We start from the raw sequence: 144,179 nt of genomic DNA, 5'->3' as shown, positions 1-144,179 counted from the left end.
AATATTTTTCTTATTTTAGATGTATACATACAGATATTAAATCAACAAACACATGATCCTGAAACTTTTTTCCAACTGTAAACTCAAATCAAACATATATCAGGGATAGACTTTATTATTGTAGCGGTTTAATCTCATTTTTTTTGTGTGTCTGCGTTACAGGCATGGAAGTGTATCCCATCCCTAGTAGTGACCATACCTACTGTTGTCATCCTCTGTATGTTGCTACTGACTCTGTGCATGAGGTGGCCTGTCTAACTGATGTCACAGGAAACATCATTTCAACTCAAGAGATGCTCAAATCACAGAATGAAATACAGAAGTTGAGAACACAGTGCAAATGTTACAGAGAGAGAAGCATGGCCTTGAATGTGAAGTCAGTGAGTTGAAAATGAAACTTGAAGACAAGGACAAATTGAGGAAAGAATTATTTTTAGAAACTGTCTTATCTGATGACAAGTCTGTTTTTAAATATACAGGGATGCCAAGTCTTGGTATTCTTAATGGTGTTTTTAATATTCTAAATGCTAGAGATAATGAAATTAAATATTGGCGTGGAAAAGAAAGCTCAAGTAGAAAATCATATCAAACAAAAATGGGGGCAAAAAAAACAGGGCCATCAAGGAAATTGTCAAAATATGATGAGTATTTACTCACCCTTATTCGATTCAGGGTTGGTTTATTGGTTTTTTTTGTTGCAAATATATTTGGTGTTTCAGAGTCAAGGGTGTCACAGATTTTTGCAACATGGATTAATTATATGCATTTGGTTCTCAGTCCACTTTTGAAGTGGCCTTCTCGTCAACTGGTGAAAAAATATATGCCTGCAGTGTTTAGAAAAAAATATCCTAAAACCAGAGCTATAATAGATTGCTCAGAGTTATTTGTACAGAAGCCTGCAACTCCAACTGCACAAGCATGTACATGGAGCAACTACAAATCTCATAATACTTATAAATTTCTTGTAGCAATCAGTCCTTCTGGTGTATTTACATTTTTGTATCAAACTTGTGGGGTGGCAATGCTTCAGACTGTCATATTACGGATCATAGTGGTTTTTTAGACTTAATTGAAGAAGGTGATGATATCATGGCAGATCGTGGTTTTACAATAAGAAAACAACTAACTCAGAGAAAAGCAACTCTGAATATTCCTCCATTCACTCATGCAGCAAAAACAGCAAAAGGAAAACGCTTGAACTCAGCACAGATAACAAAAACAAAAAGCATTGCAAAACTAAGAATTCATGTTGAACGTGCCATAGGGAAACTTAAGCGCTTTCGTCTTCTCAACCAGGTAATGCCCTTGACGTTGAAGCCACTCAGCAATCAGATGTTGAAGCTAGCTGCCATATTTTGTAATTTTTCTCCACCAATTGTAAAGAAATAAATTGAAAATACCACAATTGAAAATATAGGCAAGAACAATGACTACTAGTATGTTAATTCACTGGCTAAAAGTTCAGTACAAAAACATTGGTGTAGGCCTGGATACAGGGTTGTCTCTGTAGTTTAAAGGGACACTATCTGAAACTTTTGGCAATTTTTTATTATTTTAGTTTCAAGAAGTCAACCAGAGTTTCTTGTGCTACTTCCAAATGAATTTTATCAGAATCATCTTCTTTTGACTGAGCTTTGTGTAAATTTTTATGACATTGGCAATAGCAGAAGTTGCTTTTCCAGCAATTCTCAATGTAATCCACTGGGTAGAGACAAATTCTGTGTAATGCTTGCACATCCTTAATGAGATATCATTAACAAGAGAGATTTTTGTAATAATATTTATGAACGATATATACACATTGAATCCTGTAACTTTTAATATTTAATAATTCATATTTTAATATTGAACAGTGCAAATTGATATTCTGTACTGTATTGCCAGTATTTGTACATGTAAAAGTTTCTAAAGTGGTGTAAAAAGTCAAACTATACAATTTTTCAATTTATTTAATTAATTCAATAAATTTATTTATTTATTATATTTTTAAAAAGCAATAATTTATTGACATTTATATACAATAAATAGAGTTGTTAAATTATATAAATAGGACAATTTCAATTCTCCAATGTTTTGTCAAAAAATATGTAGTTGACATATTAAAACTCATAGCAGTAATGTAAATATTTTTTGTAATGATACCAAGTAAAGTAACATTATTGTTACTTCAATTACACAGCAAATTACTGAGTACATCTCATTATTATTTTAGTATTTTTGGTACAATGTATGTCAAATAGAAGAATTGTAGGGATTTCAACATATTTTCCCAAAAAGGATCATCTGCATAAATACGTTCTACACTAAAACCTTTTGTGGTGTACAAGACAAAATCACACCAATGATGCTGTGAAATAGCCAACTGTCCTTGAATCTGTGAGTACCATGGTGATGTTTCTTTTAATTTCACATTGTTATGTTTATCTAAAAAACAATTATACTGGGGATTTTCTCTACATATATCTTCTAGTGACATATCCTTGTACTTAAATGGACATTAAATTTCTAAAATACCCTTTTCACAACACTTACACAAAACAATACCATCTGGGCTAGCTCCCAAATATGGATACTCCTTACTAATGAAGAGTCCACTGTTCACAACCACTGCATTCTGATGAGACTTTTTGTATTCATTGAAGTAAAAATACCTTGCAACTGGTTCACAATTTATTCCATATTCTGTCGCTTCATTACTAAAAGTACCTTCCCCAACAACAGCTTTAACTATATAATTATCCAGATCACCACCCTGATAATGAACAGCCCTGTGAAAAACAGATGCAGTGAGTCTTCCTTTCCTATATTCAAACCACTCACTACTTTTACTCTGCTCAGACGTCAGATGAAATACTTCCTTTATGTCTGTCTCTGATGTATTTTCACATAAGTAAGTTATGAATGCATCACAAGATCCATTTTCAGTTTCTTTAAACTTTTCTACAGTTTGAATGAGTGTCAGAGGTTGTGCTTCAGTGGAATCATCATCAAAGGTACAAGGACTAGTAGGTGGATCTATCACCTCTAAAACACCAGCATGCAAACTTTCATTTTTAAATAAATTATAAATTGCAATTTCCACTTCCCTATCTGACAGCAGAGGGTTCTCTGTCCCAGGGGTGTAATATTGTGGTGTGGGTTCAGGAGTGATTTCTTGTCTGGATTGATGATGAAAGTCTATTTCTAATATCTCCATTGGTCTTGATGTATGGCGAGGCACATCCCATTTACACGGTTGATCTGTAGATGTCTCAGCTGATCTATCACAGTGACGCTCATTGAAGTCTTGCAGAGCAAACAGTAGTGCAATGCAGTGTTTACATCTGCCATCATCCCTGTAACAATGAATTGTGCACATTTAGCATTATATTATTAGATCACAAAAAACTACACAGAATGCCTTGCAGGTTTTTGGGGAGGGGGCTGAGTTCACAAACACTCGAGGGGGGGAATTTTCGAAAATTATACCTATTTTATTTTCAAATTGCCCCAGACACATTTCATAAATTTCAGATCACCTCCCAACTCATGATAAAGTTGAGACTCCCATTACCGTACAATTACTTTTTCACTTAAGTTTCACATTGAATCATGATGGGTGTACCTGTGTAACCTGTGTATGCCATTTTGAATCCTGGCAAAGTGTTTGCAATATATCACAACTTACTTTGGCATGACTTTGATGTCTCTGTGATTAATTAACACTATACTTTCAGGTACCCTTCGTAGTACCAATAGTGAAACTCAAGTCACCCCTGACAAGTTGCTCAGTTTTCAAGGCCCCCCCCGAAGTATTTGTGAACGCAACCATAATAAACATTGCCATCAGTGCAGCAAATATGTATCATTTTCAACTGAACCTTTTCATGTCATTTCTAGTTTGCACCAACCAGAGCCAGATATACATTAACACAAACTAACCTGCCTAGAGAAAAAGTATAACTTCATGTAAATAGTGAACGGTGCACAGTGACTTCCGCCCGGGTTTTTCGTCATGTACGCAGTACGTCTCACACACAAAAGTAAACAAGTCATAATTGATTACTTACGCTACACATTCACAGCCACCGGACAGAATGTTACAACTTTTATCAATCAGCACCCACGTCACATACGGTTGACTTTTCTGTCTCTCCTGTGGAACAACTTTTGCTTTGACATAGAAATAATTGCTCTGCGGCTGGTGTGCGTAAAGTTTCACTTCTACTACATGTCGTTTTGCAAACAGTTGGTACCCGTCTTCCGACTTCAACTTACGCAGGCGACCGCAGTCAAACTGACACACAGCACTCAAATAAACCAAAACATCAACTAGTTGTACATAAGGTAAATTAAAAAGACCACTACTCCAGTCCTTGGCCGGAATTCCGCGAACATCGGGGAGTTCAAGTTCAATCCTGTCGTCTACTTTGACAGTTCGCCGCCGCGTCATTGACGTCTCTAAGTCGTCGGGTTCAGAAATCACCGGCAAGTTCATCATCGCCGCATTCTGAGCTAAACTGATCAATTGAGGCTTCTTTTGGACGCTAGCAGGAATTCCCCGTTCTTTCAAGTAAAGTTTTAGCTCAGTAACTTTCATTTCTGCAAAAATGTTTGCCATTGTTTACAAATACGCAATAGGTCAGGTCAAATATTTATCGTCTGCGTGTTAGCTCAATAGTGCAAATTTGTGGGTTGTCCACCGAATGTCAATCAAGCTGTGCGCCAGGGCGCCATCTTGAGGCAAAAATGCGCGAACCCGCTAACTCGAAAGTCAGCCATTGGACACCGTCTCAAAGAATGCTTGGGGTGGCGTTCAATAGAACGCCATCTCAAGCATTCTTTGAGACGGCATTCAATTGAACACTGTCTCAAACCTTGTAGAGATGGTGTTCAACTGTGCACTGTGTCTAGGCAATATTATTGATATCTGATGTTGTCATGGTCAAAGCATAGAAATATGAAATTGTATGTGTTACAATTTCCAATAGCAAATGACAGGAATAATTCCAGGACACAAGGCCATGTACTTGTTAAGAAATGACCTATACCTTTCCAAACAAGTGAATTTTACTGAATACATGAGACCTTCACACGAACACCTGATACAGTAAACAGCAAAACTTGTGTACAATAAGTCCTGCTTTGTGCATGACTTAGATAATCCCAAAACAAGCCCAAAGCAAGGCCGAGACCAACAGAATAGCTTTCAACACTACATTATCTCTTACAATGTGCAGGAATCACATATAAATGTAATTCAGTGGCAATGATAGTTATCACCCTTAGACTCAATGGCCCCAGACAAGGTGAGAATGAGACATGCAGACTTTACTGTCAAGCTGGGCATGCTTTGGGCTTGCTTTAATCTAGCCTAAAACAACCTAAGACTAGCCTCAGGCTTGCTTTCTGCTAGCCCTGAACATGCCTTTCTGAATTGAAGTGTTGCTGTGTACTGTTGCTGCTTCACTAAACTACCAAATAAGAGAGCAGACTGTGAGAAGAACAGCTGCATTGGCTACATGTGCCACAAGAAAATGACAAGCTCAATTGTATACAGCTTATATAACTTAATCTAAAAAATTTAAGAAATGTACAGAAAGAAAATAAACAAACTTTTGTCAGTGATACAAGAAGAATTCCTCCATTACTTCAAGTTACATCACCGTCACTACAGTCTCTGAGTACATGTTTACGTTGATTCCACCAGCCAGATCATTCATCTGATGAAGTTTCATTGCTCAACACGTGGTTGTTAAACATGTCCAGTTTCCAGGTCTACGCACTTCTAGGTCTTGGGCTCATCAAAGGAAAAATATCGCTGTAGATTTGATGTTCACTTCTGTACACGTGACCTTCTTAGACCACAATGGTTAACGCTTTCCAGGTGTCTATCTCTTAATTTGAATTATTGTATCCTTTCCTTGACAAAATATCTACATTGTTTTTTTCTGTCTGTATGTTTTGTCATAGGTGCCTTATTTTGGCCAGGAGCTGTGATCAGAAACGATAAACAAATGGTCATGATATAGACTTCGAAAAAACAAACATGTAATGATATGTCATAAAAAGTACAACAAAAACTGTCAATGACACTGCACTCCCATTTTAAAGAAATACTCAGTGCTAGCAAACACGTACAGTAACATAGTATTCCTACAGAATGATTACTAAGAAATTCGACTGCAAATCAATCTCATACTGAAGCATATATGAAGTGCTTCTCCTCATAATGACCTGGGCACCTAATTTGTAAGTAATGGGATAAACACTTTCAAAGAAGAGATAGTTTGATCAAAAAGTGGCAAATATTGCCACAAGAATACACATATGACAATTTTGCCATCATTTCAATGAAAACCTGTACTGTGAGTACAAGTTCCATTTTCCTCGTAAAATTAAAATTATTATTTGCTATGGTTTCTCATGGTCTGAATTTTTCCCATATTATTTTCTTTGGACCAGATATTTGATGCACGAAGAATGAATTGTAGTCTTACCCCACCGCTCTATAGTAAGGAATTAAGTTTTCAGTGCGTCAGCCTTTGTGGTCGACGACCCCTTAGCAATGTCTTCCCTCCCTTTAATGTATTGTAGGTGGATCATATTGACGGTTTTGATTTTTGTATTTCAATTTTTTTGAATCTTGAAATCAGTGTTTGAATCATACTTTGATGAACAAGCCAACTACCTTAGTAAAACATAATAATGGTCAAAATATTTTCTTTGTTGTTTCTTCTGTAATAGTATCTGCTAACGTTTGCTGGCCGCTTAGTCTATCATTCTGTTTTGTACCCTAACTGTCTACAAGAACTTGCAGTTTGTAGAAATCTGTCTTCAGAAAAACAGAGATATGTTTAAGAATGGAGATAAACAAAACTCACTTCCACAAAGTATCTACTTCAGGCCATACAGAACTGAGAACGGTGACTATTTTGAATGGATAATACCTCAGCTTTATTCACAGGATAATACTAGCAATTTACCCCTGTGTGTACCTGTAGTAGCATTCAAACATATATAGTTTAAATCTTCATTGAGTGGGCGTATAGCAACAAGAGGCTTTGATACAAATAATATATATTACTCTTTAGTAAATGGTACCTTACTTATCTATTCAGATGACTCTCGTACATTCAGATAGTGTGTTCTTTTGTAACTACAAAATAAAACAATAATTTCAAACATAGACCCAAGGGTCTATGTTTCAAAAGCATCATCTACCCCAACCCAGGTAGGTCATCCTGTTTGAACAAGATCTGGAGCCTCGTTACAAGGATAAGGCAGACAATTTTGACACCCATGTAGATTTCAGCTTAACTCCAATATGCATCATATATTTTTGGAAAATCATGACAGAGAACATTCTTGATTTTGTTGATCAGAAAATGAGGACAACATCAACCTGGCTTTTCAGGGATTTGCCGTCTTCATCTTTCACTGGTACTGCGTCCTCAACGATGAAGTGACGAACGCGAAAAAACTCGGGGCGGCCTCGCTTTCAAAACATCCTCGTATCCCTCATCCTCCTCCGGATATGACGACGATGACGTCAAACGTAAATCAGGTGGTTTTTTCGTCGTGATATTTCAGCAGAGAGGGTTGACTCTTTCATTCGGTTTGACAGATAGAAGACGCTAAGTGACATGAAGTAATGACGAATTGATGAGTCTGTGTTGCATTTCTTCAGCGTTTGTAATACTTCTCATGGCTTGTAAAACTACGACATGACTGTTATGTACAGTTCCTGAAAGGAAATATTAATATAACCAGTGATATGATATAAAAGACAGTAGCTCTGTCTGTAGTGAACAAACACAAAAACTGCTGAAGTTGAATTTTCCAAGCGTAAACTCATGACAAGAAATCTCGTCCCATTTGTTTTCTTCTATCGATTTTACAAATATGCAACAATCAAACATAACTGTGGTAATTTAATTTTCTTTCTGCTTGTGTGCCACCTCGTTTTTCAAGCTTAAAAGTAGGATGCACCTCGCGGGACATATTTTCAGACTTCACATTTTGCCAATACATCTCTGGTCTATCGCTTGTTGGGGCTCGTTTGAAGGCCTGTGAGTAAGTGAAGTTTTCGTCGCCTTCATTTGTGAAAGTGAATATTTCGATTTGCCCCATAGATTTTTACGCAGTAGTGGCAACTATTTTGAATTTCAAGTGTCGGCTTATGCAAGGTAATTTGTGCCTGTAAGGGACTGGTCAGTTTCTTCAGCCTGGGGGGGGCCGGTGGATTCATGGGGGGTCACCCTGTTTTTGACTTTGGTGATAGGGGGGTCAGTGTGTTTTTGAATTTTGAAACAGGCTCATCATTGCCTAAAATGTTAGTGTCAGCCACAAATTTCATCATTTAGTTGTATTTTTCGGCGCGCCATTCGGGCGCGTAACTTCAATAATCAGTCATATTTTTCAGCACGCCCAACTTTAACATATCAAGCATAAATACATCAGAGATATCTGTGTGTTCAATATTTTCAGCGTGCTCTTCAAGCTCATTACTTTAATATATCAGACATTTTTCAGCATGCCCTTCAGGTGCATGACTTTAATATACAAGGCATATATATCAGAGATTTCAGGATGTTTCATATTTTTCGGCGCGCCCTTCGGGCACCATACTTTAATAAATCAGAGATATCTTGATGTTTGCTAAGTGAAAGTGTACCATTATGAAATCTGCATTTCATATGAAAAGGATGACAAATTCCTGATACTTTTCTATTCTCTCTATGAGAATTCAGTATGATAAAGCAACATGCACAAATATTTCACAATATATATTTGATACAGTGACTTATTTTAGAGATCGAAAAATGACAATATATCTTTCCTTCCCATCGATGCAATTATTTTCCTTTGTGTCACAGGTTTTCTGTAGAAAGATGCTTTTTTATGAACAAAATAACAGTTAAAAAGGCAGTTTTTGTCATTATTAGCTGTGCTTTTTATGGTTTCAATGTTACAAGAGAAGGTCTTCTCAGACACTGTACACATCAGATTTGGCTAAAAAAGCTCTCAATGCTCCTCAGGAGATTTAATTGGATGGTAGGAAAGTCTTAACACCCATCAAAGTTTTTGATTCACTGCTTTTCCCTCTTTGATATTAATGATTGAGATCCTTTTCTGTACAACAGTTCAGGACATCTGGTTAAGCATAGAAAGTGTGAAATACATTTGCCTTAGCTCATTCAAAATACAGCTCATTCAAAATGTACTGTATTCAAACTTTAAGATTGACACTTTGAAATTCCTATCTTACAACTGACATGTCAACAATTTCATTAAAACATAAATGACTATGTAAAATATAATATATGTAAAATGTAAAATATAATATATATATATATTATATATATCTATATTATATATATATATATATATATATATATATATATATATATATATATATATATATATATATATATAATTTATGTCCACCTTTTGTTTACCTATGTCGTGCGCCATGGGGGATCACCCTGTTTTGAAATTTGGTATAGGGGGGGTCACCCTGTTTTCAAAATTTGGAATGGGGGGGGGGGGGGTCAGCCACTTTTTGACGTCGGCAAAAAATAATCCACCCCCCCCCCCCGGCCGAAGAAACTGACCAGTCCCTAAATTGAATTGTTGTCCGTCATGGTGTACGGCGCCCTCTATGTATCAGCTTCAAGATGCAATTTGAACTACTCGAACACACATCTCTAACCGTTCCTACTCATTCTCCGTTTCCAAGGAAACTACCTGTACGGCAGCTGGCACGGGCAACCAAGCAAAGACCGATTCCAAGGCAAGACTTAACAAGGTACAGCAAGCTTGGAACTGAAAAGTCCGTTCGGATGAAGGCAGTGCATATGTTTTGAAGTTCAGACGGATGCGGTTGTTAAATTTACCAGTTGTCCTATGTTCTTCACGCTACAACTTAATGTCTCTTTTGGTCTTCATAACTCTCATAAGTTTGCTTCTATACACAGTCTAAATCAGCAGACACAGCCAATGCCATTCTGAAGAGAAGGACGCATGCTGGTTACGAAAACGTAAATCCGGGGTATATCCAGCGATTCGTGCAGTGTCCATTTACACAAAATATCACCATCACAAATGTGAAGAGCTCCTCCGCACAACTTCGTCTGAACTTCAAAGTATATTGGTTGTTTTCCAATTCTTTACTCCACACAGTGTTCAGTGAACAGTCTCTTTGCTTTCCTATAGTTAGTTTTCCCGGTCATTTTGATGCAGAATATTTGACAATGTCATGTATTTTTTTTTTCAATAACAAACACGATATGAATATTAAATGATCTTTTATTTATTATCTTGACTAATTTATGAGGAAAGATTCATCGCAAGGTTTTCCGAAGGACGCTCACTTATGGAATATGTGACGTCAGAATGTCTCTGCCGAAAGAGTCTGTAATAAAAATATGCATTTGATTTCACATTTCGACCTTCAACTTATCTGCTACTTCACAATATGTATTATCATACGTGAATGTAATTATCAGTGAAATTTTAAAATATAATTGAACAGGACCTTGATATGTAATTATTGACTTATACCATATTGATCTTCATTTGTCCCTCTTGGTGAAGAGCTACTAGTGATATAAACACGTTTCTTTATCTTGCCTTTATCTTTTAGAAATGTTACAGGGCTGAGCGGTGTTTTAAAACAAATACCAAGTACAGCAGTCAAGACATGTACACAAAAAAGCAAGCCTAACTCGACACCGAGAACAAGTCATTCTAATCTGTCAAGTTGGCTTGCGCGCATAAACGTCGTCATGGTACTTAAGCTTGTACGCTAGAGCAATTGACACCAATGACCTCACACTACGGGTCACAGTTTGGTACCCCTAGGTTCACGGTTAACGATCCCCATCCCGTGCTAATAACATTTCTAAAGTCTCACAAACACTCAGTTCATCTAATTTTTATAATAAGATACTATCATTGCCTTATCATACAAGCAACTTTTAGTCTATTGAAAAAATATTTTAAGAATATCACACAGCAAAGTGTAGTGATCTATGAATATAATGTGACATGATCTATGAAGTCACATTTTAACATTAAGATGCGATTCATGTATCGTTTGTGATATCTTTCAAGCCTTCTTTTCCGTCCATAATGTTTTCGCGACGATGTACAAGAGAATTGTGACTGACTATTTTCAAAATTATTTCAATAAAGTCACCTAATAAACTATTTTCTTGACTCTTATTTATGTCTAACCTATTTTAATTTGGTAAACCTGGTGATAAAACGTGATATAAATTGACAAGTTTATGTCAGACGTTCAGAAAGAACATACATACATACATATATACATACATACATACATACATCCATCCATCCATCCATCCATCCATCCATACATACATACATACATACATACATACATACATACATACATACATACATACATACATACATACATACATACATACATACATACATACATACATACATACATACATACATACATACATACATACATACATACATACATACATACATACATACATACATACATACATACATACATACATACATACATACATACATACATACATACCTACATGCATGCATGCATGCATGCATGCATGCATGCATACATACATACATACATACATACATACATACATACATACATACATACATACATACATACATACATACATACATACATACATACATACATACATACATACATACATACATACATACATACATACATACATACATACATACATACATACATACATACATACATACATACATACATACATACATACATACATACATACATACACTCTTTACTGATCTGTTAATATCAAAGCAACGAGTCTAGGCTTTGCATCAATAATCGAAAACAAACTTCAAAAACGATCAACATGCTGTCACGTTTCCCTGTCTCCCGTCTCCATTGAATGGAGCCACTAAGTTTTGTAGATTTATTTACATCAATTCACATGCTATTTGTTTTTTTATATTGAAGGAGATAATGTGACATTAAATGTTGTAATTTACAATCGTCTGACATGAGGCAGTTCAACTTTTGAATTTATGACTTGGATTGTGCATTCCATTCCATTACATTGAGGAACGCAGTTCCGACCAACCAAAGTTACTGACCAAAAAGTTGAGTCCCATTCTGCAGCTTGTGTGGATATGTCGACGACCCGAGCCGATAGCCATTATTCACACCCAGAAGATGTTGGTATAGATTAGCACGACGTATTCGCCGCCTAAAATCCTTCAGAGTTCACTTACGTTTTTCGAGAGAACTTTCCGCTTGTCACCCTAAAACAAGGTAAGGTTAGATTTATTCACACTTCCGATGTGTTTTGTACAAAATATTTAGAACAACGCTTGGCGTTTGTATTTCAGAGCGTATCGTCTGAGTTTTGCTGATCAGCAGACACTGTGTCGAGTGTATTGAGTTTCACCGATGTCACCCACACAGTCGCTAGGCTGTAGTAACATCCCTTATTGGCTTGCAGATAAATTGTATGAACGTGTTTTAGCTCTCCGAACAAGGACGTTCTTCTGTAAAATAAAACGGAGTTTATCGCGGTTCGCCTCATTTGACTGCCGAAAGTTTACTTACATGTAAAAGTGTAATTACTATTGATGACTTCTACCTAGGCCCTGCAGTGCCTTGGACATAACCTTCCACCTTGGTCGACACATATGTCGTGTAGACAGATTGTTTACATGTTATGGTAGTTCATCTGATACCTCCATTCGGGTTTGTGGGTGCGTTTACAATGAATATACTGTAGGACCTGCTTTAAGGAAGTTTTTCGTTACATTTTAAATGAATATAAACGCCCATTCCGTCTAAACGAGGGTTCTCGAAATCATTCTGCATCAATAGTGTGTCAATGGCACGTACACGTTATTGTGAATAGTTTGCGGTGAATCATTCTTTCCCACACTGTTATAACCTAATGTGATTAATGAAGCGATATCATAGACAATTATCGCCAGCGCAGGTTTGCAAATTTCAATCGTGAATCTGTTGTTGTCACATTGCATGTCATACATGGTCGACAGTATTGACGCCAACAAGTATAACAGTAGGAAGTACTCGGTTCAGGGAAAGGTTCGTGCAATAATTTTGCAAACCGTTTATCATCACAGCTTCCGAGCAACCGACAGCAGAGAAATTAGCATTGTTTTCAACCACTGGAATCCCAATAATTTACAGATGAAACGTAAAATAATATAATAATTTAGCTGACACGGCTTCTAATTTTTTCATAGTTTATAATAGTGAATAACCGAAAAGTCAATTCTGTCTGTTCACAACCATATATTTGGTTCACCGATAACTGGACTTTCAATGAAATGAACACAACGATCCAAGGTCGATATATAGTGATAGGAATTTGTTTACACAACATGCAACATAATGCAGTAAGCTGGAAGTCTCGCAAGCAAAGGACTAACACTCTGTAATTAGTCACTGACGACAAGGAATCATCGGAAAACTATGTCTCCGTCTATGAGAGAAGACGGAAATAAAACACGGTGACAATGTTGTAAGGAGGTTAAAGGTCAACGTAAGCAAAGACATCCATCATGCAATCAGCGGATGATTTTTAAATATTCTATTTTAAAATACATTTAATCTGTCTTTCTCTATTAAAACAAAACACACGGCGGATACTTCTACGTCGACCGATTGTCGGCGAAGGCGAAGCTGATTGGTGGACATTTTGCACACTCTGAGTGGCCCTATAATCAGTATAGTTATCGCGGAGCAGGTGTTTTCATAACCGACAGCCACAGGTGTCACGTGAAAAAGGTTAAGACCCTATGCTACCAAACGAGCTTGGTAAATATCCGTCTTATTGGGGTACTCTCGTCACTCTAAGCCCCAAATGCCGAAAATGGTCGTTTGCGAGATCATACGTCGGAAATTCTACGCCCGAGACCGAGCATTTTTATAAGTTGGGGATGAAGTTGACAGTACACGTACACAGTATCCAACCGTGACGGCAACACACTTTTACGTCCAGTGAAGCAGACGACAAAACGTGACAGTGCAAAGTATGGCAAAGAGCAAAAAGAACATCGAGGCATTTCTAAAACGACGATGAAAAAGTCTAAAAATGTGTTTACAATATACTAATATTAAATTGACTATTTATTTATTTATTTCATTTATTGATTACCATCCAAAATTTTCCTTCGAGCTAAATACCCTCCCCTTTGTTAGTTCCGCATTTACGTAACCATCTATGCTTGTAGTAGGGCCCGTTTTAGCACGGCTAAAACAGTATTTAGCGTCGATTGAATGAGCTCCAATATATTTGTGTTGTGTTGTGCTTTTTTGTTGGCAGGACACAGCAGTAAAAAGCGCGAGAAAGAAGTTCATAAAATGTTGATCTATCATGATTTTCTAGCTACAAATGTATCAGAAAAGTGTCAAAAAGATGCGATTCATTACTGTGCCACATACCGTTCTTTGCTAGAGGGGTCATGACCTTCAAGATTCTAGTCCTTCTCTTTGAGGACCGTGATAAAATGGCAAACACAAAACCCCAAATTGTGAAGCATGGGAAGACAAAGGAACATACACAGTGGCTTTGAAAAGCACGTTAAAGTGAATCACAAAATTGATTATAGATTACTGGAGCCGTACCCCAACGTCCATACACAGTGCGTAAAGTGAACTTAAACCGCTTATCGTCAACGGCTATCCATAACTTCAACCATGAACAATCACAAAAAAATAGACTAACCAGTGAAATTGTCTTCATTACATCCATACACGCCAATAATAAGAACACAACTAGTCTTATTTTGCCCACGTTCTTAAAGGTATGTCAGCCACCTATAATCTAAATATGCCCATACATGGTCAAAGGGGCGTTTCTGGGTATTCAAAATGCCCATGTAACGGCACTGTTTTTAAAAAGCGGCCACCCGCTTAAAATGTTTATTGGTTAGATTTTCTCTTTCCATGATAACTGTGGCAAAAAATTGGAACAGGTGACAGTATACCTTTAACTGAAGCAACATCCAATGACGCGAACAACCTTTGTTTAATGAAAAATTGAAGATAGCAATGGCGATGAGAAATGTACATCCTAACGCATGCGCATTTTGTTTGCCAACTGGTGTCATAAGGAAATAAGGGAAAGCTTTAAATCAGCAATGTTATGACTATATTGTTTGTGCAATACTGATAAAGCGTCAAAAATAGAAATTACATAATTATACCTTTGAATAAATATATTTTATGTGCCTATTCGTCAATGGCGATAACGTTACTGAAATATTATAGTTGATCATTATTAAATTTATTTATTACTTGTACATTTATGGTTACTATGGTTTTTTACATCGTGGTTGGTATTTTTAGAACATTTGTTGCGGTACATTTTTGCTGCAATTATGGTTGCATAACAGCGAATTGTGCTAAGTATCACATTTATGGAGATAAGTACATTATGAAGGTTGTAGGGTGTACAGAGGAGATAGGCGGCTTAACATAATACCAAACGTGACAGACGGCGCAATAACAGTCTGTGCAATTTGGTTAATTTCAAATGACTTACATTGTAATACCTCTATTGGTATTACATCTATTTTATTTATTCCGTTGATTTTATTAGTTTTGTGGCAAGCTTGTTGTTTTTGCTCTTTCGTACGATCTTGGAAATGTCCAGGGATTATGAATTGGAATGCGGGACGCAATGCTCGAGAGACTGGGCAGAGAGTCACTGAGGTAAATTTATCCGGCACAAAGGTTAATGATTCTAACAGCTGTTGACGCTAACATTAACAATTTCAACGAGACAATAATCTCACTTTTAAGTCGATTTTGACACACATATCAGAGACACACTTTATCAACGGTAAGGTGCAAAGACTCCAAGGGGATCTTTGAGGACGATTCATAAGAGAGAGTGAAGACGTTGTAGAAGGTAAGAGAAAGAGAGAGTGGCAACTCCTTTACCCTGCGAGATGGAGTCAACCTTCAAAAAGCCTGTGCTGTTTTTGTTGGCCTGCATCACCATGTCTTCTTGCATTATCCTCTTCAACAGAGCCTATAATAGCCCGTATCGTGTCGCCGCGAACAGGTATGCATGGTCACACTTGTTTGTATCGGGAAATACCACGGCCACACGCTCCAGGACGGTGCCACCGCAAATCTCGGTATGCCCGACTCCTAGAAAGCACGTGCTGTTCATCGCCAAGGCCAGGACTGGCTCCACTTTCATTGGCGAGCTGTTTAATCAGAACCCGAACGTTTTCTACCTGTTCGAGCCGCTGCGAGTGGTTCCTGATATGGTGAAAATAGATGCAATACCGGAAATGTATCGCGGGGATATGTCGGCAGAATTACTGAACAGCTTCTACCATTGTGATTTCTTAACCTACTACGTGTATCAAATTCAAAGGTGGGGTCTTGCTATCTCTGAAAGCAAGGCTTTGCAGAAGATATGTAAACGATATAAGCGGTGCACAAAAGTTTCGATTTCTGACCTCAAAGAGGAATGCTTAAAGTATGATGTCATGGTTATCAAAAGCATACGCGTTGAAGATCTGAACCATCTGATGCCGATGCTGCCCAAGACTGTTTCGATTTTAAGGTGGTACTGCTCGCTCGTGACCCAAGGGCAGTCGCCTCGTCCAGAAAATACTTCAAACATCGCAAGCGGGTGCACGAAACATTGTACAAGCTCGGCATCGCCAAACCTTTGAACGATACTTCAACCCAACTTCACCCGGACAACGTGCACGACTACTGCAAGTGGCTTGGGCGCAACCTAGCTGTTTTCAGAAACGCCCAATGGCGGGCGAGGAGACAAATTGTCGTGCTGCGATACGAGGACGTCGTGACGAACGTGACGCAGAAGGGTTTGGAACTTTACGAAACATTTGGAATTAAAGCAACGGAAAAAGTACTGAAGTGGATCGATGACAATACTCAGAGTAAGGAAAAAGCAAAGAGAGGATCCATGCAGACAAAAAGGAACTCGACCAGTACGGCGCTGGCCTGGAGGTCAGATTTAAGCATGGACGATGTAAACTGGTTCAAAGCGCTTGCAGTGACGTCATGCAACAACTTGGATACAAACTCATAAGGCTGGAGTCTGAACTCACGAACCTATCTTCCCCATTGTTAAATCCCCTGCCCTTGGAATAATGAATGTAAAACATTTTGCATTCATTTTTGTCATATTCTTACTTACAAACAAATACATACATGCATACATACATACGTACGTGCGTGCGTGTGTGCGTGCGTGCGTGTATACATATGCATACATACATACATACTCATACATACATACATACATACATACATACATACATACATACATACATACATAATACATACATACATACATACTACATACATACATACATACATACACATACATACATACATACATACATACATACATACATACATACATACATACATACATACATACATACATACATACATACATACATACATACATACATACATACATACATAAAAAGTACATAGTCCATACATACATAAATTACATACATGAGCAAGATTACAGTGAATTTCAATAAATTAACCTTGCTTCGTAATATGTAATACGAAATGTATTTTATATAATCCTTGTACACCATATGTCCCTCGTCAAGCAGACTCCTGATCCCAGCACTTACACCAATCCTAAGAATTTTAAATGTTAGGCCGACCCTATATTGACATACTCTCGGGCACATAAACTCATGCAATAATATATAACCTTGTTCACATGGGTCCCATATGATCTTTGGGGGCCTTTCCGACGACGTCCCTCCTTTTGAACTTTTTGACCTGACTTTTCTCATAGGTTCACACTTTGTTAATCGATAGATATTCACGAATTTCAAGGAACATGGATTCCAAAACAATCTTCTCAGTTAATTAGGTGTTCTTTGGTATGAAATGGTTTAAAAAAGCTTGAAGAAAGAAAATGCTTTGAGTCTATGGACCCAACGCTAGTCTGCGACGGAATGTTACTATTAAATGTTATCAGTACTGATTTATGTTTTGAATAAATCTATTACGCCTTTTTCCTTGTTAAATAATACAATTTGTCAAGAATACTTGAAAATTCGATCTTCTTTATTCACATTACAAAGGAATTGTATCTGCCATGATCCGATACGTTGAGAGATAAAAACTGCGTGGATTGTAATGTACATGTGCGCAACCAGTATAAAAATACATACCACCGTGACGCACTGCAGTGTTTTTGAACAACTCTTCATGAAAACCTGTACTGAGAGTACAGGTTCCATTTGCCTAGTACAATTAAAATTATTATTTGTTATGGTTTCTCATGGTCTGAATTTTTCTCATTTTATTTTCTTTTAAATCCGAATCATTATTGGACCAGATATTTTGACACACGAAAAACGAATTATAGTCTTACCCCACTACTCTTTAGTAAGGAATTGAGTTTCAGTGCGTCAGCTTTTGTAGTCGACGACCCCTTTGCATTGTCTTCCCTCCCTTAAGTACATTGCCTGTGGCTCATATTGACGATTCTCCGACTACGTTATTGAACCGTTCTCTTTAAGACTGGGGGTTTGGCCGAGTAGTTTTGACTGTGATGTCGTCGCTAGATGACTTGGTGCCGTACGTTGTGAGCTCGAATCCGTTCGAGAGTTTACTGACTTTGACATAACTGTTGTCAGAACTTCATAATTGCCTTTACCTGATATTTAAAAATCTGGTCGGTAAAAACGAAATTATCTTATGTTATTAACTGACACCATGCTGCTGTCCAAGAAAGAAATAAGTAACCAAACAGGCATCTTTAAAAAATGACGATACAATAGATTTCGTAATAAGGCGCGTTAGATAAAATTATTTGTTTCCGTCCCCGTACTTATAGGTTTTCAGAGAAAATGAAGAAAATAAACACAATGTTAACACTATTGCAAATATAATTATTTTTTCTCAAAGAAACAAAATTAAAACTGAGATTATGTCAATACACTTGTGTGTTTTTGTCTGTGTTTGTTTTTTTCCATGGCTAACTGGTAGGTTTTTCAAAAATCAAGGGACGGCAAGCAAAGAATTTCTTTCAGTGGCCTTATCATGTTTGACAAATATTTTTCAAAAATCGTTACAAAAGTGGTGATAACTTCAGATACTGTTTGTGTGCGGTTTTAACAATTGATTTGAGACAAGTAACGTTAGAGTTTTACAGCCTGTTTAGGATTTATTAGCGACCAGATAAACCTTAAGTATGGAATCAGTACAAATGTCGGCCAGCTGTTGAAACCATTACGCTTTAGCCCATTACTTAACCAGGACCGCTGATATCGTTCCGACAGGGAGGTTGCTCTAATCACGTGATGAAATGTCTGTTGCCACACTCGCACACACGAGAAATAGAGAACGCCTCGGGGACGTATAATTGGAGTGTAAAACTTGTATAATTCTCTTCTTATCTACTTCGTGTGTGTGCCCACTTTGCCTACTGTCTTATTTTGGTGAATGCTGAAAATTCATTTTTTACAGAGTTAATGCAGCGATAGTGGCCATTTTTAATTTCTAATATCGGCGAATTTAAGGTAACTAGCTTCTCAATTAGTAAGATTTGCACGATGACCCTGAATTTTTGTTTTGTATATATATATATTGAGAGAGAGAGAGACAGACAGACAGACAGACAGACAGACAGACAGAGAGGCGCGAGGGACGGAGAGAGAGTTTGAACGTAACATCGTATAAAATACAGTATGTAAATATCATTCACAAGCAATGGAAAAATTGATGTAAGTTAATTAGCTTATATAATTCATTATTCAAATTAATTGATGTAAATTAAATGAGAACGCACATACCAATTCGTTGAGAATTTTCTACTTGTGAACCTGGGATACTGACTTGTGATTATAATTCTTAATATATTTTGTCATTATTCATAACATTTCCCGCTTTTTTCGGCGTGTTTCCTACATTCCTACATTCTGTATTACAAACTGTGATGTTGCAAAATTTAGAGAAACAAAACTGTCGAATATTAGAATTACGAATTTGCATGAACGCTTTTTGAAGTTTCTAAATTCATCGCGAGCGTTTCTTCATTGCTATATTTGAAATGGATATCACATTCAGTTTATCACGTGACATGTACGATCGCATTTTTCTAGGTGGGATAACCTCACATTTCACAAGACTATTAACTCACTCCCTCCTTCATTGAATCTTCTTGGCACAGAGAACCGCTAGTCCCGACGCTTTCACCTCTGTTTTATCACAATAGTATATTGAATGAGAAGATTTCTTTGCCATCAACGCTGCAAAATCATAGACATTTGTGTCGCCATTCTTGAATAATAGGTTACCTCCGATGTTTTACGTCATCAGCACATCGAAATTGATGACGCGTGATTATCCGTCGATTTGACCTCAGTAAGTCATCCTGGATGTCACCCAAAATTCTATAGCATTAAAAGAACGCCAGTAGAATATATTGATCTCCTGCTTTGTGTCAGCACTGGTGACAATAATGTTCGGGACATATCCCAAGAATTTGACTTGCAATCTAAGCTTTATGTCAACTTGTGAAAAACAGTCCACTGCATAACTAGATGCACAGTGATGGCAAGATCTGCTTCAAATAACAGCCATCTAAGAGACTCAGTCTGCATTACTGTTTACCAAAGACCTCACTCTTTCCTGCTCAAGTTCCATGAGTTGTTACTTTTGAAATATTTTCTTCCGATTCTCAGATGCAGTCGTTTGCTCTACTAACAAGCTGAAAAGACAATTTATTCGCAGAGCTTGTATGTGTGCAGAGTCCGATGTCATCTTTGACACTGTTGTTTGTAGCGAACACAATATTTTGCACAAATGCGTTCAGAAGGCTAATAGTTTCTTTTTTCCAAAATACTTTGAGGATAAAAGGAACACAATGTCCTCGACAGATGGAAAAATTAAATGACGAAGTGTCAAAAGTTATAGTAACTCCCATTTGAGATAATCCTGGGCTGCATGTGTAACGTCACTATACTGTCCCAGATCTACGATCAATCCCTAACATACATTTCCGTTCGTCAAAGACCACGAAGCAGATATAAATATAGTGCTTTAACAGTCCAACATTTTTCCAAATGTTTGTTTCATGGATCAAACCAAACACCGAACTCAAATTTCAACATGATATAAGCTAACTCCCTCTGAATTCTGTAAAAGCCGAGAAGAGAATAATACTGGCCTTCGCTAAAGTTATCCATAAAGAATTACGTTCATTTTAAGATCATATATCATATATATCATATATATCATATGTTCAGGAAAAATCTGATTATACAAATGAGGCATTTCCGTAGATTGACACTTCCATTGGGATCTCGTGAATTAAAAAGTGATGGTTTGAGTAGTTTCTGGAATTACGCTCGTCTCTAAAGCTAGTAGGCATTCTTGACCAGAAAACTTTATTGAGGAATTGGGCGACCCTAGACCCACTTTAACGAGCTAATCCTTCCCTTAGTGTTGTTTTATGTTGTATCAAATTACAGACTCAGAGTATGGATACTTGCTACGAAGCTTTACTCTTTACGGTCGCTGACAATTATATCTAGGTTGCGCAGGCCTTTAAGGTATGACGAGAGCACAGACTTTCTTACTTGCCAAGATCAATATAGAGATTCGGGGATAATTGGCTATTCAGTAATCTATCTATCTACTCTCTATCCACCCATCTATTTATCTATCTGTCAGTCTATCTATCTATCTATCTATCTATCTATCTATCTATCTATCTATCTATCTATATCTATCTATCTATCTATCTATCTATCTATCTATCTATCTATCTATCTATCTATCAGTCTATCTATTTATCTATCTACCTATCAATCCATCTATTTATCTTCTGTCTGCACCTGTCTTTTTTCATTTCTTTGGTCTATCTATCAATCCATCTATTTATCTTCTGTCTGCACCTGTCTTTTTTCATTTCTTTGGTCTACCGATATATCCTACTTTTCAAGAAAGACAAATAGACGATATTGTTACAAAGTTCGGCAATATACAATATAATTTCAGGAAATGTACAGACAAGTTCCTAGTCGCTTGGCTTTTCTCGGCAGCAGTTACCGGCTGTGCGTTACCTAGCACCTCACGGTGTTCATTAGACAAGTGCATAACTCAACTGGACCCTCCTTATATCGCGAACAAGTGGAGTGCGTATGTTGTGTCTTCAACTGATGCTATATCGCTGTGGATGTAAAACAGAGAACTCAAGACTGTTCTGGCGGAGCTTAGAAGTTCAGTCTCCATGTCGATTGTCGGCAGTCTTCACGGGAAGAATGGACCTTTGTTATAAACTTTTCCACGTTTTCATTATCAGGGTGATATGCCTGTATTTTACTAGACCTAGTGCACTTTTACGATATGTCTATGTATGTTCAATCTAGGGTAACTTGGCTAATTTTGCCAACTCGTAAACGAAAGAAACCGTCATATCTGTAAGATTTTCTCCGAGAGGGTTATAACACGTTCCGACATTTATAAAAAGTAGGAATTGTGCATATTTCCATGCATGGAAAATAGTGAAGTGATTCAAATGACTGTCGTGCAATACTCAGTGAGGCATCCGCCCCGTCGTTTACGGAGCAGACGAGAGTCTGCAATTAACTTGACAGGCGAATTATTCCCAGGAGTTATTGCTTTCCTGGACTGTATAAATCAATGCATTTCACAGATGTTGAATCTGACTTCAAAAAACCAAGCAGTGCGAAGAAAGTCTCAACTACGTTTGGTATCCGCACTCGCCACACATACATCAAACCGACACCGAAGTCGTGAACTCGCCAGTCAGAAAGCACAAAATATTTTAGGTTCTTTTTGCAAAGATAAGGCAAAGGCAATAATTGTCAACAGAGGGCCTGTCTGTTTCTGTAAAGATTTAGCGTTGAGGTACAGGAGCGCACGTTGATGTAGTTTTCTTTCAGGGAAACAAGTGTTGAACCAACAACATTCTTTGCATCTCATGACGAGTCAAAAGTCATGTAATTAGATTCTCTGAATCTAATCAGACATTTGTAATATGTAAATAAATCAGAAGTATTTGTTCCGTCGAAAAAAGTCCCGTTCTGGTGTATTTCTCCGAATAAAGCATAATTATGTTTTCAGTAAGTATAAGTAAGTAAGTAAGTAAGTAAGTAAGTAAGTAAGTAAGTAAGTAAGTAAGTAAGTAAGTAAGTAAGTAAGTAAGTAAGTAAGTAAGTAAGTAAGTAAGTAAGTAAGTAAGTAAGTAAGTAAGTAAGTAAGTAAGTAAGTCAATAAATGTAAGTTTAATGATTTCAAATTTCAAATGATAATTGGCAGTCGGTTGCATCATCTTGATGATTCCATTGTAAAATCAATGAAAAGTCAAATAAAAACAACAACATAAAGTAACTATTTTAAGGTGTTTTCTTTGAATGTCTTGACAACAATTTATCATCCAAAATCCGTGTTCCTTGTTTCTAGATAACAATACGTTTACCTGAGTATATTCAGACAGAAAACTTGTAAATCGAAGATAAAATTATTTTCAACTTACCTCATACTTGAGAAATAGCGTATGATCTTTCGAAATAAGGGTTGGTTTGAAATTAAGTTCATATAGGCATATTCATGTTTGATCAGAATTGCTGAATAAGTTAGGGCGGAATGGTCAATATATGGATAATGTAATGAAATATACAGAATGCCGAAAACCTTCAGTCACTTACTTACCTTACTTGAACAAGCGTAATCCGATTCCAGGATAAACCCATTTGGTTTGAGAACGTGATGACACACATAGGATCATGGCGAACGAGGCTGACGATGGCGCTCTGTTGACAAGCGACAAGGAGAGAGCCTATACCTGGAGGCTGTGGAGAAAGGTAACGCTGAAGCCACCAAGGGTTTTCTCCTATATGCCGACTTTAACAAAATGCGGAGGATAGCAATGGATTGAATGCAGCAAATATTGCCATTATCAACAGACAGCTAGGTAGCTATGTCAAATTTATATACAAGTACAAACATTTTCTAAATTGTGGATGTTTTTGTGGATTTTGCTAGTGAAATAAGACAACCCCTAGTAGCTTTTCATGTTTCCCACAATTGGTATTCTGAAAATTTTAGAGTAAACCCCCCCCCCTCTTTGTGAAATTCTCATTTTCAAATAATATATCTGATTTCACTTCGGATATTCTGCGGAGTTTATTACAATACTTTGTAAATATCGGAAATGCCATGCTGCGATTGAGAAATATACATCCCTACGCATGCGTAATTTGTTTGCCACGTAATGTCATAAGGAACGGGGAAGCTTTAAATCAGAAATGATATGGATTTACTGTCTGTGTAATACCGATAAATCGTCAAAAATAAAAATTACATAATTATACCTTTGAATAAATATATTTTATGTGCCTATTCTCCAATGGCGACAACGTTACGAAATATTATAGTTGATCATTATTACATTAACTTATTTCTAGTACATTTATGGTTACTATTTTTTTTCACATCATGGTTTGTGTTTTATAACATTTGTTGTGGTTCATTTTTACTGCAATTATGGATGGTTACTTTTTATGGATGCATAATATCAAATTGTGCTTAGTATCACATTTATGGAGATCAGTACATTTTGGAGTTTATAGAGTTTACTGAGGAGCAACGCGGCTTACACATGATACCGGACGTCACAGACGGCGCAATAAGCGTCTATGCAAATTTGGTTAATTCCAAATGAATTACATTGTAATACCTAAAGTGGTATTACGATTTTTTTTCATTTATCCCGTTTATTTTAACTTTTGTGTGGCAAACTTGTTGTTTTTCCGTTTCTTACAATCTTTGCAATGTCCGCGGATCATGAATTGGAAGCCGGGACGCAATGCTCGAGTGACGGAGTGACGGAGGCAACTTATCTGGCACGAAGGTTAATGCTTGTAGCAGCTGTTGATGCTTACATTCAAAATTTCAACGTGACAAGGATCTCACTTTTAAATCGATTGGGATGCACACATAAGAGGCACACTTTATCAACGGTAAAGGTGCAAAGACTCCAAGGAGACCTTTGAGGTCGATAGAGTGTATGAATATGTTGTAGAGGGTAAGACAAATAGAGAGTGGCAACTCCTTTACCTTGCGAGATGGAGTCAACCTTTAAAAAGCCTGTGCTGTTTTTGTTGGCCTGCCTCACCATGACTTCTTGCAGTATCCTCTTCAGCAGAGCCTATAACCCATATCGTATCGCCGCGAACAGCTATTCATGGTCTCGCCTGTCTGTATCAGGAAATACCACGGCCAGGAGCACCGGGACGGTGCCACCGCAACGCTCGGTCTGTCCGACGTCGACTCCTAGAAAGCATGTGCTCTTCGTTGCCAAATCCCGGACTGGCTCCACTTTCATTGGCGAGCTGTTTAATCAGGACCCGAACGTTTTCTATCTGTTCGAGCCGCTGCGAGTGGTTCCTGATATGGTGAATATGGATGCAATACCGGAAACTTATAGCTGGAATATGTCGGCAGAATTAGTAAACAGCGCTCTACCATTGTGATTTCTTAACCTACTACGTGTATCAAATTCATTTGTTTGCCTTCCGCGTACTTATAGGTTTTTCGAGAAAATTAAGAAAATAAACACAATGTTAACACTATTGCAAATAAAATGATTTTTTTTTCAAAAAGAAATCGAATTAAAACTGAGATTATGTCAATACACTTGTGTGTTTTTGTCTGTGGTTGTTTTTTTCCATGGCTGACTGGTAGGTTTTTCAATAATCAGGGGACGGCAAGCAAATAATTTTCTTTCAGTGGCCTTATCATGTTTGACAAACAATTTTCGTAAATCGTTAGAAAGTGGTGATAACTTCAGATACTGTTTGTGTGCGGTTTTAACAATTAATTTAAGACAAGTAACGTTAGAGTTTGGCAGCCTGTTTAGGATTTATTATCGACCAGATAAACCTGAAGTATGGAATCAGTACAAATGTCGGCCAGCTGCTGAAACCATTACGCTTTAGCCCATTACTTAACCAGGACCGCTGATATCGCTTCGATCGGGAGGTTGCTCTAATCACGTGATGAAATGTCTGTTGCAACACTCGCAGACACGAGAAATAGAGAACGCCTCGAGGACATATATTGGGACTGTAAAACTTGTATACTTCTCTTCTGATATACTTTCTGTGCATGCGCACTTTGCCCACAGTCTTACTTTTGGTGATTATTGAAAATTCATGTTTCCACATTGAGTTGTTGCAGCGATAGCGGCCATTTTGAATTTCTAATATAGGTAAATTGAAGGTAACTTGCTTCTCAATAACTAAGATGTGCACGATGGCCCTTAATTTTTGTTGTATTTACGAGAGAGCGGAGAGAGAGAGAGAGAGAGAGAGAGAGGCGCGAGGGACGGAGAGAGAGTTTGAACGTATCATCGCATAAATAGAGTATGTAAATATTATTCAGAAGCAATGAATAAAAAATTGATGTAAGTTAATTAGCTTAGATAATCTATTGTTGAATTTAACTGATGTAAATTAAATGAGAACGCACATACCATTTCGTTGAGAATTTTATACTTTTGAAACTGGCATTCTGACTTACGATTATAATTCTTAATATGTTTTGTCATTATTCATAACATTTCCCGCTTTTTCGCCGTGTTTTTCCTACATTCCTATATTCTGCATTAGGAACTGTGATGTTGCAAAATTTAGAGAAACAAAACTGTCGAATATTACAAATTGGAAATTTGCATGAACGTTTTTTGAATTTTCTAAATTCATCGCTGAGAAAACCATAGCTCTACTATAGTCATGCGAGCGTTTCTTTATTGCTATATTTTGAAATGAATATCGCATTCAGTTTATCACGTGACATGTTCATCCCATTTTTTCTAGGTGGGATAACCTCACATTTCAAAAAGACTATTAACTCCCTCCCTCCCTCCCTCACTGAATCTTCTTGGCACAGAGAACCGTTCGTCCCGACGCTTTCACCTCTGTTTAATCATAATAGTATATTGAATGAGAAAATTTCTTTGCCATCAACGCTGCAAAATCGTAGACATTTGTGTCGCCATTCTTGAATAATAGGTTACCTCCGATGTATTACGTCATCAGCACATCGAAATTGGTGACGCGTGATTATCCGCCGATTTGACCTCAATAAGTCATCCTGGATGTCACCCAAAATTCTAAAGCATTTAGGAACGCTAGTAGAATATATTGATCCCCTGCTTTGTGTCAACACTTGCTGACAATAAATATCACGTTGTTAATGTGCGGTAAATATCCCGAGAATTTGACTTGCGATTTAAGCTTTATCGTTGAAGCAGCCCATCGCATAGTAAGATGCACAGTGAGGGGAAGATCTGATTCAAATAACAGCCATCTCTGCGTTACTATTTACAAATGATCTTACTCATTGACCCTGTAAAGTTCCGTAAGTTATTACTTTTGAAGTATTTCTCTTCCGAAGTTCCGATTCTCAGATATTTTTTTTTCTACCACCAAGTTGAAAAGCCAATTTATTTGCAGAGCTTGTATGTGTACAGAGTCCGATGTCATCTTTGACAGTAGAACTTTAGTAATCTGAACTGGAATCTATTGACGATTAAATTGTATATTATGCACAGATACGTATCCTCGACTAATAGACGAAATTGTGTCAAACATTATAGCAACTCTCATTGAAGATAATCCTAGTCTGCGAGTGTAACGTCATTCTTTCACTACATTGTCCCAGATGTACGATTAATCACTAACATACCTTTCATTCCTACCAAGAACACGAAGCAGATATTAATAGAGTGTTTTAGAAGTCCAACATTATTCAAAGTGTATTTTTTCGCTGATCTAACAAAATCAATAATGTATAGTGAATTTTGTAAATGCTGAAAACAATACTGGCCTTCGCCAAAGTTTTCGTCCATGAAGAATAACCTTCATTTCAAAGATCACATACAATAATGTTCAGGAAAACCCCGTCCCCCAAAAACAAAACAAAACAAAACAAACATCTTGGTGAACAAAGAAGGCATTTCCGTAGATTGACTTTCCGATTGAGATCAAGAAGTTTCTCGTGAATTAAAAACGTAGTGCTTCTGAGTTGTTTCTGGAATTACGCACATCTAGTAAGACATTCTTGACCAGCAGACTGTATTGGGGAATTGGGTGACCCCACCCTACAGTATGATCATATTAACGAGCTAATTCATCCCTTAGTGTTGTTTTATGATGTTGTATCAATTACCGACTCAGAGTATGGATACTTGCTACGAAGCTTTACTCTTTATGGTCGCTGACAATTATATCTAGGTTGCGTAGGTCTTTAAGGTATGACGAGAGCATAGACTTTCTCACTTGCAATCATCAATATAGAGATTCGGGGATAATTATTTACTTGGTAATCTATCTCTGTCTATCTCTGTCTGTCTATCTATCTTCCTACTGATCCATCAATTCATCTATCTGTCTATATGTCTGCCTGCTGTCTGTCTGTCTGTCCGTCTGTCGTTTCTGTCGTCTACCGATATATCCTACTATTTAAGAAAGACAAATAGACGATATTGTTATAAAGCTTGACAATATACATTATAATTTCAGTAAATATACACATGTATAGACTGGTCCCTAATCGCTTGGCTTTTCTCGGATCGCTTGGCTTTTCCCGGCAGCAGTTGCTGGCTGTGCGTTACCTAGCACCTCACGGTGTTCATTAGACAAGTGTATAATTCGACAGGACGCTTCTTATATCGCGAACAAGCGGAGTGTGTATGTGTGTCTTCTACTTATGCGATATAGCTGTGGATTGTAAAACAGCCAACTCAAAACTGTTCTGGCCGAGCTTAGAAGTTCAAAGTGTGTCTTCATTGGAATAATGGACCTTTGTTATCAATTTTCATTATTCAAATTTTTATTATCAGGATGCTATGCCTATAGTTTACTTGACCTACTAAAAATGTATGCATTTTTACGATCTGTCTCTGTATGTCAATCTAGGGTAACTTGGCTATTTATGCCAACTCGTAAACGAAAGGAACCGCCATATCTATAAGATTTTCTCCGAGACCTCGGGTTATAAGACGTTTCGAAATTTAATAAATAATACGAATTGTGCATATTTCCATGCGTGGAAAATAGCAAAGTGATTTAAATGACAGTCGTGAAATGCTCCGCAAACGATGGCATCCACCCCGTCGTTTACAGAGCAGGCGATAGTCTGCACTTTGCTTGACCGACGAATTGTTTGTTAGAGTTATTGCTATCCTACACTATAAATCAATGCATTTCACAGATGTTGAATCCGACTTCAAAACCAAGCTGTACAATGAACGTCTCAACTACGTTTGGTATTCCACACTCGCTACACATACATCAAACCGAGACCAAAGTCGTGAACTCGCCAGTCAGAAAGCTCAAAATAGTTTAGGTTCTTTTTTGCAAAGATAAAGACCATATCATTGTCAACAGAAGGGCCCGACGGTTTCTGTAAAGATTTAGCGTTGAGGTACAAGAGCGTACGCTGAAACAATTATTTCTGGGAAACAAATGTAAAAACTAACAGCATTCTTTTGCGTCCAATGACGGGTCAAAGGTCATGTAATTAGATTCTCTGTATCTGCTCCGACATTTGTAGTATTTAAATAAATCAGAAGTATTCGTTCCGTCGAAAATGTCCCATTCTAGCGTATTTCGCCGAATAAGGTATATGTGTTCAATAGGCACAAAATAAGAAGGTAAGTGATTGAGGAGGTAACTGACTAAGGTATTAATTACATGTAAGTTAGGGAATAAAATCAAATTGAAATTTAATAATTGACCCTTGGTAGCATCAGTTTGACGATTCCGTCGTAAGATCAAAGAAAATCTTGAACTAAAACAACGACATAAAGTAACCATTTTAAGGTGTTGACTTTTAAATGTCTCGACAACAATTTATCATCGAAAGTCCGTGTTCTAGTTTCTAGATAACAGTACGTTTACCTGAGTATATTTAGATAGAAAACTTGTAAACAGAAGATAAAATGATTACCAATTTATCTCATACTTGGGTAATAGTGTACGATCGAAATAAAGGGTGGTTTGAAATTCAGTTCGTATAGGCATGTTTATGTTTGACCATCATTGCTGAATAAGTTGTCAATATTTGGATAACATAATTAAATTTACAGAATGCAGAAAAACGTTCCTTACTTGAACAATCGTAATCCTATTCCAGCATCATAAACCAATTTGGTTTGGAGACGTGATGACACACATAGGATCATGGCCAACGACGCTGACGATGCCACTATGTTGACAAGCGACAAGGAGAGAGCCTACCTGGAGGCTGTGGAGAAAGGTGACGCTGCAGCCGTCAAGGGTTTCTCCGAGACGCCGACTTTAACAAAAATGTGGAGGACAGCAATGGCTGGATGCTGCAGATATTGCCATTATCAACAGACAGCTAGGTAGCTATGTAGAGTTCATATAGAATTACAAACATTTTCTAACTTGTGGATGTTTTTTTTATGCAGTTTACTCGTCAAATGAGACTACGCATCATAGCTTTTTCATGTTTTCCAAAATTACATTCTAACATTTTCACGAGTAAAATACCAACCCTCTATGTGAAATGCTCATTTTCAAATATATATCTGATTTCACTTCAGATATCCTGAGGAGTTTATTACAACACCATGTAAATATCGGAAACGCCTTGCTGCGAGCCGTTGATACTGGATTCGTCAAAGCTGTCGCGGTCATTTGTGAGCATGCACAGACTCTTAAGGTAAGAGGGAACTATAATTGTCGACGTAAGGTAAGAATGTAATGTATTATTTTTATTAAATCATCTTACCATTTCGCGGGGACTGTGGTACCATGGCGTTAGGATACATTTATCTTCTGTCCCCCAAAATGAACAGTCTATAGAGATACTTATTGATCATGATCATACATATTATGATTCATTGCTGATCAATTTCACAAAAAAGTATCAAGGGTTGTTTTATCTACATTTTTAAAATTTTCTTCAACAAATATTTATCAAAGGGTTTTCTATTTGGTGTTTGATGATTAAAACATAACTAATGTCACCGTTTTATATCAAACAATAATACGTCTTTGTGTTTGTTCTGCTAGAGAGGCATTCCGTTGCGACTATTTAAAGGATAGATTGTTCTTTTCCCCAGATAATTCTACTCGTAAATCGTGCTTGGAGTGACACTGGGAATAAGGTTGAACAAATATCCATATTTCACAGCGAGATTGTCAGCGAAAGGTTAAACGGAAAGACTGAAATTTACAACCTTGTTAAAAAAAGTAGACTCAGTGACGCCGTTTAACAAAAATTGAGAGTTACTAAATTAATAAAAAATACCATTAACAAATTTTGGCTACCAAAGAATTTTTTCAATAAAGCACGATACATGATCCTTAAAGGCCTGATAGCTGTATCTTTTTGAATTATTTTGTGTGCGTTTACTGCCAAACTTAAACAAGTTCATGGGAATGTACTCATTGAGGGGTGTTTAGACGGGTAGAATAAACTGTGACTACATGTGCAATTTTGAGCAAGATAAATAAAAATGTTTGCCCAAACATAAAATGGCCGCCCTCATGCAAATAAAGCAAAAATTCAATACGCAGTGCATATATGCATTGGAATCTTCACATAAACAATAGAGTAGTCAAATATAATGCATAGTGCTGAATGGTCTCCACTTGGACACCATATGCTATGTTTTCTTTGTAATATTACCAATTTTAAAAATGGCGGGAAATCAAAATAACGGTTAAAATTTAAATTTACTTGTCCAATCTTTCAGTAGTAGAAGACTATATCCTTTAAATCTGTAGAATTTAAAGAAAACCAGAGAAATACAAAGCTTTTTTCAGGTTGACAAAGTTCAAGAGTTACAGCTACAGGGGATTTAATAATAAGGTATATGGCTCGATTGCATAATCAGCTGCTTATTTCCTTGTTCCCTACTGGACTCTCACCCATCAGGATAGAGGACATGACGTCATCAATGGCAGTACCGATAGTAAGGAATTCCCACCTGGTGTGACACCAATCATACTCGGAGCACATCGCAATAACTATGACGTATGCAAGGTGGGTTGACATGCGCATATCATGTATTCTCCGACAAGAGCAAATATCACATCTCAGTTTCATACTTTGGTATATGTTACTGTCTTAGTGGTCCTTCAGTAGTTGGTCTAGTAAATATAGTATCGTCTCCTTTTGTCATGTTCCTACCAAAAGACGAAATTCAACATAGCTATAATTTAAAAAGTCATGTAATGTTATCCTGCATTTACCAATTATTAGCATTACTTCTTCATGCACTAAAAGTACTCTATAAATTTACTTATCGTTTTCGTTTATGTTTGTTTAATTCGTCTATTTATTTGTTTTATTTATTTATTCATTCTATCGATTGATTTACTTATTTTTGTAGCTTGTTCTTTTATTACTTAACGAGTGACCATGTTACCTTAAAATTTTATTTCACCATTAACATATTCAAACTCACAACACCTGAGGGAAATCTCTTAAATCTACTCACGATCATTTACAGATTTTGTTGAACAATGGCGCGAATCTCGAGTCCGCCGAGCAAGAAGACAAACTTTGCAAAACGCACGGTCTGTCTCGTTCCCTGAAGCAGCTACAGATGTACAGGGCCTTGACCAGCGAATCCTACATCTGCCTGACCAGCAAAGACCCGATCAGCCGGGCTTTCCAACTCAGCCACAAGCTGCAAAAGATGGCCAAGAGAGAAGTGCACTTCGGTCAGGAGTACGAAAAACTGCGGGAGGACTGCGAGCAGTTCGCCGCCGACTTACTCACCCACACGCGCAACGAGCATGAAATTACCACTGTTTTGACGCACGGTCCGCAAGTGTGGCGCAACGCGGAGGCCATTGATACGATAAAACCTCACAAAGCACTCGAGGCTGTCAAATATGAACAGAAAAAGGTATTGTGATCATAGTGCTAGGTTATCTTTCCTTTCAAATGTATACTCACTCCAACACTCAACCATCAACAATCCCTTTCTCTGTCTGTCTGTCTGTCTGCCTGTCTGTCTGTCTCTGTCTCTGTCTGTCTCTCTGTCGTTTTTACTGCCAAATACTATGTTATGATTATATAATCATTATGAATCTATTAAGCTATCCTCAAACTATAAGACTTCTTCTAAAACAATAGATGGAGCTCCCAAAAATTATTTATGAAAGGTATTTATTCTTCAAACACTGATACATCAATACGGCAAATGACGAAATATATAATTTCTTTTTTTTCAGTTCGTGACCCATCCTAACTGCCAACAGCTTCTCTATAACCGTTGGTACTACGGCCTCAAAGACTGGGAAGACTATTCGTCCACTCACAAAGTCCTTTTCGTCTGGCAGTTATGTTCGGATATCCATTTCTATCCCTAGCCTACATCGTCTGGCCATTCAAGAGACTGAATGAGCTTATACACACACCGTAAGTATTCGAAAAGAAAAGTGCATATGTCGTCTGCTTGGTGACGAGAAAAGACAACAGTTTATTATGTCGTTAAAAGGTTTATTTTGAAGGTGTCGGAGTTTATCTCTTGGAAACTATTTTGGAACTTTCATATTATATCTATCATAAACACAAAACCTTGATATCTTGAGCCAGCTGACCGCGACCTCGTACGCACACAACCATCATCATAGAGCAAACAGTAACATAATGTCCGACATCTTACCTAAAATGCATGCTATTTGGTTAAGGGTGCAAGGTACCATACTTCAGAGGACGGCACAACATGTTTAATTTGATACCGAAAATATCATCATTCTTTCACTCTAATCCATAATGGGTTTTTGAAACGGTGTTTCAGAACATAGCGCCGAAACCGGAAATTTTCCCCGACCGTTTCGTATTGGTTGATCATTGCAGAGAGTTCACGGTCACTAGTGACATAGAGAAAGATAGATAGAGTGGCAACGGGTATTGTTTAAGGCGTGAAGCGGTTACGTAACCCATCCATGTTCGCCTCGCCTCAGGTTGCTCGCGCCTCTCTTTTCCGAAGAGTGCCGACCATGAATCCTTCGGTAGTTTTCGGATTTTCGCCAATTGTTAAGCGAAAGTATGTTCGGCAAAGTTTGTGTTGTTGTTGTCGTGTGGTGCTGAGCAGAATTGACGTGCTGGCGAAAACGGGAGTGTTTTGAGCTTCAGGAAAACGAGTTTTACAGTTTTAAAAATTCCTCTCATATTTTTATGAATATATAATGAGTGTGTTTGAACCAAATTTGAAAGTCTTTTATCGATACTGTCTGGTTTTACTCAATGGTTTACGGTCAGTCGTACCCTTTTTCACACGTGCGTCAAGGAAGGACATGTTTATGAAACTGCTGCCGTGTTATGTTTTGATTGGCGTGAAGTAGTGATTCTGGCTTGAGAGCTCACAAAGTAACTATGGTTGCTACGCGACTGGCAGTACGATGCCATCTCGTCGTATTTTTCGCATAATCTCGCGTAATCATCAACCACAAACAAAGCCTCCAAAAAGTTTAACACCTTTGGAGCTCATTTTAATATGAAAAGCCAATAGTCTACCGAGACGACCATGGAACAAAAGGCATGCAAGTGTTGCTACTCTGTCTATCTTACTCTGTGGTAGTGACGATTATCTTCCATTTCCCCAAGAGTGGTCGATTTCACCGATGGCATGTGTATGACCTCCGACATCAAATTTACGGTACCAGTTGTTCGGTCCGTCATATCCATTGAACTGAACGCAGAGAAGCCATTCCGTACAACTGTCCTGTTCAAAATTGTTATAATTTCTCGTCCAAGAAAGGAAACGTTTTTGAATTTCTTTGGACTGCCAAAGCTACACAAGTTGCTGGGGGGTTTCACTGACCAAATATTAAGTGCGATCATATATATCTGAGACAGTAGAAAGTTAACTTAAATTACCTTTTTTTCTATTGTCTATGGCTACACTTAATAAGAGTTCCGCAGCAACTTATTCATCAAACAATTCTAGCAAACTTCAATCTCATGGCTGAAGGCTCTGATCATGAGATAGTGAAATGTAACTCAATGCCGCATTTTATCAATTTAGAAAAGTTAGGGATGCTCTTAGTTTAAAATCATTGCTAGGTTTGCCAGTCACCTGAAGATTACATAAGAAAGTTATAAAAAACTTTTTAATATTACATGAAATATTCACTAAAACAAACGTAATAAAATGGTACTAAATATAGTGTACTAAAATGATTTTATCGGCTAATTTAGTTTCTCCAATAATTGTTGTGTTGTTTTCTTCACAGGTTCGTAAAGTTTCTAATGCACGTCGCCTCCTCGCTCGCCTTTCTCTTCTTAATAATACTGGTCTTGTTGAGAGTGGAGACATGGGACCAGGTTGGGTTCGCCGCCTTCATCCCGACGTCTAAAGGTAACACCAGCAAGGCCAAAGAATTCCTGACCTTGCTGGACGAAGGTCACGGAAGGAACCCTACGCAGGTGGAAATCGTCATGCTGATTTTCATTGTCGGTGAGTCTATCGCCGTTGCTTTGGGGTCAATGACTGCATTGTGACACCAAAACTGGTCCAATAATCGTGGCCATTCAAGGCGAAACAAATTACACCAGGTCTATTGATTTTTTTGCAACATTGAGTTGAAAAATCCTGAAAAACTAATGTAAAGTGGTGGTACCAGGTGTCAGGAATGATTAAGCATACGCTGCAAGCGGGACCGCACCCGTCAGGATTAGTAGCCCAATATTGACCAATTTGTGAGTGATGAAATTTAATAATTCGCTTCACTAATTCATAATATCAATCGTTATTTGAGCGCCAGGAGTCTCACTTTTGTCCACGATATCTTAATATCTCTCATAGAATTTCTTGAATGATCTGACCAGTAACTTTCTACAATATCGTATACGATTCAGTAGCCGGCTTTCATACCCTATAACCGGGAGGGATTCTTGAATAATGGATATAGTAACATCACACACATCTTTCGCTTTATTCCCATTTGAGGCAATAACTCGTCTCAAAAATGTTAAAATTTTAACTGTCCTCAAGGAAATTTTGAACCACCATGTTTTCATGATCAAGAATAGAATCATAAGTCATTGCGCAAAGTTTGTGATTAAAGAAATAAATTATCACTAAAATCTACAGATATTTCGACTTACAAATGGCATGTTAAACATTGTGATAACCCCACGAGAACAATAAAATGCAAAATTTTCCTAACAACAGGGCCGTAAGAAATTTGTTTACTACACAGGCTGCAAAAATGAGCCACCGCGGACCGCATACGGAAACGTGTGGTTAAATTCTAAGTGTCCGGTCGGGGCAAAAAAAAATCTCAAAGGCCGGCGTCCACTACCTTTCCGTCAGTTTTATTGCAGTAAACTTGTCATGTCGATGAAATAAATCATCGACCATGTCCAAGGTCTTCATATATGACAGATATCTTGCCAGATTCCATCGATTTTTTCTTTATGTGATATGGTCAACAGGGATAACCTGGAGAGAGGTGAAGGAGATATGGTCCGGTGGATTACATGAATACTGCCAGGATTCCTGGAATGTCCTGGATATCATACAAATCTCACTGTACTGGATATCCTATATCTTCTTTTTCTATGCCATGGGAAAGCGCGTAAGTCATTGTGAGATTCTGTCACATCATCGAGTGTTTGGAAATGGTGACGTCAGTTGCCAAGTTTGTAACCTTTTCTTGCAATATTACTGACGCGATCTGGTTTATGTCATCTTGGTATTGCGCCCTTATATTCGATTTTCATGCAATAGAAGTGGTATGGTAACTACCCAGTTATCTGATATAAGTTCTTAATATGATATTTACTCGCACAGTTTTGCAAATATACACTTTTGAATATGGCGATTAAAATTCTTGAGCATGAAAAAAATTATTAGGTTTCGTTAGCCATGTCTCTGTCAATGATATGAAAAGGTCAATCCATTATCAATTTATACTAAGAGACTGCACACAACAGTAAATATATAGATTTTTGGTTTTTGTTTTGGTTTGTTTTTTGTTTTTTTGCCCGAGAGATTCCAACCGAACTTTTTCAGGACTTGAAACAATATTTTACCAAATACGAACTTTCATCTCCAACTCGTCGTTTATTTTACTCAGGCTGCAGCGCCCCCAGAGAAAGAACCGGACGTTTCGGAATGGTTCAACACGACAGCATCGAACCTAGTCTTGAATGAACTGACAAGCTACGTCGAGACTAACAGCAAGAATCTTAGCGCGAATCTTACTCCGGAAAATGTCCGGGCCTTCTCAAATGGCTTGTACTTCGTCATTTTAGACTTATTCAACATAGCAAAACCCGAAATAATTACCCGCATGCAGTGGCCAGGCGACGACCCTAACATTATCGCCGAGGCTTTCTTTGCCCTCGCTAACATCATCAGCTTTCTGCGCCTGCTCCATATTATGGTAATTAACCGCCATATTGGCCCCCTGCAGATTTCGCTCTGGGGCATGTTTTATGACATAGCTAAGTTTCTAGTAATATTTTTCCTGATGCTGCTAGCGTTTGCGATCGGTCTAACCCAGCTGTACAAATTCTACGCCAGTGATTGGTCTTTCAACTGCATCACCGAACTCGTCGCCGGCGAGGAACACAAGAAGTGGGAATGCACGAATGCCTTTGATGGGTGAGTTGGTAAATTCTCACTACTGCTGGCTGGGACAGTTTTCACGCATGCCATTTTTTGTAGATTGGTGATGAATAAGGTAAAAAAAAAATCAAAGCATCAGCATATTAACTTTATTTCAGGGTTCGAGAAGCTCTCAGGCAAATCTGGTGAATGTTAAAAAAACAGAATGTCCACGGAGTAAGCTTCAATGCTTATTACTCAAACAAATAATGCATATATCAAACCAGGCTGAAAGATTCGTAGTTCGAGAGCGCTTTATACGCTCCCCTCTTGCTGGCGTAGAGAGCGCCGTCGAGCGATGGATTTTTCAGCCTAATATTAGGGTGGCCAAGCCATTTTTTTCTCTTGTTTATACACACAGTTTAAATGGATTTTTAGCAAGAATGGGGTAAAAGAAGAAAAATAAAAAAAAAATTATGCAAATAGCTGTATCCGATCAAAAGTTATGAATTTTTAAAGCAATAAAAATGCCATTTTTTCGCGGACAATTTTCAGCAAATTTTAAAATTATTTCAATGAATGCCGATTCCTTCAAGTTTGGCAACCCATAATTTTTTATTTACTTCACATGGAATCATTAAACTATGTGTCTTGTGCACAGATTTACCAAATATTACGGAAAAATCAAGATTTGACTGATGCACAGTCTTGGATTTTGAAACTGTGAGTGTTGAAAATTGAAAATATTTTGTCTGACTTAGTCAAAATTGCGGCGGCACCGTACCATCGAAAAATGCATGGATTTTATGTTTTTATGAATTTTGAATTCACATAACTTAAAAACTAGAGCTCACAATACAATGAAATTTTGTCACAATGTTATTCAATAACAATCAATTCTAACAAATCAATTTAAACTGCCAATTGTCTTTTAATGCAGTTCATTTTCAGCCATGAAATTGTAAGAAATAGCTGTCCCTAACTTCAGCCTCAGGCAGGCTGTCAATGGTGTGTCAGTGTGACTGCCTTCCGCCGCCATCTTGAGTCACACTGTACTGAGGTCTATGAATGAACACGATTGTGTTTTTATGATTCGTACTTGTGCTCGCGGACAGATTTTCGTCATATTTCACAGAAATGTTGGAATGATGTTTAAAAGAGCATGCTACAAGTTTTATGGCAAAAATATGTATCTAAATGGGAAAAATCTACACCGAATTTACCGTACTCACTTTACCTCGTGTTTGCCGGCTAAAATTCCCAGAATATAACAAAAACTCACCACTACATGTAAATGGGATGGTCTGCCACTTCCTGGCCAAGTTTCACAGTTCTATGACAGCGTGCACAGGGCCCGAAAGCAGTTCCGTTGCGAAATAGGTATTGACTGGATTCAGAAGTGCGTGCCATGAGCGGCGACCGCTCGAGCGCTGTGGCCGGTCAGTACAAAGTGGCATTTTTGGAGAGGAAAAACACTATTTTTCTATCGTTTTTTCTTCAGTTTTTTAATGAAACCTGCCTCATACATCGATTTTAATTGGAAATATCCGTTTTTTCAGTAAGTGAGCTACTTATTTTCAGAAAAAATGGCGTTTAAAATTTCACGAAAATCAAATGTCACTTTCAGTGTGCGTGAGTTGCGTATAATGTCACAACATTTTAGCTTAACTTTGGCCACCCTACTAATATCAAAGCTACCACTATCGGTTTGTTTCCTGAAATACTGAAATCACTGAGAAAAACGTGGACATAGATGGGCAGGTGTGCAGGCTGTACCAATATGTACCAGGAATACCAAGTGCAGTGATTCACATGTCTTTCATCGATTTCTCCACCAGGGTGTTAATGACTATACGGACCTTGTTCTGGTCACTATTCGGCCTTATTGACCTGGAGGTTCTGGGAGTGGAAGCCGACCACGGCGTCACCGTGAATACCGGCGAGTTTGCATTTGCCCTGTACCATGGATTAGCAATCATTGTCCTGCTGAATGCCTTGATCGCTATGATGAGTAACACCTACACGCGTGTAGAGGTGAGTCATTCAGTGTTCCGGGCCCGCGCCCACGTTGTCGTCAGGTGGATTATTTTATTTGTCAGTTGGTGGTCTTTTATTCTGATGACTGCACTGGAAGCGATTTATTATGGATCGTTACACATATATTGGCTTTTGAATGTTATTGTTATTACTGTCGTAAATAATGTTAAATAGTTTTATGTCAACGCTGTGCATCATATTTTGCTATCGGTGTAATATATTAAGGGGAAGCAGTCGTCGGAACTGCGTCTGTGCGAGTTTCTCGTTTACAAACAATGTATTTCATGCGTGATATCTCGATGAACCTCATCATCATAGCTGCAACATTTGAACTATACGTTGTAGATTTAGACATGTTTTAACTTTCATCAATTACCATCGTACCTTGGATTATGTGTTGCCGTTGGTCATATGGGTCCCATACGACCTTTGAGCGCAGTTCCGACGACTGTATCCCTTAAAGCTAGAAAGCAAATTGCGAGAAAATGAAATAGTCGTAATTTTTCGCGTCCCTCTGATTGATAGTTAAAGTGAAATATTTAATCCGAAGTGGAGTATCACTTTGAGAACCAGGACTGACGTTGTTTGTTATGGATGATAGCGCGCCAACACACGATAACTCATTGATAGTTTTTTGTTCTAGGGTTTTTTGCAAGTATTGAAATTTTGGTAGAACTCATCGCCACGTCGCTACCGTGACGGCCAGTGCGATGCTTGCTCTCACTCTGATTTTTTTCTGTATGGCTTAGGAAAATGCTGATCGCGAGTGGAAGTTTTACCGCACACAAATGTGGATGGGTTACTTTGAAGAGGGCGCCACAGTGGCCCCACCGTTCAACATCATCCCAGCCTCAAGACGATCAAGAAAATCATCTGCTGCAAGACCCAGTGTCGTCAGCAGAAGAGGAAACGGGTATGAACTATTCAATGATAATATCGTATGATAGATTTTAGAGAGACTTTATTCAACGAAGTTTACTTAACACGATTGGAACTAATTTGGGATAATTGGATAGTGAAGTAAGCTCATCTGCTTGTCCTTTTAAGTTACACTTGTTTTTATGAGTAATTTGTAATATCGCAACATTCAGCTATATGGCACCTAACACTTTTGAGGAATTTGAAAAAAATATGAAGATCCAGTTCTCTTAAATTAGTTCAAATCGTGTTACTTTAATATCGAATTTAATGTACTGTTACAAGACGGAGCTGTATAAAGTACGAAATGTCTTTCAGAATGTGTACGCTTTAGCGCATCAAGCGAACCCAATGGTGACGTTGCAACTTTTAACATTGAGGGCGTACGTGCTTTTTCTTTCAGTCTGTGCCAAAAACAAATATACACTGGTCATCCTTGCATACTTTCAACTGTGAAGCTAGGATGAGCATTGGTATCCATATGAAGTAAAGTGTAATTTGTAATGTATTTCGGCGCAACAATGCATTTCCAGACATCGAGTCTGGATCAAGTTGGGCGTACTGAAGGAACAGATAAATATGATTTCACTTGTAGAGAAATAGTGTACTAAGTTTCGTGTGCGTGATTGAATGAATACCAAGAAGGCGTATGTATTGGTTTGAATTTCGCCATGCACTCTACTTTGGATTCAGACTCATGCGTAATTGTTCGAAACAGGCTCATATTTGCATAATCTCAGCAATTACAAACAATTGCTGTCATCATTTACCGATTATCATTACACATGTATGCTTTGTTCCCCTTAGGACAACTCTTCAAAGATAGCCGAACTACAATCTGAATACGAGGTATGTATCTGTTCCACTCCATCCAGCCTATGGTGTAATATTAATGACAGTAGGCTAGGCAGAACATGCATGTTTGTTAAAACTTGTCATCCTTATACTCGGCTAAATAGCATAACACAAATTTTCATTCGTTGAATTTTGGGGGCCGTGGACAATTAAAACACGCGCACGGTAAACGCAACTTCTGTGTTTGGGGTGGGGGGTTGGGGGGTTGGAGGTGGTTGTATTTTAATTACCGTACGCAAAAAAAAGCGCACAATATGTTTTCATGTCGCAACATCTCGCTACATGTCGCAAAAATCGCCCTACATCACGTGTAGCCGGCCAGTGCCGCATCGGCGCTACAACAGCATTCCTTTGACATATATGTGATTCAGCGGATGAGTAAAATAAGGTAACAATCATTTTGGATACACTGTTTTTAATTTCAAGCTACTGGTTGTATCATTATTGAGCTTGCGTTGAACAAAGATTGATTTTAGGGGGGGTACGCGGGGAGGGGAGTGGTCGGTAGAGTATGCATGATTCATAGCGACGTAAAAATTACCGATTGTTGGTATGCTGATATACAGAATGAGGCTTGGTTGGATTTTCGCACTTCCAAACTTTCGTTTAGGGAAGGGGGAGAGGGGGTTGAGGCCAAATAAAATTAGTTGCGTTTACTGTGCGCATGTTTTAATTATCCACGGCCCCTAAAAAGCAGGTAGCCAACATCGATACATGTAGCTGTACAAACTACCAACGGGCGAACACTATACTGCACCCCGGCGTCACTGATAAATGATTACGCCACTGTCTCCATTGACTTTCAGACGGTGGTTGGTCGTCTGATGTCGCGCTACATCTCAGATAAACGAAGCGATGGCTACGAAGACGAGGAAGACGCCGCCAAGGCTGTCACTCAGCACGACATCTTGATATTAAAACAGGAACTGTCGAGTTTCAGGTATTGCGGATGACTTTGTGATAATGTCGTAGATATTGCCTGGTTGTTCACTGAACGTTACTGTCGTGTATATAATGTTTAAGTCGTATGCGCCTCGAAAGTTAAAAACATAGTTTTGCTCAAACTTTCCTCAACAAAATTTCCGCAATTACCAAATCAAGAAGAAAAGTCAGGGTCGTCATGCAAAGTTTGGTACTGGAGATGAAACATTACCTAAGATTTCCCGATATTAGAAATTCAACATGGCCGCCATCCCTGCTTTAACCCTATGGGAAAAAATAAAATTTTCGATTTTCGAAAAAACGGACACGGTTAAAACCTTTTTCACACCACGAGTTTTAAATGATCCAACAAGTGATAGATCAGAAAAAAATGATACAAATTGAAAGCTCAAATATCAGTACCCGAGACGCGTTCCACCTTAAAGGTATATTGCAGTGATTCTTAACATCTCAGGCTGTTTACTGCTATGTCAAACAGCATAACGAGATAGGACATTTCTTGTTCACTAGGAAAAAATGAAGTATTATATGATATAAATGTTACAAATATGTCTTGAGTATGTATTGCCTGCACACCGAATGTTAAGCGATACCAAAAACAATTAATATCAAAACCACTTAAGATCTAAAAAATGAATATCACCGGGTTTTTTTTCCACATAAATTTTTCAGTTTCAAATCATTTTTCCACTCTAATCTACTAGCATTATCAGTTATGAGTTGTCAGAATTCCGCCATCACGCCACTTGTACGTTTTAACGAACAAAATACCAAGTTGGCTGAATTCTTTCTCTAAATTTGGTTATTATGTTGTCGTAATATTCACCCGTAATGAACGGTTTGTCAAAATAAAATGCTACTTTTAGGAAGGCGCATACTGATATGATATGAAGTGTGATTGACAAAGTTAACATGTGTAATTAGAAAGTGATACGGCCACAATACACAGACTTATCATGCCACGTAATCTTGCTTTCATCTGGTTCTACAGGTATGACTATAGCGATAGTATGGCACAGCTCAATAAGGCAGTATCCAGGATTTTGAAAAGACTGGACAGTTTAGCCGATCTGGATCATCAAGAGGATGGCGATGATGGTCCGGCGCCCTCTACCGACAGTGCGTCGAGTTATGGCACAGCAGTCGAAGTAGCTCGATAAAATTTATAGTACTTTAATTTCGTTCAACGATTAATAATTATTAAAGTCAGATTATCGTCGAAATGAGAGAAATGTTCATCCATTGGTGTGCGTTGCGCGTTGACGGTTAAATTTGCCAACTAGAAGGCTAAGTTGCGCTTTGAAACAATCTGTTCCAGATGTCATTGGTAGGTTTTGAAAACTATACCAGTGAACTGATGTCGTGACTCAACTTTAAAGCATATCACTTTATGAAATGGAGTAGTGACCGCTAGCAAAAAAGGCAAGCTCGAGGTTACCTATTATTTCTTGAGACATGAAACCGCTGTCTCGATTAGATATATGACACGAAATATGAGGTATTCAACTTTTTTCTGTGCATAGCTCACTCTACCACTTTGTGTATTGAAATACCTGAGATCGTCATTTCATTGATAAATGAATAACTCGCTGTGAAAACGTTTCAGATCTACTCCTTTAATATATGAAGGATTCCAAGGCTATAAACACAATTTCCTTATAATGTTAATCTTACTTTATAGTTTTCTAGCCGTTGACTACTCATGGTTGTATCTGGATCGACGTCGCCATATAATTTAAAGGAATGAATTGTCAATGTAGTGGTTTGTGTAGATTACGAATTAGATTGCGAAAATAGGATAGACTTTGTGAATTCTTATTAAACTCATTATTACACCGCCGTAACAGATCTTACTGTGTCATTAAACACTGACGCCTTGTTTTGATTGTTTGTTTATTGTTTTGCTTGATCTCCGATCCTGTTTCACTTTGTGTACACACATTCAATTGGTCACAGTGCAAGCCATGTACTTTCAGAAACATTCAGAACTACTCGCAAACAGATTGCTTTCATGGGCATATCTCTAACTTGAATAATAAAGTCTCCACATACCAGTTGTCCATGTAACTCTTGTTTAAGTGAATGATGTAGTCCGGACAAGAGCATAATTGTTTCAATTGGACGTAAGACGTCTACATGGTCACCCTGAAGACAACTCAATTCTAGAGACATTACGCAACAATTATTAAAATGTCAATAAACCATAATGTTCGTCTGACTCGCCAAATACATTGTGATATTTTTTTCTACACATTGTGACATACTAAGTATGTAGAAGATGAAATACGCTCTTATTGCTCTGTAAATTAAACAGGTCAATTCAATAACATTTAAATTCAATTAATAAATCCGAAAGGTACTCTTCCTGCCAGTAAACTTGGGACTTAAGTGCGTTCCAATCGCCAAACGCTGGGCAAAGATCAGGCTATGAATGGTTATCATTTTACTGAGAGATTGTTAAATTGATTAGAAAGTTGAGAGGGCATTCAATTGTGAGCAAGTACAAAGTTATTGTAGCGCTTGGAATATCACGCGTCATGATGGAAAAGAAAACAACTCGGGAAAATTGAAGTAAAAAAAAGCTTAAAATTTCACCTTGAAGGCGATCGGTTTACTGTTTTAATACGTATTTACAGAATCGATTTTACTAGGCTCCAACTTTGCGTGGTTTTCCCAGTTAAGTTTTGGTCAACTGGTCAAAGAGCTCATACATCGGCGATACAGTGGAAGTGGACGTTTCATTGTCCGATATACTGGTAGTTTCCGTGTCGCTTGACATAGGGGGCAAGGTCACTTTATGTAATGTCACCGCACGATGGCGACTTTCATTTCCACATTGTTGCCCGTTGTCGTCTTCAAATCCTACCCCCAGGCCATAGGCCGAACTCTGCTGACTGGAGCCCGCCTGGGTGAAATCTTCGCTTTCTGGCATCTCGGCTTCGTTTTCATCATCAAACCAAATCGATTCCTCTTTCTCTTCGTAAGCACTCGCTGCAGTCGTTTGACGTAGTTCCTCTGTTATAGGTTGGCCGTCAGTTTGAACCGAAATGCTGCACATCCCCTGTTTCGTCGGGGAGTCGACCGCGCCGCTCGTCGCCTCTTGATCTTGCGCGAGTCTTTTTCTCATCTGTAGAATAGACAAGGTCGACTCAGCCTGGTATTCGTCTTCGGTATCTTTTACACGCCTTTCGTTCCGTTCAGAGTTTCTCAGGAGCTCATCCTGGACTTTCTTGAACCACTCACTGTCCTCTCTGGTTGATTCCATCAAGGCAGACTCCATGTCGGTGACGCGTTGCATTATCCCGGATGTGGTTCCCTTCACAGCGCCCAGGGTCTTATCACTGCGCTGAATCTGAGAGAGAATTTCATACCTGTAAAAATAAACGGATAGCGTTCCATGGTAAAAAAAGCGATGTAGGCCTACACGAAGGACACGACGTACTTTTCAAAAATGTGTCCTATAGGGAATCACTAGTTTGAACGTCAAGCATCTATTACACGCACATACATGGGGGACATGGATGGTGGTGGTGATTTTGACAACGACGATGATGATGATACTGGTCATGATGATGATGATGATGAAGACGACGAAGGTACCGTGGTGGTGATGACGTAGATTATGATACAGAAATTAAGGCATAGGTTTGCAGTTGATAGAATGTAAATGCTAAATCAGGTAAAAATAATCATTTTAAGAGTACTCACTTCAGTCCGGACATATCTTGCTTCAACTTCAGAATGTCAGCTTGTGTCACGAACTTGTCACCTTCATGACCCCCTGACCTTTTCTCCGCCCAATATCGCAAAACGAGTTGTTGCACCACATCCTGGGTAAATTGAAAGCCACGATGAAGCCCGAGTAATAAATTGCACTATTTAATGTCGCAACGTGGAAAATTAATTTTCCACCGACAAATTGATAGCAGAGTATAGTAAAAAAATCAGTTTGAACACCTCCAATTGGCATTTTACGCAATTTTAAGAGCCATTCACTATACTGGGAAGTTCGTAAAGCTATGGATCCGTAATTTTAATGTGCTACTACGCAGTGGGTCAATCTGGTCTTTAGAATACGTTTCCCCTACAGCAAGATTCAAGTACACATCACAGACAATCAATCAATCAATCAACCGATTAATCAATCAATCAATCAATCAAACCAATCTGATCTCACCTCGTAGTCTTGTTGCAACTTTCCAATTTTGTCCCATTGTTTCTGGAACCAAATAAAACAGTACATTACTACGAGTTGGTCAGCAAGGAAAACGGCGTGACAAAGTTTGTACTTTAATATATTTATTTGCGATCCCGTTTACGATTGGAAAAGGTTTGTGAATACTTTTTTTGTTTCCGAATATAGACTTACTATTCCTAACTGGATCTTTTCTTTTAAAAGACTGACTCTAGCGTTCTCTAATGTTTACTATTTAGGTACTTTCAGGTAAAGGTGATTTGATCATGACAGCATTTGCGTCTATCGTAACCTGGTATCAGACAAACCCACCTTGATTTTCTTCCCTTGCAACCGTGGACATAAGAAGTACTTCAACCAATTCAACGCATAATAGATGCTTTTCACGCTGGGTATGATATTAAACGGCGGCGGGATAGTTCCACCGCTATCAAGGTAACTCAGCCACAACTTAGCGCGGGAATACTTCCATTCCGTGTCACGGTTTTCCTATAGAAATAAATCAAGTCGACAAAGATTACAGACTCAAAACAATTGTGTGGAATCTAGAATTTATTTGCCGTTTAACGAAACCCGCCAACCAGATTTCATTCCAATCTGTCCAAAATGACGATTATTTTTCCACAATTTATACTGAATTCATTCTACAAAATGCTAAGATTATTTACGCAACTTTTTGTCATGGACATGAAGACGCTAAATTATGCATGGGAGGAATGCCTGACTGAGTCTAGTAAACACTAAGTCCGTGGCTTTTTATTTTATCAACGTTATTGTTCCATTATTGTTCGGTGTCAAATATCCTCAATCAAGATACAGTCATTACTTGTCGATATCAAGAATAAAAACCAGGGGTCACCGTGCAAAATTTGATAATTCCGAGAGAATTACATTATCATTTACCGACACTTGAAATATAAAATGTCCGCCATCCCCTTGTTGATTGTATGGGGAAAAGTACAATTTTCTATTCTTACAAAAAATACGCGGGATGAAAACTTTAAGCTTATACATATTTACTCCATGAGCTACTTTAAGGCAGAACGCGCCTCGGGGACAGATATTCGGACTCTCAATTTTATTTAATTCTTTTCTGATCTACCACTTGTTGGGGTTCATTATTAAGCTCTTGGTGTAAGAAAACTTTTTACCGGCTTTGTTTTTCGAAAATTTTATTTTTTTTCCACAGAGTTTACACAGGGAGATCAGCCATTTTAAATATCGGTAATTCTTAGTAATTTGTTTCTCTCGTTCCAAAATTTGCACAGTGACCCCTGATTTTATTCTTGATTTTGAAAGAGAATGATTGCAATATTCTTGGACGAAAGTCTGAGGAAAAGTCTTTCACTTTCGAGGCGCATACTACCTTAAATCTGATACAAAGGCTTGGCGCACTTTTTTCTGCAAGTTCCTTGAACTAGGAAAAAGCACTGACCTCAATCCTACTGTACGTGTTACTCATCATAGCGATCAGGGCATTCAATAGGATGAGAACACCAATCACGTGATAGGCCGCGTAGGAAAATTCCCCCACGCCCTCTGTGAACACGTGATTCGCCTCCACTCCGATAACGTTCAAGTTGATGTAGCCGAAGAGATTCCAAAACAATATCTTCACAGTGGTGCCAAAACTGCACAGGAATAGAAAATGAGGACACTCAGAGTGACGTAAGATATTGGTTTATATATACCCCTGTACACGTAGCGTTTCAACGACGTTGGTTCACGGAAAGTGAATTCAATTAAAGGCATACTGTCACCTGTTCCAATTTTGCCACAGTTACCATGGAAAGAGAAAATCCAACCAATCGCAGATTTTAAGCAGGTGGCCGCTCTTTAAAAACAGCGCCCTCACATGGGCATTTTGAATACAAAGGAACGTCCCTTTGATCATATATGGGCATATTTAGATTAAAGGTGACTGTATACCTTTAAAGACAACGTCAACCTATAAGAGTCCATAGATGACTGGGCGGGCTGAATGATGAAGGTGTTCATGATAGATAGAGATGCCGAACAAAAGATACCTCGTTACAGGAGTGTTAAATCAGTGAATGACCAAAACTGTATGAGTGAAATTACACGATCTAATGTCAGCTTGTACTAAAATTCAGTCATCTCACAAAATGTACAAACTATATATTGGGACAAACAAAAATATCTGTGTGTTTCTGATACACTGACCCATCCAATTCTAAACCCTTCGTACCTAAAGCTGCTTTCGCATTTTATAAAATCATGCAAGACTTTACCAAATAAAAAGTAAGTAAAAAGTTCCCAAAAGACCTACCCTATTTCCCAAGGGCATTTTAACGGAAAAAATACAATATTTTTGTTATGCCTTAAGCATGTCAGTCAGAAAGTAAATAGCTCTTCTACGTAAAATTGGCCTTCTGTCATCCTAATAATACATAAACTTTAAACTTTCCGAGCACCCTGCAATCAATATCGACCAAGTATACACAGTTAGGGGAGTTAGAAGGCAAACGTTTTCTTTATAGACAATCGGCCACGACTTACCTGGTGAAGCCGTCATAACAGCCGGGTTCGCTGTCGTCGGCAGACCGACACTCCAGCACCGAGAGCGCCGAGTAAAACTTATAGAGCTGCGTCAAGCCGACAGCGAATGCGATCAAGACGAAACAGAATATGGCCAGGAACTTTAGTATGTCGTTTACCATTCCCCACAAAGAAATCTGCAGCGGGCCAACTTGCTTGCTGACTATAACGATGTTGATCAGACGCAGAAAGCTGATGATGTTAGCCAGTGCAAAGATACCTTCCGATACGAGTTCCGGGTCGAATGCATCCCATAATAGTCTCGACTCGATGACGTAATTACCCTGCGTGAACTCTTCCAAAAAGTCCTGAATTCCGTTTTCTGTCTCGTGGTTGCCGTCATTCGCACAGGCCAAGCAGCTGAAGTTGTTCACCAGAGTGTTGATGAAGAGGTCGAGCTGTGATCGGTGTACATCTACCGTGTGAGAGGTAATGTTCTGGACGGCGATGTCGATATAACTTTGCAGATCAGACACGACGTTCGTGGTCATGTAAACTTCCAATTCATCACCCGTTTGTCGCTTTGAACGTTGGAGTTCACCCGTCTCGCTCAGGTGGCTGTAAGTCGTGCGCCACTGCGAAGCAAAATAAAAACAAATATTCTTTTGTCGTAGAATCCAGCCTGAGTGACTCGTTCTATGTCGCGAAATGAACATTTGTCAATAATATTTGTGAATGTGGATGATTGGATGATGGTGATGATGATCATGATGATGATCATGTCATGATGGCTTTGATGATGATGATGATGATGATGATGATGATGATGATGATAGAGGTGGTGATGATGATGATGATTATGATGGATAACAGCTGAAATGATTTGCATAATTTATTACTTGCGATGCTAAGCCTCTGTTAACACACGCTGTGCTTCGTTGATTGTGTTGTGTTGTGTACTTTCCCCAAAGAAGATACAATGTAAAATTCATAACGTTGTACTGACACATCAGTGTCCGGTTCGCCCTGCCAAAATTTTGCTATCGTCAAACAGATACAAATTTGCATGTATCACATTCAACTGAGCATGCTCACGATTTGGACTGACTTTGCGATAAAGATTCGTCAATGAAAACAGGCCAAACTGATGCATTGAAATCTCACTACACTGGCCGTAAACTACTGGCCAGCGATGTTCTATGAGTATCGTGTTCACCGCACGTGGTGTCAGCGCATCGTACACCCTACTTACACACTCAGAATCCCGTTTCTTTTCTTTGAGTGAAGTAACACTTACAAAATAACGTTCATTATTTCGAGTCTTCGGTTGCTATTTGTGTCCAGACCTAATTCACTAATTTTTCACTTTCTACTACAAAATTGACCCGTCGAAAATTGCCCACGACTTTACGCCGCCAGGAATGTGTCTCTTCGAACCAAGTAAAATATAAACCAGAATCAAAAGTTTCAATGTGTTGTCTCTTGCATTCCTCAGCACTGTCACACGATATATCCTTGCATATGATTACGTCATGCGCATGCTCGCTAGATGATTGTAATAATTGGTTCTTACCGTAATCCAAGAAATCAATATCAGTGCATACGACATCCAATAAAGAGACAGCTGTATGAAATCCATGATATTCCAACTGTCCACTGTGAAGTCCGCGGCGCCATGCGACCAAATTTCCTTGATCTCCCTCCAAGTCATGCCTGCAGTGTGAAAATTGACAATGGAATATGAAGACATACACTATTTTCAGGCACCCAATCAATCCCGATCACGACATCACGCGTGCTGGTTAAGTGGTAGTTTGTTGGACGGTCCGGGTAATGGCTAAATTGATGTATAATCATTGTACAACTAAATTTTTTTAAGACTCGCTAAGTCAGGCATTGCAACGCATTGATACTTTAATCTTACATCCTGAAGATATAGCTGATTACTGTGATGCCAAACAGTCAGGTGGGGTTTAAACAGATCAAATAGGTGCTTGCACATTTACTAAAAGAATCTAGTTTTATGTTATGCGGTCGATCAAAGTCGCCATAACAGGATGAGAGAGAGAGAGAGAGAGAGAGAGAGAGAGAGAGAGAGAGAGAGAGAGAGAGAGAGAGAGAGAGAGAGAGAGAGAGAGAGAGCGAGAATGGGAAGGATTGAGAGAGGGAGAGAGAGGGAGAGAGGGTTAGAGGACAGACATATAATTGAGAGATACAAATAGAAAGCGTTGGGCAGATGGCAGATCAAAGGACGAACAGACAGGTGGGCAAAGAGACGGGTAGACGAAAACAAAAACACCGGCTGGTTGCAAGCTGCAGTAGAGTAAACACTGTACCTACGATCCAGGCAAACATAATCATTTCAATTACAGTCGGTGGATGACCTCGTCTGCTGTCACTGATGATGGTGTTCTGCAGTGACTCGGTGGAATCCACTGATCTGCCGGTGGCAATCCAGTCTTCAATGCGCATGAGCGAGAGGAATATCAACAGACCAAACGCCAGCGCGGATGCCGTGTGGATGAGGAACTTGATGTAGCTGTGAACCATCGAAATGCCGTATATCTAATTAATAGGCTTCAGAACGGCTGTGGTGAATGCATGATTAATTAGCATGATTCTGACTATTAGCTCTTACTTAATTAATGTCTGTATCATTGATTCATCCAATCGTTTTATATAAGAACATATTTTCTATCATAAAAGCTGTTTTTGATGAATTCCATTATATTGTGATACTCCCGATCGCGAGACAGTTAACCACTACACCACTTACGGTACTCTGAGGAAGTTGACAATTCTCTTGCTTGGAATGAAGATGTAGGCCAGTGAGAGAATCGGAAATGACAGCATGACGAGGAGACTGATTAGAATTCGAGAGAGACTGCTCCGTTGTCTCCAGTCATCCAGTCCACGGTACCAACGCTGTGTTAGGAACTGTTGGCAGTGTGCATGGGCCACAACTATGGTACAAGAAATACATGTAACAGAAATTGGCAGAACAACAGAAATGTTGCTTATTTTGATGAGAATGCGTGTGATGTCGGCTGATACAGCCTTTCGAAGCAGAAAGTCAAGCGATATAGATATCGGAATATCGAGTACAATGTGCTCTCAGGGAAAGATATAGTCGGGATCTCAAGCTTCTACAATACAATGCTTTCTTTCACAATTTATGAGTGTCTTTTTCACCATCTTATCTTGTGAAAATCAAAAATATATTTTTGTCCACAGAGCTAAGATATGGATGGCGGCCATTTGAAATTTCAAGAGTCAGTAAATAAAGGGTGACCTTTTTCTCCAGTGCTAAATCTTGAACAAACAACCTTGATTTTTATTCCTGAGTTTGAAAGGGAATAATTTGAAGTTTGCCTCAGGAAATTTTGAGTAAAATTTTTCAGTAGTTCAATTTCCAGCAACGCACTACTTTAACAACTCTTGCCATCAATAACATGCTTTAATGTCAATGGTATTTATTTTTGTAAAACGCAATAATACTTATACAAGCAATTAGACATCGTGTATCTTTGAAACTGCTAAAAGGCTATGTTAGTTACTAGCAGGTTGCAAAACAAAACATTTTCACCAAAAATAAACAGTTTGTCAACATCTTTGTCACTGATTGATGTGGCAGAGCTAGTGCTTCATTTTAAAGGCCTAGATTTCAGTCCCAAACTTTCTTACACTCTGATTCCTTTGCGACACTATAGTGTAAACCAACTTCTGAATAACCTTTCGAAGCAACAGAAAAGACACGTTAGACAGATGTAGTCTCACCTTCTTTTGTCGGTATTTGACGGCCATGTAAGCTTTGTGCGGCGTGTCCGCGTCGATCTTTTCAGCGTCTTTCCACTGCTCTGGATTGTACGTCAAAACCGTGTTTGTTTCCGTGCTATTCCGCGTCTGCGCCAGTAAATCGGCAGCAAAGCTCTGACACTGGTCTTCCAAATTACCATATTCATCGTTGAACTCCGTGTCACGCTGACCAATCGCCCGCAGCTTGTCACTCAACTCGAAAGCTCTGTCAATCGGGTCAACGCTGGTCAGAGTGATGTAGGCCTCGCTGCACAAAGCTTTGTAGACTTGTAGCGTACCCAACGAATGTTGTAAAGTGTGTTTAGCAGTAATGTCGACATAATTATCAGATTCCGGGTCGTCTATCCTTGCCCCATAACTTAGTAAGATCTGAAAAACGACCATTATAATTTTTTCTGTGATGTTATACATGTGACAGGTATTCTCATTTCTTATCTATCTGTCTGTAAGTCGGTCTGTCCGTCTGTCAGCCTGTTTCTTTGTTTGTTTGTCCGTCTGTCAGTCGATCAACCCATCCATAAATTTGCATATCTGTCCACAAGTCCTTTTTCAACGTACCTATTTATTGACCTCGTGGACCTATCTACCGACATAGCTCACTACCTACCAATCTATCGATCTATTTATCTATCCATCTATCTACCTATCTACTGTACCTATCTATCGAACCATCTATTTATAATTCTTTACTTTATTCTTTACTTTACTTTATTGCCAATTCCAAATATAAGTATCTATCAGTCTATTTATCTATCCACCTATCTACCTGTCTATACATCTATCTACATCTATCTATCTACCTTACCCATGTCTTTCTATCAGTCTATTTATCTTTCTATCTATCTGCCTGTCTTTCTATCTATCTATATCTATCTACCCTAATACTTCTCTATGATCTTCATGATATCTTTCAGTTGGTTTCACTGTCAGTTTTTTATAAATTGTTTTTATTACTGAACGTGTAATTATCATAATGACGTCACAAATGTATTTGACCGCGAGGCAGTGACATAGCCGAGGCGTAATCCTCATTAGCCATTACCATACCTTTATAATGTCGTAGTTATTGTGATGTGCCGCCAGCATGATTGGGTGATGACTGGGTGGAAATCCTCGTTGTCTGACCGAGCGTTGATGATGTCGATGCCGTGTTTCTGCAAAGTGAAAGGAGAAACGTGTTCGGTTTCGTCACCTATTCTTACTTTGGTTGCGCTTTGAAACTTCATGATATTAGTATTCATGTATTCATGCCGTGTGCTGCTAAGTGTGATCAACGTAGTGTCAGGGGTGTACAGGGAACTGTTGACGTTCGTACATCTACATGTAATGACTGTAACACTAGCTGTGTTGTATATGCTAATGAGCAACCATACGTAATGAGAAATCAGGTTCAATGACACATATTCCACAATGCACAAATTACTGATATTTGTATTAGTATTTTACGTCACAGATGAATAGAGCCTGTGATGTCAGAATTCAACGACAAGTTTAATATTAATCTATACCCGAATAATTGAAGGAATAATATAAACACTCATGCACATAACTTACCAGCAAACGTTTGGAATGTTCGCACAGAATTTCCACCGCTTTGTGGAATTGTAAATCTACAGCACGGAGCAGCGCATCGCTAACTTGAACTTTATACAGCAACAATATCTTCAAAATTTCTAGAAGGGTGAAAATGCACATCGTTGGATTATCCTACTGATTCGCTCAGGGGAACTTTAAACAATATTGTGTTATATAAAGTAGTCTATGTATCACCGAGAGTCAAATCAATGCATGTACAGAAGCAATATTATAGGTTTTACTATCTTCTAACGAGAATATACATTATCTCGAAAACATAATCTTGTGAGTTATTTGATGGTAGGAAGCGATCACTAAATTTTTAAGAAGTGCAAAAATCCGTTCGCACTAAAAATTAGGTAACTGTAGCCTACATATTTGTGATGAAAAACCTACTGAATCCAAAAATGTCTATGCGTACGAAATACAAATGACAGATAAAACTCAGCAAGAATACATGTACGTGGTGCGGCAACCTAAAAGGTTTGGAACCAGGGCTTCTGTAATGAGCCTGCATTGACGTAATGACTCGGTATGGCGATGAATTAAAATACCTAAGCCTTGTCTAAGCCTTGTACACATCCGAGACCCCATCAATACCTAGCAGACTGGGGTTGCTACTCTCTCTCTCTCTCTCTCTCTCTCTCTCTCTCTCTCTCTCTCTCTCTCTCTCTCTCTCTCTCTCTCTCTCTCTCTCTCTCTCTCATTCATTACCAATATGTCCGTGGGCTAGAGCGATCTGCATGGCGTTCCGTCCACTGCTGTCTTTTACGTTCACATTAATGAGATGTTGATGTTTCATTGCGTACTCCACGGCAGGGACGTCTCCCTTCTCAACGGCCGCCAGATATAGCTGTTCTAGACTCTCTGATTCTAAATCTGAATCCATGGCGTCTGACAAAAAAAAAACAATTGTGAGTATTTCGTTGTGTACAATGGTTACATTTGCTGCGTAGGAGGTTTGTCTGGAGAGAAAATGTGCAGTCACGGTGTAAAAATTGAATAGTCGATAATTTAATATACGCGACTTTATAAAATCAATCCAGTATTGCTTCGAGTCTGGAACTACATAATGTGAAGTTCAGAAATAGTCTGAAAGCTGTTGCAATGGGAAAACAGGGCCACCACTTTGAGGAATGCAAACCTAAATTTTCATTTTAATATATGATCTGGGGCATCAGCTTCGATAATATATCCTACAACGGGGTCAATGAACATTTGCACAGTGATCAATGCAGGTATAACATCGTTATGTTGATCTGTGTTGCTGATTCTCCGTCTTTTGGTACATTTTACCCACAAAACAGAACATTCAGATATACATATAAACAAGTGCCAATAAAAATTTGACATGCATTGCGACAACGCTGATGTTATCGTAGTCAAAATACCGACATGCGCAGTTGCAACAAGTGGCTCTTGCTGATAATGCTAAACGCATACATGGACATGTTTCTGCTTTCGAAGCGATGTTGACACACCAAGCATTGGAAGGGTTTTTAAGTGAAAGTCAATATTGCCTGCTCGGTGGTAAAATGACGACATGTGGAATGCAACATTCGGCGTTTTGCTTTTATGCAAGGATAACAGGCTTGAAAGTGAGTCTTTTACGGCAAAAAATATATTTCTAAAGACGCATATATTTCCCAAAGAGGCATAACAATTTGCACAATAGTTATATTCCTACATTCTTGTTCCGCGTAAGGCTCTGTCTGTGGACACTGATAAATGTTGGTAGTGTATAAATAAGTGCGTCATATCTCGAAGCACTCGTACAATATTCAAAATACTGCTGGATATGTAATTCAGTTTATCTTGTAAAAGTCGTCTTTCGATTCGAATTATACCAATAAGTTCATTTAAAGATTCTTGTCGGCACTACCAATATATTTCTTTTCCATCACATGAAATCCTGATTTTCTTAAATAATCTTATCTGAGCGTATCGTCTCCACGACGGACAACGATAGCAAAACTGTCGCTACTCATCAAGCAAGATCAAGATACAAGTGAACTTACCTTCCTCTGAGAGTGACGTACAAAATATCCGAATTTATAACACAGACCGTTGCGTCGGTCACACCGTGAAACTATGATTGCTGACGGCTTACCCGCCTTTCACATTACTGTTTGTAATGTGTTTGCTCGCCGTAGGAACTCCAGTAAATTAAACATAACTGTTTGCTTTACGCCGGGTGTTCTGTTTACAAGAGCGGGCATTTGAAAGTTAAACACCGGCATAGTAGGTACTTAAGGTGATATGCACCTCGAAAGTGAAAGACTTAAACTTTTGCTCTAACTTTCCTCAAGGAATATTTCAATCATTCTCTTTCAAAATCAAGAATAAAAATAGGGGGTCACAGTGCAAACTTTGATACTAGAGAAACAAATTACCCAAGATTTACCGATATTGGAAATTCAAAATGGCCGCCATCCCTGTGTTAACTCTATGGAGAAAAATAAAAATTTTCGAATTTCGAAAAACTAAGCCGGTGAAAAGTTTTATTTCACCATGAGCTTTAAAATGAACCCTCACATGTGGTATATCAGAAGAGAATTGTAAAAGTTTGAGAGTCCGAATGTCTGTCCCCGAGGTGCGTTCTTCCTTAATGCACGGAAAGACATTACACAATATTGAGACGTGAAAAAGAGTTGATAGTCTTCACTACTCTTTAAAGAAATTATGTCACCTCAAGCATGGATTTCAGATATACGTTACGCACGACTGTCAAGTAGTGAACAAGGCATGCACTTTATGCCCATATATGGCAAGCTTACAAAGCTTATAAATAACAATACACACATTCGTACAGGCATCCGCACGGCATGCGTGTATATATGTAGGTATAAGAAGTGGTTGTCATGGTTACATTTTGCTCAGTTTTGAATGTGACTGTCATGTCATTCCAAAATTAAGGATTCACTTATGTATATCTATTTACCATGTCTAAGCATATATAGATAGTAGATAAATTGCTACATACATACATACATACATACATACATACATACAAACATACATACATACAAACATACATACATACATACATACATACATACATACACATACATACATACATACATACATACATACATACATACATACATACATACATACATACATACATACATACATACATACATACATACATACATACATACATACATACATACATACATACATACATACATACATACATACATACATACATACATACATACATACATACATACATACATACATACATACATACATACATACATACATACATACATACATACATACATACATACATCCATCCATCCATCCATCCATCCATCCATACATGCATGCATGCATGCATGCATGCATGCATGCATGCATGCATGGCAAAAAGAGACAGGCAAAGAGACGCACAAAATGAAATAATTACAGATTGTTTTAATAACAATATTAAACTATGTTAGTTCTCATTGTTGAAATGAAGAGAAATTAAAAAAAATACCCTTTGGGCATATAAAACACAAGAATTTAATTTGGTGCGTAAAAATTGCAGAAAATCTTTAAAAACATTATATTTGCTATTTGGGGTCTATCATAAGGCTAATGCTGATTGGTTGCTGACGGCGAGCTAATGCCGTCCTTGACAAATAGTCAGTCAAATATCACATCGCAAATGCCAATATTTGATCTGTATAGGACTTCAAATATCCAATATTCACGAAGCTATCATGTTATTCATTTTCCCTTGAGATCTGCTGAGACCAGCAATCTGTCAGTGTCTGTTTGTTTGGCAGTTTTGCTACACCGATGCCGTCTGCACGGCCACACGACTCAGTGTGCTTAATGCCACGATACGGCAGGTTAGCTAGGATGACTTCGGTACGCCACATCTGGTGGTAATACGAGCAAGGTTAACGGTACACATCTCTCCTCTCTCTCCTCTCTCTCTCTCTCTCTCTCTCTCTCTCTCTCTCTCTCTCTCTCTCTCTCTCTCTCTCTCTCTCACACCACACACACACACACACACACACACACAAGAAGTCAAATTTTGAATATCAATGCTGTCAAATATTACAAGATAGGAAATGAATTAACCATTGTTGATACTTAATATTTCTGACATTTTGGTGTAAACTTGGCAAGATTGTCGAATACAAACGCTAAAATAATTTACATTATATCTCTTGATCAGTGAAACTGAACTTACATGGTTTGTTAAAGTTATTGTTTTGTATTGTATTGTATTGTATTGTATTGTATTGTATTGTATTGTATTGTATTGTATTGTATTGTATTGTATTGTATTGTATTGTATTGTATTGTATTGTATTGTATTGTATTGTATTTTTATTCTATTGTATTGTATTTTATTGTATTGTATTGTATTGTATTGTATTGTATTGTATTGTATTGTATTGTATTGTATTGTATTGTGACATTATTTGAACATGCTAGACCATATTGGGTATTTAAACTTATCAATCTTCCTCACGGCTGAAACCTCGTAGAAATTGTCAGAACCAGATTCGGATTCGGATTCCGAATCCGAAGTAAGATTTGCGTCTTCGCGTGGCACATAATCTGCGTCATCAACCGATTCGTGGCCAAGACCTTTCTCTACTGTATCCCCTACTTCATTCCCCGGTAGTAAACCTCCCGTTGTCACCTGAGATTCAACCTTGCTCTCTTGTGGAACTACAGCTGTAGCGGGACCTTCTTCAGGCCCTTGATTAGCCGGAGTGGCGCCCTCGGTCGGCATTTCGCTGACGCCCTCAGCGTCGTCACTGTGTACGTCGACGTCGACGGTTTCTGTGACGTCACCGATATTTGCCTCCGTAGCAACGCACTTTGTTTCTCGCACAGGACGTTCTTCGAGAGCAGTTTCGATATCCTGTATCTTGCCCAACGTTTGTTTCGTAGTGTCCACCACACCCACGAATGATCTCTCGTTCATGCGCTGACCGGACAACAACTCGTATCTGTATTAGAATATCAGAGAAGATATCGATCTAGGAATTGGCAACATCGTTAGACTTTTCGAAATTATCAGGCACCGACAATGGTTGTTGTCAAATGAATTAAAAGAATTTAGATCGGCATTCATTTACATTCCAGTTTATTTAAATTCAAACACAGCGCAAATATATGTGCTATGCTTTCGACAATTATGTTTACTAGCAAGGTCTGAAAAGATGAAACCACAAACAAGCAACCTATTAGGCTTTGTATCCCGATCAAGTGACATGCATAGATCTTAATCGTCATATGCACAAGTAGAATGTTAGCAAGGTTAATTACCCTAACATTTGCAAAACAATATTTCCCATGGCAACGAAATAATCTAGTCTTCATGTCACACCTTGAATAATCATTTCGCTCAAATTTTGTCCTGACACTTTTACTGTAAAAGTAAGTACTTTATATATAGTGGGCATTTTCAATGACAATTCAAAGGTAACCACAAAGAAACCATATCTGACCTGAGACTGGAGATGTCCTGTTTGAGTCTCATTATGTCTGCTTGCGTCACAGATTTCTCTCCTTCCTTGGACGCTGATCTTCGCTCTGCCCAGTACCGTACTACCAATTGGTGACAAATCGTCTATAAGGAGAGAGAGAGAGAGAGAGAGAGAGAGAGAGAGAGAGAGAGAGAGAGAGAGAGAGAGAGAGAGAGAGAGAGACAGAGACAGACAGACATAGACAGAGAGACAGAGACAGAGACAGACATACAGACAGACAGACAGAGACAGACAGACAGAGATATTGGCGCATGGATCAGTTTGTTTATTAGATTTCAGAAATAGTTGAAAATACAATGCGTTTGTTGAATTTGTATTTGTATCTGAACGCATTTTTTAAAAAGTAAACAACGGTGACTTTTCCTTTCTCTTTAATGGACCTCCAGACGTATGAGGGCGCTATGTTTTCCTCGAATGATCTGCACATATGATTGAACCGCGTACTGTCGAACGGCATTTTTCACACCGTGCACACCAAAAAATACAATAGATACAGTCTGTTCGCTTGTTTGTTTTTTCTTCTCTCTTGAATGTAGACATGGCATACAGATTCTATCATATACAAGATACTTACTTGAATACTTACTTGACTGGCCCTAGTTGTTTGACTTGTCTCGTCAGAGCAATTCCTGTCGATGTCCGCCAATTGCAAGCGTGCAAGGCGTTCATCCCAGGATTTCAGCACTACTCTACCACCTAGCCTGACAGTGTGCTGAAGTTTATTCCTTCAATTTATTCTGTTTTGATATTTATAGATCCACAGACTTGATACTTACTACATAATTGTCTTCTATTTTCTCTCTTTCAATTCTCCTTTTCTAAATAAATGACAAACAAGAAGCACTCAGACAGGCCGTATTGAATTGACGTATTGCGCCCAGTTTCTGTAGACAAATCTACTGTGGCGAGGTCTCGTTACAATTATTGATAATAAAATTATATATTTTAAGTAATATCTACGATGTCAGCTGACATCCAGTTTCATGGCTTTATTGGCAATCGTCGGCAAGCGCGCACTATAACTCAGTGGGTGACACAGGTATGTCACGTATGGTTATGCTCACTTCACAAACCTCATTGTAAGAATGTTTTTGATTATGGTGACTGCATGGGACTCGGAACAATTAGCCTGCATAAGCGAAAGTACGGGGACTTATGTTTGCCAGGCAAAATACATTTGGAAGAAGCGAAATTTCAGAAAGGAAGTAACGTTTTAATAGTGAATAAGTTTTTAAATAATCAATATACTTGTACAGGCACGAGTAACCCACAAGTATACCACTGTGTGTGTGATGCTGCATGTTGTACCACGGTCCCTCCACGTGGAGGGACCGTGGTTATACGTAGAGTCGGCTCATATTTTTTGGTTACCTTGCTTCTCCTCTTTCGCTGGCTTGGACACAGTATATACTTCAGCTGAACCAAGAAACGCCAGACAGTTTTCACACTCGGGATGACGTTGAACGGTGGCGGCGCTGTGGTCCCCTTCTCGATGTAGCTAAGCCACAGCTGGGCTCTGGAAAATTTCCATTCCATGTCAGAATTTTCCTGGAATGCGGAAAAAGATAATAATGTTGTTACGGAAATTCGGAGTATAGCGAAGGTGACACATTCACAATTAGTTCCCATGAATGACGTTCAAATCGAACAGTTTCAATAATGACACCGACGTTTTACTCATACAGAGTTAAGTTTCAATACAGACAGACTGCATTCCGTTGTCCCTAGGCTACAAAACAGAGATCTATTTCCTTACCCGACTTTGACTTCATATAAGACGAAAACTAAAACTCGCGAAATTGTAAGATTTGGCGGTCCATGTTCGCAAGTCAAGCCGATCATGTCTGATACGCTTTTATTACATTGAATCATTGAATAGACACAATAGAGGGGGCGATACAATGCCATACCATTCCATGGAAATTACAAGCGCTTTTCGCTTCTACTGTCTTTGGCCATGTCGGAATTTAGCTGAAAATTACGACACTTATTGGTGAAAGGAGCTGAGTTACTCGTAGAGTATGACAAGAAAGATAGTGAAGAGGAAGTAAGTTGGTAATAATTTAGTGTGTAAGTAGGTGAACAAGCAGCCGCAAAGGCCTTGTACGTACGCTTCCCCGAAAAAATTAAATTTCTCTCACAAACTTTAACGGAATAAATAACATCTATTACTGTAGTATTTAGCCTTTGAATAGTTTTGCATAAATGCGTAAAAGTCAGTAATTAAGTAATTCAGAAATCATATAATACGAATGAACATCGTGCGCCAAGTGTATGAAACATAACTGCAAACATCCCTAATCGATGAAGCCATGCAATTTATTAAACAAGAGATATCATCACATGAACTGCGAGGGCGCCCTGAAGCTCTCACCTCGAAGTCCCACCGTGACCACAAGGCGAAACTCGTCATGACTTGACCTAACGCCTTTCTCTCCAGCTCCGATAATGAGAGAAGGCGAAAATATGAATATGATTTTTGTTTCGACTCTTAAGGTGAAGCTCCTTGCAGCTTTTTAGCACCAAATATTTCAGAACACAATGTAAATGGTGATTCTTTATAATCTCACTCGTCGTCTGCGGCATGTGACGCACCGTGTCAGTTTCCATTGCGTTACCATTGCACATAGTCAGTGAGACTTTGACAACGAAAATCCAAAACCATACCATCTCCAAATTAAGATATGAGTTTTGTTTGTCATGTGCGCGTTTAGGACATCAACCTTCCCTTACCTCTATCCTGGTATAGGTGTTACTCATCATGGCAATTAAAGCATTGAGTAAGATGATAATGCCAAGGACGTGGTACATAGCAAAGGCAAATTCGCCAATTCCCTCGGTGAGCACGTGATTGGCGTTCGTCTCCAGGTCGTTGAGTTGAATGTATCCGAACAGATTCCAAAAGAGCGCTCGAAGAGTGTTGGTGAAACTGTAAATAATTTTTGGGGGCGATTTTAGTAAAATTTCCACAAGAAAATAGATTTTGTTGTGTAAACGTCAAAATATCAGTTTATTGCACTTATTTTAAAGTTATCCTGAATTCTTATTGAATCGTTCCTTTCACAATCCATGCTTTGATATTTACTATAATTATCCCTGAAGTTTCAAAGGCTGAGAATTTACAATACAAGAGCAAAATAATGTAGGTTGCGTTTTCCGGCGCTGCAGATATCATGTTTTGATTATACTTTTGCTTCTCTTCATAAACGATGATTTCTCCTATTTTCCTGCACACGCCATTCCCCATGATTCCCCGGTCCAAGTGAGTCAACCAAACCCCTTAAAATATGCGAGCATGTGTAATCATAGTCTGAAAGATCCCGTCGCTCGAGGACGGACGCTCCAGAGGGGAGCGTAGAGAGCGCCCTCGAGCGACTGATCTTCCAGTCTAGTTTAAAGGGATATAGTCGTCGGAACTGCGCCTGTGCGAGTATCTTGTGTACAAACAATGTATTTCGTGCATGATATCAAGATGCACCTCATCATCATAGCTACAACATTTAAATTATATGATGATAGATTACGACAGACATGTTTTAACTTTCATCAATCACCATTGTGCCTTGGATACATTGTTGCCATGGGTCGTATGGGTCCCATACGACCTTTGAGCGCAGTTCCGACGACTATATACCTTGAATCAAGCATCATATGACCTTGTGAAACCTCTTTGACACGAACTTTCACCGCCACTTTTATTGCATTCAATGATCCTCAAGGTGGAGTAGAATTTATACAGCTGGGTAATGCCCATGGTGAAGGCCATCAGGACAAAGCAGAAGATGGCCAAGAACTTGGCAATGTCGTTGAACATCCCCCAGAGAGAGACGTGAAGCGGCCCGACCTGTTTACTGATGACGACAATGTTTATCAAGCGTAGTACAGTCAGTATGTTGGCCACTGAGAAGAGAGCTTCGACCACCAAGTCCGGATCGTAAGAATTCCAGTACAGGCGGGATTCAACGATGCTATTTTCATTTTGGAATTTGGACAATATGTCGGCTACTGTGTCGGTTTCCGAGAGCAGATCGTTCGTGCTGCTGTCGTCCGGCGAAAGGCTATCCATCGTCTCTATTATCTTCTCAGCGAATTTGCGCAGCTGCCCGCCGTGTATGGCGCTGGTGTTCTGCAAGATCTCGCTGACTGCGAGATCGATGTACTGCTTCAGCTCTTGAACTGTATTGTTTGCTGCCGGATTCTCGACGTCGTAATCAACCATCCTCTTGTTTCTTGTCGATCCGCCACCGAACGCAAGTTCTTGGTAGGCTTGGCGCCACTGGAGAATCAAACGAGAAAGAAGTCTGAGCAATGTGTTCATGTTATGTGTCCCCTTTCCGTTCCTTGATTAAAGGGAGGTGGTCGTCGAAACTGCGCCTGTGCGACTTTCTCTTGTTTACAAACAATTCATTTCATGCATAACGCAGTACGTCAACGTAGCTGCAACATTACATTTCATAATATTCATTGTTAACAAACATGTTTTTACTTTCACTAGTCGCCAACGTACGCCATAGATACAGTGTTTACATCGCTGGCAGGGGTCTAGTCTATGGCAACCTTCGAGCAGAGTTCCGACGACCCCCCCCCCCCCCTGTTAAGGTAAAACGAGCACACTGTAATAGTCGGACTCTCAAATGTTTACGATTGAGTGTACAATTTTTCTACATATACAGAGTGCGAACACAATTTGAAGCTCGTGAAGTAAATGTAATTTTCACCGTCTGGTTTTGTAGAGATCGAAAATTGTGTAGTAGCTTTGACCATGGAATTGAAATGAGAAATTCTAATTGTAAATAAAAGGAAATTTTAGGCAATTTCTTTCTCTTATAATACAAGTTTAAACGGTAAACCCAGATTTATTTTTATTTTGATGGCGAAAGAGTTCGTGTAAACCTCGACCGTCTGTACACCTTGGTTTCAAGCAGATGCATAGGTTTGCGAATCCAGTAAACATACAAAAAGCGACGCTTTTGAATCGAAAACAGTTTAGTTTCACGAGCGATTTTATTAAACTACTGAGTCATACTGTAGTTCAGAACGAAAAACAACATTATGCGTAGATATTATTTTTCTAGGATTGTACTCAAGGACCAAAAAAAAATTGAACTGCTGATTCGGACGTGGCAGGCAACAGTTTGTATGGTAATAAGTAACCACAGACTGTGCAGTAACCAAAGTCGACGTAAGGACTGTTCCCGCTGCGACCCAATGGAGGTTCGTTTGAATATGGCGCCAAAGAACAAGGATAATAGAATTGGCAGGTACTCACCCTGAGCCATGAAATCAGCATCAACGTGTAGGACATCCAGTACAAGGCGAGTGACAAAAAATCCATAAAGTTCCACGAGTCGGTCAAATATTTCTTCAGGCCTTCATTCCACACTTGTTTAATTTCCCGCCACGTCATTCCTGTAAAAACGGATTCCATCTTGTAAAACAAACGCTGAACATCCATAACAAGTTTTACTGCTTTTGAAACTGTCGGCTTCTTTTTGAAACGACAATGGCAGCATCAAACGTTAAATAATCTTTTTTATTATTCTCGTTTAAAAAGCCAACTACCTTCTTTTCTGCTGAAATGAGTTGGAACATAAAGTAGTAGGCATGCCTACACTATGCCGAATGCTCTCAATTACCAAGGAAATAAAAATCGCATAATTTTTCATGTTAATTTTTTTGCTTAGACAACGTTGAGTACGTGCTTCGTGGCCATTGTCATTTTCTATTTACTCTTTGGACCTGTAAATTATTTATTCACCTTGAATGACACTCATTATTGGACTAGTTTTGATGTCGTATTGCTGATATTATTACGACGCTTACACTTTAGACAAAAGTCATATTAACACATTTCTTAAGAAGTCCCTCGATGCAATATCGGACAGGCAAATGTTATGAAAAAAACTGCACAACCAGGCCAAGTTAGCGTTTCCTCAGAAAGGAATAAGCGGAGGTTGGAGGTCTCTGTAGAAATTCATCAATGTTAAACTATGATGCATTGTAACAGTCTAGAATACAACGCCGAATCAACCGAGCCCAATTTCACTTACCAATAATCCAAGCCAACATGATCCATTCAATTACTGTTGGTGTTCTGCCACGTGTGCTGTCCCTGATAACGGCGTTTTCCAACGGATCTATGGGATTTGAAGACTGCCCCCTAGTGATCAGGTCATCGATTCGAAATAAGGATATGAATATCAGAAGGACAAACCAAATCGACGATCCTGTGTGCATCAAGAATTTCACGTATCTATGGAAAAGGAAAGGAAAACTAGATTACTAGGTCAGAACTGGATTGAAAAATAAGGGGACGTTGAAGATCTTGGACATTGAGTCAAATATTGTAACATGCAAGCAACATTTACAAAAGATATCCGAGTCTGTGCTGTAGTTTCCCGCGCTTTGCAAAAAAATTATCCAAACGTGAGGTCAGGCTGGGTCAACGGCGCCAAATAGATTTTCGTTTTCATTTACAGAGCTAGAGTTCATCGACCATCGCTGAAATGCGCAAGTCTCTCTTGTCCAGCAAATAATTTCGTACATTTTTGTTTTCATTTACTTACGCTATTCGGAAAAACTTAATGATCCTCTCGTGCGGACACAGAATGTAGACCAGGGACAGGATTGGACAAAACAACATGATGACGTTGCTTAGTAACAGTTTCAGGAACATCCCTCTCTCCCTCCAGTCTGCCAGGCCATGATACCATCGTTCTATCAAGAACTGTTGGCAGTACGGATGCGCCATGAACTTGAAAAAAAGTACAAATTAGAGTAAGGAAAATCCTGTCATGTAAGAAATTTACTGCAACATTACATTTCTTTCGGGTATATTCATTCAATTTTTGTTGGTAAATGTTATAATTCAAGACCTATGGAATATAGAAATATGTTCTTAAAGGCTACCGTAGCATCTTGAGGTGGGGGAGGGGCATGCGAAATGCGATTGGTTTTTTACTTACTTTCTTCTGCTGGTAAATAACCGCTTCAAAGCATTTGTGAGGGGTGTCAACATTGACTTTCCCGTGTTTGCCAATTCCTTCGGGTTGTACGTCAAAATGGCAGCGGTCTCATCGCTGTTACGTGCCTGGGCCAAGAGCTCGGCGGCGAACACCTCACACTGTTTCTGCAGGGCTGTGAAATCGTCCCCGAACTCGACCTCCCTCTCCCCTAGCTTTCGCAGTTTCTCGCAGAGCAGGAACGCCCTGTTGATGGGGTCAGCCTCGGTCAACGTGATAAAGGCTTCACTGGCGAGGGCTCTGTAGACGAGAAGTGTTCCCACGGAGTGCTGCAGTGTGCGTTTCTCTGTGACGTCTACGGTTGCTGTTTCCGGGTCTTCCAGTGTCGCACCATAGGACAAGAGAAGCTGGAAAGATTACAAATATGATACGCTTTATCACAAAAGATACCAAAACTGATATTTACCAACTATATTCCCTAAGGGTGCATCGAACGAGCTAAAAAAATTGAATATAAAATAGTCGTGAACAAAAAATAAATAAAGTTAATGTTTGGCGACCGAAACCCGATTGATGCGCTGAAACATTGTGAATTGCATCACTACTTCGTGTGCACTTACTTTGATGATATCATAGTCGTTGTGGTGAGCGGCCAACATGACGGGTGTCATCACAGGGTGGAAGTCCTCGTTATCTGAACGTGAGTTGATGATATCCAAACCCTTCCTCTGCAATGGTGAGACAGAGAGCGAGACAAGGTTATCTAGCTAGCCCTGAATTTTCGATCACTGATGATTTCAACTCATCGTCACTTGAGAGGGGATTCATGTGTCTGGTGTGGGACCTTGTTATAGCGCCACCACTGTTCGGAGTGTGGCATTTAATTTACGCCACGACAATATTCGATCAGTTTAATGGCAAACTGATTAAAGTAATTGGTATTTCACATCTAAAAGCGCGCAACGCACGAACCAACCCACGTGATGACTGCTAAAACCATCTTTTATTTTCCTTTCCCTTGTCCCCGGCCTGCCAAATGCCATTCAAATATCACCAATTTCGTCTAATGCAGTGAAAGGGAACAATTTCAAAACACGAACATCATGTCTTCTACATAAACCTAGTGTAAATTTGTTTCTCTTCAACTGTTATGTTATTACCAGTGAGTATTAAGGTAGAACGCGCCTCGGGGACAGATATTAGGAATTTCAATTTTTTTTTCAATTCTTTTCTGCTTTACCACTTGGGGGGGGGGGGGTCATTTTAAAGCTCTTGGTGTAAGAAATTTGTTACCAGCTTTGTTTTTTTTGTTTTTTCGAAAGACGAAAATTGTATTTTTCTCCATGCACTTGGCACAGGGATGGCGGCCATTTTGAATTTTAAAAATCGGCAAATCTTGGATTATTTGTTCTTGTAGTACCAAAATTTGCACGGTGATCCCCGGCTTTTATTCTTGATTTTGAAAGAGAATGGTTGAAAGATTCCTTAAGGAAAGTTTGAGCAAAAGTTTAAGTCTTTCACTTTCGAGGCGCGTACTAACTTAATAGACAACAAGAACTGAGGAAAGAAAAGGAAGAGAAGCAAACCTTCATCAGTGTCTTTGAAAAATTGCATATCACCTCCACGGCTTTGTAAAACTGAAGATCAACAGCGCGTAGCAATGAGTCTTTGACACACACGTCGTGATGCAGTAAGACTTTCACAATTTCTGTAATGAAATATAGTTAAAACACATTAAGCAAATTAAAACGAAGGCATTTACTGTCACTATGAGATCGCCAAAGGGTGAATTCATGTGACATTTGTATTTCATGTACATATGAAACACCGGATATTTATTTTTCAAAAGAAGCACGATCGATCGTCATCACTCAATGGTCATGAGTTGTGCCAAAAACATCCGGGTACCGGTTATTTTTATCCAAAGGAAGGACGAGCCACAGTCCCTCCACGATCGATCATCAACACTCTGCGGTCACGAGTTATGCCAACATCCGGGTACTCTTGTCGCAGTGACGTATGACTCCGCTTGTATGATGCGGGTACTACACAATGGTTTGCATGCACAAAATAATTGGGATACAGTAGAGTTCTGTCCAGTGTAGAGGTCCGGTCACGCTCCTTCTTAGAACTGACAAACGTTGGCTCATGGAGGTAGCAGAGAAGGAGTCACAACTCGGCGGAGATCGAAGGGACCATGAGTTTTGCCGCTGTTTGCCTTACAAACTATTCCATTAGCACCAACGGGACTTGCGAACGCGTTTTCTCGGATTTAGGAAACAAGATTAAATTCGTTCGGGGTCGTTCGGATGTTTCGGCCGTCCCTCGGCAGTTGACAGATCTTCAAACATGGCGTCACGTGTCCAAACGTCGCGTCGGGAAGTTCGAGTCGTTCCACTGATTTGATGTACACGATGTTAAGCCGGCCGCACACGAGAGAAATTAGCTGAGCAAAAATCCTCGCGAGGAAAATTGCTCAGCAAACTTCTCTCCGTGTGCGGTCGATTTTTTGCGCGTTGCATCACTCTTTTGCGCGTTGAGTAAAATATCCAACATGTTTGATATTTTTTCCTCGCGAGGTAAATTACTCACCGTGTGCGCTCGACTGAGTTATTTTACTCACTACTTTCTACCTGCGCGCATGCGTGGAATCACATGACAGTACAAAATGGCTGCCCCTATGGAAAACGATAGTGATATTAATGATGCAGTTGTTGAGGATAAATAAGTTGAAATCTGGTCAAGTTATCCCGCCTTATACGACGTTAGATCACCCGATTTTAAGAATAGGGACAAAAAAGAACATGCACTTGTAGCGATAGGGACGAAGCTTGGAAAAATAGGTAAAAATGGGAGATTCGCATATTTGTGTTCTTTCAAGTCAAACATATAACTCCGCTCCGGAGATTGAGAGTTCCTCTCCCCTAAAAATTCCCTCATTTGTTAGTCTCGTCGTGCCGCGCTTGCGCGACTTTTATGTTGATAAACATCTATTTTAGTATACCTAGAACTTCTCGGTTTCTATCGAGGTGACATAGTAACTGCCCAACCTTATTTTATGCAACCCCGTTTATATATCAATTCTGTCGAAAATCTGTGTACGGTTGTGTGTAGATTCCCAAGTATGCTCGAGCGATCAGAGTAACCGCGGGCTAAATACACGAAAATCACTATCAATGTGATTTTAACATAATGTAATCCCTTTTCAATATTTAACAGATATTTAAATTAGATCAATGGATCTTTTTATTGCGTGTTAGTTTTGGCAAGTTCGTTTTTGCGTACAGAAAGGCCACTGATTTAGTGAGGCATCTTGGGATATTTTTTCAACAAGGGGGACACCCTCACGGTACTTAGCGTGCGCCGCACGACGAAACTTATAAGCTGATTAAACATATGCGAAGACCGTCACAAAAATAATTTGAATAATAAAGGCACAGCGACGTGGTAATTAGCATAACAGGGGCAGGTAAGTATCTTCGGTGGGGAGGTGTCACTTTTCTTTTTAATTTATTATGGCGGCGAAGCACTTTGTCACCTGTTACAAAAATGCTAAATGGGGCCTATATCTTATTGTTGTATGGCGCCTTTCATTTCGATACTGTGGCATTCATAGGCAATCATGTGATTTTCAGAAAAAGGGGAACATAAACAGAAAAAGAAATAGGAAAAAAAACCATTCATGAATTTTAGCATATAATTTTTTTTTATTTATCTCATAAAGATCAGGATAAAATCTGAATGTTTCGCCTTTTGATTTATCAAGTAAGGGTGGGTGGAGAGAAGGAAAAGCATGTTTGCAGGAAGTATATTTTACTTTTATAAATTAGTTATGGCTTCTCTCATTTTAATAAAAAATAATTTTTTAAACAATTGGCCGAAATGTCAATTTTAATCAGAAACCAATTGGTGTGTACAATAATTAAAGGGAAATTTACCCTGAACATTAATTTCAACTAATTTATCCTCAATAACTGCATCATAATATCACTATCGTTTCCATAGGGACAGCCGTTTTGTACTGTCATGTGATTCCACGCATGCGCGTAGGTAGAAAGTCGTGAGTAAAATTACTCAGTCGAGCGCACACGGTGAGTAATTTTCCTCGCGAGGAAAAAAATATCAAACATGTTGGATATTTTACTCAACGCGCAAAAGAGTGATGCAACGCGCAAAAAATCGGCCGCACACGGAGAGAAGTTTGCTGAGCAATTTTCCTCGCGAGGATTTTTTGCTCAGCTAATTTCTCTCGTGTGCGGCCGGCTTTACAGAGGTCGAGGAACAGATTATTGAGGAAGGGAGCTTTTGTATCTGCAAAGGCGCGGAGACTGAGTCGATGATAGCTTGCGATTACAAAAAAAATGCCATACATCGTAGAGCAGCATTGTTAACACGCCAACTTTTTCAAATCCAGTTCTTGGTTCTTGCCGTGTTTTATCATGTTGTACTGGCATTAATGATAAGGTTAAACAAGAAAGCATAGCTTTTAACTGCTACGTCCATGACTTTAATGAATGGTCGCGATATAAAAACAACACGTACGATGCATTGAAACAAAGCGTCGCAGCGTCGCCTATGGCGTCGCTGGCGTCGCGTCATAAACACCCGGGAAACGCTACAAGTTTAACCCAAGCTCACGGCAGTGCTGCAGTCCGCTGCACCATACTCAGTACATGATTGAAAAGTTCGTGATCAGAACTTTCATTCTAACAAGGAAAGGTTCCTGCGATCGAATGTAAAGTATTTTTAAAAAACGGCGTTAAAATTACCAAGATTTTGAGAATGAAAAACTTAAATTCCGTGTAACTTCACTTTTCGTGGACGGAACGTGTCGGTTCTTACACTATCATGACGCACTTGACCCAAGCTACGCAAATACAGTCTTTGCGCAGGCGTTATGACACTGTGGAGAAACTGAGTCGCATTAGCAAACCAAGGTTAATTTCACTCGGTTCGGTTGCGAAGGTAGCGTCGGCAACGCAAATGGCGGGAAAGGGGTGTTAAACAAAGGACATAAAGGGATTAAACCAATGGTGCACAATAGTAATAAACGTAATTATCTCAGTTGTGACTCCTTCTCTACTACCTCCATGGTTGGCTTAATTAATGTGTGTTAAAATTTTGGTGTCAGGCCATACTAGCCGCGTACAGTAGCATTTAAATGCCCCACCCCCGTGATTCTCTACTGAAGCGTTGAAAGTCACAGAGTGCAGCTTTATTTGCTAGAAAGGTCTGACGTCAATTTTCCCCAAGGAGCTACCTCCATGCATAGTGGTAGATAGATATTATGGCCTCAAAAGTCGCATTCGTTTTTAAAATTGTAGTTACAGTAACTACTTCCGGCCACCTCTTTTAGAAACTCGAAAAATTAGTGTGTGTATATATAGAAAATTAGGGAAATTTGGAATCACAAATATGAGTTAAATTCGCTGATATATATATATATATATATATATATATATATTATATATATATATATATATATATATATGAGCTCCTCCGTAAGCAGAAAACTTGACTGCGATGCTGCGTTTTGATTATCTGTTATGAAAGAAAATAGATAAAATATTACACCAAAACACATTAATCCTTTCAGGCCTAAGTCCGAGAGAGAGAGAGAGAGAGAGAGAGAGAGAGAGAGAGAGAGAGAGAGAGAGAGAGAGAGAGAGAGAGAGAGAGAGAGAGAGAGAGAGAGAGAGAGAGAGAGAGAGACAGAGAGAGACAGAGACAGAGAGACAGACAGACAGACAGACAGACAGACAGACAGACAGAGACAGACAGACAGACAGACAGACAGACAGACAGACAGACAAAGAGATAGAGTGACAGACAGAGAGCTGTGGTAAGATGCTAGAAAGTCAGGCCGATAAAGCATTATAGGCAAAAGTTGTAAACTTGCCCTTTATACGTGCTCATTACCATAATTTCATACAAGATATGAGTACACGTATCTTTCAACATAGTACAGTCTTATAAGAGCAATAGTTATGAAATGATGAAATAGTAAAACTATAAAATTTGACATAAAATTGACTTGTTTCGTCTGATATGATAAAAGTGACACCTAAACGCAGCGTTGTAGGTTGCTTGAATTCGCAGCTATAGCCTTGTCGTGTATATATGCAGCAGTAGCTTACAATTAAGCAATAAAGCACACCCAGCGATGATACACCACGAGATTTTGACCAGTTCACGACATATATGCACGAGCGATAGCGAGTGCATACATGAAGTGAAATGGTCAAAATCGAGTGGTATACCGTCGCTGGGTGTGATTTATTGCTATTATATCATAACAGTATATTGAAATTCTAGATTGGAACGTCAAAAACGGGTTTTTCCTCAAGCTGAGAGCTCGCGCGTATGCCAGCCGTGGTATATCGCCAATATACCACGGTTCTTTTCGCGCCTCGACCAATCAGATCGCTGTATATATTTGTGCCATCAGTATACTGGTATGATATAATAGGTGACATTTTCACACCTGACCTACCTATATGTCCATTTTCAAGAGCTATTTGCATAGCATCTTGTCCACTGCTGGCGTCGCTCAAGGCGTTATTAGAGAAACTGCGGTGTTCCAAGGCGTGCTTTACAGCATGCACGTCTCCACGTTCGACGGCAGATAGAAACAGTTGCTCCACACTGTTCGTCAGCTCTATATCCTCCACATCCATTATCCTGAATCAACGAAAGTGAAAACAGCAAAATAGAAAAGATGGAGAATAAAAAGACAAGTAGCAAGAGAGGCAGGCAAAGAGATTGATGAAGATGTACATCATCCGAAATGCACTTATCACGAAGTTTAGAAGGGGGTTGGTGAAAGTGACCTTCGTTTTGGTTTGCTGTCGTTTAAACAAAAGAGCTTGACAAAATCAAACAAGGTTTAAAAGCCGAAATTTATAGCATTAATAAGAAGAGTTTATTTTTCTAGTTCTGATATACAGCGTGAAAAATGCCAAGCACCGTGTATTTTGATATGGTGACTGAAACAAAATACTCCGTACATGAGTAAAATTAAACAAAAACGACACCCAAACTTACACTCGCGCACGCTTTTAACAATCGAAATCGTCTACTATCGGTCGCACATACTGTCTTCGACCACTTGTTGATCATCAGCTTCAGTTACGCCTTCGTTGAGTTCACTGACCTCTATTTAGGACGACTAATTTTTAAGCAATCATTACTGAAGCTATCGTTCCGTGTAGGGATAACTGTAAGGTGTGTTGTGCCACAGACTCCGGGGTTATCTCGAGGGTCTTGAGCTGAGAACGCTAGCTGTGCTATTAATCAAATCATCCAACTATTGTTCAAAAATTTGAAAACACGTATTTAACAACATAGCATCCATTGAATACTGTAGACCCAAGTAGTCTGCGCTTTAACTTGCGAGCCGTGAGGGCTATGTATGACCTGCATTTCTTTGGCGACAGAGGTCGGTGATGAGAATATGCCCGTCACGAAATATCAAGGCTGGAGTTACCATACAAATAACAGGCTACACAATTAGTCGATGTTAGTGTAGCGGGTCACGCGTAAAGTGTCTCGCATAGCAAGATCACATGTAACACAATGTTAGGCTGTGTTTGAGATTGTCAAATGCGTTTATTTTATTACGGTTTCAGGGTAAGTTCGTGGATCACGTTTCTTGCGAACAATCAAGATGATCACGTGATATACAGCTGTCTCCGGGCAGTATTCTAAATTCGATGACTCGGTTCAACGTTCGCTTCCACATAAAATGCCGTGTTCTCCTCAGTGATAGAAGAAAGGCCGAGGAGTTCGGGCAATGATATGCGGATTCTATAGGATTTTGGCAGATTTCAATGAACGACAATGATGAGAGATCAACGCTTTACACATGCTATTATGTCGTTCCTCGTTACACTCCGATGGACTACAAGCAACGCAGAGAATGTCTCATTTTATCAGTACATCAAGCGTGCGATAGCAAAAATAGGTAAATCAGTTAAACAAACAATCGGCGATCATTCAGCGTTCAGTGATCTCAAGATATTCATTTTAAGTATCGGCCAAGGGGCGTTATATTTTAAGGAGATTGTCAGAGTCTGTACTATGATATGCACTCGTATGATGCTCCTATGTCGACATTGATGACGTGTATATATCGAATGATTTTCAGATGACTTTATACAAGGGATTTTGGACTTTCTACCTTGCAAAATTATGTCGTCAAAATTGCAAACTTTATATTTTGCTTTTACATGTGTATTCCGGACTTTGCGTTACGCCCACTTGCTTGCACGGTACCGTCCATCTCCGCTATCAGAAAGACAAAATGGCCCGGTTCACGATATAAGTACGGCAGGCCTCCGGAGTTCCCACGGTGTACAAGAAGCTGCTTGGGATCACTGAAGGCGCCGGAAGTGTTGAGTGACCTGGCGATGGGTCGGTGTATTCAATGGCATGGCCATGGATATAGTGTGGCGGCCATTCTCAGTGTCGATGGTCACCATATGATAAATGGGGGATGCGACCATTGTGTCGAGACTCAGTTAATTTTCAGTCGCCATGGCGTCACGTGAATGCTCTGGCGTTGCAAGGCCTTGAGTTGAGAGCGACGATATTGGCATTTGGCTCTGAATGAAGAGAGAGGTTGCCCCTGGGGTTGTAGGCTTTGGGAACTTCCACAACGTTTAATATTTTGGTTTTTGTCCAACGACATGTCAAGTCAGTTCTGCTTTCATGCCTGCTCACATTTAGTTGTTCAGCAACGTTGAAGTCACATTTCCACCCCAAACGCCACGAGTTCGGTCTGTGACAAAAGGAAGTTTAGCGAACACGAGGGATGGGGTAGCGTGATATTTGCTGAACCATCCAGGTACCGTGCTTGGATTTCCATGAAGCTAAAGTCTATAAAGTTGAAAGACACCAGTTGAGTGGGAATTAGTCAAATTAGTCGACGGATGGACCATGTTAACTTACCTGTCTGACAAGGGATGGCGGCCACGGTTCACTTCCAGACGACGACCTCTACCATTGGCATCGAATGACACAGTTTTCTAACTTGAGGTTTTTGCTACGATTCAATTTGCCATACGAATTGACCGACGGACGGAGTCTACCGCTGCAACGTCGTCTCAATAACTGCCAGTTTGTGATAATGAATATACCCTCCAATAACTCTGCCACGGAACGAAGGTCTACTCGACTGGAAAAGTAAATAGCTGACACCCAGTCTTGTTATCCTTTGATGACGTCACTGGATCTGTCCAAAGATGACACCCTCGCTCTTGAATCGAAGGTGGCGTGTGTGTGTTTCCTCGGCAATTAAAACTGGACTAGTACTGTGCCGTGGAAATCGGTGACTGGGCTTCAAAGAAAAAAAACGCGGTCCGTGTCAGGAGTATTTGGCCGGACGGTATGTAAATAGCTAGAGAAAGTGGTGTACTGAACCAGGACGGGATAAAGCAAGCGTAAAAGGATAACCTCTTGACACAATGTTTTGATGAAAGACATTTGAATAGGTATGTGGTGTATTGGACGTACACAATGGCTTTGAAAGAGGACAGGAGTTGCAATAGAAACGCCACTGGCAATCATGCTACACTAATTTCAACAAAACTTGTATGAAACGAGCTCCTGTTTTGTTTCTTTTCTGGCGACTATTTTGGATTTTACGCTTCGGGATGTGTAAGATTTAAAAGCACAAGAGGGCGCACCAGGCAGTGATGTATCGTAGGGTGTGCATGGACATCAATCGGTCCAGGGCTGCAGTGGCTTTTGGCTAGGCTGTTAGCTCAGTTCAAACACGGTTCCTCCACAAAACGAGGTTGCAGCATCAGTGGTTTTAACCAATACGACGTGCCGGAGGATGTGCGACGTCATTCGGCCCGGCCTTCCCTGACTATTGTGCCAAGGCATTGGTTGTAATAACAGTATATAACATCTGTGTACCAAGTGACGATGACCACAGCACTCGGTTGAGTCAATAGTTACAATGCGCCTCGATAGAGAAAGACTTACTAGTTTGCTAAAACTTTCCTCTGTGAATATTTCAACCATTCTCTTTCAAAATCAAGAATAAAAATTGAGAGTCACAGTGCTAATTTTGGTACCAGAGACACAAATTACCAAAGCCTTGCCGTTATTTCAAACTCAAAATGGCCACCATCCCTGTGCGAACTCTACTGGGAAAAATAAAATGTTTAACTTTCGAAAAACTAAGAAGGTGACAAATTTTCTCTTACCAAAAGCTTTAAAGTGAGCCCCCACGTGGTAAATCAGAAAAGAATTGTAAAAGTTTAAGAGTCCTAATATCTGGTCACCCGAGGCGCATTGTACGTTACAAGTAAAATTTATTACAAAAATCTCCTTAAAGCGTGCATCCTCTAGACAGCTGTAAGTATAAATTGAAGGGTGATACAAGCTATGACAGACGACGTGCCTTGATAAAACTACACTGAGAAGTCATTCTTCCTCCTTGCGGTGATCCATTGTATTGGGCCTTGACTTCAAATATAGAATTTTTAGATTGTCTGGAAAATAGTGACTTGACAAATTTACGAAGCAGTTGAGGTCGACATTATCTAGAATACTGAGTTTTTTTGAGTGTGATAAAAATTGTCGGCCTTGTCTCTTCTTACATATAGAGTCCAATTTCACCATAATATGTCGAATCCTGCAGACTCGACATTATGTCGTTGGTTCAGACTTCGGGAATGCAAGAGAAGAACGTATAGTTCAAAATGCCTCTGCCCCGATATTTTACACGGTACGCTCGGAATTTCAATGTAAGGGACGAAGAAACCTCTAATTTTGACAATATCGGTGCTAAACGAGCCTCCTGCTTCTTCATCAAGATGACCAATTGCTGCCTGCTATGTCCCCTTAGTGGAGCCATGCAAAAGTCTCCTTCTCAAATATAGAGTAAGGCCACAGTCCCTCCACCCACTACTGTTGTTACGCACACCGGAAATGTCCAATTAGCAAGCCGTACCATTCAATGGAGGGGGGATTCAAAGTCTTCACTTTATAACCTCTGTGGTCATGGTGGTAGGACCACGTAGATGAAAGAGGATTCATATCAAAGAATGTATAGGGGAAGAACGGATAAGACAGTGTTGAAGAGTGGCCCGTAAGGAGGTCGCTTTCCCCCTTCTCTAAAACGAGGCCAAGCCGACACTTTCAAACGTTGTCACCGAGGTAACGTGAGAGAGAACAAGTCAATGGTGCTTTGTTTGGGCTGTGTCAACATCTGTACGACAACTGTCTTTTCATAGCATTAGATCAAACGACTGAGCGCATCGCGTTCCTACAGCATAACTAGCACACTAGCCTAACGGTTTTATATGCGCACTGTAATACAAACAACAAGCTTAAGGCATTTTAGAGTAATTAGAAGTCGATGAGCAGTTTGAAAAAAAAAACTATAAAATTATCAACGGTGCGTGTAGCGTGATGGCGGCATCTTCACTGTTGTCAGTACACCGGCGCGCATGGTCGTGAAAAGAGCAGACACAACAGAGATGAAAAGACTCGCCAACTTCGTGGGGGAGACGGGGGAGGGAAGGGGGTCACCTCTGAGACCCTTTGGAAAATATACATCAATGGCCCCTGTCGCGACAATGGACACAACACGATATTTGCGTGCGCGGTCTTCCAGGGCGTATATTGAAACCTATTGGCCACAAACTAAGGTGACTCGTGTTAACACAGGCTCAACTTCAACAGGGAGTATCCGTAATGCATGTCACGTTGACAAGTATTGTACGATAGTTAATGGACACAAACCACAACCATGGGCCTTTAGAATCCCGTTTAAAAGTGCTTGTAGTGAACAAGTAAAGACTTTTGATCAATTTAACAATTTATTAATTGTTATGATTGTAAATATTGATATACTTTATGTTGTAGCCATTTTTGTCGCCTCAATAACTGACAAATTTGGCATGCAAATTAAGGGCGCAGAGTACCGTGTGCAGAACATTTGTTGACGTATTCGCCCGCGCAGTAACTAACTAGTTTTGGAAATGTTGGCAGAACTTGAAATTATTGGTCCGTGTGTGAAATTACAGCACCCTACGGCACAAGTAAAGTCATTACTACAGCAAATTTAAACGTTATATTGAAAGTTTATCGGATTATTGAAATTTTAAATAAAGGCGCCGATACAGCCTTCATCGCCAATTGATCAATTTTTTTTCAAGCTTTATAAAAAATAGTGAACGCCGATTAACTACACATTGGAGACGCGTGATGATTTTTCCTTTTGCCTGTAAAATTGAACAGCAGGATTGACGCAAATCCATACCGCGGAACCACCGCTGGAGGGCGGTATTGAAGGCGACGAATAAGACGCCGGCAGCACGTATTTTTTGTTCTGTTACGTCAAAAGGATGTCTGTTTCCATGGGATTGGAGCTGAGTGGCATTGAAATCATAGACAGCCTATCACACACACAGTGAAATTCAATATTCGTACGTACATGATGACAAAGGAGTATGGTTATGATTTTCGTTCACCGACCTAAAGCCTGAGGCTGCTGTCGGCGTTGCATTAAATTTTTCCAAGAAGGCCCTCAAATCTCAAGCCCTCTATCGTTGACAACCGACGTTTCGACTTACATTTCTACTAGCACATAAGATAATAACGAACCATTCATCACTTCATACAAATGACATTAATATTGTCTTTGTTAGATTTTTTTTTTATTATTTTGCATCATTGTCAACAGGTAAAACAAGCGAAACTTCACAACGAGTGTAAACATGTTTGTATAAAAAGTATGGATTTTTGTGTCACCTTGACATTCAGTGAGTTGAAAACTTAAGTAACCAATTATGAAAAATGAAAAATTATATTTCTGTGCAATGATGAAAACCACACAAACAAACGGAAAAGGACACGGCCGTAATATCTTCAACAGCAACGCACGCAAATATGCTAATGGCACGGTTTGTTTTATGCTATATATTTGTTGTTACTGTGTTTATCAACGAATACTGCGAATCGTACACTTTGACCCTTTCTAAGGCCAGGGTAATCGGTTAAAATACTGATAGTTTGGATGGCAAGCTTCAAATTTAAGCGCCCTCACTGGCAGATATTGTATTTCTTGCTTTGTACGGGGCGCCCTTTCGTACAAACTTCGTATTGCGAGGCTAACATAAGTCTCACTTCACATGCATTGTTAAATCTAAAACAAGCACACACAAGTAAATGTATTCAACCAAAAAAGACAAAGCATTTGATGTTCTTCTTAATCTGATAATAGATGAGATTTTCTTCAAATGTTGAACTGTTTAAGTTGTGGTTTTAGAGCTTGTTGTGCGACAGCGCCCTCAGAATGTTTGTAAACCTGGGGTCCTTCAATACCTCGCCGCTACTGCTACTGTCTTTCATTCGTTGCAGTAACTGTTGCTTCTTTGTCGCCGCGGACATGTCGGCACCGGCTTGGTTCTCTCGCTCGTGCGCTTTCAATAGAAGATGGGTCGGCAAAGTTCGTGTGATTCGACGAAACAGCTTGTCTCGCTCTTTCTCCTCCTCGGTCAGTTCAACTTCAAACTGTTCATCGTTTTCAGTGACTAATTCCGACCTGTGTTCCCCAACACCTTTATGCAATTTCTTTGACTTTTGTCTTTCTTTTTCTTCCTCGTTTTTCGCCGTTTTCCGACAGTCGCTTCCGCAGCGCCACGGGCCGACTCCTCTTGAAGCAGCGCCTGCATGTCCAGGATCGTACCCTCACGGAGAATTTCTGGCAAAAATCTTCCGTCCTTGTTGATGGCGAGATTTGAGCGGGAAAGCTCACGTTCTTTGCCTTCATAAAGCACTGTGTCCTCACTTTTATTTTTCTCCGCTTCTGTTGACTGGAATGATTTCTGCACGCTTGAATTATGCCGACGTCCGGACATATCTGACGGTGGAATTGTCATGAAAGTGGCAGGATTTTTGCTTTCCACTACGGCACTGTATTTTGTGTTTGACTCGTTTTCAGCCGGCTGTTCGTCATTTCTGTCAGAATATGTTTCTTTGCGATACGATTGTCTTTTGGACCCAGTTTCAACAGGTTGCGTGTCTCTTGTCTTTGTTTTGGCGCCTCGAGTTGTCAGTTCTTGTGTATGGCGAATTGCGTCGTCTGCTCCAACCTCTGCAGTCGCGCCTGTTTTCTCGTCTCGCATATTTACTTCAGTCTTTTCCCTTCTGATTGGCGCCTCGTGCGCGTCGCCCTCTTTACCGCGTCGCGCCTTCATACCGGTTACATTTGTCAAACTTCGGGTCAAGGGTTTGACTTTGCCAAGCGATGATTGGTCGGTCTCACCCTGACGCTTCGATCCACTGGCGAATATTCCTAGAGCCCGTAGCTTGATTTTAGGAAAACGCGATTTAGTCTTTTCTGAGTCTGGGGACTCTTCCTTTTCCGAAGGATGCGACGTTTCTTCCCCCGGTTTTTTGTGAGTATCGCCGTTGGACTCGGGCAACTCCTCGGACAAGTAAGATGGCCGCTCTTCGGCCTTCGGGAACCTGAGTTCATCATCTTGATCAAACACTTGGCTGATAAAGAAATTTCGCTGGTTCCACGTCAGCACGTTTTCTCGTCTTTTCCTCTCATTTTCTATCAGCGTCAGCTGCCTTGTCAGTCTCCTCTCTTCGGCAGGGTTGTTTGAGGTCAGCACCGAGCCGATGGAGTTGGTTTTGACATTGAACCCGCTGACAATCTTCCGCTTCACTTTCTGTTCCTGCGTGATCTTTGACCCAGCTACTTCTGTCGTCATGGTTCTTTAGACCTGCCAAAACAAACAAAATATGTAAATGGTATAAATAATACATTATGAATATTGTGAAAAAAATCACTATTAACAAAGGTACCGTAATATTTGGAGAGTTTTCAACACTTACAATACAAATAATCCGAGTTCGACTTGCACTGCCAAGCACTGACTTTTTAAGCGTTTGAACTAACTGCTTACCCGCCCACCTGCCTATGGAATTTCGAGCAGACTAAAAAAATTTAATTACTCTGACCTGATGAATGTTTAGTGCGCGTGTAGAATATAATAGGGCGGTATATTTCAAACAAAAAACGGAATGGATCGTACAGAGAGGTTAGAAGGTGTTTTTGAAGTCTAAGAAATGCCATGATTTCCCACGGAAAATTGCAACAATACTATTGTTAGAGGGCCTGTCTGACATCTAATTTTTCGAAAAGAATGACTACTTTGTTAATGTAAAACAATGTTGTGGCTTGGCACTAGAGTGTTACTGTTTGACATGGACAAATGCACCTCAGCCATACAGATCATTGGCGTTGTATCCAGGCCATGCTCCATACCAAACGTTATTTACACTCCGACGTCTACTTAAAATTCCTTATGATTTCTAAACTCTAAAGGGCACGCTTTTCAAGGGGGGTTAATTCTTTCATTTGCTCCGCCAAATTCCTTTCTTCATTGTGTAGTAGTCACGTGATAGATAGATTAAACAAGCTCCTTCTGATCATCGACTCTTTCATTGTAATGAGGGGCTAATGATGTCAGTGATTGTACACAAGATGTCATTGCGAGCTGCTGTCTCCTTATCAACATCGGTATTTATTTCGGAAAACGTGCCGTACACACCGATACGAAGCCCGAGAGAGACCGCTTGTAGTGTTCACGGTGATTTTTACCAAGTCGTTACAGATATGCTTACGCAGTGTTGCCACAACAAACCGAGTCTGTCGTGTCGAGAACTTTCGTGATACGTGATGGAGTAATGTGTCTGAAACATGGACTGACGAACACAATCGCGTACAGGTTATCGGAAAGTTATCGAGAGTGAAATACATGCAAACGAAGGGGTCTGGTCGGTCTCTACTCTATTACCAGGCTTTACTGTTCTAAGTCAACCTGCAGGCAGATTGAGTATCTATACGTGTCCCAGCTTGTTATAATATAAAGCCATAGATTATAGTCAAAATCTTTTAGTTTAACCTAATCCTTGTTGTATATGCTAAGCAATAAAACATGTTTTATATCGATCGATCTCCAGAATATATGGTGCAAGTCCCCCTCACCTTCATTCAATCACAGTCCTACAGTGGAAGGTCTGTGAATACGTGTGCTACGTGACAAATAAATGCGGATTTCACAACAGGTGGTAAAAGTTCACGAATTCGATTTAAAAACAACAACAACAACAAAACAAAAACAACGAAATTCCGTCTCGACTTAGACGTTTCGCGCAGAAATAACCGTAGCATGTCTGCGAAGGTAACGTCTTAACCGTGGAGCCGTCGCAGGTTTCCCTGCCCTTTGTGAGCTATTGTTGTATGACAATCGAGCAAGCCACAGAGCGTGACTTCAGAACTCCGAAATGAATAGACATTCTCCACTGGGCCCGAAGTGTTTCGCTATTGTCTGACATTGTTCCTATGGCAACGTCGACTAAACTTTGCATTTAAAGTGATCAAATGAGCAACATGTGTATTCATTACTCGTCGCCAATACAGTGTATCCGGTGTATATTAACGTCTTAAGAGGTTTAGTCGGATCGGAATCGTGCATTACCCGCTGTAGACTGCAAGGACTGTGTTTTTTGTGTTTGTGTTTTGTGGCTGAAACCCAGACTTGAGGTGGTACTTCACGTCAGCAAGTACTGGCTAGAGACTATAAAATAGTAAATATATACCTAAAAATATTTACTCCTATATTGATTGACCTTTCGTCAACGAACATTACACGCATGCTTGCACAGTAGTTGTAATGTTCAAGTATTGGCAATAAATCTTATGACGTCACTCACTTGTCCTGAAGAAGGGTACACTGGTTCATGTTTTTCGTGGCAATTGTTTAAATATTATCACATGAGCAGCAACCGTTTGGCAACGTTCAAACAGTCACCCAATGCGCGAAATACTGAGATTTTCTGAACTTTGAAAACATAATCACCGCAGCGCCTACTTTTACCACGAGTACTGCCGTAGACAGTGAAGCACGTAGCATAGGGTTTGCGGTATTTTGACATCCCAGATAATTATCACCATAAAACTTCAGAGTACAGTTTGGATTGAATTGTGTTACATTCTTTAGAATGTACTACGTAACTCGTAAATTACGGAAACAAGCCTGACCAATGCTGAGACTGCGAGACTGCATTTTTTAACACCCCATAGTTTTGCGGTGTCTTTCTCCACTAATTGTTGTGACTTCACCTCCACAAGGAAGCAATATGTGCTTGGGAGACGACAATGTGTTACATAAGTTGACATGCCGACAATCAGTTTGTTTTGAAAAGGCCGACACAGGTTACATCATGGTTCAAACATTAGAACTGAATATTTTCTCTGTGCTCAGTGAGGAAAACAAACACCGGAGTTTGAAGAGAAGCAAATCTTCACTATCAGTTTCAAAATCCCCTAAACACTTGGATTACCGGGAAACTGCACCGGTGAAGCATTCTTATCATAGTAATCTGCTAGATTATCTCTCCTAATTGATTTTCACAGAGAATGACGATTAACACCTTATTAAAGTATTTCAGAGACGTGCTGTACTGTGACGATAGAATATGTAGAGCGATGGGGATAGCACTGAAACATAGTCAAAGTTTTTGTCCCCACCCACAAACGTTCAAAAAAGTGAGAAATTAATTCCTGGTGAAGCTAAGCAGTAATAGGGTTTAGGTATGTAGTTCACTAGTAGATTGTTAAGTTTAGTTTGAAGCATGCAATTAAATGTTAAAATTTGAACAAGGACGATTTTGAGACTTGCAACACATCAAGAGGTTGGATCTCAGTCAGACATGATGGCTACAAAATGCTTGTTTGGAATATTGATATTGTCGCGACTTGCGACACAACACGGATTTTGTTTTCAGTTCCTTCAGACGATGCCCGAGGCAAGTACAAGCATAGACAAACGACTCAAAGAACATTACGTGTAGTTCATTACCCAGGGAATACTTAGAAGTCTAAAAATTCTCAGTGGTTAAAATGAAAGCTTCTGAAGCAGTTTTTAGCAGTTTTAATGTATGGTCTCAGATGTTTTATATCGCCATCGATTTTTCAGTGCATATTTAATCATACATTTTCTCACTTGTATAAGGATAAAAAGTCCACAATATGACTGTATACAGAGACCCTATTCACCTTGAAACCGTAGGACTATCAACAAATTGACTTGGTCGTCATATACATATAGTGACAATTTAGCAATTCAGCAACATTGAGTTTATATGCAGATTGTGTTAATTCCTGAAAATGTTGCTTTTAAAGCTATCAGATGATTATTCAATGAACAGCTTCAATTTTATTTTTACACGCGTCTGGGAAACTTGAACTTGTCACTGGTGAGAATTATCCCTTTACACAGTACTCAATAACAAACGGTGGATTATTTGTCCATATTTTGTCGGCAAGGTTTTGCATGTACAGCGGTGATCGCAACACTGCATAAAATTACCGCTTAGACGTGTCTGCTGACGGTCTCTTATCAAACGAGGAAAATGACACCAGACTTTGAACGGGTGTAAATTGTGTCACCTGACGAAACTGTGATATCAAAAATCGATCGTTTGAGCGGCTGGATAGCAATAATGAAATACATGGGGATTAAAAGACAAACACGCTTACACAAGTTAAGACCCGCCATCATAAATTACCAAACCATAGCTTCAGTATAGCATTTTTCAAAATTCTGCAAATTGGTTAGATTGACACAACACGTAGGCCTAAGCCGCGATGCTCGCATTATTTACGCGGCCAAACAATATTTACTCGGCGTTCTTCGAATGGTTTATCAAATAAACCAATTTATTTTGAGATAAAACAGATAATCACCCTGCTGCAGTCAGCCCATCACTACAAACAAAACGACTAAACTCTGCACATGTCAAGTGTATACAGCTTACCCTATTCGACTGCTTCATGCGGTGAATGTTTTCTGGAAATACTTCTGTATTGACGGCCAGTTTTGTTGCAGTCTTCCTCTGCTCTGATCAACCGCTGGGCTGTCTCGATATTTTGTGTAGCTTTTAAACACTTCTAAGTTAGTAACACACACCTCGCCCTTGAACTTGATCGTACAATTGTACTGTCAATTCTTCTCACCTTCGAGTTTGCCATCGAGAACGGAATGAGAAGGGCGAATCACTAACCCGAATCGACTTTTAATGTGTAATTATCCTTTAATTATGCCGGTCACCATGACAGCAACTATATCGGAAAAATTCAGTCGAACTTGCCACCTGATCGATCAAATGACTCCGCATTCACCTTGAAGGATAGTCGACGTTCAGGGTTCTTCTTTCTCTTTTTGCCCCAAGTGACACGGCAGATTCAATATGTCGAGCAGAAATCCAAGTGTACTACTCGACGACAGAGATCGCACTCCAGTATTTGGCTAAACACACACTGCCGAACTCGTTGCTTTCTCCAACATGTCCCAGTTCTTACGCTCGTTGACGTCCAGTGGTCATTTAACAGCCTGTATTTAAGTCATGTAACATTAAACTCTTTCTGCACGAAAATTTGATATCTTCTCCTTGCTCATGGTCAGCACAAGGTGCACGGCCAAACACAGTCTCAAACCAAAACAGACCCGCTCTGTCTTGTCCAAGCTGTAACTACGTAACTCTGAGCCCCGAGACACCTGTTGACAAGACTCGGCAGGTTGTACAGTTCACTGAATGTTGACCTCACTCTGAGATGCATGCATTGTGGTCCTCACACTGCATTGGGTGTGGACAACAATACACCGGCTATTGTGTCTGACACATTACACCGACTTCGACAAGTCTTGGCGAACCATATATCCTTGAAAAGTGCTTGACGTGCCAACGATGACCTTTCGAACTTTATATTTTCGTAGTGCATGCCTACATTTCAGTGCACGTGGAAACACGAACATTCCTCAGCATGAAAGGAGAAATGACTACCATATAATTATCCTCCTGCACCGAGGAATATAATGAATAACCAATTGATGTTGTGTGCGCACCAGAAAGACAATAGTAGCACTTTCGTCGAATAGCTAAAGGGGGCACAACCGCGGCGACTGTGATAAGTCGAGGGGGGAGGGGTGAAAGATTACACACCGGCTGGCCTGAGTGCTTACCTCTGTTCTTTACTTCCCGCAAGGAATCAACACCGTAGATGGTTTTTCTGTAAAAAAACCTCCTGCTTCTATTAGGCTACTTCAGGAACTTAAACCGACAGTTTGGTTTCTTTATCTATGAGAAAAGTACAGTACAGTGCCTCCGACCAAATAAGCATATAGGCACAAGTTGACCAATATTTTGGGCTTAAGAATGATTGCTAATATAATAATTCTTTTAATTTTTTGGCAAGGGAGTTACCAATCATCACAATCTATTGGGGTTTTAAGAGTCCGCCGGTGTCCGAGGTAAATTCTTCGAGGAAACTTACTTGCATACAAGAAAAAATCTGACCTGAATAATCGTGCCAGAGTGTTTTTATTTTTTTAAAGATATGTCCTTGCTTACCTACGTTACAGACCCGGGTCCCACAGCCAGCAAATTTTATCGACTGGTTTTATCCTAAAAAGTAAACTCATCTCAATTAATGACAACAGCCTCTCTGCCCTTGTCTGAATTTAATTATGAATAAGCTTGTCCAATATCATCAGTTTTTGTCACTATATACCTCACCAATATGTCATGTTGATTACGGAAACGTTGTACGTAACGTTACGTTGATTACGGAATCCTTAAAATGGCCGTCCCAATTTCCTGGTCATCGCATTGGTGCTAGTTAACGTTGACTGTTCACTTAAGGTAGTATGCTCCTCGAAAGTGAAAGACTTAAACTTTTGCTCTAACTTTCCTCAAGGAATCTTTCAATCATTCTCTTTCTGAATCAAGAATAAAAATAGGGGATCACCGTGCCAATTTTGGTACAAGAGAAACAAATTACCCAAGATTTACCGATATTATGACGATACGACTTTGATGTGGCAGATTTGTGGTACATGACTTGTTATGGCGTAAACAAGCACCGCAAACTGCATTTCAATTGTAGTTTAGTGGTGTTGGGATCTTCCAACAGTTTATGTTTGAGGTGCAGGCAGAACACGCTTGCTTACTTATTTCCAGAATTACCCATCCTCTGTTTTACCGTTCAGCCATGTTAATATCTGTGCAAGAACGGCAATGCTGCATATTTTCCACTCTATCCGAGTATTTTTTCTTCTTTTTGACATTTTCGAATGGGGGCCGGAATCTTTACTTGCTAAACAGGCCGTTGCGTTATGATTTTCTTCTGCCTTGTCACAAATGTCAAATCCAAAGTATTTCTGTTTCACTTTTACATGCCACGAAGTTTCGTCCCCACACATAACTCCTCGCTTGGTTGGATGACAAGCCTTGTGCTGCCCTCTTACTATGGTTTCTGAATTATGCAGCGCTAGCCTGTCTTTGCAAAGGTCAATCCACAGAGAGTTACGGTCAGCTCAGTTCAATCCGAACCAAGCGAGGTCAGGCTGTAATGTTCAGATTGAGAACAAAGTTTGATATGAGTTTTAATATCTCGTAAAGACAATTGGTCGTTATAGCAACCGTGTAAATTATCGGATAAACCCATACGCTACCGTCGACCGACGAGGCACCGAAAGTCAAAACGCGTTCTAGCTTATCAATATATGTCAGGAGGTGCACTAGACTATTGAAGAGTATATCCAAGTCACGTGACTTGGGTTTTACCAGCTTGAACGACAATGATAAGGGGGCCTCGAGTGTTGGCGTGCGTGGGGTTCCGAAACACAAATCTGCTTGTGAAACTTACTACAGTCGATCATTCAATACTTTGGAAATACCCGTCTTGCTAATATATGATAGGACCAGCGTAGATCGAATATATTCTACAAAACTGTCAGAGAAGTTAAAAAGACACTCAAAGACAGATGAGTAACGGTACATAAATATTCACTATGAAACAACAAATGTACCACGTGATCAAGTCGCCAAACGAGCTCCCTAGCTACAATTCCAATACTATCGAAACTGGACACAGCCAACAAAAAATTGTGAAGACTGTGACTCGGCGTCTGCTGCAGTAGCAGCCAGCATGACCTGGTTCAAATGAACAAAGGTATATTCTGGTGAATCATACGTCATGTGAACATCGGACCCTGCCTGATTGGTCAGAACAGTCACGTGACAATAACTAGAGTCCGCAGAACACGACAAGACGGATCTCTCAATAGTATACCCGACTCATCGTCTAGCAGAACACTCAGCGTATTGGCATTGAAAATCGGCAAGGTGAGACATGAAACTCTAATCTACTCGACATAAATGCCGTTATTTTGTCACAGAATGCCTGTTCTACATATTCCGTAGATATTGTCCTGACTCTCGATTTATATTTTTGGTAAGTAATTTCCGCATTGTTTGTACGCCATGACTCTTACCTAAGCCATAGTCCCGACGCAGCAGGCCTTGTATACGGAAGATTTATGTACAATGCGCGGCAAGCTACTTGACGAGTCCTAATTGTAATGTACATTCAGTGTAAGTTACTGTAATTACGTTTTTCACCGTATCTGTTTCTGGCCTTTAAGGTGCTTCTCTCCAAAACTCGAGTTTTCTAATTAAAAAACACGAAACATTAAATTGGGCGAGGGTCGGTGAACAAAGATTTATAATCCGGGATCGAGTATGGTCAACATAGAGATACGTCTCATACGTATTATGAGTCGAGCACTGCCAGACGACAAAAAGGGACAACTCTGGTATGCTGCCAAAGCGCATGCCAAATGTTCCGATGAGGCAGTTCATTAAAGTCTACGCTACCTTCTAGCACCCCTATCGCAGACACTTCATTCATGGATGTACAAACTATGTTTGTACAGCCATGCTTCACTGTATCTTTCTTGGAAAGCCCCTTCCATATTCCCAGCCATCTCCTTCCATTCTCCGATTTCTACATTCCAAAAATGATTGACTTTGTAAATCAAGCTAGGGCTGCCACACTTGAAGGTATTGTAAGAACGGTAATTTTCGGCAACGTTTTATCACATGGATACGAATAGTTTGCTAAAAACGTCAAACCCTTGCATTTCTGATACTTGACTGATACAGATCAACAGTTCAGATTAGCTTTTAAAAAGTTTAACTTAAATACCATCCAATGTTAAATTCAAGAAAATGTGGTAACTTTAATTTTAGAGTAGTTACAAGGAAAACAGACAAACAGGACTGTCAAATTTAATGAACTATCCAAAATACGAATGTTAATTGAAGGTCTCATTTATTACTTCCCTGGCTCTAAATAATTGTCGCGATTAACTGTGTCTGGCCTTTAAGGAGGTCTTCCGAGAGCTTTGACATCCTTGTATGTATCTTTAGTAAGTGGCAGATTAGAGTACTGCTCTGTGGCCTGGTCTCCAAACTGTCAATATTTGAGTGACCATGTAGAGAAAGTTCAAAAAAGCTTTCTGAAATATATGTGTCTGAAGTTTATCGGGTACTATAATAGTGATTACAAACAGTCCTGTATGCATTTTAATCTCCCTTCTCTCTCGCTTCGGCGGAAGGTTTTAGATTTGACTTTTTTAAACGGAATAGTTTCAGGGAGATCTTATTGTCCCTATACCTTTTATATCAATTGCCATTTTATGCACCACTCAGACGCCCCAGGGCCAGTCTTTATTTCAATTTCCACGTTTCAGGTGAATCTTAGAAAATATGCGTTTATCCTATGGTCTATTACACTATGTAATGACATTTCGGTGGATATTTTTTTTACCTAGTACTGCTTTTAAGACGTTTGTGTCAAGATATTTTTATTCTTAGGGCCCATTCTCTGTATTTATTCTGTGCATATTGTATTTTTAGTTTTGATTATGTTTGTTTATATTGTACTGTTTGCTTGTTTGTTTTGTTTGTATTTATTTTCTCAGAGTCTGTTATTGGGCCTTTTCGCCTGTTGACCGGCAAATAAATAAATAAAAAAATAAATGAAATACGAATACTAATTAAAGGTAACATTTATTACTTCCCTGGCTCTAATAATAGTCTCGATTTACTTGTCTTTCCTGCTCCAAGGATCGCATCAAACAAATTGCACGAACCCATGTGAGACAAACTACATAATCTTCCGGAGATAGATACACACAATGGGCGGCAGAGACGTCCACGAGGTAAGATAATATATTACCAAAATTATGTCTTTTTAAACTTGACATCCGCACAGCAATGTAATATGTTGGGCATATTGAATGAGGGATGACGTAGAAACGTTTTGAATCAACGTGAGGAAACTGTTTCACTGGGTGATATTAAATATATTACATCCAAATATGGTATCAGCTCGTTCGTGGCTGATCATTAGATAATGACTAATACTCCCTGCGATATACTTATTTAATTACAGTCATATGAAAGAGAATTTTCCGATCATGATGGCGGTATTCCAGGTAAGTGTAATTTATAAAACTATGTCTTTACACATAAGAAAACCTACTGTGCTATCTTTTAACGATGCGAAAATAACATTTTAATGTGATTATTATTAAAATCTTGCTCTCGCAATAATGCTAGGTTGTCAAACGACAAAAATTGAGTCCCGTTTATAGACGCCCAGATAACAACATTTCAGGAATCTTTCCTGTACGTACAATTAGTGGTATACATCCCTCTAACTAACCATGGAATGGAAGCAGGGTTTTTGAACTGTTGTTTTAAGCTATTTTGCATAGGCCACACGGACTGTGACCACACACACATACAACTTCTTACCTTGTACAACGGTAACCTCATAAGCAGAGAAGACAATTGCTGACGTAATATTGTTGTCTGGCTTATTTATATGGGAGTTCATTGTAGAGATAAACGTGATTTAGCAAAAGAAAATACAGACAGAGCTCGTACATGAAAGAGATTGGCAGTTTAATGATAACATATTTTAAAATATCAATGAATGCGTCGACAGCGGTAACACTTGTGTGAACTTATATTTACGTCTTATATCAAGGCACAGAGACGATTTATGGTCCTTACTGTTTAGACAGTAATGTACCGTTAAATTCTCATGGTATCTTCTAATTTCTAGAGGAAGGTGATTCCTTGTACTAGTGCGTTTGACTGCAAAGGAGAGAGTAATAGTTTATCAACACGTTCTGAAAAAAGTTCATTTTTTGAATGTTTTGTTCTCACAGAAGTCTATCAACCCCAAGCGTCAGCATATCAATGGCCGGGACAACTCTCAGACTATCAGTCTTCCCAGAATGTTAATATGTGGCCAACAAATCAATTTATCCAAGGAACTTCCAGTCCTGGCTTTCTTGGAAGTCAACCACCAACACCGGCATATCATCACAATATCGAGCAATCACCAACTTTCTCGCAGAATCCTTATTTGATACCAGGTAAACAAACACACCACTTAGCTACATACCATTTCAGAAATATTATTTTTGAATATGAAGTCTACCATGCATTATAGCACCTTTTCGGCCACCGAAGGGACTGGTATCTACCCTACAAAGTCTTGAATAAGAAAAAGTGTCTCAATCTGAAGTTTCAGTTCAGTTATGCCAGGATATTTTGTAACATTGCAAAAGGAGTATATACCAGAAGATACCTATACAAGTAATTTTTCCTCTGTATGTATGCATTTCATTATTATTTGTTCAAAATTATTTTGATAGAAGAATGACGATGCAGTTTAGCTGGAGGCAACTGCCTTAAATATAAGACATTTGGTACAACACACTCAAAAAATATCGGCTGTATTTATAGTGTAACTACGAACAGTAATATGTTGTGTGTAAAACACTAGCCGTAAAAATATTTTAACAAGTAACAATGGCATCGATTGCAAGCTGTCGCTAAGGTAGAATACGCCTTTGGGACAGATATTCGGACTCTCAATTTTTCGCAGTTTTTTTCTGATATACCACCTATGGGGTTCATTTTGAAGCTTTTGGTGTAAACAAAACTTTTCATGGGCTTAGTTTTTCGAATTTCGAAAATACTTAACACAGAGATGTCGGCAATTTTGAATTTTAAATATTGGTAAATCTTGGGTTATTAGATTCTATAGCACCAACATTTGCTCGGTGATCCTTGATTTTTATTCTTGATTTTGAAAGACAATGGTTGCGAGATTCCCTAAGAAAAGTTTGAGCAAAAATTTAAGTCTTCCACTTTCGAGGCTCATACTACTCTTGTGCCCTTAAAGAACAACACCTAATTTGCCTTTGGAAAGAGTTATATCAAAAACGTAATTTATAAATCATTTTACGCTGTTAAAAGCTCATAGATGGGCTTTGCTACCATTAGAAACATTGAAATTTTTATTTGCTAACTCAAAACAGTATAAAAACTTTCTGTAGAAATAAGCAGTCAGTTTTAGTGTACTCTATAACGTCATCGTCCTTAGCTAAATAAAAACTAGCCAAATGCATTTTCATGTCATTCTATGATCAACACTTTTGTCTTCTAATGTTAGTACTTGGTTTTCACAAATCTTTGTGTGTAGAATTCGTCTGATGGGATTTCTGATCAAACACAGGTCATCAAAATTATGTTGAAAGTTCTTCTTTCATATCACCAATTGGTCAACAACCTTCTTGGTCAACGCCAGAACAACAAATCTCGATCCAAGGACCGCAAAACTGGAGTGCTCCAATTCAACCGTTCCCACACAGTAACACCGAGTTTACACAGTCTGTATCGATGCCCATGTATTCCGAGCCAAGAGTGGAGCAACAGCCTATCGGTACAACACAGTTCATTGGAAAGCAGAGCAAGCTACAAGGTAAGTATCAATGCAAGACTAAGAATGTCTGCCGTTTGGCAAAAATGATAGCTACTGGGTATTGTGTGGTATAACAAAACATCAAAAGACTTACATCTATGCCCACAGAAGTTGTGAGATAGATTCAGAGGGACAAACAGTGTGCCGACGCCCTATCCAAACGATGGATTATCTGCAAGTGACCCTATTATGCATTTTTGAAAGCCAATAGATCTTGGCAAATGCAGCGATTTGCATTTTGTAATTTGCATTTTGTAATTCCAGGCATACACATCAAAGTAAATGATTAAAAATACAAGCCTCAGCATTTGTTAATAATTATTCTTTCAGAAAAAAAAAGTATTTTATGGGTTCCAAGCTGTGGTTTTTGTCGAGAATTCATTGTTTGGAAAGTGTCAACACCTATCCTAGAAACTTCAAGTAAAATTAATTTCGTCAATCAGAGATTGCATTTTCAATAGGACGAAAGTAAAGATCTCCTTCAAACAAAAGATCGTGCATGTTTTATTAGAAAATATAAATAACTTCTAATATTTAACGTTTTCTATGTTTTATATTTATTTCAAATGTTTTTTTTTTCTCCGGATAGGAACCTTCAATTGTCAAACAATCAGTCATGACCCAGAACGCGTTCTTGTACATTCTTTCTCCCTATCGAATTGTTCTTTTGAATGTACAGATTTCGTTATGAAGTCGTCAAGGAGAGTTATCTAGGATATTAGTTCCGTTGGTTTCCAGAAACGGATAATACTAATTTATACAAAAGCAGGATTTATGTTAATGATTTATAGTTGCTTTCCAAATTTTAAGGGTTGTTGTTACCATACTCTCAGTAATCGCCTGAGGAAGAACACTGAAATAGTTATTGAATCGCGATATGAAAATTTTGAACTAAACAGTATCGGAAATTTTTTACACTGTGTAAACTTTTATTGATAGAAATGGCTTATGGATATTGTACTTGTGATAGTATTTGCGTCGTGCCGGCTTTTCCAAGCATAGTAAATGGAGTCATATACGATGTTTGTTCCAAGGTTGATCTCTGACTAAAACTAGTGGAAGGAGGCTTAAAACATTGACCAATTACATGTGGAGTACCCCAGGGCTCTGTACTTGGCCCTACACTATTTTTGATGTACATCAATGATCTTCCTAATTCTTCAAAATTTTTTGACTTTAGGCTTTTTGCCGACGATTCCAACCTTTTCCACACTTTCTCACGTGAAACACGCTCTGTAAATGTTTCTTTTGTGGATGTACATTTACAAAACGTTGTTCAATGGTGCGATGCTAATAAGCTGACAGTTAATATAAGTAAAGCAAAGTATGTACTTTTCACGGCAATCGTAACTCTGTAACACTACAAGGCAATTTATCTGTAAAGAATGCTATCATAGAAGAAGTTCTACAAGCATCTTTTGTTGGGGTACTTGATAAACATTTGACATGGAAATTTCATATTAATGAGATAAATAATAGTATAAGAAAAAAGTAGGAATCATATTTAGGCTAAGAAATTATGTACCACAGCAAATTCTAGTACTGCTCTACAAAACTTTTATTGAACCAAATATTATGTAAGGTCTTTAGGTATGGGGAAGTACATATCCATCATACTTACATCATATTTTTATCACCAAAAAGATGCTGGTACGAATAATTACGTTTTCAAGATTTCGAGAGTCTACTGCACCTTTATTCTTCAGACTAGGTATACTGGATGTCTATAAACTTCATAAATTACTTCTGGGAAAATTCATGTTTGATTTGCATCATAAAAATATACCACATAATTTGAGTGATTACTTTAGATTAGCTGATCATTGCTATGACACTCGATTTAAACTAGGTCAAAGCTTGTCTTTACCGAAAGTACGTACAACTGCAGGACAGTTTGCAATTTCATATATGGGTGCCAACGTCTGGAACAACCTACCCAATATTGTCAAACAAAGTGCAACAAGAGATTTATTTATAAAATCCTTAAGACAGCATCTCTTAAGTGAATACTAAGATGTGTGAATATTTATCTTTTTTTTTTTATTTCAAATATAGAATTGTGACTAACAATTGACATAATTAGCCCTTTAAAACAAATATTGCAATGTAAATTTCATGAAAATGGGGCCAGGCTCGATTAGCTCTGAGCTATTATTCCTGGCTTCAACTTGCCTCTTTCCTCGTCATTGTATACTTTGTATACCTTATACTTATATTTGGAATTGGCAATAAAGTAAAGTAAAAATATTGCATTTAAAAAGTACAAAGAAAAGTACAAAGTCATTCATGTGTTTTTATAGCGACTTATGTTCAAGCATCTTATCTCCTCCACAGGTAGTGACTGGTCTGTCCAGGTATTGGGTACAGTAGATTGCGGTACAGAACCGGGGCAGTTCAATGAGCCATACGGTGTAGTGTGGCATGGAGACCGACTTTTGGTTTGTGACACAAACAACCATCGCATACAGATACTCAATAAGAATAATGTCGTCATTGATATTGTGCAATTTGATGGTCAGTTTCCACAACCATTCAAACCAGTCAGCGTAACTATATCACCTCAAGGTCGTCCAATCATTGCTGATGCAGGGAACCAGCAAATGATTGTTTGCAACGAAAATTTCGACATAATACAAACAATTCCTCAAACGGCACACGTTGATCTTAGAAGCATCACGGCGATTGGAAGGTTTGTATATGGATGTGACTGGAACGATTACGCTGTACTAAAATACAATATCGAAGATGGAAAAGTGATGGCAAAGGTCAGAGGTCAGTTCGGTTGGCCTCACACGGCGGTTGCAACAGCCAGCAATCGTGTTCTGGTCTCAGACTACAAGAAAACATGCCATTCACGTGTTGGATTCTGATTTGAACCTTCATGCATCACATTGTTCTAAAGGTACAGATAGTGGCCAGGTGCAGTGTCCAAGGGGCATTGATGTAGACTCGCATGGAAACATTTACATCTGTGACTACAGGAATCATAGGATTGCTAAATTCAGGTCAGATTGGCGGTTTGTTTGTAATTTGTTTGAAGGTGACGTGGCATGGCCATTCCAGATTGCCGTCAATAATGTTAACACAACATCAATTGCTGTCACACCAGGTTTTAGTGGGAAGTCCTACCACCAACTTAGGGTGTACACTCTGCCAACGTAGAGTATTAATAACAGAGCGGAAACCCCTATGATACAAATAATATCATTTTGGAATCTAAAATGGCGGTCTCCATTAGTACAACAAGCTTACATCTATTTTTTTATTTTCACGCAATGAGAGATAGTGTATATATAATTTGTTGTGCGTTCGCTTTGTGGTATTTATTTTGCAACATGAACGAAGTAGTTTCAAAGAAATGAAAAGATACTTATCAAGTCATATCACTAGCAACTTGACAATGACCTTTTGTACCGTAGTTCGACGTGGCTAGGAGATACAAAAAGTATTACTCGATGAGTCAGTTTGTCTTCTTTATCGAAAGTCTCCAAGAAGAACTTCATGCGTTATATTTTTCAAATAAAATACCGATACATAACTCATGTTAAAACTATGTTCAACTTGTCTTTTGACATTTTCTTTTTTTCGATTAAATTGAATATTTTCGGAAAAAACAAATAATCTTCGTATGCTTGATCTCCCAATAACCCATTTACATGCAAGGTGAGAAATATGACTCATCCAAGTTTTATATCTGGAATCTTCCTCTCATATTAAGCAAATTAAGTTAACCGTCATATAACTATCTATAAAGGTGCAAAATGTATTTTTCATTGTGTTCTATTTTAAGTTTTCACTGTTCTTTTAAAGACGACTCCCTCTTTTATTTCGGTATCTTACGAATTCATAAAGTATGCACCGCGGGGCAGTGGTAAGGGTACCGGTCTCATTAGCAGGTAGGTCAAGAGTCACGACCTCACTGTTAGAGGATGGGGAGTTCCTGACTCTACTAGCACAGTGTTGTATCCTTGAGCAAGGCACTTTACTCCTCATTGCTCCATTGGGCAGTTGGTTATGGGTAGCTCATCCTGTAATTGGACAATGCCTGTTGGATGATTTTTATTAAAATAAAAATAAATAAAATAATACCAAGAGAATAGAAAGACCTTTTTATATTCGATTCCATGAAGGAATGTTTCAGTTCTGGTATGTTCCTTGCCACAGTGTAGCATCAAAACACGAATAGATCAAAATACATCTACAGGTAAAGATAAGAATGAAATATAATAATTTTTGCAAGAGTACAGTAAGAACAATATACAAAAACGGTAAACATATAAAGTATAAAAAATCAAGGACAATATTGCACACACTTGACAACGGGTTTACGGGGATATACATTTTCGAAACTGCAAAAATTACTTCGGGTAACCATGTGCAAAAACAAAATGGTCAATATTTTCCCACAGACACAATAAATTTAAAATGATCGCCATTATTTCGGGTCTCTAAATATGGGAATAATATACTGAATCTTGTTATTTTATCCAATGGTTATTCTGTAAAAGTTCACTTTGAACTTTTGAAAATAAGCTCTAGTAACGTTTCACAGTCAACCTGGTTGTAAGAGCGTGGAGTGACACTGGATGTCGCGCACTACATGTACCTGCCGATATGACAACGCTCAGTGTAAACAAAGAGTGATCTTCGCTCCGTATGACCATGGAGAGCAATGGAGATAAGGACAGATTTAAAGCTGAGGAAATTTATTGATTGGTATAATAAAACACTGCATCTTTAAATTTAAACCTAGGAATCTTTTATTTTATTGTTCATTGAAATATGGAGGATTTGTCCCACGCGATGTTGACTTCTTCGCACAGTTTATGAACTTCGGACTGGTTACACAAATATTCCGTATTTATGCACAAGGCGGATTAAGACAGGTCCCAAAATTTTATTTCCATCATTTGTAAAATTATGGGCATGGGTATTCGATAAATCGGTTATTACCCGGTATCGCCTATTCCTTGTGTCGTATCAGTGTTCGTGTTATTCGTGCTGCGTCAGACACTCGATTTCGTCTCGTGTCTGACGCAGCACAAATGACACTCATGCTGATACGACACAGGAACAGGCGATATTGGGTAACAGTTTCTAATTGCACTGCGACACTGTCAGCAACAGAGAAGTTACAGATGCCTGAAATCCGCTTTATATTTCTAGATATAATTTGCCCACGAATTAGCATACCACCATCGACTCGGACACTTAGATAACCAACACTCTGAAGTGAACAACAGCGACTAGCGCTCCAAATACATATGAAATGTATACAGGAAACCAGCGTAATTGTTTGTCATCCTAGCTGCGCAAGACGTACGCACAATAGCTACACTAGGCTAGGGATACAATGTTCTCGAACACACAATAACCAGTTTTGACAAAAGACACATTGTTAGTCCACAGTACTCAAGTTAGGTCATAACCTGAGTGTCTACAACAGGAAAAATAAATGTAAAGTTCCTCACCGTTATTTTAAGGTTTCTCCACTGCCACTTTATTGTACATTTATATATGAGAAATGAATTTAAAATATGGAGAAAGTTTTGGTAAGGTTATGTACACAAGGAAATATTTTGTTTGATTATGCAAAGCCATGTACACATGTGTCGAGTCTACACAGAAAAGGCAACTTTGTAGGGAACCGTGATTCAATAATATTTTCAATAATTTTCCTATAGTCACACACATTAGGAAAGCGGATTAAAAAATGGGAACACACTTAGTGAGACGTTGCCATGGCTACAGCCATTTAAGTATATACGGGCATCCTCTCTGATTGGTCAACAGACACGTGACAAATTTACAATGCTAGAATCTACCTTTTACAGCCCCCGGTCAGTCGAGGAGTAAATCTCCACGGGGTGTTTGGCGTACAAGATCTCTAAGGTGAGAATGACACACATATTTCATGATCAAATTTGATCATGGTTTGTGCTAAAGTTTGTATAGTTTCATTCCAAGCATGCTACATTTCACTTTTCTGATTCCGCCTTGCTTTTTTTGCCATGATGCTCGTTTCCTTTTCAACTCACTAGTGAAAGTGTGCCGTATATCCTTTGTTTGAGACGTACTTCATTGTAAAATAATGCGAAATCCGAAGTCATTGCAAAGTTTATTCGTAATGTTGATATCAAGCCTGGGAGTGTACAATCACAAATGTAGCATAAAAGTGTTGATTAGAGAGTTTTGTAGTAATAAATGTTATTAGCAATGTACGTAAAGATCATACCGTCTACAAAAGTGTGTGACCCCAAGGTGTCACGGTACACTTAACTATTGAATAGGAACAATGAGAATGCCAGTTTTGGCCTGACCGTAGAAGTGCGATCTCATCGAGTCTGTCTCAGTGACCACAACATTAGTAGGTGAAATAATGAAAATTAAACTGAGCCGAATGGATGCCTCAAAGATTAGAACATCTTCTGACAGAACCATTCCAGTCATTTCTCAATGAAATTCGCCGAAGAAATCGTGGTCAAAATCTCCACCTCTAAAAAGACGATTCACTTACTGAGCAGTTTGTTTTGATTGCACCCCCTGCACACAGCTGTGGAGTTTAATAAAGAATACAAACAAATCAAGCTAGACCATGCATTGTTAACACACTCCATATGAATGCGCCTCTCAACTGCCTTTCAGATAACCTAGGGGACAATGTCGTCAACAAGGAGAACTTCTGATCCAGGCATAAAATCAAGGAGTTTTGTATTCCAGGTTGGAACTCCTTGAGTATGGAATATAATCACCTAGCGACAAAAAATGAGGGCAAATTGAAACAGCTCAACTAAATCTGAAAAAAGTCGAACTAATTAATTTGCATTGTTTCCATTAACTTAGCTCAAATGCCTTATTAATTCATCTAATGTGAACAACCCATCTGAGCAGATAATAGCGTATCTATTTGTACATTTCTCTATCAGATTTTCAAGGTCAATCATTCCATCATGGCCGAAAATTCCACGAACAAGCACGTGATGATTTCGCACAACTGGGATCACCATCGAAAAGTAATACGAATTAAAAAAGCTTTGGAAGAGAGAGGCTATACAATGTGGATCGACTTGGAAAACATCAGAGGTGAGAATTGAAAGCAATTGGCTTGTCACAACTTTATCATTAATGGCGACTTCCTAAGAGTGTAATAATTTCGAAATTTGCATGCCAGTGATACAAACAGCAGTCTGGTAAAGAAAGCAAGTCTACGGCGAATATCAACTTTAATCACCGTGAGACTTTATTTTGATGCACTTTCGTCTACCTTGTTAACTTTTCACTTCCAGGTTGGGTAGCTTTTCACCAAAATGGCTTCGTAGAAAACACAGGTATTATCAATGGAGATAGGGAAATGGGATCAACCGGTCCACCTAATTGAATAGCAAATACGACTGCACATTTGAAAGCACCATTCAGTTTTGCTTTCTATGTGTTGTTATCGAATTAGTAACGTTAGTATACTTACAATAGCACAGCTGTAAAATAGCCATAATAAAGCCTTATCAAAAATCACAAACCGAAAACATAGCGAGTCATTAGGTTACAATACGCGTTGGAAACAAGAATCTTGCATATAGACATTGTCAAACAAATACTTTAAAGTTTAGCTCTCTAAGGAAGAAAAGTTTTCTGAAATGAAATCAAATGCATAGCGTAATTAAGAATAAACAATATTGTATATCGATGTATACAGATGTCCTCTTATGTAACATATTTTATTGCTTTGTACTTGAAGTAATTTGTGTTATATATTATATATATATATATATATATATATATATAATATATATATATATATATATATATATATATATATAAACAGATTACTTCAAGTACAAAGTAATGAAATCTATTACTTAAGTTTCATGCATCTTGCAATCCTCAGATAGAGTGAAAGGATTACTAGCTCGACACTCTTACATATATGATCGGGACGAACCATTCTATTTGTAGGTAGTGTTAAAATTCGATAAATAATATTTGTTTTGGTGGCGACATTTTGAAACCAACTCAGAGCGTTTGTTTAACAGTGTAGATTTGTCAGCATTGATAATATGCAGCTTTTCTGATATGCAAAGATTACATCGCTTGTTCATGTTAGAGTAGCTCAATGCTTTATCAATGATTGACCATGAAATGTCAAAGTCTTGTCCCTTATTTCTTAAGTTCCATACATATTTTGATAACTCGGTGTCGTTTTTGTATCTCTCGTTGCGGAACGACTTCATGTGATTAGTGTAGCGCGTCTTGAAGGTGTTATCAGTGAGGCCGATGTAAACCCTCTCTCCGTTGCCCTCCGTTGATACGTTGGCCTTGTACACCACGCCTTTGACTTGACAGCTACCCTTCAAGGGGCATGCTGACTTAACCCTGCAATTGCAATCAGCTGGTTGGTCCTTACGCTGTTCTCCGGAGATTACCCTCTTATTGTGCGATTTGATTATACTTGCCATATTCCTCATACAGCTATAACTCACTTTAATTGTGTTTCTGTTGAAGATCTTGTGAAGTTAGATCTTGTGAAGTTTAGACCCCTTTGGAAAATATTTATCGACAAGTTGGAGAAATTTCCTGCCGATGTTTGTTTCCACGTTCTTGCTGAAAGGGGGGTTGAACCACGTGATATGACGCTTCCAGTTAACAGGAAGCGTCATATCACGTGTAATTTCCCTCGAGGACATCTGTATACTTCAGTATATATATATATATATATATATATATATATATATATATATATATATATATATATATATATATATTATTTTTCTGTTTTTCATTTTACCATTTAATGTTTTAAAGCCAACATCGATCAAATGATTGCTGAGGGAGTAGACGGCGCTGGTGTTGTTCTTCTGTGCTTCTCTAAATCATATAAGAAATCACGCAACTGTAGGAAGGAAGCAAAACGTGCAAAGGATAAAGAGAAGGATGTAGTCTTTTTAAACATCGAAAAGAATGTGACGCTGGGTAAGTACGGTATTTATTGTACTGGACCTTAAAGTTTATGTAGGCAACATTTTGCTCAAAATGTAGCAGCTTAGCGTAAATTTATGGAGCCGATCATCCAAGATCGGTAGTTAAAATCATAATACAATGTGTGCAGATAAGACAAAAATATAAACAGTATGTGGAATTTATTGATGAAGCAGCGGCTAAGACGTTTGCATTAGACCGAAGTGTCTACAAATACAAGATTTTATTGTGTCAGCACAACACAAATATTGTAAATAAACATACCTTCCACGAAATATCCAGGTTTCCCAATCCTTTCATTCCATTCAACTGTTTACCATTTTGTCTCTATAAGGAAGAGAAAGTCTAACATCTACAAAGTACTATCCGCCATGCAAGAAGTTTGGCAAACCTAAGTTCTAGATTTCTTTTTATATATATATTACACTGCATGAAAACCCAATAATTCAGATAAATTCACATGAATTAGTTGCCTGTATTATAGTATTATACACGTGAATTCACATGAATCCATATGAATACAGGCTTGCTGAATACAAAAAATGGATTCTTGACTGTATTTATCTGTATATGCACTCTTCAGCTGAAATACAGGCAATAATCCATGTTAATACAGTAAGTATTATAGGGTTTTTATGCAGTGTTATATATATATATATATATATATATATATATATATATATATATATATATATATATATATATATATATATATAGAGAGAGAGAGAGAGAGAGAGAGAGAGAGAGAGAGAGAGAGAGCGAGAGATAGTGATATATATAATATTGTATATATATATATATATATATATATATATATATATATATATATATATATATATATATATATATATATATATATATATGTTTTTGCATTTTCTTGATTCTGCTAAAAGCTCAATGATGCATTTTTAGTTTTGAACAAAGACCACTCAACATATGAATTTTATTGACTAGATACAGGCTTAACTCATGTTATCACACCGACCGAGTCATAAACAGTGATTATTTGTATAATTGTATTTTTGGGCAATTTTTTCTATTCTTGGTCAAGAAATCTTCTCTGAGACCACAACTCCAATTGATTTGAAAGTTGGTGTGGAGGTTTTTAGGGTACAGCTCAGTAAGACTGTTTCAAATTGTGGTGAAGTTTGCATAATTGTATTTTTGGCAAAATTTTTACCATTGTCTTTTGCCAAGTCTTTTTTTTTTAAATCGCTGCTACAATTGTACAGACGTTCAATGAATGACTTGAAATATTGGTTTCAAAAAGTCTGGTTATATTATTGTTTGTGATTTTTTTTCAGAAACCGCAGCTTTTGTTTAACACATGTGTCAATCATTGTAAATATTTCATTGGATTAGTATTGTTCAGTGAATAAAAAAGACATTATTTTTTTAATTGCATAACAGTTGTATGAACTTAAATTGTTGATGTGTGTAGTGTAACATGTGAGTATGAGTAAAATGAAAGAATACTAGTATATCATGGGAATACCGGTAATATATTTTAATCAATAATGGTAGATATTGTGCATACCATCCTATGGCAATATGCCTGCACATAATTCTGTAAACACAAAATGGAAGAATGCAGAAAAGATATTAAATATCCGCGCTGTACATATGTATCAACTTGGTCCTGTTTGTTTCCCATAATAGAACTAACTGCCCATATCTATTTTCTAAGCATGTCCATGCATCATTACCATTGTAATTGTTGATAATTGCACTGAAGTAAGGCCTTTTGAAATGGATCTGTCAAAAATAACATAAAGGATACAGAGGCCATGTTAGAAGCAGAATACAAGATTATTTTGGTATACAATTATGAAATAAAATGATGAAACAGTACAAAATGTGCAAACGGTACAGGTTACTGTTTCAAGTAATTACCGATTCATGAGAAATTCAAAAAATTCAAAGGAATGATAGCAGAGCAGTGATATTTTATGCAATTTCACGCAAGGTACCATGGGAAAATTTAAGGCAAGAGGGTGGATTCCCATGATCACTAATTTCACGCATAATCCATTGAAATCCTGCACAGGATTATTCAGGAGACTGTCTTATGGAATCCATTAAATTGCTGTAATGGATTCTGCTGTGGATTCTAAAAGTGTTCCGGACCGTATATAGAAGAATCCATAATTGGATACTTTAGGATTCCCTGAGTACCCACAATGGATATCTCTGGATTCCCTTGGATTCTGATTGAATCCACGGAGGAATCCACAACAATGCTTGATGGATTCTGGCTTTTTCACATAGTGTGACCACCGCCGTATTTCAGGCATTTTAACCGATGTCGCCAATCAGCAAAGGTACAGTTCTGAGCCTGCCACGGTGACAGGCGTGGAGACGGAGTGCCCGACGAAACCCATCGCAAATTCACAGATCGCGAAGAAACCTTTCTCCCTGTTGCTACCGAAGACAGAGAACGCGCTCGCCAATGCACATACGATAATGAATAACTGTACATTTAACATCACGTTCGTACCGAAAGTCAAGAGAAGCCGTCCATTCGTCATCGAATCTGACAGTGATAGTCAGTGATTCAGTCTGTTGACTGTTGCATTTGTTTTTCGATTTTTGATGTTTTTGCTGACGTTGCACGTTGACAAAGTCCGCGTCGTTGCGTTCTTGTGTTTCAACTTCAAGTCTATTTTCATTGTACGTTGCCGTGTTCATTCAGTCGTTTCAATCATCAGAAATGGGTACGTGCGCCACAATTTTAATCTGTAAGCACTTAATGTTCGTATTTGAAAAGTTTATTAAATGTTCGGATTTGTGTAACTTTAGCAAAGGTCTCCTTCCCGTTTTTCTTTGTGCGTTTGCGAGTGACAGCTGTGATTGAGAATGAGTTTGTTTACATGTAACTATACCAATACGTAAAGTGATTTGGCTTTGGCTTTCGCCGATGGAATGATGAAGTCACGTTTGGTCAATTTCGCCATAAATATTTTAAAAAACCGCTCAATTTAGCCAAAAAAAAATTAAAAAGATATAATTTTCCTGAAATATTCAGTAATGTTAAGGTATATGATAAAACCTTTGCGACCCTGATACGGTTTTTGCGGACCTCGGTCGTACGGCGTACGGGCCCTCGCACGCTTGGACCCTTCCGCCCTATAACCTCGGTCCGCAAAAACTGTATCAGGGCCGTAAAGATTACTAGTGTGGTAGGTTTTTTACGAAAAACAGTATGTTATTTGTAGATTACAAAAAAGCCAATGTGATACCATTTGGTATCATAATTAATATGTATTAGTCATTAAAGTTTCATTTACAAAGTACATGTACTGCGATTTTTGAATTCTTTTGGTTCTCGTAAAGATCAATACTGACAATTGAAACAGAACGCGATAAAGTTCACAGCTTATCGGAAAACTAAGTGATATGATAAGGCAGAAATGTTGAGTGAGTGAGACTTCAAATCTTGACATGGTACCAAAAACGTGTAATAGTGCCTCAATAATGACGAGGGGCAAAGTATATCAATATGTGTCTGCTAATCGGTTATTGCAAAAAAATATTGTCAAGACTTTCCATTCTCTTCTTTTTTGTTTGGGGGGGGGGGTGGTTTATTATTACTGTAGGCCTATACGTATATAAACCAATCCCCAGGCAGTTCAACCGAATTCGGATTGTGGCCTCTATTAAATTTTTTAACTTAAACAAGGGTAATACGTGACAATGAACTTCATTAATTCGAAATATACAATTTCCGTACTTCAGTAAGAATCATTGCCTGGCCTAATATTGGGCAGGCTTTTGATCCACTGGGTATCATGTGCCCCTTTTTTGTCATTATCAGCGATTACGGCTGATCAGATAAAGCAAGAGCTCCCCTTCATCGGTATGAATTTTCATTTTGCTTTGAGTTCATGGCAAGATCTGAAGGACAAAGTTAAATAAATCGAGTTCAAAAGGAGTAGAGCTAGCATTTGCGATTAAGTGTTTAGCTTAAACCTTCAATTTTGAAAATAGCGTTGTTTATGGTAATGCATTTCTGTTCCAGGTGTGACATTCAGATCTATCAAGGGTCAACAAACTTCGAGGAGAGCCTTTGCCCCTTTTGTTCCCGCCCTTGTTGCAAACGTCAGCTAATTGCGATTTATAACTTGTACAAAGTTACGGCATTGTTCATACCTGCCTCCGTGTACCATATCTAGGACAGGGGTTAATTAGCGATTAACACGATTATCTGTTAATCGTTTGACTCTAGGTAAACGAACACAACATCACATACATCACGTAATGCTTGTCATGTTACATTGGAGATAATCGGGCACAACATCCTCCCAAGTTTCTTCTTGCTGGTTATGACAGTTTCATTTTTAAAATTCCATATAGCAGCAAACTTGAGTAAAATATTATTTATTATCCCTCATGAGTAGTTCTGAATAAAATCCTTGTTCAACGTTCAATGTATGCGCTCAGATTCAAATAGACCTCGCCTGGAAAGAATAGTCCACACACTATCATATCCAATGATTAATATCCTGCTTTTACCAGTTGACTGCTCTCAATTCAGCGGTTACACTTAGCATCTCCTGACATCATCGGCTAAAAGATTACTGGGATCAAAAGAGCGATACTTTCGTCAACATGAATTCTACTATTCGTTTTAAATGAAATCTCGAATGGTATTTACAGTTAATATTTGTATTCACTGCTCAGTTTCAGTCACATGTAAATATTACTACAAAAGCGGCAAACACTACACATTTCTACTCTTTGACCTTTTCGAGTTGGTCCTTACTTTCAAAATAGGCTGCTGCTATGATGTTTTCTTCTGCCTAATCATAAAAGTCAACCCAAACTATTTCTGTTACACTTTTACGTCAACACTCATAACTCTTCGCTACTCTGGAAGATTAGTTTCCTTCTACCGTTTTACTATGGTTTCTGAATTTTGCAGCGTTACTCTGTCTTGACAAAGGCTTGACTGCACCTCACTACTCTCCAAAGAGAGTTGCGGTCAGCTCAGTTCAATCCAAAGCTAGCTTGATGTCTTTATAGCAACAGTGCCAACAATCAGCAAAACACTGCTGTCGGCCAAATAAGCACTAAAAGTGAAAGCGTTCCCGCTAATAACGATGTCGGTAGATGCACTATTTAGTAATATCCCACTTTTATGACTTGGGTTTTACTGGCTTGAGCGAGAATAATTAGGGGGTTTTAGTCAGTGTCCACAGGGCTACCACAAAATGTTTAAGTCAATCTATCAATACTCTAGAAAGACCCAATTCACCAATACATGATAGGGCCAACGTAGCTCGACAAGAGTGTAAAAAGACGAAAAAAAAACACCGCCGCCGATGAATAAACGTATAGTTATACATATGCAATATGAACCAACAAAAGCATCGCGTGATTAGGTCGCCAAATGAGCCCCATTGATATAAAAATTCCAAATGTACTTTCTTAACTACCAACACAGCCAGAAATTCTTTGTCAGAAAGGCCGTTACTGGGCGTCTGCTATGTGAGTAGCCAGTCTTGGCTAGATCAAATGAACAAAGGTGTATTCAAATAATATATTTTTCAAGTAAACATCGGATCCGAGCTGATTGGTCACTGCAGTCACATGACTAAACTACCGTCTTCAGAGCGCGGACCTATCTCTAAGAAAATCCAGTTTGCCGTCTAGCAGAATACCAAGCGTGTTCGCATTGACTATTGGCAAGGTGAGAAATGAAACTCATACTATATCTACTCAATATATATAATTGCCTTCTTTTGTAACATTATCCTTGTTCTATATATTCGGCAGTTACTGTAATTGATAAGTTGATCTGGCATTGCGTGTGTGTTATGACTCTTACCTAAGTTACAGTCCCTGCTGCAGAAAGCCTATTATACTAATGGTTTGCGAACAATGCACCAACCCATTGGTGAGTCCCACATTACATCTACATCGATTGCCTATCCACCTGCTGTGTAAGTTACCGGAATTATATTTTCCCACATCTGTGTCTAGCTTTAAAAGTGGTTCTCTCCGAAATAGGAGCATCCCAAGGGTAAAACACGAAAAAAATTAGAGAGCATCGTTGAAAGGAAAGTTAGAATCCGGGGCATAGTCAACATAGGGATACGTCTCACGCTTACCCGGCCTTGACAGGTGGAGTCGAGCAAACATCAACAAGTGGCAACGCTGGCATGTCGAAGCGCATGCAAATCGTTCCAAAAGAATAGTTAATAAACGTGATTTCAAAATTCTCCTCTACTTCCCCATTTCGTAAGAAAATGGTGTACCGAACTTTAAATTAACACACAAAAAATGGATAAATGTTAAGAAAACGTGGTGTTACTTATATGGTCGTGACTTAAGCATGTGCACATCGCATATAAAAAGATATTGCCTCATTGATAATCTAGTTCCTGTCACACAATTTGTCTCAAGGTGATTGATGAAGGAAATATTACTTTCAAAATGAAAGAAAATAAAAACTGTTTCCTTCGAGTTTGCAAAATATTTAAAGGTCTGGCCGTAGATCTGGTCTCACGCCCCGTGACAAACTGTTTGCATTGAAGCAGTAAGTCTTGGGAGAGGAGCAAAAATGCTGACCAAGTTATGGCGACAGCAAGACAACCCAATAGTAAATATGCCCACCGAATACCAAGCAGTCAACACATTCTGTACGTAATGTCGTCGTCAGCCTAAAGCCTCTGCACGTAAGCTGAGAAGGGACGTGCGTTACCGTGGCCTGCGTAGGTTCGTCGGGTTCAAATACAGCTGTTGCTTTCGACAATGCTAAATTTAAGAGAAGGACAATTTGGAATGTGTAAGGGGATTTTCATTATTTCCCAGCGACAGGATGTACGAATACGTGCTTGAATCAACGTATAAGTTGCCAGGCATACATGGAATTCACTTAACCTTTTAACTGTCGATACATTCAAACTCCGCCCTGTAAACGTCACGATAAATGGCGTTACCATGGCGACTGTAGCGTATTCTGTAAGTTTATCACAAAGTAAAGCTTCAAACATTAATATTGAATCTGTACTACAATACAATCGAACGGCAACACGAACCATAAACTACAGGCGTTCCTTAGCTGGGTAGTCTGCTAAGTAGATCGATTTTCGGATCGATCTGTCGATCCCGTAGTCGATATGCCAGCCACTGCAACCTAAATACTCACAAGGTGTGCAACAGAATCACTCAAAAAACACACCACCCGATTTGTCAACTGGCTGTGCGCTCACACAAAACATTCAGAACTACACTCCCATATACCTAGTTGGGTCACAAATTTAACCATCTCCTCAAAAATCACGCCGATGAACGTGTTACTCGCATCGTCTTGAAGAAATCGGCCGTGTTTTGAGGCCAAGCGCAGCTAAACACGGCCTGCAGAACGATTCTACCATATGACGTTATTTATTCTACCGCTGATTGGTTCAACTATACATCACCAGTGACGTCTTGCTGTGACCTTCGTTTTGGTCGTTGATTAGCCAATCAGTGGTAGAATAAATGACGTCATATGGTAGAATCGTTCTGCACCCGTGTTTAGCTGCGCTTGGCCTCAAAACACGGCCGATCTCTTCAAGACGATGCGGGTGGGGGCGCTATTAAAGGCTATGTAAATTTTGGGCGAATATTTAGGCCAGCTGGAGACAGTGTGTCAAGTTTTTTGATCCATTGTGATTCTAAATATTTGCGTAGTTTGTCATCCTGTTTATTGACTTGTATGATGGCAATTATTATATATATATATATATATAAAATATATATAAATATAAATATATTATATATATATATATATATATATATATATATATATATATATATATATATATATATATATATATATATATATATACAACAAACATTCCGGTACAAGATAGATATAGAAAAAGAAGTTTTGATGAAACAAAACTTGTTTATTTATTACAAAATGTAATATTTTGTTATTTTAACAACAATGTGAAAGTCAATAAAGTTACAATACACTACAATAAATTAAGGTAGCCTTAAGTTTAAATGAAATGTCCACGGAAGTTTGACTGCAGTCTGTAACAAGGTAAAACTTCACGTATTATTTTCTGAGTACATGTACAATAATTTAGTCTTGGAATAAAAAAATGACATCTTACAAATTCTGGCAAAATACCGGTACTACAATTGTGATTTACAGAGTTACATTTGAAAGTTCGTTAAACCAAATTGATGCACACAATGTTACGATAGCACAATTGACATACAGTTGTCCTTACTAATGTGATGGCCGCGAAAGAAAGTCTGTGATCTTCAATTGCCGACGACTTGAACACACTGTAGAATACAGAGTGTCTTTGATTGCAGAAAGATGGCTGCAGGTAACCTCGTCAATATTGCTACGCGACTGTAGAAAATGTCTCAGCTTAGACAGGCATTCCAGAGCTGTAGACGACTTTGGAACAGGGTTATCGTTCTTCCGCACATCACAGTCATCGGCATGTTCTGTGTCTTCGGGATCGTCCTGCTGATTCTGCGTAAGTACTAATGTAATAATATCGTGATCTGTTGGCACTTCGGAAACAACAAATTCGTCATCAACTGCAACATAGTCAGAAAAGTTCACAGGATCTTTACTTTCCATGTCAGACATGACAATTTCCCACAGACAAGATGGTTCTTCATAACGTGGTCGGATCGGCGTGTCGATGTCAGTGTTCTCAGAACTGCAGCTCATGTTGTTACAACTTGACTCATGCGTACATTGAGCCTTGTTGAAACAATTTGTGATAGTCTCCGATATGTAACTCTCAGCCACGATGAATAAATCATATCGATCGCTTCTTTGATGTTAATGTTGAGCATGGTTTTACCAGCATCGAGGGCGACAACGGACCGTTCAACACCACGTCTACGGTAGAAGCACTTGAAGTTCTTGATGATCCCTTGATCCATTGGCTGAAGTTTCGATGTTACGTTGGGCGGCAGAAACGCGAGCTGGATCGACCTCAAGTTTCTGACAACTGGGTGGGCGGGACAATTATCGATGATCATCAGAATTTTCCTCTTCTGGCGGGTAAACTTTCTGTCGAGTCTGTGAAGCCACTCACAAAAAATGTCGCTGGTCATCCATGCACTTTGATTGGCTTCGTAAATTACAGGCAGAGAGTTCACATCTAAGTTCTTGAAACATAGGGATTTCTTCGATTTGCCGATCACCATAGGCTTCAACTTTTCGGAACCATCCATATTTGCGCCGAGCATCACCGTTACCCTTTCTTTGCTCTTCTTGCCACAGAACAGACTTCGTTTTTAAACGAAAGAGTCTTATCAGGCATCAGTCTAAAATACAAACCAGTCTCATCAGCGTTGAAAACGTCTCTCGGATGAAAGCCGTCCAACAGCTTGGGTAATTTGGATGTTACCCAGTCACTGACGACACTTTCGTCCACTGACGCAGCTTCGCCACACACAGACTTGAAGGAAATCCCGTGTCGGGATTTAAAACGTTCAAGCCAGCCGTTACTTGCTTTGAAGTCAAGGTGGTTGAGTTTCTTCGAAAGCTCTTCAGCCTTGGTCTGCATAACAGGGCCACTGATCGGAATGTTCTGTGATCGTGCACTTGTAAACCATTCAGCAACGCCTCTTCGACGTCATCGACATTCGAAAAACGGAAGCGTTTACGGCATGGTTGAACAGTGTTGTGTTCAAACATTTTGATGATTTTTTCTTTCTTCTTAAGAATGGTCGATAGGGTGCTTGGTTTGACCACAGTCCCTCTATAGATAGAGGGACTGTGGTTTGACATCAAATTTCTTGCACACTTCACCATGACGTAGGCCAGACTCTATCGCTCGAATCATTTGAACTTTACAGTAAAATGAAAAAGCACGACGTTTGATACTGGTACGAGGAGTTGTTGACATGTTGACATCGCAATGACGAATGATTTCTCCTCGAGATTGAACCACCTTTTATCCGTAAAGATAGCGTCCCTTTTCTCACAACGGCAATCTTCAAAGCATACAAACGCATACACACAAAAGCATACACAAGTCTTCGTTAAATCGTCCCCCCTCGAAACTTCTACGTTGGCCATGATGGTGTCAACGGCGTAAGTGCATGTAAACAATAGGTGTGACTTCGCCGCCCAAACCCCATTCAACTTGTTGACTATCACGACCAGGCGGAAGCATTGTAGGCGGCATTTTCAACTGATTAAAGACAATTGCAGGCATTGTTTTTTTGAGACTTCATTGTTCAAACCTCTTCGTAACACAATGAAAATTTGTTCGTTGTAAACGGTTTTCAGCGTACGTGGTTCGTTTTAAACGATATAAATGGCCATTGTAAACAATAGCACAAAATCGGGACTGTGGCATTTTGTTCGTTGTAAGCGGTTTTTCGTTGTAACCGTTTTCGTCTTATCGAGGTTCGACTGTATATATATATATTTATATATTTATATATATATATATATATATATATATATAATATATATATATATATATATATATATATATATATATCCTCGTTTTGGAAACAAGATAGTGACTCCCAAATGTTCATATATTGTCGCAACTGGATTTACATAAAAAATGTTGCGTTCACAATGCTGCACACAGCAGGGCTTGTGGGTTTCACAAGACCATAGAGGGACCCTGGAAAGACTATCGCTAATACACGCATAGTGTTGGTGCCTGTGCTTTAGAAGCGCATTTTAATTTTCCAGTAGCTGAGACTCTCTCAAAGCCCCTAACTGGCTACTACTTGTATGGTTTGGCTCAGAAAAAGCAGGCTGAGTTGGTGAAGCCTCGCGCTTCCAAAGCCAGCGTAGCAGGCTGCACCGGCTCACAGAAAACAGGGCTACACCGGTCACAATGCGTAGCAGCCAAGGGTTCCGGCTTAGCTGTTGGTCCATAGCTGTGGTGTTTTCGGACGGGATTTCTGACTTTTACGGGCTGATTTTGACCTTAACGTTAAATACGTAAAAATCAAAACCAGACAGTAAAAGGCAGAAATCCCGTCCGAAAACACAACAGCTATGGATCAACAGCTAGGCCAGGCTGTGAGCGAGTCCAGACACTAGCACGCGGGCGTGTTGATCACCGGGCGACGCCTCAAGTGAAGTCATGGCCGGTACAGTGCAGTTTGTATCCCCTGCCGATCTTATCCCCGCCCATGCTTCGCCGGGATTAGATCGGCAGCTGTTGTCGATTCAGTTCTGTTGCCGAGTACGACCCCGTCACAAAATCAAAGTTATTCTTAGGCTGCGTTCACAAAAAATGGTGAGGAAGGGGTTTCGAATTTTTTGGGGTAGTAGTGGCGGATGACTTAAAAGTTTAGCTGTTATAAGGGGAGGAGGGCCGAAAAAAACTTTTGTTCCCTTTCATGTTTTACATTTTCTGAACGAAAAGCCTGGTAGCTCGGTAATTAAATGGAAAATAAGTAGCATGTGTATGACATCTAATGGTTAGAGTGTTAGTAATTAATTAAACAAAATCTAGAATCGTTTTGTCGCATTCAATGACTTTTGTATTGAAAAAAATCTAAAATTGCATAAATGCCATATATTATACGGTTCCGAAATAAAATCAAGTAGGCTTCGTACTGGAGCAAAGCTCCAACTGTTGGTTGGGTTTTTTTTTTAATATTTCTGTGCAATGTATTAAATGCAGTTTCTTGTTGTCTCTCTACATCATGATGAAACATACAATACCTGTATTTAGTTTGATGACAAAGCCTGCATATAGTAATAGTCGCGCCTGCTGCTTTCTGAATACGCATGCGCAGATTTATAATATACTATGCGAGTAACCGGAAGTGTATCCGACTTTCATGGGCGCCGCCCTGTGAATTACAAAGTGTTATTTCATAACACGCCGTTAATTAAAAATATCGCTTTTACATAGCCAGTAAGTATTATTATTCACCATGTCACTGAAAACCACGTTTGCCGTACCGTACGTCGCTACAGTGAACATTCTCGCTTCAGTAGTATCGCAGAAGTTCAATGGCAATACAAGACTTTGCGGATGCTAAAAATTAACCTGCCGTCTAACAGAATGATGTGTTGCTTTTGATACATCATATTCTTAATATATTTGATTCTTGTTTGGTGATAAATTTGTCGATTTTGAGCGATGACTTAGCGGTTTACGGCTTGTGACGAACTAGTACCACTGTATTAGCAAACGCAGGGGCAGACAACAGTGAACGATTTCGTTTTCCCCAGTTCAAAAAAAAAACAAAAAAACAAAACAAACAACTGTCACAATCATCGCCTCTAATATCTTTGACGTTTTGGCTATATATTACCTTTACCGAATTTTTCAGAAAATTCCTTTGTACCACTCAATTTTCATCTACACGAGAACGTAACGCTTACAAACGGCTTCAGTAAAAAAAGTGCCGACCGCATACTCTACTTCTGACGTCAGAAGTAGGGGTATATATTACATATTATGTATACATAGTATGTAGGTATGTATATATGTATGTCTGTATGTATGTATGTATGTATGTATGTATGTATGTATGTATGTATGTATGTATGTATGTATGTATGTATGTATGTATGTATGTATGTATGTATGTATGTATGTATGTATGTATGTATGTATGTATGTATGTATGTATGTTGTTATGTAGGTCATTTCCCCCACACTCATCATGACCTGACTGAGTTCAATTAGTCTAGAACATTCTCAAGGTCACTGCCCTTGATGACCTAACAACCTTGAATTCAATTAGTCATGTTTGGAATGTTCTGGAAAGTTGATTAGTGTGTAAGGGAGATAATTTTAGAACAGTAATTAGCATGTCAATAAAAGTTCTAGATTGTTCTTATATGCCTTTATAAAAGGGACGTGCTCAGCTTCCAGTCAGACTTTTGGGATCGTGTCTCTTGTGTGTTACTAAACTCCAGCAGTAGTCATTCTCAAGACTTTTCAAGACCTTCACTGCCAACGCTGGATTTATACTGTGGACTTTGTGCAACTTCAAGCCTGCAAGCCAAAGGACTGTTCATTCATCCGACTGACTGTTACAACTCTGAGACTGGAGCTTTGCCGTCCCAGCTGAGATAAGTAGTCTGTACACTTTTAAAGCTTGTACTCTGTCCCTGACTTAGCAATTAGTTTTGTTTTCGTAATAAATTTTGTTTAAACGTTAACTGCTGAGTTCACCCTTTTGTTCGTTTTCTCTGCACGTAACAAATTGGGGGCTCGTCCGGGAGACGAATATTTTGAGCCGTTTGACAACATTTTGACAGCCTTTTCAAAACTACTGTATACTGTGAACTCAGCGAAATTCAATCATGGCGGAATTCAAGCCAGACGAATTTATGGATGACCTTGATCAGGACACATTTAATTCCCTCAGAAAAGACAACCTCATAGCACTGGCAAATTTCCTTAAAGTAGATGTCAAAAGATCTATGCGCAAGCAGAAATACAGTTCAAGATTGCAAAACATTTAGTTAATTCTGGCCATTTTGAGGAGTCTGCCTTAAAAGATTATGAGCCTGAGTCTTCCTCTGAACTCAGAAAATTAGAATTAGAATTGCAGACAAATTTGGAGATTAAGAAACTAGAATTACAAATGGAAGAAAGACAGAAAGAAAAAGAATTACAAATGGAAAAAGAGAGACAGGCATTAGAAAAAGAAAAAATACGAATGCAGTTAGAAATGGAAGAAAGACAGAAAGAAAAAGAAAGGCAGGAAAGATTAGAAATGGAAGAAAGACAGAGAGAAAAAGAATTGCGATTAGAAGAACAGCGATTACAGGTAGAAATAAACGTTTAGAGCTTGGACAGTCAGGAAAATTCTTCCCTTCAGACAAGTTTGACATCACTAAGCATTTCAGGTTAGTTCCCCCTTTCCAAGAAAAGGATGTTGATAAATATTTCCTTCATTTTGAGAAAATTGCTCAGAGTCTGGATTGGCCTAAGGAGTCCTGGTCTATGCTTTTGCAGAGTGCTTTGGTGGGTAAAGCCAGAGAAATTTACATTCAGTTGTCAGTAGAGCAGGCTTCGGATTATGATTCTGTGAAGGAATTAATTCTCAAGGGCTATGAGTTGGTGCCTGAAGCTTACCGTCAGAAATTAGGGATTCTGAGAAGGTGAAGGATCAAACTTATGTTGAATTTGCTCGAACAAAAGAACAACTGTTTGATCGTTGGTGTTCTTCTGAAAAGGTCAGTCAGAATTATGACAAATTACGACAGCTTGTTTTGATTGAGGAATTTAAAAGGTGCATTCGGAGTGACATCAAGACGTTTATCAATGAACAAAAGGCAGATACATTAGAGGTTGCTGCACGTTTGGCCGATGATTATTCATTGACCCACAAATCTTCATTTCTCAGCAAACCATCCCAGTCCTTTTCATACAGAAACAATGCAGGTAAATTTAACTCCTCCTTTTCATCCAAGAATTTTTCAAAGGAGAGTAGGAAATCAAATGACAACAGTTCACAAAATTCAAGTAACACTTCCACATCATCAGATCCAAAGTCTCAATCTCCTTCTGACAAACAGTTCGGTACACTTTCTTGTAATTATTGCAAGAAAGACGGCCATTTAATGTCAGAGTGTTTCAAATTGAAAAGAAAACGTGAAGGTCAAAGTGGATCTAAGCCAACCGGCTTTATTTCTTCATCAACTCAATTAGAGTCTAATAATGTGTGCAACACATTTTCTGAGGTTAAACCCCTCTTATCCCCAATTAATGAGGTCAAGGTCAATTCTTCTCAAGATAGCATTATGGGTATTTTCGAACCGTTTATTCATAATGGTTTTATATCACTTTCTAGTGATTTCTCTTCCGCTACCCCTGTCAAAATTTTAAGAGATACCGGGGCTTCCCAGTCTCTTTTGTTGGCAGATACCCTGCCGTTTTCTGAAAAGTCATTTTCAGGTTCTAAAGTTCTTATTAAGGGGTAGATTGTAATGACTACATTCCTGTTCCTCTCCATAATGTCTATTTGTCTTCGGACTTTGTTTCTGGACCTGTGACTTTAGGTATTAGGCCTTTTTTGCCTTTTGAAGGGATTCACCTTCTTCTTGGAAACGACCTTGCTGGGGACAAGGTCATTACTAATCCACTTGTGACTGATAATCCTACTTTAGATCAGGATCCAGAGCCAATTGAACAAGAGATACCCGATTTATTCCTTCGTGTGCTATTACTCGAGCCATGTCAAAGAAAACTTCCGGAGAATCAAAATACTCTCAAAAATAATGTCACAGATGTTGACTTAAATGACACCTTTCTCAGTCAGGTGTTTGACACGGATCATTCCGTTATCCCTCGTGGATTTGAAACTTCCAGTAAAACTGCTGACCAAAGTCAGACATTTTCTAGATCAAATCTCATTGCAGAACAACACAAAGACCCAGATATTTTGTCTTTGTTTGACAGGGTAGATGATGAAGGTAAAACTTCAGATAGCTCTGTTTCCTATTATACAAAATCTGGTATTCTCATGCGTAAATGGAGACCTCCAGATGTTTTGGTTGATGACGATTGGGCTATAAAACATCAAATTGTGGTTCCAAAGCCCTACCATGCTGAAATATTGCGCCTGGCCCATGAAACCCCCTGGGCTGGTCACTTAGGAGTCAGGAAAACTTATCATAAAATTCTCAGTCACTTTTATTGGCCTAATCTCAGGCAGGATGTAACACATTTCTGTAAAACTTGTCACACATGTCAAATGGTAGGAAAGCCAAATCAGACCATTCCAAAGGCCCCTTTACAGCCAATTCCTGCATTTCAAGAACCATTTAGTAGGATACTAATAGACTGTGTTGGGCCCCTACCAAAACAAGATCAGGAAATGAGTACATGCTGACAATAATGTGTACATCAACTCGGTTCCCAGAAGCCATACCACTGAGAAATATAAAGACAAAGACTATAGTGAGAGCTTTAGTCAAATTTTTCACTTTATTTGGCCTCCCTAAATGTGTCCAGTCCGATCAAGGCTCCAACTTTATGTCTGGTATTTTTCAACAAGTAATGGATCAGCTAGGCATTAAACAGTATAGGTCATCCGCCTATCATCCAGAAAGTCAGGGTGCTCTTGAGCGATTTCATCAAACTTTGAAAAACATGATTAGGACCTACTGTTTTGACACAGAGAAGCAGTGGGATGAAGGAATTCATTTTCTGCTCTTTGCTGTTAGAGAGTCAATTCAAGAGTCTCTTGGTTTTAGCCCATTTGAGCTTGTATTTGGACATACAGTCCGTGGCCCACTTAAGCTCGTTAAAGAGAAATTCCTATCAGACGATGATGATTGTCTGAATATTTTGCAATATGTGTCAGATTTTCGTACAAAACTCTCTAAAGCATGTGAATTAGCCAGAGAAATCTTGAGTCATCTCAGCAGTCAATGAAAACCAAATATGATAAAAACACCTCAAAACGGAAGTTTGAACCAGGTCCAAAAGTTCTTGTTCTACTTCCAATTCCTGGCAAACCACTCCATGCTCGTTACTTTGGGCCATACCTAATTGATAAGAAATTGAGTGATTTAAATTACATCATAATAACACCTGACAGGCGAAAACAAAAACAGCTATGTCACATAAATATGCTTAAGCCATATTTTGATAGGGATAATCCTACTATAACTCAGCCTGTCAGTGCAGTCAGTTCAAACCATTATGAAGATAGTGATACTGAAACTGACTTGAGTGAAAATACTCTAAACTCAAAGCTGGGCTCGGTCAAGCTTCAGAACTCAGAAATCCTGGAGAAGCTGGAGTCTACAAAGTTGGCACACCTCCAGCCAGAACAACAACAACAGCTGAAAGAACCAATCCATGAACATTTGTTCCAAGATATCCCAATGAGGACAAACATCATCTATCACAACGAAGATGTCTGCGACAGTAATCCAGTGGAACAACATCCAGACGGACTGAATCCTGCGAAAGCGGAATATCTCCAGGAGGAAGCCAAGTATTTGCCGAACAATGACTTTATCGAACTCAGTAAAAATAACCAGACTTTGCCGTGCATACTTTATGCCAAATTCAGTGCCATTTAAAGTTTTCCAACAACAAATTGCAAGAAGATAGTCATGGTATAGATCATCCTGTTTGCTATTTTTCACAGCAAATTTAACAAATCCCAGAGAAACTACTCTACAATCGAAAAAGAGTGTTTATCTTTGATATTAGCTTTACAGCATTTTGAAGTTTATGTTACTTCTTCAAATCAGCCAATAGTGGTTTATATTGATCACAACCCTCTTGTTTTTCTGCAGAAATTTAAAGGCAAAAATCAGAGATTGCTAAGATGGAGTTTAATGTTACAGGAGTTTAATCTTGACATTACACATATCAAAGGCAGAGACAATTTAATTGCAGACTGTCTCTCTCGTATTTAGAGTTTATTGTTGTTCACTTTCAAGAAATTTTATTGTTGTTCACTTTCAAGGAATTTTACTTTAGAGTAAAACAAAATTTGAGTACTTAAATCCTTTTCAAGATTACATTTGTAAAAGAAAGATTTTTCTTTGAAAAATTTTCTTTTTTGAAGAGGGGGTGTGTTATGTAGGTCATTACCCCACACTCATCATGACCTGAGTTCAATTAGTCTAGAACATTCTCAAGGTCACTGCCCTTGATGACCTAACAACCTTGAATTCAATTAGTCATGTTTGGAATGTTCTGGAAAGTTGATTAGTTGTGTAAGGAGATAATTTTAGAACAGTAATTAGCATGTCAATAAAAGTTCTAGATTGTTCTTATATGCCTTTATAAAAGGGACGTGCTCAGCTTCCAGTCAGACTTTTGGGATCGTGTCTCTTGTGTGTTACTAAACTCCAGCAGTAGTCATTCTCAAGACTTTTCAAGACCTTCACTGCCAACGCTGGATTTATACTGTGGACTTTGTGCAACTTCAAGCCTGCAAGCCAAAGGACTGTTCATTCATCCGACTGACTGTTACAACTCTGAGACTGGAGCTTTGCCGTCCCAGCTGAGATAAGTAGTCTGTACACTTTAAAGCTTGTACTCTGTCCCTGACTTAGCAATTAGTTTTGTTTTCGTAATAAATTTGTTTAAACGTTAACTGCTGAGTTCACCCTTTTGTTCGTTTCTCTGCACGTAACAATGTGTGTGTGTGTGTGTGTGTGTGTGTGTGTGTGTATGTATGTATGTATATATGTATGTATGTATGTATGTGTGTGTGTGTGGTGTGTGTGTGTGTGTGTGTATGTATGTATGTATGTATGTATGTATAATATGTATTTTAAATGGATGGATGGATACACCACATGCGTGCGCGTATAATTATGTGTATGTATATGTATGCATACATATGCATTGCCAGATATCCTATTAAGATATATTCTTTTTAAGCAAGACAGTAACGAAAATATAGGAGCAGACGATGTAAATACCTTTAAAATATTTTAATTAGTACTGTAACAAAATCACGTACGCGTTACTACGCTACAGCCTACAGCTACGGCGTACTCACTTCACGTTTTCCCTAATCCGTTCACAAATTCCTGTCTACGATGGTAAATTCAGCATATTTGACGTGTGAGGACATGCATAAAGTAAAAACAGTTGAATACATGATATTTATTGATCATAACTCCAAGAAAGATATTGCCTGTAATAGCTAGTGGTTACATTGTATATTAAATGAAACCACTCAAACAATAATCAGTAATTGTTAATAAAAAATAATAAACAAACAAGAGGATTTTCATAAAAATATTAGCTGGTGAAAATTGTTCTAAATATCGCCAAATGACGTTATTGAACGTCAAGTTTTCAACAATTCTGTATGTAATACATGTACTAATACCGTAAGCTTATAATACAGGGAATTTAAACACCGTATCTTGTTTCAAACTGTCCCTGTGCTGTAGCTTTGTTGTATCTCACCTCCAGAGGATAGTGATAAAGGATATATTTTATCGATTTGGTCTTTATGAATGTAAAATGTATAAATGTTTGTTTCACAATAACATTAAACATGATCTTGCCATGCAGTATCACTTCCCATATCCGCCAAGTAAGGTTACTGTAGCATTGAGTCAAACTATAGTGAATTTTCAAGTATGTGACAGGGTATATCATAGTAAGTTGTAGGTAATATGTTTTTAAGCATCTGTATTTTTAGGGCCTTTAAATGTTCAAGTCTTTGTAAAATGAAACAAATGGGACATCTCTTCTGCCTTAGTGGTTTAAACCAACTTTAACTTGTTGATTCGAACTCTGTAAAACAGGGATTATAGTTTAAACTGGACTGGTAGAGGTCACCTGAGGTAAGTCTTATATTAGCAAGTGACAATTTTTTCGACGTCTTTCAGACTCACTAATCGGCTCACAAATTGCTTTCCAATATGGTAAGTTCAGCATATTTGACGTGTGAGGACATGTATAATTCTTCCAAATAAACTGACTGGTATGGGTACTACATCTACTGTGCATTCTTCTATGTCGCAGAGCTGCTTGCTCTATGCTCTCAGCTGAAATCGAACGCTGCCGCGGCACGAGTATTTTGACCCGATTCCGACGGGCCTTATAACTTTCGCGAAGGATGAGATTATGTTTCAAAACAAGAAAACACACTCATTTTACACACTCCAGCCTACGTTTCACGTCCACCGCTATTTCAAACTCAAAAGAGATCTTCAAATTGTGAAAACCTGTGTCGATATCTTAATATTTAAGTTGTTCGCTTTAAAAGTGTGCTGCAAACCCTCCCTTGAAGTGGAATGGCCCTACAGAGAAATAATATCAAGAAGTGATACGGTTGCCATCACTCCTTGACAACCAACTTTTATGAGTGCAGCGACGAGCAAGCAAGGTCGATTTCAGATGATTTGTTGCTAATTCAGAAAGTCCGTAGGAAAAAAGTCATAATCAAAGCATGCAGCATGATAAAGGGGTTAATACATTAAGTTTGGGCGGTACTGCGTAGTGATCTCGTGATGTATCCGTATTTTGACTCGTTGCTGCGCAACTCGTCCAACTACGGACACATCACTCGAATACGACGCGGCATTACCCGAACTTCGTTTAATAAGGCCGAACAAAAAATATTGTGCTGTTCCGATAACCCGACCTACCCTATTTCTTACCTGCCGACCCTTAACCTTTTATAGCTACGTAAACACGAAAGTAAAGAAAAAACGTAAAATCACGCGTTCGTTACTTGGCATTTGATTTTTGCTTGAACGAGGATGTCTTTTCTTTTTTCCTTTTATATATATGATACATTTTTCTAGAAATGTTGTGGCCAGTGTTTGACCGCTCTCAACCTCTGAAAAATGCATTTTTAAAATGAAAAATATTTTAGAAAAAATTCGTGTTGACCTACCTTCCCCTTTTTTGAAAACCATCGTATCGGAACAGCACAATTTTTTGGCCTAACCTGTAAGTAAAACCAATATGTAGAGACCTTTGACTGCCTTGTTTAGTGCTGACCTTATTACTGCTGAACGTTGAATGGGAATAATACATATTTTCTGTTAATATACAATATTGACATATCCCACATGAGAAAAATGGAGAAATCATCGACGACGTCAAAGAGTAAAGGGTGACAGAGAGAGAACATTACTTTAGGAAGGTCTGATTGCATTCAAGAAGATGTTGGCAGGGTAATCTACGACAACAAATGCAACAAGACAATGGTGAACACGATACAACTATAAGCGTCTTTATGATAATGAGGTCTTACGTTTATGTTATGTCAAGTATTCTGTGCATTCAAAATTTTACACAATGGTTTTTTGACATCCGGAAATGTAAGAAAAAATTCATGAAGAATATTTTGCAAGCACGAAATATTCTTCCAATTATTGTAGTAATTCAGCTTATGAACTTTACATTAAGGCGTTGCTTCTCTCCCAACCACCATTTACGAAGTAAGCAATAACAAAGGTCATTGTCAAGTGTCGTGCCGCAGAACAACCACACAGACTATACCATTATTTGGGGCTGTTTGCGCGTAACTTTAAGCCTTCAAAAGAAGAGAAATACAAAAACTAATACAATGACAATTTAAAATCAGGTATTAAATGAAAACGCTCTGTACAAGACAAAAAAAATCCCAAGTTTAAATGGTCTTAATAACTTATTTAGAAGATGACGACTGTATAAATCTTTTGCAAGTAACAACTGGCGAATGCTGTCAGTCAGCTCATCTGGCCTTTAACATGTCTTTATATTTTTAAGGATCGATTGAGAATATCGCTTGTCAAAAATATACCGCAAAAGTGAAATACCATTTCTGACACAAATTCTATTAACACGTGATACTAAATCAGTGTGACCCTGCAATCTGCCACATACGTGCATATTCAAAAGATGCAGGTAAAAACAACGTGCACGAGATTTATTACTGAAGTTGGATTTCTTCAAATCAAGAGAACTGATTTCAATAGACGTATAAATTTTCATAACATTAATTGCCTTCAGGAAAGAAGTACTTCTACTATATTTATGAATGCCAAACCAAGCTTTTAGTAATTTTGACTGGATTTTTTCGGCCTCACTAATTGATGATTTAGACATGTGTACACAGTTAATACCATACAATAAAACTGGTCGTATGGCATTATTCCATACATAAGCGAGTACATTACAATCAATATGGCCATTACTGAATCCAGCGCCTCGAAGTCCATAAAAAGCTATTGTACATGCATTTATTCCATTTCTGATGTGTTCATTAGGATGAAACAATGAATAATACAAAACAAAAAACACTTTCATTAGAAAATACACTGTTTGCAGAAGAAAATACACGTACGTACATATATTATCTCGACAGAAAAAACTATTTTGACAAAGAATAATTACAACGCCTTCCACATTAAACATTAAACAGAAACTAGCTGAATTATTCTAGTACTGAGTTGCAAAATTACATTAAAATTGTGGCTGTGAAAAATATAACTACTAACTTGAAATATACATTAACACAGTTTTACATGTTGCCGTTCTGGCTACAGGCTTGAACTGACACAATTCCTCCCACTTTTGGGTTTAACGGACTGAAACGTGGCAAAAGGTGCGAGTAATGCTACGTCTGTATTACTGTTGGTGGATAAAATGCAAATGAGACATACAAAACGTGCAAGTACTGCGACGTGTGTGTGTTTCTATTGGTGGATTAAGATACAAATGAGATATGTACAGGGTAACGATTGGCTATATGAAAACCAGTCAGATGAAACGATGTGTGATAGTCGAATTGTGAAAACGTGACAAACACTCAGTGCACATTCAGCCAACATATAAAAAACAAAAACGACCAATCAAGATAAGACAATTATACTGGCATCCAATCCAATCAAATGATATGCGCACTCGTAAAACCAAACACTGCGATATATATATATATATATATATATATATATATATATATATGGTTATATATATATATATATATATATATATATATATATGTATGTATATATATATATATATATATATATATATAATATATATATATATATATATCTATATTTAAGAAATATCTGTATGTATATTTTTCTGCGAAGTGAATATATTATGTATGTAATCACTATCTTTGTACTGGCGTCCAGCCCTTTGCTATCTTCTTAAGCCTAAGAGCACTCAATACTTTTAAAAGGACTTTCTCTCTGTATTCCTCATTTTAAGCTCGCAGGTTTTCACAGTTCACCATTCTTCTTTTCATTTTACAACATCAAATTAACTGGATTCACCGTTCTCTCTTAGGCCTCCCTACCTTTGCTATCTATCATAAAAAGTCTCATTCAAATCTCACACTTTGAAAGAAAATGCCCAATCAAAAGGAAAGTTTCTTGAGCGTGAAATATAGAAACTCGTACTAGTTTCCATAGAAAGTGTTGTTTGTTTGTTTTTTTAGTAGAACTGGAAATCAAGCTTATTATTCCAGTCACTGAAGCCGACGTAAATAGCGTTATTTCTACAGACTTTCAAATAGTGTAAATGTCTTTGTATGTCTTATAAGCTATAAACTTAAGGCCAAGTCGTATCATATCATGTTTGATTTCATCTTTCAATTTCACATTTTTTCAGGTTACAAAGGAGACCAATGATGTGTAGGTTACAAGTGGTTACACTCGTTTTGACGTTTGTACTGTGTTATAATGCTTGGTTGCTTGTTACATGCCACACCTCCGAAAAACATGGTAAAACATGTGTTGTTAATGATGATAAATGTACTTCGGAGAAGCCACAGAAAGGTAAGTTAGCGCTCGGTTATATTCCAGGGTATTACAGGATTTGTTCGTCTCTGAGATATCTTTAATAAATGCCATACATTAAACATTTTTTATTATACAAGCCTCATCTGTCTCGTGTGTGTGCCTATTACCTTACCCTCGCTATCAACGTAAATTATTGCCAATCAAATCGCTAGCAGCTCAATAAGTGAAAGACGTTACTTGCCTTATATACTGCAAACGAGTTATTTTGTCAAGTCGATAAGCCTCTGCATTTGTTTCCAGAAGGGCAGTAGAAAGGATAATTAGAATATATGGACAGTTTTGATTAAAATAATATACAAAAATAGCAAGGGTTTGGTAATAGACACACATGACACAGGTAAAACTTGTACAATAAAATAGTTAAATTAATACATGACATTTATTGATCATAACTCCAAGAAAAAAAATATTGCCTGTAATAGCCCGTGGTTTCATTGTAGATTGAATGAAACCACTCAGTAATTTTTAATCAAAAATGATAAACAAACTAAACAAGAGGTGTTTCATAAAAAAGTCTGTATCAGGGATCTCCACTGTTCTCCTTTATAGCCGTCTGTTTATCTAATACATGTACTGGTACCGTTAGCTTATAATACAGTGACTTTAAACACCGCATCTTGTTTCAAACTGTCCCTGTGCTGTAGCTTTGTTGTATCTCACCTCTAGAGGATAGTGATAAAGGATATATTTTATCGATTTGGTCTTTATGAATGTAAAATGTATAAATGTTTGTTTCACAACAGCGTTGAACATAATCTCGTCATGCACTACCTGCAAAGTAAGGTTACTGTAGCATTGAGTCAAACTATAGTGAATTTTCAAGTATGTGACAGGGTATGTCATAGTAAGTTTAGTAGGTAATATGTTTTAAGCATATGTATTTTTAGGGCCTTTAAATGTTCAAGTCTTTGTAAAATGAAACAAATGGGACATCAGTTCTGCCTTAGTGGTTTAAATCAACTTTAACTTGTTTATTCGAAATTAGTGAGACAGGGATTATAGTGAAACTGGACTGGTAAAGGTCACCTGAGGTCAGTCGTATATTAGCAAGTGACAATTTTTTCGACTTCTTTCAGACTCACAAGTGCAGGATCAAGAGCGAGACTCCCCTCCTGTCCTCTTCCGTCTTGTTACATTTTTCAAAGCCACATGCTTATCAAACATGAATGAGAACTATTTTTAAGTTAATGAACACCTGATGTAGTATTTCAATCTATCCGAACCGTTATTTTGTGTATATTGATGGTGTAAATCAAGCCATCTGATTGGTCAAGAGTTGAAAATGACTGTGGTATATTGGTGATATACCACAGAGACATAACACAGTTGGCATCTGTCCAAGTGGCCCTGAATGTGAATTTCCTTGCTCAGATACAAAAAAGACCAGAAAAAAGCTTTGTTCGAAGAGCATTGCAGATTTATGTTCTTAATTATATAAACAAAATAACAACAGTAAATCTGAATTCGTGTTTAAAAATAGCACAAATAATTTTTTACGTAGTGATAGAAATGTCTTCAACGGCGAGTCCTCTTGTCGAAAACAGTGCGCGATCGTCTGTAACAAACATAAATAATGGCTTCCGTGGAGAGTGTAGAGGTTGTTCCTGGCGAATCTGGTAGTATCCAAGAACTATCTGAAGCAGATTATCTGAATGAGACGGAGGAAGTCTTGCCACCCAAACAAAAAAGGATCGCGATATGCGGTGAAAAAGAAAAGGAAGACATCGATAATTTGAACGATGAAAACAAATACGAAGTGGCAGACTGTTTGAGGAGTCAAGATTTCGAAAGGTGAGTTACATCATTGCTCGCCGTGCACGTGAATTCATAAACGTCGTACACACAGTGCTCAGATAAAACAAAAACAAAAAACACTTACTGAAAGAAATTGACGTGCTTTCTTTCATTGGCTAGCAAGTATTTGGAAAATTCAAGAGTTTGAAAATCTTCCTGTGCAAGATCTGAACGACATGTTACGCCATTTCTGAAATGAGGAGCCAATATGGAAAGCAGTACAGTCGGTCAAGCCTAAGCGGAATTCGAGCAGCCTTAAATCGGTATCTCAACTCACCACAGTTCCAAAGAAATATCAACATAATGTAGGACAGATAATTCAACTTTTCAAAATAATTTGTACAAATCGCATTTGAAAAAGCTTAAATCCACGGTATTTGCTGTAGCAGTTGTAGTTACTAATTTATGGGCAACGTTATTAAATTGTGGTCAAAGGTATCCTGATCACCTGATATTTTTGCAGCAAACTTTCTTTCCTTGATGACTGTCCAGCAAAAGTTAGACCTCCAGCCCTATTGGCCAGCTCAGAATTAGGTACGTGCAAAATTAGGTATAGGATGAGGTGCCATTGGTTGCCTCATGTCCATAAGTATCAATGTTGTAGAATTTGTAGTTACCGATTAAGGGGAATATTCATTTAATCGAGGTCAAAGGTCACCCTTGTCACTTGACATTTAGCCGAAAACTTAGCTAACATTATCATCCCCGTCAACCAAACTTCAGACCTCAATCTCTGTTCATATTGGCTAGCCTACGATTATAAATGTGCATAATAAATGAGGTACAGGATTACTTGCGTGTTAAAGGTCAGTTGCCCATACTGGCAACAGTTCAATAGCCACCAGCCGTCTTTGACTCTAATGTAGGATAAGATATAGTTATAGCTTAGCTGCAGAGTGGATGGCAAGCCAAAGGTCATAGAAATTCCGAAATATAATACTTGAAAAATCTTGATATTTGAAATGTAGCAACTTTACCATATGGTCTACAAAATAGATGTACAGAATTTTCATTAATTCGTTTTTATTGTCAAAATTTTACGTGAATTGTGATTTTGAAAAAAAAACCAGACACCCTTCCCCTATATTTTCTGCCGAGTCCCTTACTTCAAATGCCCCTTGATGTAAAATTCGTAAACACACATTTTCTTGTCACCAGTTCATGCTTTTTTAGGAGCCGTTGAAGCTCGAATGTTGATTTATCCTTGATAATGAATCAATAAATTAAATTGGAGTGAAAATACATCATTCTATTTCTAGCTGAACCTACAGACCGTGAATCGTAAAATTTGGCTCGCGGCACGTGGTCCGTTGCGCTTGAATAAGGCTTACCCTACATTGTCCTGTACCTATGTAAATCATTGTTTTAGAGCGACGGCATGCACGGTTTTAGACTCGGGGGAATAGAGACGCGGCACATCGTGTAATACTATGTATCCTGTCATAAAGAGAAGGATAGTGTCAGATCATTCACAAATAAAGTTACAACTGAACAAAGTCGAAACGTCCGGAATTCTTTCGAAAGCATTGGGTACAACGACCAGACTGCCCCGACCAACGATGTCCATGATCGCCAACAACAAAAACAAATCATCATAAATATATAAATGTACAGATATAGCTTATTATTATACAGGGGAAATTTGTTAATAATTTGCCCAATAAATTCCAATGTACTATAATTTGATATATTTGAGTGAAGTGTATTTACCACATCTAGGTCTTGTCTTAATATTGTTACGATAGTTTCGCAATAAATGATGACCCTCCCCAAAAGGCATGCGTGAAATTTCATGACCCTTCAAAAATGCCTGCGCGAAAAATTGCGACCGACCGTCATGAAACCATCGGAATCAAACATGATCCCCAGGTTTCTTTCCAACGTTAATCAAATAATGTCAAGTCGGAGTAGTGACGCAAATTGAACCACTTCTACTTTGCAATCGTTCAGAATTAGTATGTCCGACGCCACCCATCGACGGACATCATCTACACACTGATAAAGGTGTAGTCTAACATCTTCGGGATTCTTACAAGATGAAATTGTGGTCGTTATTTATTCACCAACCAGGTATACATGCTAGATTCCAGTTACGTCCTTACTTCTTACATCATGAAATGAGCAGATAAGAAATCTTTCATGTAAAATCAAACAGGATGCCACAATAAAACGCCGTTACGTGAAAAAATCTGCGAACTCAGCGATAGCAAATGTGAAGAAGATGAACAATATTTCATCATTTCTTGCAAATTTTACACCAGTCAAAGAAATCTCTTGATTGCTGCAGCAATAATTTTTTACAAAACATTGTATTAAATAACTAACAAATTTGCATTCATAATGAACAATACATGTATACCAATGCCTCTAACACAATAAATATCCACATGTATGCAATTGAGCATGGAACGCCTATCAGGAATGTAATCACCATTTGTTTTCTCGCTATCTTGACGAGATTAATTATTGTATTGCTTTTGCACGTTTTTTTTCTGATTATTGCTTTGTTTCTCTGTTTTGGTTGTTTAAAGTAAATTCCTCATTTGTAACGCTTTTCTTCCCTTCAGAGGAAAGTTTTGTGTTCAATAAAAGAAATAAGAATCCGTAACTGTACGTTTGTTGAACATTAAAATTGTACATTGAATAGACCTGTTGCTATGTATATTTTATTATGTAGTTTCAACTGTTCTATCACTCTGTATCTCATCATTGTGAGAGGATCATAATAATCGACCAATACTTAAGCAAAACTTTGTATACAGACGTCCTATTAAATTAAAATAAATGGTCTATTCATTTACTGAAACTCTACATTTGTTCCGAATTCGACTACAAACAGCTTACTACAAGAATATACACACTTCGAATGATATAGAATCACAAGACGAATAATTCAGCGAATTATTCAAACCAACGTGAGCGGCAAAGAAAGTCGATCTAGTTGCCCTGTTCTGTTCAAATTTAGACTGCTGAACGAAGACTTCAATGTTATGTTTCTTTGGTCTATGTCGTAAACGTCCAGTGACATGCTGCGAGGAAGATCACAGTTGTCATTGAATGCAAACCATCCCTTGTCCAAACTTTCAATGTATCTCGTGAAAACTCCATTGATACTCTAAGCTGTATATATCTCAAATAAAATAAAGATCTGCAAGCCAGAACAAGAAAGGTTTGTATTTAAAAATCAGAGGATTCGTATCTTGCGTCCCTATTGTGCCTCTATGAGATACCAGCTTGAAATATAAGGATTGGATAATCGAACGGCGTTGTCTTTTTACATTTTGAGGTAAGCGTTTATACAGGGAAAAGTTAGTGTTTTAATATTCATCATGAATTCGTAACAAGAGACTCGTATTAGAAAGATTTGTGTCCACCTTACTAACTTATTTTATATTTTTGTAATACACGAAAAAATAATTTTGTGGTAGTTAATGACTGCTCATCAGCATGACCAATTTCCCCCGCAATGCTTGAGCAAGTATATATTCCTTCTAGGAGTCGAATTTATTTCGCATTGTTCACTTTTGAATTTCTTTACTAATTCTATCATCTGGTTTTTTTTTCTAAAATGTCAACTGATGACTATTTCACAAGGTAGCTTATTAACGCATTGGCAATATGGAAGCCTAAAGGAAGAGAAATAAACGGAGGGGCAAATACAACTACTAAAATTAAGTATTAGAGTAGAGTTATTGAAAATTTGTTGATTTCACAGAAATGAACATGTACTAACATGTTTGCTTTTTCTTTCAGGAGACGTTTTATTCGTTGGAACTGAATAGACGCCGAGCAAAACTAACCTCGAACTTTCACTGATAAACAGAGAGCTGGCGGTGGCACTTGCAAAGGAAAACTTCAATGTGCACTGTATGGTGTATGATGCCTCGGAGGAGGAAGTGCATGATGCTGTAACCAATGGAGTCACTCTGATTCTTCCGGATAATAAATACGCTCGTACGGACTTTGAGAAGGGGTTAACTCGTCATGAACGCTTATTATTTCCGCAAACATATTATTCAAGTATTAAAACACTGAAGGATGTTAAATTTATAATAGGCCACGCCCTTCCAATCTATGGCACTGCATCTGCAGCAACTAAAATAAGGGATATTTTATTTATAGATGCAACGGTTGTTCCAATTTTATACTACATACCAGAAAATGAAAATCTATCACCTACAGAGTTACAATCTCATCAGAAAAAAATGGAAGATTATGCTAAATCAGCTGGTCTTGTATTATCACTAGGTTCAAAAATATTTGATCACTTTAAGAGTAAATTGAGGGTATTTAATGGTATAGACCACCTTGTTTATTTTCCGTATACTGATCAAAATGTAGATATGCAATACATCAATCAGTCGGAAATTCCATTTTTGAAATTTTGACTTTCCATGTAGACATGGAAATAAAGGAGAATGATTTTTTCAGATTCGAAATGTCTGCAGAAATTGTCGGTGATATCTACAGAGAATTAAGACACATGGAGATAAGATGGAAAGTAACCGGTGTGTCTGATAAGATTCGGGAGTCATTTCACACATATTTAAGTAACAAAATAAACAACAAATTAGCAAAAATAAATTTATATCCTCCGCGTTCACTAAATAATACCTTTTTAGATCTCCAGCAATGCCATTTGGTATTGTATACGGGCGGAAAACGGCTTCGGAATGCCGACTTTACTAGCAGCTAGTGTTGGTGCTCCTTTTATAACGTCAGACAAAACAGGCTTTGGGGCTTTCCTAAAACAAATAAATTCTGAAATGTCTTCGAATAACATAGTTATAGGTGAGAAATTTTATTTTGTCGACAGAATCCAGGATTTGATAAGCAGATATAATGTAGCACGAAATATAGCACAGAAAACAAAGGAAATTCTCAAAAACAATGCTGCAAATGGTACAATTGCTCTTTACAAGCAGCGCTTTTTGAAATGGGTACGAAAATTGAAAGTATAACATATAGTTTGACCTTTTCTATCCCTAATTTTAAAGTCTTATTTAAGTGTTCTTGAACGTTTCTTTTTGAATAATTTGATTATTTGGAAATCTTTTAATCAATAAAGTAGTACCTGCAAAGATCGTTTTGCAAACATATATCTCTTTTAAATCATCCTGGACAAGACAAGCTAAACGAAATGTATAGAAATTAAGAATGGTAACCATATAATTGAATATCATTATCTCTATTTTCCTTAAGTATTTACGGTTGAATAATAACCGAACAAATGACGTCAATAGAAAGTGTTCTTTAAAACTTATTTTTAAATGTTCTGTTATCAAGATACGTTTATTTTTCAGAAACAATGGTTATTGATGCAATATTTATTAAACCCGAAGTTCTAAATATGATGTTTATACATAAAACAGATAAACACCTCGTTTGTGATAATACCATTAAAGGCGCTTTTATCGTTATGAGTATACAATGATTACAGAACGAAAAACCCTTGCCGAGTTGCATTTCAGGTCAGCGGAGTTGAAGACCTAAATTTGACTAACCACTGTCCTGAAAATGCTTTTCAAGAAAATCGTCGGATATTATGAAAAAGAAAATCTAAGGACGGACAGGCTTTTACTGGGCTTTCTATTCATAAACAATTCCACTGCTAAAATATTAATATTCCATAATTGGAAACATGAACTTATATATTTCGTTACCTAAGTTTTGATAGTGAACTAGTGATCAACATAGTGTATGAGCTTTCTACTTAGCTTGTCTTGAAATGCAGGTATTAGCTGTATAGGGGCCTGGTTTCACTGGAATTTGACATATGTGCTAAGACATAAAGAAATGTGAGACCTCTTTCCTGAGACTATGAATGGGAATGAACGATGAATACTGAATGAAATTGTATATCACCCGTGTAAATGGATTGTAAATTGTTGTGAATTATACTACAAGACCAATACTTGAAGTTACGTTTCTGCCAACAGTGGTCTTTAGATAGTGTTTTTTTCACGGAAGGCTTCTTCCGCTGTAATTATAGCAATAAAATTAGCAAGCCGGTACGAACTGATAAGTGTGTGTTTTGTTTGTCTGTAATTGCATGTGTGTGGTAATTCCTGCAGAAGAGCGAAACTAATCGATTTAAATTATTCGAACAATGGTAAAAGAGTTACATCTGTTTTTTAACTCTATTTTTTGTGGCAAGCAACTTCAAGACATATCAAGTCAAAGACAAGAATGCAGCTTGACTGAGACACAGCTGATATATAATGTGACATCGAGCGATATTGCGATTGTTATACAACTGTCTGTATCTAACGCTAACGATGCAGTATACTTCCCGATCTGTCTTTTATAAATGGTCAAAATTAAGCCCTTTGGTCAGTGCCACAATTGTTGCAAATTCAAGAGCAAGTTCGAAAGCAATTACACAAGTTGTATTCCATTATATAAATTTTATCATTCATTCTCAACTGGCCATCCGCGTAAATTCCACAATCCCTATGAGTTCCGACAGCTTTTCATGATTTTGTGGACTTTCGAAGAAAACCAACAATGGTAAAAAAGTAATTTCCGTTGAAACGGAGAACAAATCTAAAGTGTTTAAAGATGGCTAATTTATCTGAAGAGAAGGTTTTTAAATTGTTTTAGTCTAAGGCTAAATTCAAGCTTTTTTATTTCAAGCCGAATACGTTGCTCTTTAAGACGTTAATCTCCCTCTGTTTCCTCTATTCCTTGCTGACTTCCTATTTCTTCACCTTTTTTCCTGCATTTCTCTTTTCTTTTTCGCCAGTTTAGACTCTATTTTCTTATTAAGTTCAAAATTGGATTGAATCTTTAATTTTCAAAGTTCAAGTTCGATCTCAGGTACATGATTCTTCAAAGCATATAATCCTTGAAGATGATTAACTCAACTAAATATATATTGCAATGCTATGATGAACTCCCCCTTCCATATATGTCTTATAGCCTCGATCTTGAGAAAATGGGCCAATGAATAAGTCTTTTCTGAGAGAATCAAATTTGTCCCTTTCTGACGCTTCTATAAATTGTGCCGGATTTTCGGACATAATGTAAATTTTCCCGAGTTTTAAAAGGACTTGGGCGTACGAAAATAGTTTGATTCATACATATGAGTTTGATTCGCGGCCGTCGAGTGTTCGCCATGTAGCCGCGCAATTTCAAGATGGAAACCTTAAAGTTTAAAATACTAGCAATTTTACATCTAGTAATTCATACAGAGGACGCTCTTCTGAAATTGAACGCTGTCGTTTGGAAGTTTAATCCCACCATATTCGCCGTAGGCCCTCGTTTATATACGCGATCGATCGTTTTCTCTAGTTTTCAATTTTTACGGCGGAAGAGTAATGATATCTGGTATTAATGACAAGGCAGGAATAGTTGCAGTAGCAATGATTTATTTTATAAATGGCGAATTACAAAACAACACTTTCCATGTTTCTTAATTGTTTCTTACAAGCACACAGAAACATGGCGCTGCTCAAGTTTTTGTCTGATACACCCCCAGTTGCTCGCATTGTATATATTGAAACTATGAGTGCGTAGTCAGCCGCTGGGGCAACTATTTCAAGCCTGGACATACTTATTTGTTTTCCTTTGGGAGTATTTGGGCTGCAAAATAGCGTACGAGAAGACTAAACGGGGCACTCTTCGAGCAACTCGACGACCACATGGTAGAAAACGCATGCAGGCGATCTTCAGATTTATATGATATGATAATGTTATTCCGATTTCTAATTAAATAAATTAGTATTAATGATGCAAGCAACACCTACAAAAAATAATCTTGCCACTCTCAAACGCATGCTATGTACCAGGTTTGATTCTGATCGGATATCTTGAAATATCGCACCAACAGACAGACAGACAGACAAACAGACAGACAGTGAGAAGCATATACACACAATTTTGGTCTACATAAGAGTGCATAATAAAAATAATTTTACACACTTCAGGAGAAAATGAAATCGTCTTAATTGTTTTTTTTTTCCTTTTTTTTCATTTGTATCGGCTTTAATGAAATAGGCCAGTCGGCGTTTCAGTATCCAAGGAAGTACCCAAAATGGACTAGGTCTACAGGTACGTAAATGAACGTAAATGGTTTAAAGAGTTAAATATGAAATTCGTTGACAAAAGCAAGTAACCCTAAATAACTTTAAAGAGTAAATCGGAACAAGTGCCTTAAAGAAAATATTTTATGTTTGAAAATAATACTACGGTCGGCAGGTTTAATTGCGCACAGTTGACACAGTCAAGTTTATATTACAAACTTTTGTGTTTCATTTCATTAACTTGACTCAAGATGCAAATGAAAAAATAACGCCAGTGGTTTAATGAAAGGAAGTGTTTTACATATCACGTTAGAAAAAACGGTGACGTCGGAAATTTTCTTGAAAATAAAATTTATTAGAAAATAATAAAACTAGTCACCAAGTCAAAGGATAAAGTACAAACTCTAAAAGTTTACAGTCTACTTATCTCATCTAGGTCGGCACAAAGCTCGAGAGTTGAGTCAGACACTCAGAGAGACCAATGAGTTAGCAGTCCTTGGCTTTCAAGCTTGAGGTCCACAAGGTCCACAGAATTAGTCCACTGTAAAAGTCTTGAAAAGTCTTGAAATTAACACTGCTGGAGTGATCCCAGTCTCAAAGTGAACACATCTATGACAGGATCCCAATTGTCTGACTGAAAAACTGTGCCATCCCTGTTAATCCTCAATTATTCAATCTTGAAAGTATGAGAACAATTTAGAACTTCTATTTATATGCTAATTATTGTTCTAAAAATATCCTCACTTGTAGTTAACAGCATTTATTAAATTTCTACAAAGTTCTAAACATAACTAATGGAATTTAAGGTCATTGAAGAGAATGACCTCAAGAATGTTCTGGATAATAGAACATGAACAAGGAAAAGTGACCTACATAACAACGTCTTTACTCAGTATTGTCAAATTCACTTTTTCCAGGAGAAATACGAATTCAAGTTGATGTGCAAAGTATTGACCATAACAATGGACACCAGACATATACCAATCTCCCATGCGATGTCTTCCTGAACGTCGATTCATTCAACGACATTCGTAATGTTGTCTTCTACCTAATGCAAAATATACGGGAAATATTATTCAAGGAAATTATCAAGGAATGCTTCCTCGTTGTTGTTGAACTAACATCAGAGGATGCATTACACACTCTTTGGAAGGTGTATATCAGTGGTGAGCTGAATGAACTCTTTGTTGATGATATAGTAACAGTCAGTACGAAAAGGAGGCTCAATGCTCGGTCTATAAAGCTTGACACTACTATACCAACATGGCAATATGAGACTTGCCTTCTTGAATTTAAAATGAAAGATTTGAGACAAGGTGAGCATGTATAAATAGTGCTTAATGTTGTGAATGATAAATGTGTTGACTCAGATGTATGACATATGTCATGAAGCGCACTTCGGAATCTACTTGAGTTAAGTTTCATTTTGGTTTGAGTGGACTATACAACATTTACAACAAATACATGTCCTTTAAACGGAATGCATGATTGATATGACAACTCAAGGTTTATTTTAGTGTTAAATTTATGGTTGATAATAACAGCTCAGATGATTTTTTTTAATCTTAAAATGAAACTCCAGATGTCTTACAACAGTGCAACTAACCAAAGGTCAGTACACTGCGGATGGACGCATTGACCGTTATCAGTTGAAAAAAGAACAACTGTCTAGAAATAACCAGATGTAAGGCTGCGTTCACAAAAAAACGGTTAGGGGGGGCTGGAGGAATTCAGGGGGGGGATTGGAAAATTTTAGGGGTAGTGGAGGGGGGACTTGAAAATTTTGCTCTACCTGTAGGGGGGACTTGAAAATTTTTGGGTCCCTTTTGAGTTTTACATTTTCCAATTCCAAGTTTTTGTAGGTAATTCAATGAAAAATGAATACCATTTTTTATGTCATCAAAATGTTGTAATGTTAGTAATAATTTAACAAAATCTAGAACCATTTTGTCACATTTCATGACTTTATCACGAAAAGTCTAAACGTGTGATTTGTCGTTAAAAACAAACTTGAGCCTCGTAACAGGGCAGAAGCTGCAACTGTTAATCATTACTGCAGCAATATTTCTATGCAATATAACAACTACAGTTTCTTGCTGTCTCCCTACAGCATCTCAAACACACAATATTTAGTTTGTCGACAAAGCCTGTATATATAAATATATTATGTATTTGGTGATAATTTAATTGGATTCCAGACTGACAGTCAGTTGTCAGTGATACAAATGCATGGTACACATACATAGGCTGTGATAGCGAGCTGAATACTGGACAATTCAACATGCTGTAGGGAGTAGAAGAAGAACGCAGTTGTAAAACTGAACAAAAATATTGCCAACATTATCAAAGTTAATACAGCTACTGCCTACGGGTAGTGTCACTATCAGATACTACCATGCTACTGCAGTGTCACTGTCACTGCATACCTGAACAGTGACAGAGACAGCTCTGACTCTAATGTACATGGTAGTTGAAGAAGAGTTTTGGTCAAATGACACTCATGACAGTGAAACTCACTTGTACACAAGATCAGGCCAGAGAGCAACACATGGAAGAAAACATAGAAATGTTTGAATTCTGGCATATGAGAATAATCAAATATTAAAGAAAAAAGATGGGGTCACCATGCTTGATTTTCTAAATTTTCAAACTCTTATTATAAAATGATACAGAAGTAAAACTTTATATAGTAAAGACTAAAAGAAAAAGTATGTGACCAAATGGAATTATTTATTTTTAACCAAATTTGCAATTATCACACCCAAAATTTCAGAGATTAAAATATTTATTTGATGGAATATTTTAATCTTCCGGTATTGTCAATTTTGAGTAGCATCTAATTCATATAGGTCTTGCAGTTTTGAAACAATTTTTTGGTAGGTCACTATGCAATACGGTAATTAGCCAGAATTCACAATTTTCCTACTCTCTCATGATTGCATTTTGTGTGCTCTTCAACAGGAGTAATTGACCTGGCCAGAGTTTGATTAACTCAAGTTGGCTTTTAGACCAATAAATCTGAAAAATTCACTTATGCATTTAAAGAACTTGCCTTGGGAATATGACTATACAAAGTGCTAATACAGGTAGTGTTGAACACCTGTGAGCAGAACGGCGCAATACATGTTATTTTTTCTGCGCTCACATCCTTTACAAATATGCGGGCCTGTGATAGTTGGGGGGGGGGACTTGAAAAATTTTGACCATATAGAGGGGGGGGCATTTGAAAATTTTTTAGGGTACTTAGGGGGGTCTGAAAAAAAATAAGATTTCAATCGAGATTCCTCCAGCCCCCCCCCCCCATCGTTATTTGTGAACGCAGCCTAAACTGAATGTTCTCACACGTTTACAACAGGTTCATCACATAATGATACGCTTCACTAAACAATCAGACATCTGTCAGATTTAGAGGTTATTACCCAATATCGCCTGTTCCTGTGTCGTATCAGCATGAGTGTCATTTGTGCTGCGTCAGACACGAGACGAAGTCGAGTGTCTGACGCAGCACAAATGACACGAATGCTGATACGACACAAGGAACAGGCGATATTGGGTAATAACCGATTTATCATATACCCATGCCCATAATTTTAGGGAATTTTTACTAATAGAACGAAAAACCTTTAATTTTGAGGCTTTACTTTATTACGCCTTGCGCATAAATATCAGAATGTTTATGTGAACAGGCTTCATTCATAAAGTATACGACGAAGATGTCAACATCACGCGCGACATCACTGCAAGTCGTCCATATCTCAATGAAACCCAAGAAGAAAGACACCGGGATACAAAAATCGTCATACAGAAGGAACATTTTAAGGTGCAATATGCTAATACAACTGTAACCGATCAAAAACTACTCAGCTTTACATCTATCCTGATTTCGATCGTTGTACGGCACGGAGGGGGACGCCATTTTGTTAGTTTACCTTTAGAGTTGCCATGTCAACAGTCGTTGCGCGCGCGACATCGCTGTCACGCCACGCGCTCACTACCTGTTCGGTGGAGACCGTGCACAGTGCCGGCGCCGTGCGAACGGCAGAATGTTTGCTAGAACTTGACCAAAAAATACCATGGGAAAACATTTCAAGACTCAACGTGATATTTCCGTATTTTGCAACCAGAAATACCCGTGTTCCTCGAAGCCCTTCAAGTTTTTACGTCGGCGACATCGCTTCGCAGGCGGGGAGCGGCAGCCATTTTGTTGTTTACGTTGTTTACCAACAAACTGCTAATGTAGTTCGGGAAAACTCTAAAACTGATGACGTTCATCGTGCATATCTCGACGTTTACCGTGAAATATCATGGCTGATATTTTACGTTGAACGTCACTAGGATGTAGCAATATGGGCATGGGTATATGATAACATTATTTATAACAGGTTTCATCAACCTTCCCACTGTACTCTCGGAGTTAAATCATTAATAACAAGACTTTATTAAATATTCACGTAAGCTGTTTATTAAATTGACACTTCAATTCTTCATGGGACAAGTTGATATCTAATAGGTTAACATCTGTAGCACGTTTCATCAAATTTAATGTTTTAATTACGGAGTAATATCGCTAATTACAAAGTTCATTACATATGCAAGTGAACCCTGAATGAGTGACTTGATACTGCTCAGCGCTTCAAGTTACCATTAGATAATTTCAGAGATATATCACTACTTACAAAGTCATTATATATGCAAATTAATCCTCAATTTACTTTACACTACTAAATGCTTCACAATGCAATCAGATATTTGTCGGATCAGTATTTACAGCATATTTATTTCATCCAATTTGGTGCATTTATTTCGAAGTCAAATTAATAATTACAAAAGTTAATTAAATATGCAAATAAGCTATTTTTTATCTTTACATTGCTCAGCACTTCACATGACAATTAGATATTTATCAGATCAATATCTGTAGCCGGTTCATCAAATTTAGTGCAAAAATTACAGAATTATATCACTAATTACAAAGTTCATAATATATGCAAATGAATCCGAAGTTAATTTTACCCTACAAAATGCTTTACAACACACATCGGATGTCTGTCGGTACTGTATCGACAGCAGATTTATTTCATCAAATTAGGTGCAGTTATTTCGCAGTTTTATGACTAACTACAATTTGTGTATAAAATATGCAAATGATCTGTTAATTTCCTCGATTCTGCCCAATGCTTCTCAGTACAGTTAGATATTTATCAGATCAATATCTATAGCAGTCACATCACATTTGGTGTCGCAATGCATTAGGAGTTATATCACTAATTACAAAACTTCATTCAATATGCAAATAAGTAGATTATTGACATGCCACTGACAGTTCAATCAAACTGTTCTGAGATTGTTATCTGTTAAAAGTTTCATGAAATTCCGTGCAGTATTTCTTGATATATATCAACACTGTCATTACTGTCTCGATAGGGAAACTATTATATGAAAAAAATGATACTGCATAACTTCATTAATATGCAAGCCACACTGACCAAAATCTAATCAGTTCGTGCAGGTAGCATATGGTACCTGTGTACCAAATCTGACTTGAATCCGTTGAGCAGTTTTTGAGTTATCGTGTAAACAGACACACAGACAGACAGACACCACACACACACACGCACACGCACACAAACAAACAAACAAACAAACAAACAAACAAATAAATAAACAAACAAACAAACACACAAATACACATGGACAGACAGACAGGCATCGCTACTATATTTGCTCATATGTTTGAACACGTGAGCTAAAATTGGTGCAAACAAGCCCAAACAACACATAAAGGGGTTAATGTTTTATTATCGCATAGAATGGTTAACCTTTTTATTATGCTCATGGTTTAATTTAGTACGACAGAATTACAATGTTGGTGCAATATTTATGAAGATTATCTTAACCATATAAAAAGGTAATCAGGTCTTAAGTGAAAGTTAGGTAAACTCTATCTCTAAATTGTCATTGTTGTTGAAAAGTTTCATATTTCCTACTATTTACAGAAACGATCGAAGTACAATTCAATGATGATATTTACGGTGAAGATATCGTTACGGTACTGATACGGATATTGGGAGCAACAAACGTCTTCACGGGTTCTGTGATTAGTATCATCTATGTAAGTTCATTCTATTCTTAAAATAGGATTTCAAGCAGGCCTATTCAAGGAATAATGCTACTTATTACCTAGCTAAAGATCCTCATTCATGAAGTATTATTTCCAGAAAAATGGAAATATGAAACTATATGCAAACCATAGTTAGGTTTGGAGTATAAGAGTAAATATGTGAAATAATTTCATGCATTTAGCTTTTACCCTTATTTAGGACCCAATTACGTATTACACTCGTTTCTGACGTCGCCTTTTATGTCATCCTTTCGCCTAGCGGTTATGTCTGTTGCTTCTCCGCTGGGTAACTGGCTGCCATATGTTCTCAGTTCGAGCCGGCTCCCTCTTTTAAATTTCGACTGTCCCCTTGCCACTAATGAAAGAAACCAGATATGAATTGAATGTGCTCACGTGCTTTTCAACAGGTTCATTAATAGTAGTTCGCTTCATAAAATGTCTGATATCCGGTAAACAGGCTAGGAAATTTTAGCATTTACTCAGAACAACTTGACCTACTAATGTGACCTCTGAATGGAAGAAATGACTTTGAGTTAGGTAAAATTGCAAAGTTAGTTATCAAGCATTGAAATTGACTGCTGATGACTCAACATGTATTGACATCAGACACTACTGGGTGCATAAAATAATACAGTATGATATGCATTACTGCATACTTTTTGACTGTTATGAAGTTGTGTAAAACAATTGTACCTTTGACCTGTCTGATATCAAAGTGACAGCATTACATTTGATGAAACTTACTATAGATATTGATCTGATAAATATTTAATTGTACTGAGAAGCATTGGGCGAGTCAAGTAAATAATTAGCTCAATTACATGTTCAATAAAGTTTTGTAATTAGTGATTTAACTCTGAGAGTACTGTGCGAAAGTTTATGAAACCTGCTATATATAATGTTTTAACAGATATTTGATTGTTCTTATTACACGCCTCACACGGGTGTCGATTATATTTGCCAGACTTTGATGTATTCATAGGAATATTGAAAAACATAATAAAATAAATCCTCGTCAGAGATAGTTACTCTGGCAGTAGACAGTATACAGGCCTAGTCTTATCAAAAGTCTGTCTTCTACTCCGCGGCGTGTATTCAATTGAACTGCTGTCAGAATATACAATAATGTCTGTTTTTGTTCTTGTGTTTTGGTTAGTGATTATCCTGAGGTCTGCAAATGATGCGTATCATCTCCTTGCTCGCTGTTTTAAAATGAGACAGGTCAAAGTACAATCGTTTACACAACTTCATAACAGCCAAACGTATGCAGTAATTCATGTCATACTGTATTATTTCATGCGTCCAGTAGTGTCTGATAATGTCAATACATGTCGAGTCATCAGCAGTCAATGTCAATGCTTGATAACTAAGTTTGTAGTTTTTTCAAACTCAAAATCTGTACAAGCCATTCTTTCCATTCAGAGGTTACATTAGCAGGCCAAGTTGCTGTGTTGAGTTAACGCTAACATTTTCTAGTCTGTTTACTAGATATCCAACATTCTGTGAAGCATACTACTATTAATGAATCTGTTGTAAAGCACGTGAGCATATTCAATTCATATCTGGTTTGTAGTTCAGTGACTGATTGCATGCTACCGTACAGTTGTGTTGCAATTAACGATAACGATTTTGAAACTGCTGTAATGCAGTTGGGAAGTCTACAAGACAGGCCACTGTTTGTTAAATGAATCGCAATTACTGATTAGTTGTGTGACATGTATTAAATATTTGAATTAAGATAAAAGTATTGAGTACCTTCTCTGAATTTTTCCTTTGTAGTTGTTTACAAAGAAAATCTGAGAAAATACTCTTTTAGTGCCACAAAATAACACTATTTTAATCTCTTTATCTCAAAAGCTCCAACGGCAGCAGGGGAGAACACCCCTTTCCTGACTTCCCCCGCGACCGCTTACGCTTACACATCATCACCGCTTACGCTTACCTGGTCATTCTTGCTATAGTTCCCGTTTATTAGCCCGAGGGGCCTTGTGTTACCAGAAAAACATCGTTATTATCTGAGGCCGTAGGCCGAGGGATATAGCGATATGTTTATAGTAACACACAGCCACGAGGGTGGAAACGAGATCAAAGCACAGAAGCGATAGAAGATAGTTTATTATAATTTACCAATCATTTGAACATTGCTTCCCAAACACATATTTTATGGATGAACGAAGCCGACATACAGGGCAATTAAGGAGATTTTCAATCGAGTACACTGTTTGCTAAGCATGTTTTGATAGCGCCTTATTACTAAAAAACTTGTTTCAATCTTTCCAGACTACTAGGAAACGTGAATACAGAAGACTGAAAGGTAAACACTTCTAAACGGACATTTGTTTTTAATTTACTTTTATAACGATGACCTAAGCAAGGCTAACAGCGATAGAAACACTTTTAAAGCAAAATGACATAGCAGA

The 144,179-nt window shown here is 38.3% G+C and overlaps 7 protein-coding genes and 1 pseudogene across 8 annotated transcripts; 3 read left to right on the top strand and 5 right to left on the bottom strand.

The window, feature by feature from the left end:
* Nucleotides 1–15,969: 15,969 nt before the first annotated feature.
* On the top strand, nt 15,970–17,093 carry LOC139127665 (carbohydrate sulfotransferase 1-like). The gene is made up of 2 exons (XM_070693579.1): nt 15,970–16,406; nt 16,550–17,093. The coding sequence occupies exons 1-2, from the start codon at nt 15,970–15,972 to the stop codon at nt 17,091–17,093; spliced, it is 981 nt and encodes a 326-aa protein (XP_070549680.1).
* Nucleotides 17,094–30,258: 13,165 nt separating this feature from the next.
* Nucleotides 30,259–43,646, top strand: LOC139127653 (short transient receptor potential channel 5-like; annotated as a pseudogene).
* A 367-nt stretch (nt 43,647–44,013) lies between these two features.
* Nucleotides 44,014–55,346, bottom strand: LOC139129606 (short transient receptor potential channel 4-like). Its single transcript, XM_070695268.1, has 12 exons — nt 55,171–55,346; nt 54,436–54,554; nt 53,929–54,035; nt 51,842–53,250; nt 51,402–51,604; nt 50,639–50,778; nt 49,087–49,700; nt 48,002–48,197; nt 46,879–47,055; nt 46,549–46,590; nt 46,080–46,201; nt 44,014–45,742 (listed from the first exon to the last, which is right to left on the bottom strand). Exons 4-12 carry the CDS (start codon nt 51,916–51,918, stop codon nt 45,049–45,051), a joined length of 2,265 nt encoding a protein of 754 aa, XP_070551369.1. The 5' UTR covers nt 51,919–53,250; nt 53,929–54,035; nt 54,436–54,554; nt 55,171–55,346; the 3' UTR covers nt 44,014–45,048.
* Nucleotides 51,996–55,345, bottom strand: LOC139127643 (transient-receptor-potential-like protein). Its single transcript, XM_070693561.1, has 4 exons — nt 55,171–55,345; nt 54,436–54,554; nt 52,843–53,250; nt 51,996–52,028 (listed from the first exon to the last, which is right to left on the bottom strand). The coding sequence occupies exons 1-4, from the start codon at nt 55,343–55,345 to the stop codon at nt 51,996–51,998; spliced, it is 735 nt and encodes a 244-aa protein (XP_070549662.1).
* Nucleotides 55,347–58,752: 3,406 nt separating the features above from the next.
* LOC139129605 (short transient receptor potential channel 4-like) lies at nt 58,753–76,369 on the bottom strand. The gene is made up of 14 exons (XM_070695267.1): nt 75,869–76,369; nt 73,413–73,600; nt 68,506–68,627; nt 67,540–67,647; nt 66,923–67,326; nt 66,524–66,711; nt 66,008–66,210; nt 65,227–65,366; nt 63,614–64,233; nt 62,691–62,886; nt 61,329–61,505; nt 60,734–60,775; nt 59,919–60,040; nt 58,753–59,417 (listed from the first exon to the last, which is right to left on the bottom strand). The coding sequence occupies exons 6-14, from the start codon at nt 66,706–66,708 to the stop codon at nt 58,877–58,879; spliced, it is 2,226 nt and encodes a 741-aa protein (XP_070551368.1). The 5' UTR covers nt 66,709–66,711; nt 66,923–67,326; nt 67,540–67,647; nt 68,506–68,627; nt 73,413–73,600; nt 75,869–76,369; the 3' UTR covers nt 58,753–58,876.
* Nucleotides 66,919–80,326, bottom strand: LOC139127634 (short transient receptor potential channel 1-like). The gene is made up of 5 exons (XM_070693552.1): nt 80,244–80,326; nt 73,413–73,600; nt 68,506–68,627; nt 67,540–67,647; nt 66,919–67,326 (listed from the first exon to the last, which is right to left on the bottom strand). The coding sequence occupies exons 1-5, from the start codon at nt 80,324–80,326 to the stop codon at nt 66,919–66,921; spliced, it is 909 nt and encodes a 302-aa protein (XP_070549653.1).
* Nucleotides 79,568–86,716, bottom strand: LOC139129604 (eukaryotic translation initiation factor 5B-like). Of its 2 annotated transcripts, none has more exons than XM_070695265.1 (2): nt 85,772–86,716; nt 79,568–81,669 (listed from the first exon to the last, which is right to left on the bottom strand). In XM_070695265.1, the coding sequence occupies exon 2, from the start codon at nt 81,655–81,657 to the stop codon at nt 80,470–80,472; it is 1,188 nt and encodes a 395-aa protein (XP_070551366.1). In that variant the 5' UTR covers nt 81,658–81,669; nt 85,772–86,716; the 3' UTR covers nt 79,568–80,469. The 2 variants fall into 2 exon arrangements, with proteins under 2 accessions (XP_070551366.1, XP_070551367.1); XM_070695266.1 differs by lacking the exon at nt 85,772–86,716 and adding an exon at nt 81,782–81,839.
* Nucleotides 86,717–89,050: 2,334 nt separating this feature from the next.
* On the top strand, nt 89,051–97,191 carry LOC139129602 (uncharacterized). The gene is made up of 6 exons (XM_070695264.1): nt 89,051–89,140; nt 90,926–91,020; nt 91,254–91,296; nt 92,038–92,247; nt 93,396–93,641; nt 95,976–97,191. The coding sequence occupies exons 2-6, from the start codon at nt 90,997–90,999 to the stop codon at nt 96,509–96,511; spliced, it is 1,059 nt and encodes a 352-aa protein (XP_070551365.1). The 5' UTR covers nt 89,051–89,140; nt 90,926–90,996; the 3' UTR covers nt 96,512–97,191.
* The last annotated feature ends 46,988 nt before the right edge of the window (nt 97,192–144,179 follow it).

Source organism: Ptychodera flava, chromosome 3, assembly GCF_041260155.1.
Source record: "Ptychodera flava strain L36383 chromosome 3, AS_Pfla_20210202, whole genome shotgun sequence".
In the NCBI taxonomy this organism is placed as follows: Eukaryota; Metazoa; Hemichordata; class Enteropneusta; family Ptychoderidae; genus Ptychodera; species Ptychodera flava.
This window is presented reverse-complemented; position numbering and strand designations above follow the sequence as displayed.

Bases quoted from the DNA above. Each gene is read 5' to 3' on its own strand.
- LOC139127665 (XM_070693579.1), top strand. From the start codon at position 15,970: ATGGAGTCAACCTTCAAAAAGCCTGTGCTGTTTTTGTTGGCCTGCATC. The intron at 16,407-16,549 runs GTGGGGTCTTGC...TACGCGTTGAAG, and splicing joins TACGTGTATCAAATTCAAAG to ATCTGAACCATCTGATGCCG.
- LOC139129606 (XM_070695268.1), bottom strand. From the start codon at position 51,918: ATGCTGTCATTTCCGATTCTCTCACTGGCCTACATCTTCATTCCAAGC. The intron at 51,605-51,841 runs GTAAGTGGTGTA...GATGGTTCACAG, and splicing joins GTCAACTTCCTCAGAGTACC to CTACATCAAGTTCCTCATCC. The intron at 45,743-46,079 runs GTGAGTACTCTT...TTATTTTTACAG, and splicing joins CAAGATATGTCCGGACTGAA to GTATGAAATTCTCTCTCAGA.
- LOC139127643 (XM_070693561.1), bottom strand. From the start codon at position 55,345: ATGGATTCAGATTTAGAATCAGAGAGTCTAGAACAGCTATATCTGGCG. The intron at 54,555-55,170 runs GTAATGAATGAG...TCACCCTTCTAG, and splicing joins TCTAGCCCACGGACATATTG to AAATTTTGAAGATATTGTTG. The intron at 52,029-52,842 runs GTGAGACTACAT...CTTGTACCATAG, and splicing joins TCAAATACCGACAAAAGAAG to TTGTGGCCCATGCACACTGC.
- LOC139129605 (XM_070695267.1), bottom strand. From the start codon at position 66,708: ATGGCGCATCCGTACTGCCAACAGTTCTTGATAGAACGATGGTATCAT. The intron at 62,887-63,613 runs GTCATATGATGC...AATTATTTACAG, and splicing joins TGTCAAAGAGGTTTCACAAG to TTTCACCAACACTCTTCGAG. The intron at 60,776-61,328 runs GTAACCAAAAAA...TCATTTATTTAG, and splicing joins AGCGAAAGAGGAGAAGCAAG to AAAAGGAGAATTGAAAGAGA.
- LOC139127634 (XM_070693552.1), bottom strand. From the start codon at position 80,326: ATGTCCGCGGCGACAAAGAAGCAACAGTTACTGCAACGAATGAAAGAC. The intron at 73,601-80,243 runs GTTTACAAACAT...TCGTTGATTCAG, and splicing joins GAGGTATTGAAGGACCCCAG to GATAATGGATGTGGAGGATA. The intron at 68,628-73,412 runs GTAGGTCAGGTG...ATTTCATTACAG, and splicing joins TCTTGAAAATGGACATATAG to AAATTGTGAAAGTCTTACTG.
- LOC139129604 (XM_070695265.1), bottom strand. From the start codon at position 81,657: ATGACGACAGAAGTAGCTGGGTCAAAGATCACGCAGGAACAGAAAGTG.
- LOC139129602 (XM_070695264.1), top strand. From the start codon at position 90,997: ATGGGCGGCAGAGACGTCCACGAG. The intron at 91,021-91,253 runs GTAAGATAATAT...ATTTAATTACAG, and splicing joins GCGGCAGAGACGTCCACGAG to TCATATGAAAGAGAATTTTC. The intron at 92,248-93,395 runs GTAAACAAACAC...GATCAAACACAG, and splicing joins GAATCCTTATTTGATACCAG to GTCATCAAAATTATGTTGAA.